Source organism: Cervus canadensis, chromosome 4 (genome assembly GCF_019320065.1).
Source record: "Cervus canadensis isolate Bull #8, Minnesota chromosome 4, ASM1932006v1, whole genome shotgun sequence".
In the NCBI taxonomy this organism is placed as follows: Eukaryota; Metazoa; Chordata; class Mammalia; order Artiodactyla; family Cervidae; genus Cervus; species Cervus canadensis.
Window position 1 is genome coordinate 102,635,171 of NC_057389.1, and position 102,431 is coordinate 102,737,601.

At 45.2% G+C, this 102,431-nt stretch overlaps 1 protein-coding gene across 1 annotated transcript; it reads left to right on the forward strand.

The window, feature by feature from the left end:
* Positions 1 to 31,251: 31,251 nt before the first annotated feature.
* NWD1 (NACHT and WD repeat domain containing 1) lies at positions 31,252 to 96,348 on the forward strand. The gene is made up of 17 exons (XM_043464442.1): positions 31,252 to 31,354; positions 37,797 to 38,094; positions 42,378 to 43,650; positions 48,094 to 48,297; positions 49,827 to 49,986; positions 52,116 to 52,233; positions 53,393 to 53,551; positions 59,782 to 59,979; positions 62,963 to 63,085; positions 70,681 to 70,889; positions 77,392 to 77,664; positions 83,451 to 83,541; positions 86,713 to 86,867; positions 88,762 to 89,038; positions 90,671 to 91,221; positions 92,461 to 92,566; positions 94,149 to 96,348. The coding sequence occupies exons 1-17, from the start codon at positions 31,286 to 31,288 to the stop codon at positions 94,448 to 94,450; spliced, it is 4,566 nt and encodes a 1,521-aa protein (XP_043320377.1). The 5' UTR covers positions 31,252 to 31,285; the 3' UTR covers positions 94,451 to 96,348.
* Positions 96,349 to 102,431: the final 6,083 nt, after the last annotated feature.

Sequence of the window (102,431 nt, forward strand, 5' to 3'; positions counted from 1 at the left end):
ACTGTTTCCATGGTTTCCCCATCTCTTTGCCATGAAGTGATGGGACCAGATGCCATGATCTTTGTTTTTTGAATGTTGAGTTTTAAGCCAGCTTTTTAACTCTCCTCTCTAACTCTCATCAAGAGGCTCTTTAGTTCTTCAATTTCTACCAAGGAGTTTGAGGGAATGATAAAGCTAGGTGGGTCAGTATCCAGATTGTGGCCACAGTAGTATTAATGTGCACATGTGCCAAAAAGTCTGCTAACCTGCACATTGAAGAGTCAATCCAACCATACATGAATTATAAAATAGTATGAGAAAGTGAATGAAGGGGAAAAATATACTCAAGGGTTGAAATTTTCTTTAATTAATAATTTTTACTATTTCATCAAGCTTCAGCGATAAAATCAAGTGACAATGGCTCCCCCCAACCCCTTTTTCTGCACAGGTGCTGTGATGAACAGTATCACGACTTCCAGTGCATTTGTTGCTGTTGCTGATGTCTGCTAAGGCACCAGCATGATGCCTGAGTACCTTCAGGGTAAATGCCAGCCCACAGAAGAAGGCAAATGATGCAGCGTTAACGTCATGGTTGGGGGTCTGACATTGTGGGTCCCGGAAAGGATCTGGGGGACCTCAGGGGCGTGCTGAGCACATTTGGAGAAGTGATTTCTAGCACCTGGGAGGCATGGATAACCTTCCTGTTTTGCAGATGAGGAAACTAACATTTGGAGAGGTGAAGTCATTTGCCCAGAGGAACAGGAAAAGGCTTAAACGCTGGACTGCTGGACACAGAGCAGGTGTAACTGTCCAGGGAGTTGGACAGTCTGGTGCTTGTAAAACTTAGGGGCATGAGGCCTTGAGTAGCTGGGGACAGCTGAATTATATTTAGTATCATTAGTATAACAGTATACTATGATATAGTATAGGTCTATATGGAATTTGATTTACTATGTACTATAAACAGCACAAGTACATTAGTGTACTGTGAAAAAATGAAAGTGCTAGTCGCTCTAATCTTCCTGACCTGGGGATCGAACCTGGGTTTCCTGCATTACAGGCAGGTTCTTTACCATCTGAGCCACAGGGGAGCCCACTAATGTATTGTATGCCATTTAATTTCCTATGTACTACAACAGCATATAATAAACTAATATGCTATATATAGTTTGATTATATACCATAATAGCATATGGTGAACATAGTATATGTCATTTAATTTAATGTGATACCATGTGCTATCACACAGCATACAAAAATATATGTGATTTAATTTACTACACACTATAGCATAACATACAGTAAATTAATATGCTGTATATAATTTACTAAACTGCATACATTCATCATATACAACATGTTAAACATGAGTGAGTGCTAAATCACTTCAGTCATGTCCGACTCTGTGCGACCCTATGGACTGTAGCCTGTCAGGCTCCTCTGTCCACGGGATTCTTCAGGAAAGAATACTGGAGTGGGTTGCTATGCCCTCCTGCAGGGGATCTTCGCAACCCAGGGATCAAACCCGTGTCTCTTACGTCTGTTGCATTGGCAGGTGGGTTCTTTACCAGTTGCATCACCAGGGAAGCCCATAACATACTATATAGAGAGAAATAAATACATATATTTCTTTAAAAAAATGTAGCCTTGTCACAGAACATTTGGAGAAAGAAAAATAACCCTTAATTCCAGATGCAGGTTGTATTTTATTCTATTTCTTGTCATTCCACCTCCCCTTTGTACATCTAGCTGTTTCTTTTAAAAAAAAAAAAAGCATAATATCTACCAAATTGTACCTCCACTTCTGGCCCTGGGTCTTTTCACCCAATATTTAATCCTAAGATGTTGTGCATCATGCTACACAGCTGCACTGTCCAATTTGGTAGCTGACAGCCATTTAAATTTAAATGGATGACACTTGCATAAAACTGACAATTTCCTTTCTCTGTGGAACTAACTCCGTTTCAAGCACTCAATCGCCATGTGTGGTAGGTGTCTGGGGAGCACAGACAGAGAACATTTCCATCATCTCAGGAAATTCTATGGAGGCAGCACTGCTCCAAAAGCTTTCTAACCATCCATGCCATGGGTGATGCTCTTGCCATAGGTTCTGCTCTTGGCGTGGGTGCCACTTTTGCTGTGGGTGTCATGAGTCTCACTGGTGTCTCGGGTGTCGCTCTTGTCTCAGGTGCTGCTAAAAATTTAAAATTAAAAAAAATTGTTTTGGCTGCCCAGGATGGAGGATCTTAGTTCCCTCACCAGGGATGGAACCCGTGCTCCTTGGAGTGGAAGTACAGAATCTTGAATACTGGACCTCCAGGAAAGTCCCCTAACCAGCATTTTAAAATAAAGACTGTCTCTGGGATAAAAGATGCAAAGATTTCAAAGGGTAAGCAGTGTTCCTGTCTCCTACCCATCCCCAACTTCTGTCTCTCTCCCCAGACACCACCATGGCCTCTTGCTATCCTCCCTTTAAAAAATATTCTTTCCCTATGTGAGCATGTAAGGGCTTCCCTAGTGGCTCAGTTGGTAAAGAATCTGCCTGCAATGCATGAGACCTGGGTTTGATCTCTGGGTCGGGAAGATCCCCTGGAGGAGGGCATGGCCACCCACTCCAGTATTCTTGCCTGGGAAATCCCATGGATAGAGGAGCCTGGCAGGCTACAGTCCTTGGGGCTGCAAAGAGTCAGACAAGATTGAGCAACTAAGCACAGCATATATTGTGAGGCGAGAGTAGGCCTTCCTACTTGGTAAGATTATCAGGCCACCTGGACACAACCAATTAGCTTTTGCTTAACACTGACCACTGTTTGCCAATTAGGACCAATTAGCTTTCACTTAATACTGACCGCTGTTTGCCAATTAGGAAATTAGGAACGGGGTGGAAACCCCCAGGAAAGTCGGGTGCGCGAAAGTTTTGACCAATGAAATTGCTTTGCAAACATGTAACCAATCTGCTTCTCACCCTATAAATTTGTGTAACAGCTTGGGCTCGGGGCTCTCTGACCCGCACCACTGCGTTGGTTGCAGCAGAGAGTCCTGGCTGCAGCAGAGAGTCCTGGCTCGAGTCAGTAATAAACTTCCCTTCCTGCGAGTTGCATTGTCTTGGAGGCCTTCTCTATTCCTGCTCGGGGATTCGGACATCGGGCATAACAATATGAGCATAACAGTATGTATCCCCATCTTCTCTCTATATATTTTTTAAAATTTTGTTTTGGCTGTGTTGGGCACACAGGCTTCATTGTGGCATACGGCTTCTCTAATTGCAACACGTGGGCTTACTAGTCCCGTGACACGTGGGATCTTAATTCCCTGGCTAGGGATTGAACCCACGTGACCTGCATTGAAAAGCAGGTTCTTAAGCACTGGATCACCACAAGTCCCCGCATCTTCTTTTTTAAAAATACCTGCTGTTTTGTACCTTGTTTTCCCCACTATGTCTATTGAGAATTGTTCCTTGTTAGTACTACAGAGCTCCCTCTGAAAGCTCTAGGGGAGGATGTTTCCTTGGCTCCTCCAGCCTCTGGGGGCGTCAGTGTTCCTTGGGTTGTGACTGCATCACTCCAGTCTTTTTGTCTCTGTCTTCACTGGGCCTTGTCCTCTTTATCCCTCCCAAATCCCATTCTGCCTTTCTCTCTTTAAAAAAAAAAACATTTTTTTTTAATATAGTAGCAGAGAACAGAGGCTCCTCTCTGGCTGTGGTGCATGGGCTTCTCCTTGAGGTGGCTTCTCTAGCTGTGGATCGCAAGCTAGGGCACATGGGCTCAGTACTTGCAGCTCGCAGGCACTAGAGCACGGATGGGCTCAGTAGTTGGAGCACCGGGACTCAGTGGCTCACATCATGTGGAATCTTCCTGGACCAGGGATCAGACCCGTATCCCCTGCATTGGCAGGCAGATTCTTATCCTCTGCACCAACAGGGAAGTCCTTTGCCTTTCTCTTACAAGGACACTTATTGGATTTAGAGCCCATCCTAACATCGGAGATGATCTCATTCAAGATTCTTAATTACATCTGCAAAGGCCCTTTGGGGGGTCACAGTCCCATGTTCAAGGGGTGAGGACTTGGACACACCTTTTTGGGGGGGATTCTATTCAGTCTTCTCCCGTGAGTCTGCGATACATAGAGTGACTGATGAGGTCAAAGAGGCAAGTAGGGTCTTTTTTTAAGAAGACTAGCTTTTACTCTAAATGTCGGGGGAAGAGACTGAATAGTTTTCAACCAGAGATTAGCCACCAGCTGGCTGAGACATGGAAACAGACTTCAGTGGATCAAGGTGGAGACAGGAATGAATGCAGAGGTGATGGTAGAGCCTGGACTGGGTGGGTGGCTCCTGAAGGGTCGAACTGGGGACAATGGGGAGGAATTGAGAATGACTCTGGGTTTGGGGCCTGAACAGCTGAGTGAGTGAATGGCCATTAATGAGATGGAGAAGGCTGGGGGCCAGTCAGATGGGCCAGGAGGGAGGTATTGGTCATCACCCCCATACTGCAGCGGAGTCTCAGAGAAGGAAGGGCTTGGCCAAAGTCATGCATGTGTGCTTAGTCACTCAGTCTTGTCCCATTCTTTGCGACCCTTTGGATTGTAGCCCACCAGGCTCCATGGGATTTCCTAGGCAAGAAAACTGTAATGGGTTGCCATTTCCTCCTCCAAGGTATCTTCCTGACCCAGGGATTGAACCCGTGTCTCTGGTGTCTCCTGCATTGCAAGCAGGTTCTTTACTCACTAAGTCATATATATATATATATATATATATATGTATATATATGTATATATATTTTAATAGCACTAACTGAATTAACCAGAGAAGGCAATGGCACCCCACTCCAGTACTCTTGCCTGGAAAATCCCATGGACGGAGGAGCCTGGTGGGCTGCAGTCCATGGGGTTGAGAAGAGTCGGACATGACTGAGTGACTTCAGTTTCACTTCTCACTTTCACGCATTGGAGAAGGAAACGGCAACCCACTCCAGTTTTCTTGCCTGGAGAATCCCAGGGACGGGGGAGCCTGGTGGGCTGCCCTCTATGGGGTCGCACAGAGTTGGACACGACTGAGGCGACTTAGCAGCAGCAGCAACTGAATTAACCACCTTGTGTGTGTTCTCCAAACCCATGTATGGTGGGTTGAATTGTGTCTCTTCATAAACTTGTTTGATTCAAGTCCTAATCTTTGTCACCTGTGACTATGATCTTACTTGGAAATGGGGTCTTTGCAGATGTTAATCAAGTTAAGAAGAGGTCATAAATGGATTAGGGTAGACCATGTCCTTGTAAGGAAAGGGAAAGTTGGACACAGGCGCATAGGAAGAACATCATGTGATGATGGAGGCAGAGGTTGGGTGATGCAGCCCCAAGCCAAGGAATGCCATGGAAGCTGGAAGAGGCAAGGAAGGACTTCCAGCATCTAGAAATGGAAAAGAATAGATTTCTGAGAACTTTCATGGTGGCCCAGTGACTAAGACTGTGCACTCCCAAGGCAAGGGGTCTGGGTTTGATCCCTGGTCAGGGAACTAGCTCCCATGTGCAACTAAAGGTCTAGCATGACCCTGCATGCTGTGACTGAGACCCGGTGCAACCAAGTTAATTAAATAAATAATAAATATATATATATTTTAAAAAAGAGCCGATTTCTATTGTTTTAAGCCACCTTGTCTGTGGGACTTTGTTATAACATCCCCAGGAATCCAGCTCACCAAGCTTTGTCCAGGGGGCTCCATCATGATGTGACCTGGAGCAGCAAGCTCCATGGCTCAGTCTGACGGCACTGCTACAACATGACAGACTGAATGGTTTAAACAACAGACATTTATTTCTCAGAGTGTGGAGGCAGAAAGCCCAAGAACAAGGTGCTGATCAGATTTGGTGTCTGGTGATACCCCAATTCCTGACTTGCAGACAGTTGCCTTTTTGCTGTGTTCTCACATGACCTTGCTTCTCTGTCTTTCTCTTAGAAGGACACTAATCTTATCATGAGGGGCCTACACTTTTGACCCAATCATGTAAACCTAATCACCTCCCAAAGGTTCCTAATCACCTCCAAACACTATCACAAGACAGTTAATTTTATGTGTCAACTTAACTGGAGGGTGGGCCCAGATAGCTGGAGAAAGGGATGTGTCCATGAAGGTGTTGTCAGAAGAGATGAGCGTCTGAACTGGTGAACTGAGTAAAGCAGATGGCCCCCGCCAACATACTCGGTCAATCAGCCGAGGCCTTGTTCAGGTCAGTTCAGTCGTTCAGTCGTGTCTGACTCTGTGACCCCATGGACTGCAGCATGCTAGGCCTCCCTGTCCATCACCAACTCCCAGAGCTTGCTCAAACTCATGTCCATCGAGTTGGTGATGCCATCCAACCATCTCATCCTCTATCATCCCCTTCTCCTCCTGCCTTTCAATATTTCCCAGCATCAGGGTCTTTTCCAATGAGTCAGTTTTTCACATCAGGTGGCCAAAGTATTGGAGCTTCAGCTTCAGGATCAGTCCTCCCAGTGAATATTCAGGACTGATTTCCTTTAGAATGGACTGGCTGGATCTCCTTGCAGTCCAAGGGACTCTCAAGAGTCTTCTCCAACACCACAGTTCAAAAGCATCAATTCTTCAGCACTTAGCTTTCTTTATAGTCCAACTCTCACATCCATACATGACTACTGGAAAAACCATAGCCTTGACTAGATGGACCTTTGTTGGCAGAGTAACGTCTCTGCTTTTTAATATGCTATCTAAGTTGGTCATAGCTTTTCTTCCAAGGAGTATACGTCTTTTAATTTCATGGCTGCAATCACCATCTGCAGTGATTTTGGAACCTCCCAAAAATAAAGGCTCTCACTATTTCCACTGTTTCCCCATCTATTTGCCATGAAGTGATGGGACCAGATGCCATGATCTTAGTTTTCTGAATGTTGAGTTTTAAACCAACTTTTTCACTCTCCTCTTTCACTTTAAGCAGAGCAAAAGATAGAGGAAGGGCAAATTCACTCTCCCTGCTTAAACTGAAATATCTGTCTTTTCCTGCCCTTAGACATTAATACATCTGACTTTGTTTTTTTTTTTTTGGCCACATCATGCAGCATGCGGGATCTTACTTCCCTGACTAGGGATTCAACCTGTGCCCCCCTGCATTGGGAGTATGGAGTCAACCACTGGACCACTAGGGAAGTTCCTGATTCTTGAATAATTTGTTATGATAGCCTCAGCAAACTAATATGCCCACTGAACAAAATCCTATAAAGACCTTCTCTCCACACCATGACCCTGGAACAAAATTACAACTAGATAAGTGAATGACAGGCCTGTTCTGTCTGAATGCATACATGGGCACTTGTCCGTGGGCAGTCACACATTTTTTTTTAAAAACAAACATTCCAGACTGTTTCCTGAAGGGATGAACATTTTTCAAAACCCTATAAAGCAAAGGCTTTTGTTTGTCTATCTTTTGGATTTTTTTTTTTAATTACAAAAGTAGTACAATATGGATAGGTGAATCACTTTGCTGGAAGCCCAAAATAAGAAATCTAGAACAATTAAAAAGGAAAAATGCAAACTATAGGGAATCCCTTGGGGTCCAGTAGTTAGGACTCTGCACTTTCACTGCCAAGAGTGTGGATTCAATCCCTCACTGGAGAATTAAGATCCCACAAGCTGCATGGAGTGGCCAAAAAAATAAAATGAAATGACATAATATAACATCACACAAAATAAAAAGAACCTGTTATTTAAAAAGGAATTCCCTGGTGGCTCAGATAGTAAAGAATCTGCCTGCAATGCAGGAAATGAAGGTTCAATCTACAGATTGGGAAAAGTTTTTTTAAAAAATGCAAAGTATAGAGAAGAGTATGAAGTAAAAGGAGAGCGAGACTTACTTCCTCTCATCCGTAACATGCCTTCCCAGAGGTAACCACTATGAACAGCCCTTTTATTATGCACATATGAACATATGTGAGGCTTCCCAGGTGGTGCCAGGATAAAGAATCCGCCTGCCAATGCAGAAGACCTAAGAGACTTGGACTCAATTCCTGGGTTGGGAAGGTCCCCTGGAGGAGGGGGTGGCAACCCACTCCAGTATTCTTGTCTGGAGAATCCCATGGACAGAGGAGCCTGGTGGGCTACAGTCCATAGCGTCACAAAGAGTCAGACACGACTGAAGTGACTTAGTATGCATACATGAACATAAATGGGGAAAAAGCTTCTATTTTGACCAAAATGGACTCATACAACATGTACCCTTTGGCACCTTGCTTTTGTCACATTATAATATAACATGGACACCTTCTCAGGGCAAAGCCTTGAAGACCTAGTTCATTCATTTTCATGGCTGCATAGAATTCTATCAAGTGAATGACTTATACTTTATTTATGCAGTTTCCTAAGATGGATGGCTACATTGTTTTTAACTTTCCATATTACAACTTAAGTTGAGCAGTGGAACCAGACTACCAGACTTCCGGGGTTCAAATCCCATCTGTCCATTTCAAGTTGGTTGTATTAGTTATTCACTGCTGTGTAACTACCATCCCCCCAAACACAACAGCTTAAAACAACAAATACTAGTTATCCAGAGTTTTAGGAGCAGAAATGTGGGAGTTGAGCTCAGTAGTTTAGGCTTGGGGTCTCTTATGAGGCTGCAATCAGATGTCAGCCAGGGCTATAGTCATGGAAGGCTTAAGTGGTACCGGAGCGTGTGTGTGTGTGATAGTCATTCAGTTGTGTCCAGCTCTTTGTGACTCCATGGACTGCAGCATGCCAGGCCTCCCTGTCCTTCACCATCTCCCAGAGCTTGCTCAAACTCATGTCCATTGAGTTGGTGATGCCACTCAGCGATCTCGTCCTCTCTCACTCCCTTCTCCTCCCGCCTTCAATCTTTCCTAGCATCAGGGTCTTTTCAAATGAATCAGTTCTTCGCATCAGGTGGCCAAAGCATTGGAGCTTCAACTTCAGCTTCAGTCCTTCCAATGAATATTCAGAATTGATATCCTTTAGGATTGACTGGTTTGATCTCCTTGCAGTCCGAGGGACTCTCAAGAGTCTTCTCCAGCACCACAGTTCAAAAGCATCAATTTTTCAGTGCTCAGCTTTCTTAATGGTCCAACTCTTTCATCCATACACGACTGCTGGAAAAACTATAGCTTTGACTATACTTACCTTTGTTGGCAAAGTAATATCTCTTATCTTTGTTGGCAAAGTAATGCTTTTTAATACACTGTCTAGATTTGTCACAACTTTTCTTCCAAGGAGCAAATGTCTTTTAATTTCATGGCTGAGGTTACTTTCTGCAGGGATTTTGAAAGTCAAAGGGAAGCTGCTCAGTCATGTCCAACTCTTTATGACCCCATGGACTGTAACCCACCAGGCTCCTCCATCCTTGGGATTTCCCAGGCAAGAGTACTGGAGTGGGTTGCCATTTCCTTCTCCAGGGGATCTTCCCCACCCAGGGATCGAACCTCGGTCTCCCTCATTGCAGGCAGACTCTTTACTGTCTGAGCCACAAGAAAAGCTAAAGCTAGCACAAGGAGCTGGGGTCGTTTGGGGGGACGTGCAGTGGCAGTGGAAACCCACGAGGTGAAGAAAGGGGCAGGAAGGCGATCACCTGGAGCCAGATCGACCCGCCCCACCCGCGGCGAGGAAGGCCGACAGCCCACGCTGGGTCCAAGAGGGGTGCAGCGCGCTGCCACCGGCAGCGTGGAAGAATGAGGGGGAGACCCCAAAATAAAGTCTGTCACTGATTCCACTGTTTCCCCATCTCTGCCATGAAGTGATGGGACCGGATGCCATGATCTTTGTTTTCTGAATGTTGAGCTTTAAGCCATCTTTTTCACTTTCCTCTTTCACTTTCATCAAGAGGCTCTATAGTTCTTGTTCACTTTCTGCCATAAGGGTGGTGTCATCTGCATATCTGAGGTTATTGATATTTCTCCTGGCAATCTTGATTCCAGCTTGTGCTTCATACAACCCAGCATTTCACATGATGTACTCGGCATATAAGTTAAAAAAGCAGGGTGACAGTATACAGCCTTGATGCACTCCTTTCCCAATTTGGAGCAAATATGCTGTTCCATGTCCAGTTCTAACTGTTGCTTCTTGACCTACACGCACATTTCTCAGGAGGCAGGTCAGGTGGTCTGGTATTCCCATCTCTTTAAGAATTTCCCAGAGCTTGTTGTGACCCATACAGTCAAAGGATTTAGCATTGTCAATGAAGCAGAAGTAGATGTTTTTCTGGAATTCTCTTATTTTTCTATGATCCAGTGGATGTTGGTAATCAGACCCCTGGTTCCTCTGCCATTTCTAAATCCAGCTTGTACACATGCACATACTATTACCTCTGCTTTATTCTGTTTAGTAGAAGCTAGTCATTAAGTGCAACCCACACTCAAGGGGAGGAGAGTTAGTTTCTACTTTTTGAGGGGATGACCATCAAGGAATTTACAGTCAGATTTAAAAACCATCACACTCAAGTGCACATGGAACCTCCTCCAGAATAGATCACATCCTGGGCCATAACTCTAGTCTTGGAAAATTCAAAAAAATTGAAATCATTCCAGTCATCTTTTCTGACCACAGTGCAGTAAGATTAGATCTCAATTACAGGAAAAAAATTGTTAAAACTTCAAACATATGGAGGCTAAATAACACGCTTCTGAATAACCAACAAATCATAGAAGAAATCAAAAAAGAAATCAAAATATGTATAGAAATGAATGAAAATGAAAACACAACAACCCAAAACCTATGGGGCACTGTAAAAGCAGTGCTAAGGGGAAGGTTCATAGCATTACAGGCTTACCTCAAGAAACAAGAAAAAAGTCAAATAAATAACCTAACTCTACACCTAAAGCAACTAGAGTAGGAAGAAATGAAGAACCCCAGGGTTAGTAGAAGGAAAGAAATCTTAAAAATTAGGGTAGAAATAAATGCAATAGATACTAAAGAGACCATAGCAAAACAAAAACAAAGCTAAAAGCTGTTTTTTTGAAAAAATAAACAAAATTGACAAACCATTAGCAAGACTCATTAAGAAACAAAGAAAGAAGAACCAAATTAACAAAATTAGAAATGAAAATGGAGAGATCACAACAGACAACACTGAAATACAAAGGATCATAAGAGACTACTACCAGCAGCTCTATGCCAATAAAATGGACAACTTGGATGAAATGGGCAAATTCTTAGAAAAGTATAACTTTCCAAAACTGAACCAGGAAGAAATAGAAGATCTTAACAGACTCATCACAAGCAAGGAAATTGAAACTGTAATCAGAAATCTTCCAGCAAACAAAAGCCCAGGACCAGATGGCTTCACAGCTGAATTCTACCAAAAATTTAGAGAAGAACTACCACCTATCTTACTCAAACTCTTCCAGAAAACTGCAGAAGAAGGTAAACTTCCAAACTCATTCTATGAGGCCACCATCACCCTAATTCCAAAACCAGACAAAGATGCCACAAAAAAAGAAAACTACAGGCCAATATCACTGATGAACATAGATGCAAAAATCCTTAACAAAATTCTAGCAAACAGAATCCAACAACATATTAAAAAAATCATACACCATGACCAAGTGGGCTTTATCCCAGGAATGCAAGGATTCTTTAATATCTGCAAATCAATCAATGTAATACACCACATTAACAAATTGAAAGATAAAAACCATATGATTATCTCAATAGATGCAGAGAAAGCCTTTGACAAAATTCAACACCCATTTATGATTAAAACTCTCCAGAAAGCAGGAATAGAAGGAACATACCTCAACATAATAAAAGCTATATATGACAAACCCACAGCAAGCATTACCCTCAATGGTGAAAAATTGAAAGCATTTCCCCTGAAATCAGGAACAAGACAAGGGTGCCCACTCTCACCACTACTATTCAACATAGTTTTGGAAGTTTTGGCCACAGCAATCAGAGCAGAAAAAGAAGTAAAAGGAATCCAGATAGGAAAAGAAGTGAAACTCTCGCTGTTTGCAGATGACATGATCCTCTACATAGAAAACCCTAAAGACTCTACCAGAAAATTACTAGAGCTAATCAATGAATATAGTAAAGTTGCAGGATATAAAATTAACACACAGAAATCCCTTGCATTCCTATACACTAACAATGAGAAAACAGAAAGAGAAATTAAGGAAACAATACCATTCACCATTGCAACAAAAAGAATAAAATACTTAGGAGTATATCTACCTAAAGAAACAAAAGACCTATACATAGAAAACTATAAAACACTGATGAAAGAAATCAAAGAGGACACAAACAGATGGAGAAACATACTGTGTTCATGGATTGGAAGAATCAATATTGTCAAAATGGCTATTCTACCCAAAGCAATCTATATATTCAATGCACTCCCTATCAAGCTACCAACAGTATTTTCCACAGAACTAGAACAAATAATTTCACAATTTGTATGGAAATACAAAAAACCTCGAATAGCCAAAGTAATCTTGAGAAAGAAGAATGGAACTGGAGGAATCCACCTGCCTGACTCCAGACTCTATTACAAAGCCACAGTCATCAAGACAGTATGGTACTGGCACAAAGACAGAAATATAGATCAATGGAACAGAATAGAAAGCCCAGAGATAAATCCACGAACCTATGGACACCTTATCTTTGACAAAGGAGGCAAGGATATACAATGGAAAAAAGACAACCTCTTTAACAAGTGGTGCTGGGAAAACTGGTCAACCACTTGTAAAAGAATGAAACTAGAACACTTTCTAACACCATACACAAAAATAAACTCAAAATGGATTAAAGATCTAAATGTAAGACCAGAACTATAAAACTCCTAGAGGAGAACATAGGCAAAACACTCTCCGACATAAATCACAGCAAGATCCTCTATGACCCACCTCCCAGAATATTGGAAATAAAAGCAAAAATAAACAAATGGGACCTAATTAAACTTAAAAGCTTTTGCACAACAAAGGAAACTATAAGCAAGGTGAAAAGACACCCCTCAGATTGGGAGAAAATAATAGCAAATGAAGCAACAGACAAAGGATTAATCTCAAAAATATACAAGCAACTCCTGCAGCTCAATTCCAGAAAAATAAATGACCCAATCAAAAAAATGGGCCAAAGAACTAAACAGACATTTCTCCAAAGAAGACATACAGATGGCTAACAAACACATGAAAAGATGCTCAACATCACTCATCATCAGAGAAATGCAAATCAAAACCACAATGAGGTACCATTACACGCCAGTCAGGATGGCTGCTATCCAAAAGTCTACAAGCAATAAATGCTGGAGAGGGTGTGGAGAAAAGGGAACCCTCTTACACTGTTGGTGGGAATGCAAACTAGTACAGCCACTATGGAAAACAGTGTGGAGATTTCTTAAAAACTGGAAATAGAACTGCCATATGACCCAGCAATCCCACTTCTGGGCATACACACCGAGGAAACCAGATCTGAAAGAGACACATGCACCCCAATGTTCATCGCAGCACTGTTTATAATAGCCAGGACATGGAAGCAACCTAGATGCCCATCAGCAGACAAATGGATAAGGAAAGCTGTGGTACATATACACCATGGAATATTACTCAGCCATTAAAAAGAATTCATTTGAATCAGTTCTAATGAGATGGATGAACTGGAGCCCATTATACAGAGTGAAGTAAGCCAGAAAGATAAAGACCATTACAGCATACTAACAATATATATGGAATTTAGAAAGATGGTAATGATAACCTATATGCAAAACAGAAAAAGAGACACAGATGTACAGAACAGACTTTTGGACTCTGTGGGAGAAGGCGAGGGTGGGATGTTTTGAGGAACAGCATCGAAACATGTATATTATCTATAGTGAAACAGATCACCAGCCCAGGTTGGATGATGAGACAAGTGCTCGGGCCGGGTGCACTGGGAAGACCCAGAGGAATCGGGTGGAAAGGGAGGTGGGAGGGGGGATCGGGATGGGGAATACATGTAACTCCATGGCTGATTCATGTCAATGTATGACAAAAACCACTACAATATTGTAAAGTAATTAGCCTCCAACTAATAAAAATAAATGAAAAATAAATAAATAAATAAATAAATAAATAAATAAAAGAGATTAAAAAAAAAAAAAAAAAACCATCGCCTTCCTTTTCTCTACTTCTCCTGCTGAAAATGGAGATAAAATCTAGCACCTGATTGTTGAATAGGCTAGTAAGAGTGACAGGTTAGTATCTGTCACTGGGCAAACACTCAGGGAGTGACAACTGTTTTACGTGCCTGGGATATGTCCCTTCTGCATGTGAGTGTCACGTTCATAGCAAATTATGCTGTTGGTTTAAGAATGGTTGAATCTCACTAGGGAATGGGAGAAGAAATTTGCAGGTGAAATGACTGACAAGAGATTAATGCCAACTAGCTCACAGAGTTCAATCTAAAAAAAAAAAGCAAATAATTCAAACCCTTCCCCCCCCCCCCAAAAAAAAAGAAAAAATGGGCAGACGATCTAAATAGACATTTCTCTGGGACTTCTTTGGTGGCTCCATGCAAGAGATCACAATTTAAGAAACCACCTGCAATTCTGGAGACGAATGTTCAGTCCCTGCATCAGGAAGATCCCCTCATAGGAGGGGATGGTAACCCACTACAGTATTCTTGCCAAGGGAAATCCGCTATAGCCCATAGGGTCACAAAAGAGCTGGACAGGACTTAGGCACTAAATAACACCAACATGGCAATTTTGTGTTTAACTCTTTAATGAACTGTCACAGCAGCTGAAGCATTTTACATTCCCATCTAGCAGAGCTCCAAGTTTTCCATATGCTCATCCATACTTGTGTTTTTCTACTCTTTTGATTACAACTGTCCCAGGGGTTGGGAGGTGGTATCTCACTGTGATTTTGATTTGCAAATAAATGCTCTTTTAAAGTAATTAGAACAATCAAAATCAATGCAAACAAAAATCCACGATGAACAAAATATCAGACTCTTAATGAAAACAGGATTCTGCATTTGTACACTCATTTCACTCACCTCACTGTTTTCTGTTTGTTGGTTTGTTTTGTTTTGGCTTTTTCTTTAGCGGGGGGTCACACTGCCCCGTTTGTGGGATCTTAGTTCCCCCACCAGGATCTAACCTGGGCTCACAGCAGTGAAAGTGCAGAGTCTTAACCACTGGTCCACGGGGAATTCCCACCTCTCCGTATTTTAAATTGTGATATTTAATTTATGTGAGTTTTTCTGCACTGATTTTGATTTCCTAAAAAAACATTCCACGGAAATATTTTTATCCTTTTACGACTATTTTAAAAATATTATTTATCTCTACCGCTTTGTTCTTTTGACGTCCCTGTCCCCAGGGCCCAGCCAGCATCTCATGCGTTCCCAGCACACTCCGCACCCAGTTCAAGTTCACGAGGCAGGCCCAGCTGTGACCTCCAGGGAGCGCTGCTGCTCTGCTCAAGCTCAGCCCAGCACCTTCTACGCTAAATGCTTGATTCAGTTTCTTGACGTCTCCCAGACCAGATTCCTCCTCTGTAAGATAGAAATGATAACGTTAGGCTTGCGGGATGGCTGAGCAGCCTTGGACATGCCCTGCCCAGGATTCAGTTCCTACTCAGTACACAGTGATAATCATGACTATTTCCTCAAAGTGCAGATAGAAGCATATTTTACAATAGAGAATTTGAAAACTTCATAAAAGTAGGCAGAGTGGTATAATGAGTTCCCAGCCCCAGCCCTGACCACCATCACCCCCTGGCCAACTCTACTCCATGCACCTCACCTAGGATTATTATTTCAAGGCAAATCCCAGTCCTTTTGTAAAGCTTATCATTCTGTAAATATTTTATTTTGAGTCTCTAAAAGATAACGACTTGAGGTGAAGAGGGGTGGGGGGACGAACCACATTACTATTCTCATGCTTTAAAACCTTTGCCAAGAATTTTTTATTTTTTTATTTTTATTTTTTTATTTTTTTTGCCAAGAATTTTTTAATACACGAATTCCAATATAGCGGAAAAGGAGGGGGGTGCCTCTCAGTTGCATCAGTCTCTTGTCAAGAGAACTTGGGCAAATTGTTGAATTTCTCTGGTTTACTTTCCTCATCAGGCAATCAGGGTAGCATGTGCCTTAGGGCACGTGTGCCCCAGCTACCGAGCCCAAGCGCTGCAACTACTGAAGCCCACAGTCTAGAGCCTGTGCTCCACAAAGAGAGAAGTTATGACAACGAGAAGCCACACACCACAACTAGAGAGTGGCCCTCACTTATTGAAACTGGAGAAAGCCCTCATGCAACAACAAAAACCAAGCAGAGCCCAAAGTAAATTTTTTAAGAAAAAAAAAGCAGGGTAGCAAACTGAAGTCCTCAGGTCACTGGGAATATTGGTGACAGTATGTGTATTAAACCTGCAACTTCGGAGTCCTTCGAAATACATTAATATGACTATGTACATATGTAGAAAACAAACTTGTGGTTCAGTTAAGTTCAGTTGCTCAGTCATGTCCAACTCTTTGCAACCCCATGGACTGCAGCACGCTAGGCTTCCCCATCCATCACCAACTCCCAATGCTCACTTAAACTCATGTCCATAGAGTCAGTGATGCCATCCAACCATCTCATCCTCTATCATCCCCTTCTCCTCCTGCCTTTCAATCTTTCCCAGCATCAGGGTTTTTTCAAATGAGTCAGCTCTTCACATTGGGTGGCCAAAGTATTGGAGTTTCAACTTCAGCATCCATCCTTCCAATGAACATTCAGGACTGATTTCTTTTAGGATGGACTGGTTGGATCTCCTTGCAGTCCAAGGGACTCTCAAGAGTCTTCTCCAACACCACAGTTCAAAAGCATCAATTCTTCCACACTCAGCTTTCTCTATAGCCAACTCTCACATCCATACATGACCACTGGAAAAACCATAGCTTTGACTAGATGGACCTTTGTTGGCAAAGTAATGTCTCTGCTTTTTAATATGCTGTCTAGGCTGGTCATAACTTTCCTGCCAAGGAGTAAGCATCTTTTAATTTCATGGCTTCAGTCACCATCTGCAGTGATTTTGGAGCCCCCCAAAATAAAGGTTCTCACTATTTCCATTGTTTCCCCGTCTATTTGCCATGAAGTGATGGGACTGGATGCCATGATCTTAGTTTTTGAATGTTGAGTTTTAAGCCAACTTTTCACTCTCCTCTTTCACTTTCATCAAGAGGCTTTTTAGTTCTTCACTTTCTGCCATAAGGGTGGTGTCATCTGCATATCTGAGGTTATTGACATTTCTCCTGGTAATCTTCATTCCAGCTTGTGCTTCATCCAGCCCAGCGTTTCTCATGATGTACTCTGCATATAAGTTAAATAAGCAAGGTGACAATATACAGCCTTGATGTACTCCTTTCCCTATTTGGAACCAGTCTGTTGTTCCATGTCCAGTTCTAACTGTTGCTTCCTGACCTGCATACAGATTTCTCAGGAGGCAGGTCAGGTGGTCTGGTATTCTCATCTCTTTAAGAATTTTCCAGTTTGTTGTGATCCACACAGTCAAAGGCTTTAGTGTAGTCAATAAAGCAGAAGTAGATGTTTTTCTGGAACTCTCTTGCTTTTTTGATGATCCAACTGATGTTGGCAATTTGATTTCTGGTTCCTCTGCCTTTGCTAAATCCAGCTTGAACATCTGGAAGTTCACGGTTCACATACTGTTGAAGCCTGGCTTGGAGAATTTTGAACATTACTTTACTAGCGTGCGAGAGGAGTGCAATTGTGTGGTAGCTTGAGCATTCTTTGGAATTGCCTTTCTTTGGGATTGGAATGAAAAGACCTTTTCCAGTCCTGTGGCCACTGCTGAGTTTTCCAAATTTGCTGGCATATTGAGTGCAGCACTTTCACAGCATCATCTTTTAGGATTTGAAATAGCTCACCTGGAATTCTATTGCTGCCACTAGTTTTGTTCGTAGTGATGCTTCCTAAGGCCCACTTGACTTCGCATTCCAGGATGTCAGGCTCTAGGAGAGTGATCACACCATCGTGATTATCTGGGTCATGAAGATCTTATTTGTATAGTTCTGTGTATTCTTGCCACCTCTTCTTAATATCTTCTGCTTCTGTTAGGTCCATACCATTTCTGTCCTTTATTGTGCCCATCTTTGCATGAAATGTTCCCTCAGTGTCTCTAATTTTCTTGAAGATATCTCTAGTCTTTCCCATTCTATTGTTTTCCTCTATTTCTTTGCATTGATCACTGAGGAAGACTTTCTTATCTCTCCTTGGTTATTCTTTGGAACTCTGCATTCAAATGGGTATATCTTTCTTTTTCTCCTTTGCCTTTCACTTCTCTTCTTTTCACAGCTATTTGTAAGGCCTCCTCAGACAGCCATTTTGCTTTTTTGCATTTCTTTTTCTTGGGAATGGTCTTGATCCCTGTCTCCTGTACAATGTTACAAACCTCTGTCCAAAGTTCATCAGGCACTCTATCAGATCTAGTCACTTAAATGTATTTCTCACTTCCACTTTATAATCATAAGGGATTTGATTTGTGTCATACCTGAATGGTCTAGTGATTTTCCTTGCTTTCTTCAATTTAAGTCTGAATTTGGCAATAAGGAGTTCATGATCCGAGCCACAGTCAGCTCCCAGTCTTGTTTTTGCTGACTGTGTAGAGCTTCTCCATCTTTGGCTGCAAAGAATATAATCAGTCTGATATTGGTATTGACCATCTGGTGATGTTCATGTGTAGAGTCTTCTTTGTGTTCTTGGAAGGTGTTTGCTGTGACCAGTGCGTTCTCTTGGCAGAACTGTTAGCCTTTGACCTGCTTTGTTTTGTATTCCAAGGCCAAATTTTCCTGTTACTCCAGGTATCTCTTGACTTCCTCCTTTTGCATTCTTGTCCCTTATAATGAAAAGGATATCTGTCTTGGGTGTTAGTTCTAGAAGGTCTTGTAAGTCTTCATAGAACCATTCAATTTCAACCTCTTCAACATTACTGGTTGGGGCGTTGGATTGGATTACCATGATATTAAATGGTTTGCCTAGGAAACAAACAGGATCATTCTGTCCTTTCTGAGATTGCATCTAAGTACTGCATTTCAGACACTTTAGTTGACTATGATGGCTACTCCATTTCTTCTAAGGGATTCTTGCCCACAGTAGTAGATATAATGATCATCTGAGTTAAATTCACCCATTCCAGTCCATTTTAGTCTGCTGATTCCTAAAATGTTGATGTTCACTCTTGCTATCTCCTGTTTGACCACTTCCAATTTGCCTTGATTCATGGACCTAACATTTCAGGTTCCTATGCAATATTGCTCTTTACAGCATTGGACTTCACTTCCATCACCAGTCATATCCACAACTGGGCATTGTTTCTGCTTTTTCTCAGCCTCTTCATTCTTTCTGGAGTTATTTCTCCACTGATCTCCAGTAGCATATTGGGCACCTACTGACCTGGGAAGTTCATCTTTCAGTGTCCTATCTTTTTGCCTTTTCATACTGTTCATGGGTTACCAGGTAACTTGTGGTTGCCAGAGTAGAAAATGGGGTGAGGGTGTGTGAAACGGGAGATTGATATATACACACTGTGATAGTGTTTAGTTGCTAAGTTGTGTCTGACTCTTGTGACCCCATGGGCTGGAGCCCACTAGGCTCCTCTGTTCGTGGAATTTCCCAGGCAAGAATATTGGAGTGGGTTGCCATTTCCTCCTCCAGGGGGTCTCCCTAAGCCAGGGCTCGAACCCATGTCTTCTGCATTGTAGGCTGATTCTTTTCTACTGACCCACTAGGGAAGCCCAACACACTACTGTATATAAAATAGATAGTTAAATAAGAATCTACTGTATAGCACAAGGAACTCTACCTGTACTCTGTAATGACCTATACGGAAAAAGAATCTTAAAAAGAGTGGCTTTACGTATATATGTATATATAAAACTGATTCACTTTGCTCTACAGAAGTAACTAACACAACATTGTAAATCAACTATACCCCAATAAATATTTAAAAAATAAAAGACAAAAAATAATTAAAAAAAAATAATATAACTATGGTAACGTGAGCTTCCCAGGTGGCACAGTGGTAAAGAATCTTCCTGCCAGAGCAGAAGATGCAGGAGATGTGTGTTTGATCCCTGGATTGGGAAGATCCCCTGGAGAAAAGAATGGCTACCCATTCCAGTATTCTTGCCTGGAGAATCCCATGGACAGAGGAGCCTGGCGGGCTACAGTCCCTGGGGTCGCAAGGGTCAGACACAACAGTGATTGAGCAAGCACGCCTGCAACATGAGTATAGGAACAGAATGGAGGGTTGGGTCTCAACCCGGAGCAGGAGGTGAGGACTCTACCACACGGGGTGTACTTGGCCAGGTCAGAAACATTTTTGAGAGGGGTGGTGATACTGGCATCCAGTATGTGGAGGCCAGGGATGATGTTCAATACACCACAGTGCACAGAATGGCTCCCCAACGAAGAATGATCCGGCTCCAAAGTCAGCAGAGCCAAGGCTGAGAAACCGTGTTCTAGAGACTTGGAGTTCATTAACTCTTGCTGAAACGTTGACAATTAGAGCCTTTGAGTCCTGACTCTGCCACTAGTTGGGTGGACGTGGTAGTAGTAAAAATATTGCAGAAAGGGGAACCCCTTCTAGGGCCTGAGAGTGGGCTCTTGTCTAACACTTGGGAATGAATTGTCAAGGAGATACACATGCTGACAAAGCAAGAGAATTTATTGGGAAGGGGCACCCTGGAGGAGAGCAGGAGGGTAAGGAAAAGTTGAAGGACTTCTCTGCCATGTGGCTCCCACTTGCAAGTTTTATGGTGATGGAGTTAGTTTTGCGGTTGTCTCTGGCCAACATTCTGACCCAATGTCCTTCCTGGTGGTGCATGCATTACTCAGCCAAGATGGCTTCCAGTGAAATGGATTCTGGGAGGTTGGTAGGACATGTGGTGTCTCCTTTTGACCTTTCCCAAATTCTTCCAGTTGGTGGTGGTTGTTAGTTCCATGTTCCTTCCCAGGACCTCCTGTCACAAAATAACTCACACAAATGGTTACTATCGTGCCTGGCCAGGGTGGGCGGTTTCAGTCAGTGTTTCCCTTAGCAAAAACAGTCATTAACAGGACTTCCCCGGTGGCCCAGTGGCTAAGATTCCTTGCTCCTAATGGGGGAGGGGAGGGAAGGGGCTGGAGTTCGATCCCTGGTCAGGGAACTAGATCCCACATGCCGCAACCAAGAGTTCAGGTGCTACAACTAAAAATCCTGCATGCCACAATGACGATCAAAGAGTTCGTGTGCCACAACCAAATAAAAAATAAGTAAAAATAGCAATTGATCACAACCAACATTTCATGGGGTCTTTGTATGAACCAGGCACGGTGTTAGCATCACAGTCTCGGTAAGTACGTTCCATTCTCTCACCCACCAGGAAGGTGGTTGAGAAAATTTAAGCCCAAGGAGGCCAAGTGGCCTGAACAAGGGGCTACATCTCTTTGGACCTCATTTCCTTCATTGGCGGCCTTCCCTGGTGGCTCAGACAATAAAGAATCTGCTGGCAATGCAGGATATCCAGGTTTAATTCCTGGGTTGGGAAGGTCACCTGGAGAAAGGGCATGGCAACCCACTCCAGTATTCTTGCCTGGAGAATCCCATGGACAGAGGAGCCTGGCAGGCTACAGTCCATGGAGTCACAAAGAGTTGGACATGACTGAGCAATGAATACACACACTCCTCTTCGGTGGGACGGGATTATGATGTGTGCCTCCTGAGGTTGTTGGGAGGATTGCCCTACTCAAAGCGCATCTGCTAGGATGAGCCCATTAGCCGGCACACAATAGTTAACCGCCAAGTCTGGCTAAGTGCCCAGCCTAGCCAGGGCTGGAGAGCCAAACAATTTCTTTCATTATCCCAGTTGCTGGGAGAATTGGCAGAGAGAGACCTGTGAAATGCCTAAGACAAAAGTTACTAGGATTGCTGGGGGCATGACTTTCAGGCAATGCTGAGCCCAGGAAACTTTCTTACTTCCCCAGAAGATTCTAAATTGGTCCTGTCACCTCCAGTAGGACCTGGAGGAAGGCTGGAGCCCCCAAGGAAAACCTCCGTCCTTCCTGGGGAATCCAGGCTTGCTTAGTTGCCTCCTTAGGTGACAACAGAAGTTGAGAAAGATGGATAATTGTGGATGAACTGACTGACTGGACAGTTATGGACTCAGCACCTACTATGTGCCAGGCACGCTGACCTTGGAAGACACAGATGTCACATTCTTGCAAGAGGGACATACAATAAACAAAGAAGAAACATCAGCTGGTGGTGAGTACTGTGCAGAGAATTAAAATAGGGTGATGGTGCGGGGAATAATTGGAGAGATCAAGGAGTAATGGAATGGTTAGAGAGAGCCTCTCAGGAAATGGCATTAAGCTGGAATGTGAATAACTTGAAAAGGTGCAGCATGGGAGTTCAAGAATGGCGTATGCAAAGGCCCTAAGACTGAGATAAATTGGCCAGCATTAGACTGGAGGAGAAGGGAACAACAGAGGATGAGACGGTTGGATGGCATCACCGAACCAAGGGACTTAGGTTTGAGCAAGCTCTGGGAGTTGGTGATAGGGAAGACTGGTGTGCTGCAGTCCATGGGGTTGCAGAGAGTTGGACGTGACTGAGTGACTGAACTGAACTGAAACTGGCTTCGCAGGTGGCTCAGTGGTAAAGAATCTCCTTGTCAATGCAGGAGATGCAGTAGACGTGGGTTCAATCCCTGGGTCAGAAAGATGCCCTGGAGAAGGAAATGGCTACCCATTCCAGTATTCTTGCCTGGAGAATTCCACGGACAGAGGAGCCTGGCAGGGTTACAGTCCATGGGGTCACAAAAAGTTGGACATGACTGAGCGACCAACACTGTAACTTTTTGCTGTGATAAACTGTCACGCTGAGTGAAACAGCACTTGTGAATTCTGTGAGTCCTCCTAGGGAATCCTCCAAACCTAGGGTGGTCCTGGGGGCCCCTGAACAGCAAAGCCTTTCCAGATGGACAAAGCAGGGAAGGGAAGTTGGGGCAGAGAAGAAAAAGATGAGCAAAAGTTCAGGCTGTTAGGTAAAACTATTTCTTGAGTGCCTGTATGTAAAGTGGGGCCTTTTAAAACATATGTATATGAACAAGTGGAAAAGCATATCATATTTTTATTTTTTCTTTTATTTTTTTGATCGCACGTGTGGGTTGTGGGATCTTCGTTCCCCAACCAGGGATTGACCCTGAGCCCCCTGCATTAGGAGCATGGAGCCTTAACCACTGGACCACCAAAGAAGTCCCCTTCTCTTTATTTTTTTGATTGGAGTTTCATTGCTTTACAATGCTGTGTTAGTTTCTGCTGTAGATGAAGTGAATCAGTCATACGTATGCATACAAACCTTCCCTCATGAGCCTTCCTCCTGCTTCTCCTTTCCACCCCTCTAGGTCATCACAGAGCAGTGAGCTGAGCTGAGGTGGGTACTTACATGCCTCTCTCCCAAATGCCTTGCTCACATTTTGTTCCTCATGGAACTTTGGGTACTTATTTTGATTGTCAGGCACATTGTGCTTTCTTCCTGCCTTCCTTGCTTCCTTCCTTCCTGAGATGAGAGCTTCCTCTTCTCATCCTAGCCCACCCATGAGTGGTTCTCACTCCCATTTCACAGAGGATGGCAGCTGATGTCCCAGGAGAGAGGCTGCTGCTGGCTTAAGTCCTTCAGGAAGTCAGTAGAGGAGTCAGCATTCCAAGCAAACCCATGGACAGAAAGGTATCCATTCCTCCAATCTGTGGTCCGTCAACCCTGAGAGGTGGGTGAGGCAGGACTGAGGTCACCAAAGCATCTCCAGTAAGGTCAAATCCTGAGAAAGTCTTTTCCATGCTCTTGGTTGTTTTTTTTTTAATTTTCCCCCCAGGCTTTATTGAAATACAATCGACATATAACATTGTATAAGTTTAGGGTGTATCACATCTATATGATGCACTTATTCACTACAGGATGGCTACCCACGGTAGCATTAGCTAATGTGTATCACATAATTAGCATTTCATTTTTGTGGTGAGGACTTTTAACTCTCTTAGGAACCTTCAGGTGTATAACACAACATTGCACAGTATTGTTAACTGTAATCGTCATGCTACACATTAGATCCTTGGACTGACTCATAACTGGAAGCTTGTACCCCTTGGCCAACATCTCCCCATTTCCCCACCTTACAGTCCCCGGCAACCACCATTCTACTCTCTGTTCTGAGTTGGGCTTTTTTTGTTTGGTTGTTTGCGCTGGCTCTTTTTTGCAGCACGTGGGCTCCTCTTGTTGGGCAGCACAGGCTCCAGGGCACACAGGTTCAGTAGTTGTGACACATGGGCTTAGTTTCCCAGCAGCATGTGGGGTCTTAGTTCCCTAACCAGGGATCGAACCTGGGTTATCAACTACTGGACCACCAGGGAAGTCCCTGAGTTGGGCTCCTTTCTTGTCTCACGTATAAGTGAGGTCTTGCAGCAGTTATCTTCCCCTGACTTGTTTCACTCTGTGTAATGCCCTCAAGCTCCATCCATGCTGTTTCAAACGGTGTATTTGGTTATTTCAAACAGCACATCTCAGTTTCTTTTTCTTTTTTTTTTGACCTTGACTGGCACATGGGATGTTACTCAATCAGGGATGGAACTTTCACCCATTGCATTGGAAGCGTGGAGTCTTAACCACCAGACCATGAGCGAAATCTCTGTCAGTTTCAGGTGGGTAGGTCCTTAACTGCCCCTGCGGAGACTTGCTAATCTCCCTTCTTCTCGAGGAGAGCAGGCCTCAGTTTCCACACCTCCTGCAGGCAAGGAGATTCAACTAGAGCTGATTTAAAGTTGGTGTCCCAGTTTCTCAGCACTGCTGACATTTGGGGACAGATAGTTCTCTGTGGAGACCCTGTCCCGTGCCTTGTGGGGTGATGGGCAGCATCCTTGGGCCCTACCTTCTTGATGCCAAGAGCTTCTCCTTCCCCAGTCGTGACAACCAAAAATGTCTCCAAACTTTGCAAGTGTCCCCTGGGGGCGGGGGGGTGCCAAATGGCCCCCTGTTGAGAACTGCTGGCTTAAATACTACACCTTGTGCCCTTACTACATTGGAGGGCGCAGTGAGCACAGGATGGGATGGGGCGTTCCCCTGACTTTGTCCTTCTTGCCTGCTTGGCCAGGGCTTGGCACTGCTCCCATTATCTCACAGCCTCCCACTGCACACCTGGGCGGGGCTCAATTTTCATGGAGCCCCAGGGGACCCAGGTGTTCGGGAGGCTGGTTGGTCCCTGGGCTCCAAAGCTGAGCACCGGGAAACCACAGTTACTGTGGCTACCAGTGAGCTCCCGGGGCGAGGAGCTATTGGTTGAGGGGGAAGAGGCTCGGGTGCCTGGCGGAGTCAACATCCAGGGGATGTCGGCTGGGAGGCCACTGTCCAACATCTCCCCCCATTAGCTTTCGCAGACCAAGTGAAGCGGTGAAGAGCCACTGGTTCATCTCCCCAGGGGCCCTGGAGGTGACAGAGGCTGCAGATAGTCAAGAAACCTAAGAGGGTGAGACAGGTACCCCACTGCAGATGGCCCTGCCCGGCTGGCCTTCCAGGAAGGCCATCTGGCCTCTGGTCTGAGGCATCTGAGACCCCAGCCCTTTCCTGGGGAAAGATTGTCCAGGTGGGTGGACAGCATGAACAACAGCCCCCTCAGCCCAGGCACCCGCCGGCGGCTTCTCCAGGGTCAGGCAGGCCCCCTCCCAGCACCTACATCCAGAAGCGTGGCCATCTTCATCAGCTCTACGGTATCAGGTAAGGGACAGGGCCGGACTGGGAGCTTGGGGTGTGCCAGGGCCAACGGGCATGGCTCACAGCGTCCTCTCGGAGACCTGGACGTGAACACAGCCTGGCCAGTGACCCACACACATAGGGACTGGTGAGGGAGAGCCTCCCTGACCCTTTGCTTCCTCCTCCATGAGCCAGCCTCAGGGCCTAACTTGAGAGAGTTGTGAGTGGCAAATGATACTGCAACCAATATTAATGATGAATGTCCTGCTGCTAAGTCGCTTCAGTCGTGTCCGACTCTGTGCAACCCCATAGACGACAGCCCAGCAGGCTCCAGCGTCCCTGGGATTCTCCAGGCAAGAACACTGGAGTGGATTGCCATTTCCTTCTCCAATGCATGAAAGTGAGAAGTGAAAGTGAAGTCACTCAGTCGTGTCCGACTCTTCTCAACCCCATGGACTGCAGCCCATCAGGCTCCTCCGTCCATGGGATTTTCCAGGCAAGAGTACTGGAGTGGGTTGCCATTTCCTTCTCCAGGGTGTTTTCCTGACCCAGGGATTGAACCCGAGTCTCCTGCATTAGCACATGGGTTCTTTACCACTGAGCCAACTGAGAAGCTAATTTTTCACAGTGGCTGTTTTAACAAAATTCCTGACGATTTAGCAATCAGCTCTCCCAGGACAGTAGGGGCCGGCTTCAGCACACTGCATTGTCTACATATGTATTGTTTGCCATTGTGTCCTTGATGCTTTTTTTTTTTTTTTTTTTTGGTGATTTTTGTCTTGTGGAATCTTGGGACTTCCCAGGCGGTGCTGGTGATAAAGAATCTGCCTGCCGCTGCAGGAGACATAAGAGATTAAGATTTGATCCCTGGGTTGGGAAGATCCCTTGGAGGAGGAAATGGCAACCCACATCAGTATTCTTGCCTGGAGAATCCCATAGACAGAGGAGCCTGGCTAGCTACAGTCCATGGGGTCACAAAGAGTCAGACTTGACAGAAGCAACTTAGCATGCATGCAAACTGCATCTTAGTTCCCTGACCAGGGATCGAACCTGTGACCCCCTGCAGTGGAAGTTGGGAGTCTTAACCACTGGACCACCAGGGATCCTTTTTAGTGTTTGGACATAAAGTAACTTCACAGTGGATATTTTATGGACAAATATAAATAACCTGTGGAATTCATAGGACACGTACAGGAAGGGAGTAGGAGACAGATCCAAGACTGGCATTCAGGTCAGTGCCTGTGCTAGGACCCAGGCAGCTTCTTTGTACTAGTGGCTTTGGGAGTCCTTTCATGGACACTAAAGTGACCTTCCCCTGGCTACGTGGAGAAAACAAATAATTCTTGAATGCTTACATTATAGTAAGGTGCAGCCTCATTGGTTCCATGAACATTTATTGAGTACCTTTGTTGAGTGCTGAGAAATTAGCAATGACCTAGACAGCGCAGAGGTTTTTGACTTTGGGGAGCGTAGCCCTGCAGAGTAGACGGCATCACCCCCTTTTTATGGAGGGGGACAACAAGGATGCTTGGCACAAGGCCATACGATGAAGCCAAGTGGTAGAAAATAATCTTAGAATCCAGATTTGCCCTAGGCAGGGCTGCCAGATTTATCAAAAATAAGAAACCAAACTACCACCTTAACCAACAACACCAGGACACCCAGCTCAATTTGCATTTGAAATAAATAACCAGTGATCATTTAGTATAAGATAGTGTGCAGACGGGCTTCTCTGATGGCTCAGCAGTAAAGACTCTGGATGCAATGAAGACTGCCTGCAATGTAGGAGACATGGATTCGATCCCTGGGTCAGGAAAATCCCTTGGAGAAGGAAATAGTGACCCACTCCAGTATTCTTGCCTGGGAAATCCCATGGGCAGAAGAGCCTGGCAGTCTATGGGGTCGCAAAGAGTCAGACAGGACTGAGTGAGGAAACCCCCACCACCAGTGCGCAGAGAGGGACATACTTATGCTAACAAGTGATTTGTGTTACAAATTGAACAGGGCTTATCAGAAATGCAAATTCTGGAGTTCAGGGAGTGGGCTGTGCTTATGCGATCAGGTTTCTCTTTGCTTATCTGAAATGCAGATCAATTGGGTGTCCTGTATTTTATCTGGCAACCCCAACCAAAGGTGAACAACCATACTGCTTAGCTGGGTCTGAGGGGTTTCCTGGGATGTGGGATTTTTAGCACTAACACTAGGAAAGTCCCAGGCGTAGTTGGTCTTTCTGGAATGCCTCCTATTTTTTGTAGCTTTTGATTCATCATGAAGGGTCCTAGCCTATGTAAGAGTTGTTGTTGTTCAGTCACCAAGTCGTGTCCGACTCTTTGCAACCCCATGGACTGCAGCATGCCAGGCCTCCCTGTCCCTCTCCATCTCCTAGAGTTTGCCCAAGTTCATGTTCATTGAGTCAGGGATGGATCCATCCAACCATCTCATCCTCTGTCGCCCTTTTGTCCTTCTTGATCTTTCCCAGCATCAGGATCTTTTCCAGTGAGTCAGCTCTTCACCTCAGGATGCCGAAGTATTGGAGCTTCAGCTTCAGCATCAGTCCTTCCAATGAGTATTCAGTGTTGATTCCCTTTAGGATTGACTGGTTTGATTTCCTTGCAGTCCAAGGGACTCTCAAAAGTCTTCTCCAGCACAATTCAAAAGCATTAATTATTTGGCACTCAGCCTTCTTTATGGTCCAACTCTCACATCTGTACATGATTACTGGAAAGAACATAGCCTTGACTATATGGACCTTTGTTGGCAAAGTGGTAAAGAACCCACCTGCCAATGCAGGATATGTAAGAGACACAGGTTTCATCCCTGGGTCAGGAAGATCCCCTGAAGAAGGGAATGACAACCCACTCCAGTGTTCTTGCTTGGAGAATCATCATGGACAGAGGAGCCTGGCAGGCTAGGCTATACAGTCCACAGGGTCACATAGACTCAGACACAACTAAAGTGACTGAGCTCACACTCTAGGTTTGTCATAGCTTTCCTTTGGAAAAGTACATGAGGCAGAGCTGTGAGACAGGGACGAGTTCTGAGTTTTTCCAGTTCCTAGCCTCCGTGCCGTTCCTTGCAGATATGGACGCAGAGAGGGAAGCCCTACAGAGCACCGCCTACCCTGAAGTGCAGACCTTCTGCCAAAAGCACGGCCTGATGTTCGAGGTAACTGCCCACCCGCCCCTCACTGTCTCAGCAACCTGGGCGGTCACACGGGCTCCTTGCTCAGAGGGGCCCCACACCTGAATGACAGATGAAAGTCCTCTGAAAAAGGCAGGTGGCGAGGTCGTGGCCATGGGCATGGCAGTCAACCCAGGTGGTGTGGCAAAGGATTAGGAGTGGATGCCTTGCAACTCTGCTCCTTGGGAGTGTCACTTTTTTTTTTTTTTAATAAGATTTACTTTCTTTTTCTTTTTGGCTGTGCTGGGTCTTCATTGCTGTCTGTGGGCTTTCTCTAGCTGCAGAGAGCAGGGGCTACTCTTCATTGCTCCCAATGCAGGGGACCCAGGTTCGATCCCTGGTCAGGGAATTAGACCCCACATGCTGCAACTAAGAGCTCACATGCCACACCTAGACCTAGCACAGCCAAATAAGTAAATAAATAAGAATAAATACCTAAAAAAATGATGGTGGGGGCTGTGGGTGTGATGGATACGCAGGCTTCTCATTGCAGTGGCTTCTCCTGCTGTGGAGCAGGAGCTCTAGGACATGTGGGCTCAGTAGTTGTGGTTCCCAGGCTCTAGAGCACTGGCTCAGTAGTTCTGGAGCAAGGGATGAGTTGCTCTGTGGCATGTGGGATCTTCCTGGATCAGGGGTCAAACTTGTATCTCCTGCATTGGCAGACTGATTCTTTACCACTGAGCCACCAGGGAAGCCTTGCGTGTCACTTTCATTGTTGTTTTGTCCTGTCCTCCAGCCCTCCCTACACCGGAACAGCTTTAGGGGGTGTCTAAGAGGGCTGTGGGCTAGTTGGGTGGGTATGCATGTAAGACGTGCACCAGCTGGGCAGTCACCATGGGCCCCAGATAGAGTGCACCTATCCCAGGGTGGGGCTGTAGATGCCGGCATGTTCCTAAGCGGAAACTGATAAACCGTCTTTGGAGTATCAGCCTTAGTTGATGCTATCTCCTTGCCATTTATAACAGTCATCCGGGGAGTCTAGCCACTGGACCACCAGGAAATTCCCTCTACATTACTAAGAAAGAGGCAACGCAGGGTGGGAATTCGCCTCTGCCCTCCACTGATCATGAGACATGATTCAATGGCAGAAACACTATAAAGGAAGACATAGGTGCTAAGCACTGATGAAACGCCCCGTGTGCATCCCTTTAATGTGTGACTAAGGCAATAAACACCCTCAAGATGCAGGCTGGGAGACAGTGGCCTGGAAAGATGAAGTTTCTGGTGCAGGCCCAGTTGCTGATCCTTTTTCCTTTTCCCTTTCCTCCTCCAGCCACATCCGGTACTGTAGTCCTTTTACCCCATGCTGTAGTTTATTAGGAATTTTATGTCCTTCTCTCTGGACAAAAGAATTGAGGGAGACATGGCCTGTTCTGAGTCCCACCCACTCTCTCCTCATCCCAGCTTTCTGCCGGGTCAGCTTCACTGCTTGAATTAAACCATTCTACTCTGCCCCACCTCCGGCCAGTAGGCCAAAAAGGACCACAAGCATGCAGTTGCCCAGGAGACTTTGCCACGTCTGATTCTGGCCAAGCAAAAACCCTACTTTGCAAAGAAAGCTCTGTGAACAAGTGTGGAAGTGTCCTCGTTTAAAAAGGAACAGTTTGAAAATGCCCAAGTTCTTTTAAAATGTTTTAAAATATTTCTAAGTAAACGTTTGAGTCTGGAATTTAAATTTTCAGGAAAATTGCCTATAGGATAGAGTCTCCATATGCCTCCCACCCACCCACTTTTTCCCCTGTTGTGACCATCTTCTATTACCGGAGCATGTTTGTTATGACTAAGAAATGGACATTGGTACATTGCCTTTAAGCAACTGCCAGACTTTTTGACTGTCGCTGTTTGTGTCTCTTTTCTGGCTGGAGAACTGTTACATTTAGAAGGCCAAGGGGCTCTGTTACATTCAGTTGTTCCAGCTCCCCAGTCTCCTGTGGCTGGGACAGCTTCTTCTGTCCTTCTGTACGAAGGTCTTCTCCTTGGTACTCATGAGCAGCACAGTTGTGGGGGAAATTGCCTGGGAGTCCCATGGCATACCTCCAGTTTGGGTCTGTCTGATATTTTTATCATGATTACACTGGGATTACAGGTGTCATTCAAGCTCTTTTAATCCAGACATCCCTCTTTGAGGAAAGGTTGTCAAATTACTGAAAGAGGGCCTTCTCTGGTGGTAAAGTGGCTAAGACTCCAAGCTCCCAAGGCAGCGGGCCAGGGTTGGATATCTGGTCCAGGAACTAAGATCTGGCTTGCTGCATAGCACAGCCAAAAGTAAAAAATGACTGAAAGAAACTTTATGCCTTTATCAAAAGGAATGGAAAAACATCACCCATACTGCCACCTTCCTGACAAACCCATGCTTGTAATTTCCAGGTGGTTGACCTGCGGTGGGGTATTCGGGACACTGAGGCCACTGACCTCATGACCACGGAACTGTGCTTGGAGGAGCTCGACCGGTGTCGGAAAACATCCATAGGGCCAGCTTTTGTTGTGAGTCTCTTGGGAAGGACAGATTAACTCTTAGTCCTCATTCTAGCACCAGGATATGGCTCCGTTTCTAGACCAAACCCATCAGTGGAGGGAAGTGGGTGGCATTTCTGCTATCACCCTCAATCTTCAGAGCCTGCCCATGGCAGACATTGCTAATTGATCACAGCACCCATTTTTCTGTAGAGCTAACTGGAATCCAGACAGTAGCAGTCAAGTGGAAGCAGCAGGTGAGTGGGAGAGCAGAGTGCTGAAGCCCAAAGGAATCTTAGAATTTGCTCTGAGCATTCCCACATCATCAGCTTTGTTTGGGGAACTTTGAGACCCTAGAAAACCATAAAGAACGTGAAAATCTACAGGGTATGCAAATATTTTTTCTCCCGTGTGCCCTGTGTTATTGGGAGCAATCTCTATGGCCCTTCTTTGAGCCTGCCTCAGGAGCTAGCTTCTTCTGACCCTAGGCAAGACTAATCAGGGTCTTCTCTCCTCCCCAACTAAACTCTCTCTGATACCAGAACAATCTCCAGCTCACAATTAATGGTTTAAGTTATAATCACCAAGTGATATTCCAAAATTTTGATTTATTACATCACCAAGTTTCAAATATACCAAGAACTAGAGAATTTTGGCTCATAAATCCTAGAGCGGGGGTCAGCAAACCACAGCCCATGGGGCAAATCCAGCCTTCTACTTGTTTTTGTAAACGAACCTTTATTGGCACACAGCCACACTCATTCATTTACATACCACCCTAGGCTGCTTCCAGTTTCAATGGCAGAGCTGAGTGGTTGCCACAGAGACCATCTGTCCATCAGCCCTGAAAATATTGGTTATTAGGCCCTTGATGGAAAGTTTGCCTAAACCTGTCCTGGAAAGTAAAGAGAGAAAATGTCAAGAAAGTATCTTTGCCCAATATATCTTAATCAAAAACAAGCTTTGAGCAGCTCCCCCAAAAAAATTTGTCCTGGAGATAAGAATATAGCAAGTAAAAGAAGGTGGTCTCCATTATAAAAGCTGTTTTCTAGGGAAATAAAGACAAATACATGAAGCCCATTTGGCCTTAAAATTGCCCTGCCCAGTGGGCGTGCATGTGTGCGAAGTCTCTTCAGTTGTGTCCGACTCTTTGCAAACCTATGGATTGTAGCCCAGCAGGTTCCTCATCCATGGGATTCTCCGGGTAAGAATACTGGAGTGGGTTGCTGTGCCCCCCCCGCCCCCCCGCAGGGGATCTTCCTGACCTAGGGATCGAACCCGTGTCTTTTACGTCTCCTGCCTCGGCAGGCAGATTCGTTACCACTAATGCCACCTGGGAAGCCCTCTGCCCAGTGGAGTAGCCACGAACCACATGTGGTGATTCAAGTGAATTAAAATCAGGCAGAATTAAAATTTCAGTTCCTCGGTTGCACCAGCCGCATGCCAGTGGCTCAGTGGCCACATGTCTCAAGTGGCCACCGTGTTGGACAGCATGGGTATGAACACTTCCAGCGTTGCTGAAAGTTTTAGTGTTGCTTTAGAGATTACATCTCCTTAAAGAAAAACTAAGATCTGGGTGGCAGATGTGAAAAGCTTTACTATGTATTAAGTGTTATCTGTACAGTAACCACTCTGCTTTCCTTCTTTCCTCCTATAGTTTTCTTTGTAGGTTGACATCAATTTTTCTTTCTTTCCTATTTTGTTGAGCTGTAACTGACATCCAGCACTGTGTGGGTTTAAAGTATACAGCATAATGACTTGATTTACACATATTGTGAAATGATTATTAAATAATATTAGTTGACACCCAGCTGCTCATATAGATATGAAAAAGGTAAATAGTGATGAGAATGTCTAGGGTTTACTTTCTTAGCAGCTTTCAAATATACCCTACAGTACTGTTAACTGCTGTTGCCATGTAGTACATAACATCCCCAGGACTTACTTATCTTATAACTGGAAGTTTGAATCACTTGATTTCATTTCTTTATACTTTATTGAATTCTTTATTATTTTTACTTTATGGGTGATTTACAAGTTGTGTTGGTTTCAAGTGTATGGCTAAGTGATTCAGTTACATACATCCATAATGACTCAGCAGGTCAAGAATTCATCTGCAATGCAGGAGTCACAGGTGACTCAGGTTTGATCCCTGGGTAGGGAAGACTCCCTGGAGCCTCGAGGAAGTGGCAACTCATTCCAGTATTCTTGCCTGAAAAATCCCACGGACAGAGGAGCTTGGCATCAACACAACTGAAGCAACTGAGTATGAATGCATAGATATGTGTATACTTTTTCAGATTCTTTTCCCTTAAAAAGTTGTTGCAAAATAATGAGTTTATAGCTCCCTATCTTAATTATTATTGCTTTAAAATACAGTCTAATATTTGAAAGGCTCTACCCTCTGAGTTGCTTCCCTGGTGACTCAGTGGTAAAGAATCTGCCTGCCAATGCAAGAGATGTGGGTTTGATCCATAAGTTTGGAAGATCCCTTGGAGAAGGAAATGGCAACCTACTCCAGTGTACTTGCCTGGGAAATCCCATGGACAGAGAAGCCTGAAGGGCTACAAAGAACCGGACACAACTGAGTGATTAAGCAACAACCAAATCCTCTGACTTACGTATCTCCTTTGTGAATTTTCCCCCCAGTCTTCTGCTTTTGCTGATGGTTGAGACTGATGATTGATCATTTTGTTGAGTTTCAAAGGAAAAAAGAAAAGAAAAAAGTTTTGTAAAGAAAAAAGGGAGATGGGGAGAAAAGGAACTCCAGGAGGACTTCCATTTTGCAACCAAAATTGCAGGCAGCCAAAAGCGCAACGCAGCTTCCATGTGGCATGGGGGAGGGTGGACGGGAGGGAGGGTGATTTCAGAGCTTCCCCTAGGCCTGAAAGGCCCAGGGACTTTGCAGATCCTTCCAGGAGGGTTCCTTGGGCCGCAAGCTGACCTTTAGCTACTTCCTGTGTTCCTCCTGAAACAGGTATCTCCCCTCTAACTGTTGAGAGTCACAGCTTCATTCTCCTTCAGTGGCTCTGGTTTAGGGGGCTTTCCACAAAACTCAGAGATGCAGTGGAGGCCCTTGGAGAGGCACCTCTCTGGTAAATAAGTCATTAGGCAGTGCTCCCCATGGAACTTCCTTCTAGAAGCTCTGGGTCTCTCGAGTCACCTGCAGCTCCAGCATCTCCAGAGAGTTGCTCCTGGTGGTGGCAACTTGAGCTTCTTTCAAGCTCCTCCCATTCCTGTTGCTCTGGTCTTACAGACAGAGTGCCTTGTATCTTCTGCCTCCTTCCGGAGAGCATGTGGTTGGCTGGCTACGTCTTTTCCAACTCCTCTTGCTTGTCCAAGGCTCTTCCTTCAGGAAAGGCAGTTGGAGAGTGGAATCCTCTTCAACACCTTGCTGTTACCAAACCAAACTTGGATCCACATGCCCACGCAGAGTAAAACCAATCTCCCAACATTGAGTTGTCATGAAGGAAAGCACAGCATCGACTGCAGGTGCCAAGCAAGGAGCCCAGGGCAGCTGGTGCTCCAAACCCCTGAACTCCCAGCTGACTTTCAGGAAAGCATTTTTACAGGCCAGGTGAGGGAATAGAGTTGCGGGGTATGGGACCAACTCACACGATCCTCTGATTGGTTGATGGTGAGGTAACAGGGTGGTATCACAGGGGTTAACGTTACCAGTCCTAAGGTGCCATAGGTCTGGGGGCTATGTGTTCATGATCATCACGAAGTGAATTTCTTCCATTTGGTGAGGGTTTTCTCACTGGGCTTCCCTGGTAGCTTAGACAGTAAAGAATCCACCTGCAATGCAGTAGACTTGGGTTCAGTCCCCGAGATGGGAAGATCCCTTGGAAAAGGAAATGGTAACCCACTCCAGTATTCTTGCCTGGAGAATCCCATGGACAGAGGAGCCTGGTGGGCTACAGTCCATAGGGTTGCAAAGAGTTGGACACAACTGAGCGACTCACACTTTCCTTTTTTTTTTCAAGACAAGTCAGGAAATGTGCATCAGATACTATTTTCTATGTATTTCAGGGAGGAGCTAAAGGTGAGGATATGGGGGTGGGGTCTGTCCCCTAGGGTCCGGCTCCATTACACCATCATCACAGATTCCAGTGATCCAGGTTTCCCAGGTGCACACCCCCTGGAATATTCTGGTATGTCCCAGTGAAGAAGGGAGGGTTGACTGCTTCCATTTTACATAATGAAGAAACTCAAGACTTTGGGTCCACTGTCCTAGGCCTTCTCCAGCCCAGTTCTGTTGAATTCCAGTTTGCACCTTCTTCAAGCATGCTTAGGGTGGAAAGAAGGCCTCCTATATTCTTGCAGTAAGATCAAAACCTTAGGGTCTCTGAAAGCCCTGCAAAAGCATCCCAGGGGATGGCCTTATCTCCCTGTACTGCCCCTTCTTTGTTGGTCCTGTAGACCCTGTCTTTCCCGCACAGTATATCCCAGGGCCTCTGGATGTACTGTTCCCCGGCAGGCCCCCTGCCAGGGGCATTCCTTCCCGTGTCTTATTCTATAGCTTGATCCTCACTCCCTCAGGGGAGTTTCTCTGACTCCACAGCCCTCGTGTGACCTAATTTGCCTTTTCCTCTTAGGAGGATGACAGCTGAAATACTGACACTGGTGCAATTCTCAGACTGAAGCCTGTTTCTCCTGTTAAGACTCTGAGGTCCAGGAAGGCAGGGGCCCAACACTGTTCGGTCACTGCTTTCTGCTAGCAGCCATCATGAGTTTGCCTCAATATACATGTTCGGGGAAGATGTTCTGCAGGGAAGATAGTCTGCATTGGAATCTCACCATCTCCCTTTCCAGATTGGCTCTTTTTAAAAAAATTGTTAATTAGTTTAGTTTTGGCTGCTCTGGGTCTTTGTTGCTGCACGTGGGCTTTCTCTAGATGCAGCGAGCAGGGGCTACTCTCTGATTCTAGTGCACTGTCTTCTCATCGCAGTGGCTTCTCTTATCACAGAGCACGGTCTCTAGGGCATGAGGGTTTCAGTAGTTGTGACCCGTGGGCTCGGTAGTTGTGGTACGCAGTCTTAGTTGCCCGGAGGCATGTGGAATCTTCCCAAACCAGGGATCAAACCCATATCTCCTGCATTGCCAGGCGAATTCTTTACCACTGAGCCACCAGGGAAGCCTGGAAGGGCTTGTTACTTGCAACAGGTCAGGAAAACACCAGAGACTTTTTCCAAAGCAGTGTCTCCCTGAGCAGCAAAATTGAGAAAATTTTAAGCCAAGGGGGCATGCATATTCATGAAGTGATTTGAGCAGAGGTGAATTCAGCCTAGAATTGGGACCAAGGTCCACAGTGTCCAAGCTTTGGTCGATTGAAGTCAGGAGGGTCTACACCATCACCCTATATTCCACCTGGGTAGGAGTCTTAGTTCCTGCACAACTCAAAGATATTTTATATGTATATCCTTTGAAGAGGAACTAGGTGTCTGTTTTATCACTGTGTTGCAAGAAGGGGAACACTTTCCAGGGCCCAAGAGCAGGCTCCTGTCCAATACTCAGAAATGAATTGTCCGAGGAGACATACATGTTGACAAAGCAAGAGACTTTATTGGGAAAGTATGCCCGAACAGAGAACAGTAAAATACGGGAAGCCAGGAGAACTGCTCTGCCATGTGGCTTCCAGTTCCTGGTATTATGGCAATTGGCTTGGTTGCTGGGTTGTCTCTGGCCAAGTACTCTGACTCTGGGTCCTTCCTGATGGTGCACGCATCACATCAGCCAAGGTGGATCCCAGCGAGAAGGATCCTGGGAGGTTGGTAGGATATATGAACTAGAGTCTCTTTGGTGTTGTTTAGTTGCTAAGACATGTCTGATGTTTTTGCAACCCCATGGACTGTAGTCCTCCAGGCTCCTGTGTCCATGGGATTCTCCAGGCAAGAATACTGGAGTGGGTAGCCTTTCCCTTCTCCAGGGGATCTTCCGCAACCAGGGATGGAACCGCATCTCTTGTATTGCAGGCAGGTTCTTTACCGCTGAACCACCTTTTGACATTTCCCGTCTCAAGGGGTTCTGCATCCCTTACCAGGACCCCCTATTAACTCATGCAGGTGGTCACTATTGGGCCTGGCTAGTGTGGGTGGCTTTAGTCAGTGGTTCCCCCTAACATATGGACTATTGGACTGTTTCTTGACTGCTTTTCCTTTATTCCTGCATCGTCTCACTTCCCTTAAGATAATGAATTACTTAGATGTGTTCAAGGGCAAGCATTGAGGCCAGGCTTCAATCACAAAATGGCTTAGGCCAAAATGGTTTCTCTTATGTCAAGAAAGCCGTTACTGGTTCTCTTTCTCTGGGGACCCCTAATCGATCTGCTTACATTAATCTAATTATCTGTGTGGAACAACCACCAGGCTCATTTTAAGGGCTCGGCATGACTCACCCAGGGTCACTGAGCTAAATGCCTAAGCCAAGACTTGAACCCAATGCCACCCCTCTCCACCCCTCTCTCCTCTAGGCCCTCGTGGGTGACCAGTACGGCCCCTGCCCCATCCCCACGCGGATCAAGGAAAAGGAGTGGGAGGCGCTGAAGGCTCACCTGACCGCCAGACCCCGGGACCTGGAGTTGGTGGCACAGCGCTTCTGGCGGGACGAGAACGCGGTGCCTCCCGCCTACCTGCTGCAGGCCCTGGGCCCTGGGGAGGCCTCTGGGCCCGAGGAGGCTGCCCTGATCTCTGCACTGCGCTCCGGAGCCCAGGAGGCCCTCAGGCTGGGGCTCATCAGCGAGGAGCAGTGGCACCACTACTACCGGTCAGGTGAGGCTGCCCAGACTCCCCTCGGGGTCCCCGGGAAACGCCCAGGTGTTCAAAATACACATCACGCTTGAGCCAGACACCACTGCCTGCAATTCTATAAGTGCCAAACCAGCCTAGCTCCCGGAGGCCCAGTTCTGAGAAAGACTGTTTTTCTGATCCAAGAGAGTGTAGTCACCTCCTGGTTAATTTCAGCCTCTTAGGGTTCTTCTCTCCTGGCTCCTTTCCTTCTTTCAGGCAGGCTCCTGGCTTTGGGGGACTTGTCCTAGGATGACCACCATCCCCATAAACCTGAGACCAAGACCTCCCAGGATTCAGGGTTTTTAGGGCCAAACCCAGGACAGTTCTGGGAAAACTGGAAGAGTGGGTCACCCTAGGCTAGCCGAGAGCCGGCTGCTACTGAGGAAACTGTCCTTCATCAATGTACCTGTCTCTGAAAACTGAAGCACAGGCAGAAGGAGTCTCTTTTGTCCAAGGAGGGGAGTAGAGTTTCCCCACTGTGCTGAGTCCATCACCTAGCTCCCTGCTGGTCCCTTACCTCTCACCTCTCACCTCATCCTCTGCCCCTTCCATCCTCCACACCGGGCTAGCAGAAAGGCGTTCCTAAAAAGGCAGTGAGATCAAGCCATTGCCCCATTGCTTGCTGATTCAGGAAAGAAATAGGTTCTTTCAGTAAGAAACAGGTTTTCATTATTTACGGATTAGTAACGTCAGTTTGCGCTTTATTAGTATGACAATTTACATCACCCACATTATTTTTATATAATTTCATTTATTATTTTGGTTGTGCTGAGTCTTCTCCCTTGCTGCGCAGGCTTTCTCTGGTTGCAGAGAGTGGGGGTCACTCTTCAGTCGCAGTGCACCAGCTTCTCGTTGCGGTGGCTTCTCTTGTTGCAAAGCAGAGGCTCTAGGGCGTGACAGCTTCAGTAACTGCAGTGCGGGCTCAGTAGTTGCGTTTCCCGGGCTCTAGAGCACAGATTCAATAGGTGTGGTGTACCAGCTTAGTTGCCCTGTGGCATCTGGGATCTGCCCGGATCAGGGATGGAACCCGCGTCGCCTACAGTGACAGACAGATTCTTTACCACTAAGTCACCAGGGAAGCCCTCACATTATTAAATATATGAATTTATATTATCCAAACTAATAACTATATGAATTCATGTTATCCATGCTACTAAATATATGAATTTGTGTTATAAAATATTAAATATATGGATTTATATTAACCACACTATAAAATATATAAATTCACTTGATCAACATATTAAATATATTGATTTATTTAAAGGTATTGAATGTAGTCATTTATACTAATACTATTTTATTAAAATATATTGACTGCTATTTATCATATATATAGTCATTCTAGTAATGACATATCCAATTTTTAAAAATTTTATTTGAGGATAATTTTAGATTAACAAAAAAGTTACAACGTTATAAAGCTACAAAGATCGTGTAGATTTCTTGTACTTATGTAAGAGTAACATTTTATATGATCGAGGTACATTTACCAGAACTCAGAAATGAACATCAACATTTACTACCTGTACATGACTAGTAACTAGACTCCAGACTTTATTTGGATTTCTACAGTTCTCCCATCAATGTCTTTCTGTCCCCGGATTCCACACTGCATTCCATCCTTTGTCTCCTTAGGCTACTCTGGGCTGTGACAGTTTTTCATGACTGTTTTGAGGCGTACTGGCCAGGCCTTTCATAGAATGTCCCTCAGTCTGGGCTTGGCTGGTGTTTTCTCATGATTTGACTGGGATTATAGGTGTGGGGGAGGAAGACCACAGAGCTGAAATTCCCTCCCCATCCCATCATGTCAGGAGTACCTGAGGCCCACCTGACATCACAGGTGATGCTAACCTTGACTCTTTGGTTAAGACTAGTAATGACAGACCAATTTTGAATACACCTTTTGTGTGTATAATAATAAGTCCACTGTTTATTGAGCACTTACTATGTCACTATAGCTTGCTCTATGACACAAAGCCAAGTGCGCCAATTGTTCTCAGAGAGATATCTGACATTGAGGTCATACTCAGCATCTGGGCTCTGTACTTCAGGATGGGCCCAGATTAATATCTCAGCCCTGCCCTTTTCCAGCCGCTTTGACTTCTGGGAGGCTTGGCGCCTCTGTTTCTTCATCTGTAAAATAGAACTAGTCAGAAGTAGTACCTAGGGGAGTCGTTATGGAGATCTGAAAGGTCCTGTCTCAGCCGTGATCTGATTCAACAATAAGATCACTAAGCAATCATGTCAAACCTCACCCATTAGTAAGTCCCATCTGAAAGAACAAATAGAAATTCCTAGACATCAGCAGAAAGACGAATGGGTGTGGAGGTCAGGGCACATCATAGACAGTACCTTTAGACCATATTATTTTTCAAGCCCATGCTAAACTTTCTTAAAAAAATTTTTTTTATCTTGAAATAGAGTTTCACAGGAAATTGAAAAAAAAAAAAAGAGGAAGAGGTTTCATGTATCCTTTACCAGATTTCCCCAAAAGTAACATCTTGCATAACTAGGGTGCAGTGTTATAACCAGGAAGTGGACATTGTTAGAATACAGAGAGACTAACAGAAACCGTTTGTGCATGTGTGTATATGAGCCTTTTCTTTCTCTGCAATTTTATCACCTGTATAGCTTCAAGTAACCACCATGGTTGATACACAAGCGTCCCTCCCACTGCCATATAGAGCTGCACTCACCCCTCCCCACAAACCCCAGCCTTGGCAGGCCCTAACCCAACTCCATCTCATTTATTTTGTTTCTACCATGTCACAGAAGATAAAATTGCAGACTGTAACCTTTTGTTCCTTCAGCATAATATGCTCAGCTTTCACAAGCATTATTTCATAGAAAATCCTCATAGTAGTCCTTTCAATTTTGGGATTAGTACTCATGTTAAAGGGAGGAAACAGAGACTCAGAGAGGTACAGTGATTTTTCCCAAGGTCACACAGCCTGTTGCTAGCAGACAGATGGTCTTGGATTGGTTCATGCCAAAATGTGTCCAAGAAGGATCCCATTTAAGGACTGTGAGTTGCCTTCGTCTCTGATCTCCATTCATGAGGCTAAGGGGGTTGTGGGGTCAGACCAAGGAAGACTTTTGAGTGGCTCTTGTCTTTGGCTCTGAGACTGAGTCCTGTCTCCAAGGGCCTGACTCACTCAGCTGCAGAGATCTGGGAGCCTCTGATGAGCCCAAGGCAGCTTCAAAAATAACTCAAACCTGATTGCTATTTCAAAACAAAGGCCTCCAAGGAGAAGTCAGTGTGGGCTCTTGGCTCTAGAAGATACAGGTCCTCAGGGCAGCTGCTGCATGCTCTGGGACAGGGGTCAGCAAACCATGGCCCAAGGGCCAAACCCAGCCTACTGCTTGTTTTTATAAATAAAGTTTTATTGGAACACACTCAAACACATTAGTTTGTAAGTTATCTACGGCAGCTTTCACATAGCATGAAATTAACCTTTTTGAAATGAACAATTCCTGCACACCAGTGTTTGAGCTTTTGTTCTCAGTTCTTTTGGGGCCATACTTAAGGGCTATATAAACTCCATATTTAACTATTTTGAGTTTGATGGCATTGTTTTATGATGAGACTGCTTCACAACCATCTGTGTGTTGCCTACACCAAGGTATCTTTGATTTTTCTGTTGTTGTTGTTCAGTTGCTAAGTCATGTCTGACTATTTGCAGTCCCATGGGCTGCAGCATGTCAGGCTCCTCTGTCCTTCACTATCTCACAGAGTTTGCTTAGATTCATGTCCCTTGAGTTGGTGATGCTATCTAACCGTCTCATCCTGTGCTGCCCCATTTTTGCCTTCAGTTTTTCCCAGCATCAGAGTCTTTGCCAACGAGTCAGCTCTTTGTGAATAGTTGCTAAATCAATGCCACTCTTGGTGTGGCCTCTGAACCCCAGTCTCAGCATCACCTGGGAGCTTGTTGGAAATTCACACCATGGGCCCTACCCCGACATGCAGAATCAGAACTTCTGGAGGCAGGGTCCAGCCATGTCGGTTTTTGTGAGCCCCCAAGTGACTCTGGCAAACTGTGGCCTCAAGCCAAACCTGGCCCACTGCTTGTTTTTATGAATAAAGTTTTGTTGGAACACACTGGAGCCCATTCTTTGCATGCTGTCTATAGTTATGCCAAGTGACTCTGGCCCACATTAAGCCTGAATTCCAGTGTTCCCATTCCTGGAATGTGTCTCCCAATTGTCCCCATTTGAGCCAGCTGATGCCATAACACTGACCACACTCTCTTCTACTTTTGCAGTCATTGAGTGGGAAATAGAACGGGCCTTGCTGAACTCAACAGTTGGGGATCATGGGGCAACCATCTTCCTGAGACAGATCCAAGACCTCAATAAGCACATCCTGGAAGACTGTGCCCTCAAAATGGTGGACCGTCTTGCAGATGGTTGCCTGGACACAGATGCCCAGAACCTTCTCAGCAACCTCAAGGAGCGCATTGCTGACCGGCAGCCTGGAGTTCTCAAGGCCCACCACCTAACGTGGAGCCGGGACCTGGTGAACCCCAAAAACAAGGCTCACGCCCGATACCTGAAGGAGCTGGGGGAACAGTTTGTGGCCAGGGCTAACCATCAGGTTCTTGAGTGCCTCCGGGAGCTGGAGGCGGGCAGGCAGGAGTCGGCGTGGCTCTACCAGGAGATCCGCCACCACCTGGGACTCAGTGCCGAGGTCAACCGGACCTTCTGTGGGCGCCAGGAGCTCCTGACCCAGCTGGGGCAGCGACTGCGACAGAGTGATGGCCACCCCCACCCACCCCTGGTGCTTTTTGGACCCCCCGGCATCGGAAAAACTGCTCTGATGTGCAAGCTGGCTGAGCAAATGCCGGGGCTGCTCGGCCGCAAGACAGTGACCATTCTGCGGCTTCTGGGGACGTCACAGATGAGCTCTGAGCCCCGAGGCCTGCTCCAGAGCATCTGCTTCCAGGTGTGCCTGGCCTATGGGCTACCCCTGCCCCCTGCCCAGGTCCTAGAGGCCCACACCAGGGTGGTCCAGTTTTTCCACATCCTCCTCCACACTGTCTCCTGCCGAAACTTTGAGTCCCTTGTGATCCTGCTGGATTCGGTGGATGAGGTGGACTCTGTCCGCTGTGCTAGGAGGATCCCCTGGCTGCCTCCCAAATGTCCTCCGAGGGTCCACTTCATCATCTCGGCCTGCTCTGGACAGCGGGGGGCTTTAGACACCATGCAGCAGGTGCTCACAGACCGAGGGGCTTACTGGGAGGTGAAACCCCTCTCCGGAAACCAAGGGCAGGAGATGATCCAGCTCCTGCTGGCTGCCTCGAGGAGGACACTGAGTCCGGTGCAGAGGGACATGCTCTGGGCCAGCCTCCCAGAGTGTGGACACCCAGGGCGGCTAAGGCTGGCTTTCGAGGAGGCCCGGAAGTGGGCCTCCTTCACTGTGCCAGCCCCGCTGGCCTCCACTGCTAAGGAGGGGATGCAACAGCTGTGTGCCCGCCTGGAGCAGACACACGGGCGGCTCCTGGTGGCCCGCGTGCTGGGCTACATTGAGTCTTCCCGGTGAGTCTCTGCTGTGCTCACTGTTTTGAACTGAGAGAGTACGCATGCATTCTTCTCCAAGGGCTGCCGTAACAAATCACAACCTGGGTGCCTTAGAACAATGGAAGTATATTCTCTCATGATTCTGAGGGCCAGAGTCTGAAATCGAGGTGTCAGCAGAACCACACTCCTTCTGGAGGCTCTGAAGGAGAATCTGTTCTAGGCATTTTCCTTTGTTTCTGGTGTTGCTGGCCATGCTCAATGTTCCTCTGCTTGTAGAAGCATCACTCCAATCTCCACTTCTGTCATCTTGTGGTCCCATCCCTGTGTGTCTCTCTGTCTGAATTTCCCTCTTTTCTTGGAAGGATATCACTCATTGGATTAGGGTTCACTTCTGTCCAGTACTGTTACTGACTGGGGTTCTTGTCGTTCTCAATCAATAGAAATGGATCAGAGACCAGATAAGAAATTCAGGCAAGGCTTTCCTGGTACTTCTGCTGTGAGCACAGGCTTCCCAGGTGGCATCTGTGGTAAAGAACTTGCCTGCCAATGGAAGATGCAAGAGACATAGGTTCCATCCCTGGGTCAGGAAGATCCCCTGGAGGAGGGCATGACAATCCACTCCAGTATTTTTGGACAGAGGAGCCTGGTGGGTTATAGTCCATGGGGTTGCAAAGATTCAGACACGACTGAAGCAATTTAGCATGCATGCATCGCTGCAGCAGAGGGGGAGGGAGAACAAATGACAAATTCCTTTGCTTGCTTGCTCCCAGTGAGCTGGTTCCTTATTCGGGTGAAGGTAGGGGTCGAGCTGGAGGGGTAGCTTAGGTGGTTTGTCCACCCCTTTGGTGGGGTGGTAGGCAGGGGGCATGTGAAACACCCTACTTTTGCTCCCAGCTCTTCAGAAGTGGCAGTTGGGTTTTTGGTCTCTTTCTGTCCTATCCATAATTTCCCCAATGGTGCACGTGTGAAGCTATTTTCAGTTCTTTACAGTTTGTTTGTATTCTGTTGTTCGAGGAGAGCTTTGTCCAGGCGCAAGCACTGCAGCAAAGGGCCCCAGGTCCCAGGTCCCAGCCTGCCTCAGTGGGACCTCATCTTGACCACTTCCCCAAAGACTGGTTTCAAATAAGGTCTTATTCACAGGTCCCCATGGGCATGAATTTTGAGGAACGCTTTTCAGCCCAGTATCAGTCATATCATAAAGTTCCCTCTTTTGACGTGTACAGTTTGGCAGCATTGAGTACATTCACAGTGCTGTGCTACCACTAACCATGAGGAATGGTTCCTCACCCTACAAGGGAGACCCTGTCCCCGTCGGCATTCACCCCTCATCCTCCTCTCCCAGTCCCTGCCAGCCATTAATCTGCTTTCTGTCTCCATGCATTGGTCTAGGTTATCTCTCTTTCCTTCTGTCTGTCTATGTATCTGTCTATGTAGCATCACCAGTTCAATGGACATGGACTTGGGTGAACTTCAGGAGATGGTTAGGGACAGGGAGGCCTGGCATGCTGCAGTCCACAGGCCTGCAAAGAGTTGCAAAGTGTTAGACAACTTAATGACTGAACAACAATACATGTCTATCTATCTGTCAGGGCTTCCCAGGCGGCACTAGTGGTAAAGAACCCTTCTGGCGATGCAGCAGATGTAAGAGGCAGGGGTTCAATCCCTGGGTTGGGAAGATCCCCTGGAGAAGGGAATGGCAACCCACTCCAGTATTTTTGGCTGGAGAATCCCGTGGACAGAGGAACCTGGTGGGCTACAGTCCCTGGGGTCACAGAGTCAGACATGCCTGAAGTGACAACAGAGCACATCACATCATCTCTCACCTATCATGCTGCTGACCCCTAGTGGTTGGAGGCTAGGAACTCTGCTAGCATCCTAGATGATCTGACCCTCAGCATCACAGTGGGAGGCTGAGAAGCTCTGTGTTAGGCATGCATTGTGGCCTTTTCACACACCCTCTGTACAGAGTGGGTAGCTGAGTGTCCGTTGTATATGGCTGCTGAAAGAATGGGATTATACTTGCAAATAGACATCACTGGCCAAGGTCCCTCGGCCAGCATCAAATGCAGGGTGGTGTGACCTCACACACAGAGCCTGTCTGCAGCGCAGGAAAGGAAGGTCCCATGTTGGGGGGCAGGTGAGGTGCCTGCTTTGGGTCCACATTGTCAAGGGATGTCTTGGGGAGGAGAAGGGCTCTTAACCTAGTGGTTCATCTGTGACCTTAGGCACATCCCCCAGTGCACATCTCTAGCACCGTCCGATAGAGTATTGGCAATGAGGGCAATGCTTTATATCTCGTTGTCCAAAGTGGTAACCACGAGCCACGTGTGGCAAATAAACACTTGAAAGGCAGCTTATCCATCCCAGAAACCGGATTTTAAATTTCACTAATTTTTAACTTTCAATGACTGTGTGTGGCTGGGGACAACTATACTGGACATCGTAGCTCTAGACTTGAGGAGACACAACATCTTCAAGAGCAGGGATGGAATTGAATTCCTATTCCCCTGGCCATCCAGGACCATGAATACACAAACCTCAGTTTCCCCATCTGACAAACGGAAGAAGGCCCCCTCCTGCACAATTCCAGCTCTTGAGGGCACCTTATCAGAGGGGCTCACATGCTCCAAGAACCATCTCTCCCCTGCCACTTACCTTGTCTTTCTCCTTCCTGTGACTTGGCTTATCTTCTTCCTAGCAACTGGTGTTACTGTTTGTGTGTGTGTGTGTTTTTTTTCCCGGTTGTTTTCTATGTGGCTCTCTGCACTAGAAGATAAGCTTCGTGGGCCCCTAGCTCTCTGTCCTCCAGGGGGCAGCACAGAGATGACACTCCATGAACAGGGGTTAAGCAAAAGTGCCCATGCTTTACTGATGTCATGGCCTTCCAGGATGCAGCCCTCTGCTTCTCTGAGAATGAATGGACTGGCCAGGTCCCTACCCAGAGGGATGTGATGCCAGAGAAGTGTGGGGCTGTGCTTCCCTTGGATATCCAGGTTGAAAGCCTCTTGGGATGTCGCATTTTTTTGATTTGGTGGACAAGCCATTCATTGTGCCTGAAACCACAAAGAGAGAATCCAAGCCTGGTTTGTATCGAGAGTATCCTGAAGACTGAGAAAGAAGATTTTATTGTTTGTTTGTTTGTTTTTCCTTATGGCTGCACCTCGAGGTACATGGCTTCCCTCATAGCTCAGTTGGTAAAGAATCTGCCTGCAATACAGGACACCCCAGGTTCAATTCCTGGGTCAGGGAGATCCGCTGGAGAAGGGATAGGCTACCCACTCCAGTATTCTTGGGCTTCCCTTGTGGCTCAGCTGGTAAAGAATCTGCCTGCAATGTGGGAGACCTGGGTTTGATCCCTGGGTCGGGAAGATCCCCTGGAGAAGGGAAAGGCTACCCACTCCAGTATTCTGGCCTGGAGAATTCCATGGACTGTATGTATAGTCCATGAGGTCGCAAAGAGTTGGACGTGACTGAGCGACCCTCACTTTCACTTTCGAGGTATGTAGCATCTTAATTCCCAAACCAGGGATCAGAGCTGTGCCCCTGCATTGGAAGTACAGAGTCTTAACCACTGGACTGCCAGGGAAATCCCAGAAGATTCTATTCTGAAAGAGGAAATGTTTGAGGAAACACTGGACCACCCCATGTAAACCCCCATGTTGTGGCTCCCAGGAATATTGGTTTGGAAAGACCTGTCAAGAGGAGGAAAGCAGATTAGGGAGACGGCCTGGCTACCCCAACGGGGAAACTGTGGAGAACACCACCAGTGACATAGCTGTGATGAGATGATCTCAGTGGAAGAGATCTCAGAGAACACTGATGTTAATACCTACCTCGATGGAAAACAGAAAATTACAAGTGAGCAGGTATTCTGTATGTGTAAAGAATGTGGGAAGTGTTTCCAGCAAAATGAAGACTAATCGATATCAGGGAGTTAAAAACACACACACACAAGGTGTTTGTATTCCTTGTAAGCAGAAGCCAGCCTCCCTCTCTCATCTGCTTTGAAATGAACTCTGCTTGTTCTCCAACCCAGAGGAAATTTGTGGCAAGTCTCAGTTTTTCCAGGCAAACGCTTGCAGCTATTATGAAGGCCACTCCAGTCCGATGCTTATCGTGTTTAAAGCCACTTCCTTTTTCAGGCAGGAACACACGGAGGTGGTTTATGCATTATTTTCCTAAGTTACTTATCTTCCTGTGCCACTCGACTCATCTGAGGTTGGCGGAGGGATGGTTAAGGGTTCTGTAGGTATGAGAAAGAAGGAAAGACCAGGAAATGCCTTACTTGATGGGTACAGCTGGACCCAGGTGTGAGTATCAGCTAGTGGTAGGCACTGTCCAAACCTTCAGTGATGGGCAGGATGCCATAGAGCTGGTCACATCTGTCCCTCCCTCGGCTTCTGCGTCCTCCAAATGCAGGAGACACAGGCGTGCTCCCATGTCCGTCCCTCCTTTCCACAGGCATGGGCTCTCAGAGGCGGAGCTAAAGGATGTCCTGTCCTTGGATGACGAGGTCCTGCAGAGCGTGTACCAAGACTGGACCCCACCCAGCAAAGAGCTTCTGCGTTTCCCGCCCCTGCTGTGGGTGAGGCTTCGTCGAGATCTGGGTAACTGCTTGGCCAGGCGCCCCGTGGATGGCTTCACCCTTCTGGCCATTGCCCACAGGTGAGTCGAGCGGTTTGGTGACACTGTCTGGGTGGGACTCCAAGAGCAAGGACTCACTGATTGGGTTCCTCTTTGTTCCAGATCCTTCTTCATTCCCCATTCCCAGGGAATCAAGTCCACTTAGCGCAGCATTCAAGGGTCTCCCCACCATGAGCTCCAACACAGCTAACTTGTTTGTTATCATGATTAGTCACCCCACGCGTCTTGTGGGCTCCTAGCTCCCTGGCCAGGAATAGAATTCGACCCCTCCGCAGTGAAATTGCAGAGTCCTAACCACTGGACTACCAGGGAGCTCCCACAATGAACGACTTCTTTAAATTGAGGAGAAATTCACATGAAAATCATCATTTGAAAGCGAACAGTTGAGTGGCATTTAGCATATTCACCTGTTGTACAACTTTCACCTCTGGTCTACTTCCAGAACATCCCCACGGCCCTAAAAGGTACCCCATCCCCTCCTCCCCCAGCCCCTGGCAACCACGAGTCTGCTTTCTGTCTCTCTGGATTTGCCTGTTCTGGACTTTTCACGTGGATGTGATCACACACAGTGTGGTCCATTGTGTCTGGCTTATCTCACTCAGCGTAGTATTTCCGTGGTTTATCCATGTTACAGCATGTGCTAGTGCTTCATTCCTTGTTATGGCTGAATAGTACTCCCTTGCAGGCACGGATCACACTTCATTTACTCCCTCACTCGTTGAGGGACACGTGGTTGTTTCTACCTTTTGGTGATTGTAACTAGTGCTGCTATGCATGTACAAGTTTTTATTTGAACACCTGCTTTTCCATTCTTTGGGGGGTATATACTCTGGAGTGAAATTTCTGGATCATATAGTGACTTGTCTTATGTTTAATTATTGAGGAACCCAAATTTTCCGATTTTAAATTGGAAATCCCATGGACAGAGTCTGGAGGGTATTAGTCCATGGGTTCCTGAGAGTCAGACACGACTTAGCAACTAAACCACCACCATAGTTAATTCACAGTTTTGTGTTAGTTTCAAGAATACAGCAAAGTGATTCAAATATATACATATTATTATCATATATTATATATGTTATATATATAAATTAGTACTTAGATCTAAATTATCTTATATATTATTATAAGTTATTTGTATATAAATGATCTTATATATTATTATATATTATTTATATTTATATATTTTATCTTATATATTAATATATTTTTATACATATTAGTATATTCTTGTATACATTCTTTTTCAGATTCCTTTCCGTTATAGATTATTATAAGATACAATTCCCAGTGCTATACAGTAGGTCTTGTTGTTTACCAAATATTTCTTTTTTAAAGTAAAATTATATAAGGAAAAAGGTAAGATGGGCTGATTTAGAGACAAATGGTAGGTAACAAATAGTGCAGGCGGTCAGCTGAGCCAGCAAGCATCTAGAAGGAGTTTAGGATGGACTGGCATGGGGGCACCACTTCCTGGGAGAGGTGGCCAGTCGCCACCTCTGAGCTCACCCTGCGCCCCAGGCCCATCAGCCCGTGTCTCCTCTCTGCAGACAGCTGGCCGAGGTGGTCCGAGAGCGCTACCTGTCTGGGCCTGAGAAGGCCAAGAGTCACGGCGTCTTGGCTGACTTCTTCTCAGGGGCCTGGAGCCAGGGCATCAAGAAACTCATCACCCTGCCACTTGTGGGAAAACCCCTGAACCTGGACCGCAAGGTGAGGTGTCCGGGGACCCCTGCTCCCCACTCCCAGCCTCCACACTTCTGTGCCCACAAGGCACGTGCCTCCTTCCATTCCTTATTTCCACCCCAGATGCCCTCTGCCTCCTTTCCTTATTTTCTCACAAAGGATGAAAAGTCCCCAAACATTATCTGAAGGATGGGGAGCAGCAGAGGAGGAATTTACGCTCCACTAACTTTCCAGATGAAAAAACAAAATCACAACGTTTAAAAGCTTATCTCCAAAGTCGTGGCATTCCAGAATTTTAATTCCTTGTGCTCTGATTCATCCTGAAACACAGCAGTTTCCTCCTTGTGTGTGTGTGTGTGTGTGTGTGTGTGTGAGTGTGAGTGTGTGGGGTGGGTGTGTGTGTGTGTGTGTGTGTGTGGGTGGGTGTGTGGGTGTGGGTGTGTAAGGGAGTGTGTAGGGGGAGGCAGGTTGATGTTTTCCTTGTGAATTTCCTGATACAGTTCAATTTTCTGTCATTGGTTCTCCCAAAGTGTTACTCATTTTAAAAATAGCACTTATTTAGTTTCCCACCTAGGAGAGTCGTGTGTAATTGTTGGAGATCACAGAGAGGATCAAACAGTATAATAAAAGCTAAACCCACAAGTCCCCGCTCTGAGAAGAGCTGCTCCCACACTTCCAGTCACTAGTCACGTATTTCCTTCCAGTCTTTCTTTTGTACTCAAGAGCTGTAAGACTTGGGTCCTTAGCTTACAAGTTGCCATTTCTCTCTCTTTTTTTTTTGCCTTTCAAATACCTCGAGACCCAGCTCAAATGCCTCTTCCTTCAGTAAGTCTTCCATAATTTCCTTCCTTTTGCTTACTTGTTCTTTTTCTTCTTTTTTTTTTGCCATGCCACGCAGCTTATGGGATCTAGTTTCCAAACCAACGATCAAACCCGTGTCCCCTGCAGTGGAAGCGCAGAGTCCTCACCACTGGACTGCCAGGGAATTCCCTTGACTACTTGCTCTTCACTCCACGTTCCCTTCACTCCGAGGCAGAACTCAGACTGTTTATTTATTTACTTTATTTTTGTCTGTGTTGAGTCTTTGTTGCTGCAAGCAGTCTTTCTCCAGTTGCGGAGCGTGGGCTCTAGGCATATGGGCTTCAGAAGTTGCAGCACTTGAGCTTAGTTGCTCCTCTGCACGTGGGATCTTCCCGGACCAGGGATTGAACCCGTGTTCCCTGAATGGGCAGGCAGATTCTTAACCACTGGATCACCAGGGAAGTCCAGAACTCAGACTTTTTAAAAGACGCTTTTAGTTTCAAAATCATTTTAGAGTCACAGACTAGTTGCCATGAGTGTAAGAGTTCCCATGGACACTTCTTTTAGATTCCCCTATTGTTAACATTTTCCCTAAACATAGCACAGTGACTACAACTAGGGAATACACTTTTAAGTCTTTTATTATAGTTCGATTTTTCTTTTTCATTTTCCCTCCTGGACAGGGAAGCAGGCAGAGGCAGGGCCAGGCCTGATTCTTTCTCCTCTGGTTTCTCATAGATCCCCTCCTGTGTGCCCAGAGCTCCTGCAGGCTCAGTCTCTTTAGGATGCGGTTTGCCCCCTTCCTGGTCTCATAGCCTCAGGACCTCCCGCTCCAGTCCATCTTCCCCAGCAACGCTTCTGACCATCCAGTCTGATCATGTCTCTCCTCTAGCACCTCCCACGGCTCCCCAGTCTCCAGTCCAATCTCCGCAGCCTGATGTTCAGTGCTTTTGTGATCTATTATCGTCAACCTCCCTAGTCTCATCCCAACCACGATCCTTCACTCTGCCTTATAATTCAGCCTTCCCAAACTCTGATCCTGCTCTCTCCCACCACTGGGCCTTTGCACATGATGCTCCCTTGCTCTGAAATGCCATCATTTCCAATGTTTTTTTTGCCAGACAGGCTCCTATTTGCCCTGTGAGACCCAGTTTTGATGCCCCTTGGATTCCCGGAGCCCCAGACCCCTCCTGTCCCAGCCCAGCCTGTGTGTGGGTATGTGAGGGTGTCTCCATCTGAAATCATGTCACTGTCCCTCCAGCATCACCTGGCACCTGGCCTGGCCCATGTTTGTGGAGTGAATGAATGAGATTGTGTCTTAGTGGCCTGGCTGCCAGCTCTCTCCTCCTCTGCAGGTGGCCCCTCAGCCCCTGTGGTTCTCCGACACGGTTGCAAACGTGAGGAAGCTGAAGGAGTTACCCTACCACCTGCTCCATGCGGGCCGTATCGAGGAGCTGAAGCAGGAGGTTCTGGGTAAGGTCTCGGAGGGGGTTGCGTGGGTCCCCGACCCTCTGGTGCTCCCACTTTCCGGAGCCTGATAAGGTGGAAGGGTGAAGGTTAAAATCTCTGGCTCCTTTTAAGGCAATAATTCTCACCAGGGGCGGTTCTGCACCATCACCACACCCACCTACACACACACCAAGGGACCCTAGGTGATGTCTTGAGATATTTTGGTTGCAGCTGGCATCTAGGGCTAGTTGATAGTATAGAGGATGAGAAACTATCTTACAATGAGAGAGACCCTGTCTACCTATCTGTCAATCTATCATCTACCATCTCTATTTATCTACCATCTAGTATCTAGTATCTATCTATCTATCGCCTATCTATCTGCATCTATCTGTAATCTGCCATATCTATCATGTCTTTCTCTCTCTATATATATAAATATAAAATCTCATCTAACATATATATCTCTCTCTACCATCTGTATCTATCATCTTTTTATTTATCTAACCAATATCTATCATAACTATCAACCTACAAACTACCTATATTTCTATCTCTCTACCATTTATATCTAGCATCTTTATATCTGTCTATCCATCCATCTATCTATTTGCCTATCAATCTATTATCTCTGTTTGTGTGTGTGCGCGCTCCATTGCTCAGCTGTGTCCAACTCTTTGCAGCCCCATGGACTATAGCCCAACAGGCTCCTCTGTTCATGGAATTTTCCAGGCAGGAATACTGGAGCAGGTTGCCATTTCCTACCCCAGGGGATCTACCCGACCATCTACCATCTATGTCTGTCTATCTGTCTGTCCATCATCTATCTGTCCATCCATCTTTCTATTTATCTATCCATTTCTCTCTTTCCCCATCCATCCATCCATGTCTTCATTCCTATCATTCTCAACCAGGGATGACTCTGCTTCCTATGGGATACTTGACAATGTTCATGCTTCCAACTGTCATCACTTGGGAGGCGTCACTGGCCTCTAGTGGGTGGAGACCAGGGACACTGCTCTTCACACCCTACCCGATGGCCCCACCACAGAATACGACCCAGCCCCAAATGTCAGTGAGGCTGAGAGTGAGAACCTCAGAGAAATGAGGAGGTGAGCACCCACCTCCCAGGATGCGCTGAAAGAAGCTGCAGGCTCCTCAGAGCCCCCTCTTCTCCCCACAGGCAGCATGAGCTGGATTTCCTGCCGAGGCCTCTCTGGGGGCATTGAGGGTCTGTTAGAGGACTTCGCCCTGTGCGCCCCACACATGGACTGTCCTGAGGTCAGCCTGCTCCGGGAAGCTCTCCAGCTGTGCCGCCCGGCCGTGGAGCTCCGAGGCATGGGTGAGTGGTGCTGAGACGGGGATGGGGGAGGCGTGGTCCACTCTGCACCGACTTCTGGAAGCCCAGTCTCCTCACTCAGCCACTCACACACATTTCCTGTTACAGCTGAGGAGCTTCTAACTCCAGCTTCTAGAACTTTGAATTGAATCTGGGAGCGTTTAGGAGTAAAAACTACCAAGGCAGTGCCCTTCCTCTCACCTCAGTCCAGCAATTAATTCTACTTTTTAAATTTTTTAAAGTTTATTTTTATTGTGTTGGCCTTGCCACACAGCCTGTGGGATCTTAGTTCCCAGACCAGGGATCAAACCCAGGCCCTCAGCAGTGAGATCACAGAGTCCTAACCACTGGACTGCCAGGGAATTCCTCCAGCATCTTATTCTAGAAAAGGCCACATGGGAAATATTTTAGGCAAAATCGAGGAAATTATGTTGACTGTTAGTATAGATAGATCATGCTCAGTCGTGTCTGACTCTTTGCAACCCCATGGTCTATAACCCACCAGGCTCCTCTGTCCATGGGATTTCCCAGGCAAGAATACTGGAGTGGGTTGCCATTTCCTACTCCAGGGGATCTTCCCGAACCAGGGATCAAACGCGATCTCCTACATTGGCAGGCAGTTCTTTACCATTAGCGCCACCTGGGAAGCCCATGACACTTAATATAACAAGGGAGAAAACATGTTCCCACAGATTTTTTTTTTCTAATTGATGAAACTCATAGAATGATAATAACCGAGCCCAACTTTCTGTAAGTTAGGTCTACTCATGAGAAAGAAGGGGAATTCTTGATCAGGCAGATAACATTTAAGGCTCAGTTGGGGTTCAAAGTTGGTATTTCCTGTCATCCCACTAATTACAAATGTCAATTTAAAAACATCAATGGTTTTACAAAAACCATTCTTAGCGCTCAGGGAAAGTCGTTGAGCAGCGTTTGGCCCACGCTCTGGCCTAGAGTTTGAAGGATCTCTTGTGTCCTCAGCTGATACTCTGTCCAGGATGGAATTTCGTTTGTTTGTACTTTTTTTAAAGTGTGGCAAAATGCCCGTAACATAAAATGAACCATTTTAATTGTCCAGGTCAGCAGCATTAAGTCCATTCACGCCGTTGCACAACCACCAACCCCATTCATCTCTGTAACTTGTTCGTCCTCTCAAACTGAACCTCCGTCCTCATTAAACACTCACTCCTTTTTCCCCCTCCCTAAGCCCCTGGCACTCATCCTTCTACTTTCTATCTCTAGGAATTTGACCATTCTAGGGACCCCATGTAAGTGGACTCATGCAATAGTTGTCCTTTTTGTGACTTATGTCACTTAACATAAAGTCCTCAATTCATGCATGTCAGAATATCCTTCCTTTTTAAGGCTGAATAGTGTTCCATTGTGTGTGCGTGTGTGCTAAGTCACTTCAGTTGTGTCTGACTCTTTGTGACCCTATAGACTGTAGCCCGCCAGGCTTCTCTGTCCATGGGATTCTCCAGACAAGAACACTGGAGTGGGTTGCCATGCCCTCCTCCAGGGGGATCTTCCTGACCTAGGGATCCAACCTGTGTCTCTTGTGTTCCATTGTGTAGGTGGATCGTACTTTGATCATCCATTAACTCTTCAATGGACTCGAGTTGTTTCTGCCTTTTGTCGATTGAAAGTAATGCTGCTGTGAATATCAGTTCTGTTCAGTTCAGTCACTCAGTCCTGTCCGACTTTGCGATCCCATGGACTGCAGCACGCCAGGTTCCCCTGTCCACCACCATCTCCCGGGGTTTGCTCAAACTCATGTCCATCGAGTCAGTGACACCATCCAACCATCTCATTCTCTGTCATTGCTGTGACTATGGAGGTACAAATATCTCCTTGAAACCCTGCTTTCAGTTCTTTTGGATATATACCTGGATGTGGAATTGCTCAATCATTTGGTAATTTTGTGTTTAATTTCTGAGGAACTGCCAGATCTTTTCCCATAATGGCTGTGCCATTTTACATTCCTTCCAACAGCACATAAAGGTGCTGGATTCTCTATATCCTCTACAACACTTGTTATTTTCTGATAAAAAAAAAAAATAGACATCCTGTTGAGTTTGAAGTGGCCAGGATGCTTTTTTTTTTCTTTCCCCTGCTGCGTTCGGTCTTCGTTGTGACACTCAGGATCTTTGCTGAGGCTCAAGGGCTTCTCTCTAGTTGCATTGCAGAGGTTCAGTAGTTGTGGCCCGTGGGCTTAGCTGCCTGACAGTGTGTGGGATCTTCTGTCCCCAACCAGGGATCTAACCTGAGTCCTATCCTGTGCATTGCAAGCAGGATTCTGAACCCCCAGACCACCAGGGAAGCCCCCATGATGGTTTTATCATACATTTCCCAACTGGATTTTTTGTTTGTTTTTGTCTGGCCACACTGCATAGTTTGTGGGATCTTGGTTCCCCAACCACGGATACCTGGGCCCCGGCACTGAAAGCGCCAAGTCCTAACCACTGGACCACCAGGGAATTCCCATCCCAGTTGGTTTTGATTTGAGGGTTTTTACAAGTGATTTTATAAGGATGCTTAATTCCCATATTCCTTCCATGGTTCATTCATACCTGACAACTGCTGCTTGTCTGAGAAGGCTACCTGGCTACCACTGAGGCTGGACACCCCTGGCCCCCCACACCCCTGCATATTCCATTGCTACATGCTGCTTCCACATATCTTAACTCTTTAGTTATTATTTTCTCTGCCTCTCTTTTGCATCATCTCTCTGCCCCTATCCTATGCTACGTTGCTTCAGTCAAGTTTGACTCTTGCACCCCTATGGGCTGTAGCCTGCCAGGCTCCTCTGTCCGTGGGATTCTCCAGGTTAGAGTCTGTCTGCCCTTGCTGCCTGCCAAATGCCTACCCCTATTACATAGATCAGTCCGTGTGTGGATATTGGTCCCACCGCGCTGATTTAAAGCTGGGCTCTGGCGTTTACTGGCCGTGTGACCTTCAAGTCCCTGACTGCCTCGTCACCTCCCTCACTCTCACCCCTCCCCCTGCCTTGCAGCCTTCAGTTTTCCCATCTGCAAAATGGGGGTGTTGGTGAACCCTCCCACCTAGGGCTGCTGGGAGAAGTTTGCAAGTCAATTCATGCAGAGCCTGTCCCCATGGTGCCTACCGAGGAGCCTTTTACAGTCATGTGACAGCACTGAGATTGTTGACCTGAATGGCCTTGGAGGAGCCGTTTCTGCCGCGAGCCTCTGCTTTCCTCATCTGCAAAATGTTGGCTAGCGCTAAAGTGGTGTCTAGGGTCCTACCCAAGTGGATGATGCTTTTGCCTTCCTCTTGCATTCATGTTCACCGGTGGATTTAAACCTCGAAGGGAGTGATTTCCCAGGAACATAGCCTTGGGCCAGTTTAAGAAAAGATTTCAAAGCCCAAAGCACAGCATGTTCTTTGCAGCGCTCCTTGACTGACAGCCTGTGGCGGCCCAGCGCAAGGAGAAGGTGCAGAGAGAAATGTCGCCACCAGATGGTGCAGCTGAGCAACCAGGCCCTCTCACGACATTCCAGTCCTTTCCAGCAAGCTCCTAGAAACCAGTCCGTATTATGGATTTCTCCCGTTGCCTCAGGCTCCAGGATGACTTGGCATGGTGCTATTCCTGTTTGTTTTTATTTAAAAGACTGATATTTTGTTCATAATGGACCTGGGAGCATGCTTTTGATTTTCTTAAAAAAAAAAACACTGCATTAAAATAGTGTTTATCTTGACAGTTAAGTTTGTTAGCACCACTTTAACGTCTACACCCCGAGGTGAGTGGGACACTTGCTCCTGTTCCTGGCCTTACCCGATTTCACCCACCAGCACACCCAGGCACAGGGCAGGGCCACGCTTGCCCCAGGCCCCACAGTTCGTGTGACCTTGTGTAAGCTGCGTGTGTGCTAAGTTGCTTCAGCCCAGCTCTTTTGCGACTCCATCGGCTGTAGCCCGCCAGGCTCCTCTGGCCATGGGGATTCTCCAGGCAAGAATACTGAAGTGGGTTGCTGCTTCTGAACCTCACCATGTCTCAGTTTTCCGTGTTATACACTTGGGGTGATAGTGATGATACATCTAAACTGCCCCCTCCCCAAGATATAGTTACTTTAAAAAATATATTTATTTGGTTGCATCAGGTCTTGGTTGCTGCACATGGGCTTTTCTGTTCGCCGTACATGGGCTCTCTAACTGGCGTGCAGTCAGGAGCTGCCACACACAGGCTCTCTGGTTCTGGTGTATGGGCTCTAGCCGGGAGAGCTCAGTAGTTGCAGTACACGGGCTTAGTTGCTTTGAGGCATGTGGGATCTGAGTCCCCCAACCAGAGATGGAACCCCTGTTCTGTCCTGTTCATTGCAGACTCTTAACCACTAGACCTCTAGGGACGTCCCAAGATAGTTACTTCTTAATCCCTGGTGGTTGTCGCTAAGTCATATTTGACTCTTAGCGACCCCAGGGACTATAGCCCGCCAGGCTCCTCTGTCCATGAGATTCTCCAGGCAAGAGTACTGGAGTGGGGTGCCATTGCCTTCTCCAATGCATGAAAGTGAAAAGTGAAAGTGAAGTCGCTCAGTCGTGTCTGACTCGTAGTGACCCCATAGACTGCAGCTCACCAGGCTCCTCCGTTCATGGGATTTTCCAGGCAAGAATACTGGAGTGGGGTCCCATTGCCTTCCCCAATGGACTACTACTCAGTCATAAAAAAGAATGAAAATTTGCCATTTGCAGCAACATGGATGACATATAGTGGATTACGCTAAATGAAATAAACCAGACAGAGAAAGACAAACACTGTATGATATCACATATGTGGAATCTAACAAATAGAACAAACTAGTGAGTATAATAAAAAAAGGAACATACTCACAAGAATAAGCTAGTGGTTACCAGTGGGCGAGGGAATGGTGAAGTGAAAGTCACTCAGCCACGTCCGACTCTTTGCGACCCCAAGGACTATACAGTCCGTGGAATTCTCCAGGCCAGAACACTGGAGTGGTGTTCTCCAGTAGCTGTTCCCTTCTCCAGGGGATCCTCCCAACCCAGGGATCAAACACAGATCTCCTGCATTGCATGCGGATTCTTTACCAGCTGAGCCACTAGGGAAGCCCTAGAGGGAATGGAGGGGGCAAAATAGGAGTGGGGGAGTCAGATAGACTACAGGGATGTATTGTACAACATGGGTAATGTAGCCAATATCTTGTAATCACTGTAGATAAAGTGTAACCTTTTAAAATTGCATAAAAAATTTAAAAAAAAAAAAAGAGAAATTGAGGACTTCCCTGGTAGTACAGTGGATAAGAATCCTCCTTCCAATGCAGGGCACATGGGTTCAGTCCTTGGTTGGGGAAGATCCCACATGCCACAGAGCAACTAACCCCACGAACCACAACTTCCGTAGCCCTGGCACCTGGAGACTGCTCTGCAGCAAGAGAACCACCCCCAGGAGAAGCCCGTGCATCGCAACAAAGGGTCGCCCCTGTTTGCTGCAACTAGAGAACGCCCACAGCAACCAAGGCCCAATGCAGCCAAAGTAAAGAAATAAATATGTTAAATAATAATTTTTAAAAAAGGAAATTGAAGTGATGTGGCCACAAGCCAAAGATGCCTGGAGCCCCCAGAAGTGGAAAGAGGCAGGGAAGGATGCTCCCCCAAAACCTCTGGAGGGAGCGCAGCCTTGCCCACACCTTGATTTCAGACTTCTGGCCCCCGAGAACTGTGAGAGAAGAAGGTTCTGTTGCTTGAAGCCCCCAAAGTCGTCTTGTTTACAGCAGCCACAGGACATAACCCACTCAGTAACCATGAACTGCTGGTGAAATGATCCTAGGCATTGGTTGGGTGCCTGGGTTTCCCTGTTGGCTCAGACGGTAAAGAATCTGCCTGCAATGTAGGAGACAGGGGTTCAATCCCTGGGTCAGGAAGATCCCCTGGGGAAGGGAATGACTACCCACTCCAATGTTTTGCCTGGAGAATTCCAAGGACAGAGGAGCCTGGTGGGCTACAGCCCATGGGGTCACAAAGAGGAGGACACGACTGAATGACTAACACACTTGACATTCAGAACATAGCCATGAACAAGACAGGCATTGTCTTTGTTTTCAGGAAACCCAAGGTCTAGCGCAGGAGGTGGGGATCCACTTGGTGCACTTGAAGTAGGGACGAGTGGGTGGAAGGAACAGAAAAGGAGGCAGAAGCGGGGAGGGCTCCACCTGGGGAAGCAGGGTCCCTCCCCTTAACCAGCGCCCCCTCCGTTGCAGAGAGAAGCGTCCTGTACACCGAACTCCTGGCCAGACTCCACTTCTTCACTGCTTCGCATCCCGGGCTGGTGGGACAGTTGTGCCAACAGGCGCAGAGCTGGTTCCGGATGTGCCCTCACGCTGTGCTGGTGCCCCTCGGAGGATTCCTCCAGCCCCCTGGGGGGCCCCTCCGGGCAACCCTCACCGGCTGTCACAAAGGTGGGTCTCCCCAGCACAGTCCCTGTCTGCCTGGGGCAGTGGCTGCTCTCTGAGGCTCCCCTCTGCCAGTTGGGAAGCCCCAAGGGTGCCAGCTGGGCCTGGCCCTGCTGTCTCATGCTGACTTGACTCCATCTGTCCCCCAGGGACTGTAGATGACTACTGTAAATACTGCTAATGAGCCCAGAGCAAGCGGATGCTGACTGCCTCTGGGGTCTCGTCACTAAGAGTTCGGTGCCCATCTTACCATAGCATCTGTGATTTTACAGCCTCATGCTAGTAAATCTGGAAACTAGAGGCTGGCTCCTGACTGGCCCCTGAAAGGCTGGTGGGACTTATAGGTTCTCCATGGGACACCAGAAGGTCAGAGGATGAGAAGATTTCGTTCTCTCCATCCATTTGTCACCCATCTTTCCAACCATCCACCCATCCTCCCTTCTCTTCCTTCCATCTGTCTGCCTTTTCATCCATCCAAACTCCCTCCCTCCCTTTCTTCCTTCCTTCTAACCACTCAGCTATCCATCTGTCTTTCCATTCATCCATCCATCCTTCCATCCACCCTTCCTTCCTTTCATCTATCCATCTGTATGTCCTTCCATCCTTCCTTCCCTGCTTCCTTCCTTCTTTCCTTCCCACCCATCCACCCATCCATCCACCATCAGTTGTTGATATTTCCAGTGGTCATCCTTCTTTTCACCATTCTGTCCACACCACTTACCTTCCATTTTCCCCAAATTGCCACCTTCTATCCGCTCACATACCTCTCCTCCCATCCAGACACTCAGCCATCTATCAGCTCACCCACCCAACTATCAAATTCATCTGCCCTTCTAATACCCATCCATTCACTAACCCACTCATCCAACCAGTCATCTATCTGTCCAGTTACCCACCAGTCCACCACCACTCATCCAGCCTTTTACCTGCCCACCCACAGTCCACATTAATCATGAGGCTACTGAATACAAATAGCTTGTTGTTCAAATGCCAGCCATTACAACTTGTGCCTTTTCTGTGCCACAGGCTCTTGTAGGGAAAGCTACATTCTCAAGGCACAGAGCTTCAAAAATAGAAATTCTAAGAGACACTTGATACAATGCACGGGAAAAATTGATTAGGGACAGCTACTATAATACTGTGTTGAGAAGGATTCTGAGACTGAATCTAGTTTAACAGGAAAGAATGTACATTTATTATGATACTGATTCTGATGCTGTAACAAAAGCCAACATAGCAATGGCTGAAATAAAAAAGAACTTCCTTTCTCTCACACACAATGGTCCAGGCATAAATAATGGTAATATGGTGTCTCCAGGTTGTCAGGGACCCAGGCATTTTCAAACTTCTTGCTCTGCCATCTTCAATGTGAGGTTTCCATTTAATGGCCCAAAATGACTGCTCCAGCCCTTACCATCACAGTGGAATTCCAGCCAGGGGGAAGAGGGAAGAAGTAGATGGCCATCCCCTTCCCTTCAAGGACACAGCCTTGAAGCAGAACTTACCACTTTTGCTCCTGTTTCACTGGTGAGAACATGGCCATCTTTGACTATAAGGGAGCCTGGGAAATATGGTGTTAGTCTGGGTAATTACATACTCAACGAAACCTGTGGGCTGTGGATTTTATTACTAAAAGAAGCATGATATCAATAGAAGGGCTACTGTTGGGGGTGGGGCAGATCACAGAATGTGGTGATTGACTGGTGACGCCTGTCAAAGCATAGGGAAAGGCAGTCACAACTCAGAAGTTTTTTTGGTTTTTCTCATCTCAGTAAATGTTTTGTGTTTTAGACCCCGTGTGCCAGTTGCATGAGCTCTAGTCATGTTGCCAGATGGTGCTAGTGGTAAAGAATCTGCCTGCCAATGCAGGAGACATAAGAAACGTGGGTTCGATCCCTGGGTCGGGAAGATCCCCTGGAGGAGAACATGGCAATCCACTCCAGTATTCTTGCCTGAAGAATCCCAGGGACAGAGAAGCCTGATGGGCTATAGCCCACAGAGTCACAGAGAGTCGGACACAACTGAAGCAATTTAACACATACACACACACGACATGTTGAGGTTGAGAAACTTCCTAACCACTCTGGGCTTCAGTTTCTTCATTTTAATTTATTTATGGACGTACCATGTGGCTTGCAGGATCTTAGTTTCCTAACCAGGGATCGAACCTGCATCCTTGGCAGTGAAAGTGTAGAGTCCTAACCACTGGGTCCCCAGGGAATTCCCAGTTTCTTCCTTTTTTTAAGATGAAGTTTGAGTTCACATTTCCAAGGTCACACAGTGAGTGAGTGATCACAAATTTTTTTTTTAAAAAAAGGAAGGAAAGAAAAGAAAACCCCCACCTCCTCATATCCTGTCCCAGTGAAGTGGAAACACAATCCGGGATTCTCACACCTGAACTGGCTCTGACTTTAACACCTCCCCACCATCTTGTCTTTCCTGGTGGCTCAGCAGTAGAGAACCCGCCTGCCAATACAGGAGACACAAGAGATGCGGGTTTGACCCCTGGGTTGGGAAGATCCCCTGGGAAAGGGAGTGGTAACCCACTCCACTATTCCTGCCTGGAAAATCCCATGGACAGAGGAGCCTGGTGGGCTACAGTCCATGGGGACAGAGTTGGACACAACTGAGGGGCTGAGCACATGAACATCCCAGTTGCAACAACCAGAAATGTCTCTAGACATAGCCCAGTGTGCCCTGGGCGTGTGGGGCAGAATCACCCCTGGGTAGAAATCACTGAACTAGAGACACTTACGACTGGACAGTGGTTTAGTCTATCTTCCTGCCTCAGAGCAGCATAAATAGCACAGCTCAGAGTCTGCATCTGGCATCTGACAGTGCTGGCTTTGGAATCCCAGCTCTGCCACTTCTAGATATGTGACTGGACAAGGAACTGACTCTGTGCCTCAATTTCCTTATCTGCGAAGTGGGGGAGCATTTCGTGGCTGAGTTCTCAGACCCATGAGCTCTCGTTTCTGTGTGGCTGCAGGCATCACTGCCATGGCGTGGAGCCTGGAAGAGAAGCTGCTTCTGGTTGGCACCCAGGAGGGCATGGTGGCTGTGTGGGACATGGAGGAACAGCAGGTGATCCACATCCTACCTGGACACACAGGTGAGGCTTGGAAAATGGGGTTGATGATCAGGCTCCTCCGAAAGTCCTACAGTGATCAGTCAGTCGCCAGGGTCCATTTACCACCAATTCACTTCTCTATCAAAACTGTGGTCTTTGTTCCTGCATCAGCAAGCTATAGCCGTGTAACAAAACACCCCAAACAAGAATGCAGGTCAGAACAGCCACTATGGAGAATAGTATGGAGGTTCCTCAAAATACTGAAGATTGTTGCCATATGATCGAGCAATCCTATACCTGGGCATATATTTGTACTATAATTTGAAAAGATACCTGCCTCCCTATGTTCATAGCAGCAGTATTTAAAATAGCCAAGACTTGGAAGCAACCATCAATGGATTAATAGATAAAGATGTGAGATATATGTATATAATACATATGAATATTAGCCATAAAAAGAATGAAATAATGCCATTTGCAGCTACACAGATAGACCTAGAGATTTTCACACTGAGTCAGAAAAAGAAAAATTCCATATGATATCACTCATATGTAGAATCTAAAATATGATATAAATGAACTTATCTACAAAACAGAAACAGACTCACAAACAAAGAGAACAGACTTGTGATTGCCAAGGGTGGGGGGTTGGGAAAGGGATGGATGGGAGTTTGAGGTGAGGAGATGCAAACTTGTATGTATAGAAAAACAACAAGCTTCTATTGTATAGCATAGGAACTATATTTAATGTCCTACGATAAACCATAATGGGAAAGAGTATGAAAAAGAAAAATGTGAAGTCAAAATCACCCCAAACACAGTAGCTTCAAACAATAGCTGCTTATTTAGCTCACCTCTGTGAGTGGGCAATTCCCTGGTGGCTCAAAGGGTAGAGAATCTGCCTGCAATGCAGGAGACCTGGGCTTGATCCCTGGGTCAGGAAGATCCCCTGGAAAAGGGAATGGCACCCCACTCCAATAGAATCCCATGGACAGAGAGGCCCGGTGGGGCTACAGTCCATGGGGTCACAAAGAGTCGGACACAACTGATCAACTGACATACACATACAGTGTGAGTGGGCACTCCAGCCCCATGGCAAACACTGATGTGCTTTCTGAGTCTATAGATTTGTGCTTTTTGGACATTTCATATAAAGGAAATTGTATACTCTGTGATCTTTTGTATCAGTTTTCTTTCACTCCACATAATACCTTTGCAGTTCCTTTATATTGTTACAAGTATAGATAGTTGGTTCGTTTGCATTGCCGAATGGTATTCCCTTGTATGCAAGCAACAGGTTTTCAACCATTCATCACTTGAAGGACATTTGCATTGTTCCCAATTTGGGGCTGTTGTGAATAATGCTACTCTGATTCATTGTATCTTCATCTTTATAATGTTTAAATGCACTAAAAATATTTCATTTGTCTTAATAGATCATGTTCTATAATTTATTAAATTTTTAAAATTATTTAAACATTTTGTGGTTATTTAGGCTATTTCTAGTTATCTGCTATTTGGATAATACTGGGATGAATCTGTTTTATTTCCAGTGAGTGGCACTCTTGACTTGGAAGGTATGAACATTCCTATAGGTTTTGAGAAGTGTCATCATATTGCTTTCCAAACAGGCTGCAATAGATTAAAACACTCCCTAACCCCAAAGTTCCCAGCATTAGATACTTTAATTTTATTCTTTTTGTCTAAGGGTTTGCAGTGGAGTAGGTACTGACAGAGTATTGACAAATGAGTCTCTTTATTTTATTATTTTCATCAGGATGGCTATTTTCCCAGAGGGTGATTCAATCTCTGTACAGTATCTGACTCATGGTGACCTTGATTCATTTTTTAAAGTCTTCAAACTCTTATTATCTGTAATCAGAAAAAGTCAGTAATCAATTTACTTAAAAAACTGAAAACACTGTGTGTGTGTGTTAGTTGTTCAGTCATGTCCAACTCTTTGCGACCCCATGGACTGTAGCCCCACGAGGCTCTTCTGTCCATGGATTTCTCCAGGCAAGAATACTGGAGTGGGTTGCCATTCTGTTTTCCAGGGTATCCTCCCGACCCAGGTATCGAACCTGGGTCTCCCGCATTGCAGGCAGATTCTTTACCGTCTGAGCCACCAGGAAAGCCCTGAAAACACTGTGGACCTACGTAATAGGAAAAGTAAAAGTTTCCCATCACATGGTAGGGTGCTAGAGGTCTTTTGTACTGGCTTCTGAGAGTCAACTGTGAAATTTTCAAGAATTTGGTGAGGTGGTTGTCAAACAGTCATTGTTTTTCTTTAAAAACATTTTTTATTGAAGTCTAGTTGATTTACAAAGTTGTGTTAACTTCTGCTGTATGGGAGAGTGACTCAGTCATACACATATATGCCTTCTTTTTTATATTCTTTTCCATTATGGTTTATCCCAGGAAGTTGAAAATCATTTCATGTGCTCTACAGTAGGACCTTGTTGTTTATCCATTCTGAATGTAATAGTTTGCATCTACTAATCCCAAACTCCAAGTCCATTCCTTCCCTACTCCTTCTCTTCCTTGGCAGTCTGTTCTCTATGTTCAAACAGCCATTCTTAAACATTACATTATAGAAACATACAATTAATCAATTCTATTGAAACAAGGTAATAAATACTCAAACGCATCATTTTCTAAATATTTCACAACACTCTACTCTTATCTCTCTTGGTTATTATATCTGTGTGATATATATGGTTATATATAGACATACAAATGTGTGCAACCTGTGTTTTTTTTTTTTTTTGTTTTTTTTTTCTCTTTCCATATCATGTATGTTTCTCTGTTCATTTTTATTTATTTTATTTTTGGCTTGCTGGGTCTTGTTGCTGCTCGTTGGCTTTCTCCAGCTGTGGCAGCAGGGACTAATCTGCATTGCGATATGCAAGCTCTCACCCGCGGTGGCATCTGTTGTTGCAGAGCACAGGTTTCTAGGATGTGAGCGGCTTTAATAGCTGTGACGTATGGGCTCAGCTGCACGGGCATGTGGAAACTCCTGGACGCAGGGACTGAACTCATGTTTCTGCATTGGCAGGTGGATTCTTAACCACTAGACAACAAAGGAGGTCTCTAATTCATTTAATCAGGCGATATAATGGCCTGTGTATGGAAGTATTATAATGTTTTATTATTTAATAAAAATTTTGGTTGAATACACCAATCTCAGAAATTAAAATCACTCTCCATACTGGTGACATGTGAATTCTAAGAAACAATCCCTTCCTTTATTCTCCCCTTGATATTTCAAATGTTCCCCCCAGAAGCGACAACCAGGGCACACAGTCTGTTATACGCCATTAGCAATTTTTTCTCTAGGCTTAAGGCAGACAATAGCTCTGTCTTTTGAGCTCTTGTCAACAATCCATCATGCTATTTTAATCACTGGGCTGCAGCTTGCTTTTGTCACCAAATGTAATGTGTGTTTAGTTCAGAAAACTAAGATCATGGGGCATCTGGTCCATCACCTCATGGGAAAATACATGGGGAGACAGTGGAAACAGCAGCTGACTTTATTTTTTTGGGGCTCCAAAATCACTGGGATGCTGACTCAGCCATGAAATTAAAAGACCTTAACTCCTTGGAAGGAAAGTATGAACCAACCTTAGATAGCAATATTAAAAAGCAGAGACATTACTTTGCCAACAAAGGTCTGTCTAGTGAAGGCTATGGTTTTTAGTGGTCATGTATGGATGTGAGGGTATGACTGTGAAGAAAGCTGAGTGCCGAAAAATTGATGCTTTTGAACTATGGTGTTGGAGAAGACTCTTGAGAGTCCCTTGGACTGCAAGGAGATCCAACCAGTCCATCCTAAAGGAGGTAAGTCCTGGGTGTTCATTGGAAGGACTGATGCTGAAGCTGAAATTCCAATACTTTGGCCACCTCATGCGAAGAGTTGACTCATTGGAAAAGATCCTGATGCTGGGAGGGATTGGGGGCAGGAGGAGAAGGGGACGACAGAGGACGAGATGGCTGGATGGCATCATCGACTCGATGGACATGAGTTTGAGTAAACTCCGGGAGTTGGTGATGGACAGGGAGGCCTGGTGTGCTGTGATTCTTGGGGCCGCAAAGAGTCGGACACGACTGAGTGACTGAACTGAACTGAACTGATGTGTGTTAGCTGCTCAGTCATGTCTGACTCTTTGCAACCCTATGGACTGCAGCCCACCAGGCTTCTCTGTTCATGGAATTCTCCAGGCAAGAATACTGGAGTGGGTTGCCATTCCCTTTTTCAGGGGAATCTTCCTGGCCCAGGGATTGAACCCAAGTCTCCTGCATTGCAGGCAGATTCTTTACCATCTGAGCCACCAAGGAAGCCCAACAGATTGTATCAGTGTTTTGTAGAGATTGAGAGTCTGGGCTCCTGGCTGAGATCCTGGCTCAGTTACTTATTAGCCATGTGGCTTTGCATAAGTTACCATCCTGGGCTATGACTCAGTTTTCCCATCTATACAAAGTGAAAATGAAAGTCACTCAGTCATGCCCGACTCTTTTTGACCCCATGGACTATACAGTCCATGGAATTCTCCAGGCCAGAATACTGGAGTGGGTAGCCATTCCTTTCTCCAGTGGATCTTCCTGACCCAGGAATCGAACCAGGGTCTCTCGCATTGCAGGTGGATTCTTTACCACCTGAGTCACAAGGGAAGCCCAATAAGATAATAATAATATCTCAAAGAGTTGTTATGAGATTAAAGGAGTTTAATGCATGTACTCCAGTTCAGTTCAGTTCAGTCGCTCAGTCGTGTCCGACTCTTTGCGACCCCATGAATTGCAGGCCTCCCTGTCCATCACCAGCTCCTGGAGTTTACTCAAACTCATGCCCATCGAGTTGGTGATGCCATCCAGCCATCTCATCCTCTGTCGTCCCCTTCTCCTCCTGCCCCCAATCCCTCCCAGCATCAGGATCTTTTCCAATGAGTCAACTCTTCGCATGAGGAGGCCCAAGTATTGGAGTTTCAGCTTCAGCATCAGTCCTTCCAAAGCACTCAGTAAATATTGGCTATTGTAGTAGGAATGACTATTATGGTCAGTGCATATGTCTGTGTGTGTGTGTGTGTGTGTGTGTGTGTGTGTGCTCAGTCGCTTCAGTCATGTCCAACTCTTTGCAACCCCATAGACTGTAGACCACCAGGGCCCTCTGTCCATGGGATTTTCCCAGCAAGAATACTGTTGTGGGTTGCCTTTTCCTTCTCCAGGGCATATATATGTAGCTCCTTCCTTCTTATTATTTTTAATTCCTGCATAATATTCTTTACATGAATGTACCATATTACTTGGGCTTCCATGGTGGCTCAGATGGCAAAGAATCTGCCTGCAATGCAGGAGACCTGGCTTTGATCCCTGGGTGGGGAAGATCTCCTGAAGAAGGGAATGACTATCCACTCCAGTACTCTTACCTGGAGAATTCCGTGGACTGAGGAGCCTGGTGGGCTACAGTCCATGGGGTCCCAAAAAGTTGGACGTGACTGAGCAATTAACACATACCATATTATTTAACCAACTCCCTTTTCATAGGTAGTTTTGAGTTTTTTTTTTTTTTTTTTTGCTGCATCGGGTCTCAGTTGTGGCACACAAGATCTTTGATCTTCATTGCAGCATGTGGGATCTGGTTCCTGGACAAGGGATCGAATCCTGGCCCCCTGCACTGGGAGCATGGAGTCTTAGCCACGGACCACCAGGGGAGGTCCAGAATGGGCTTTTCAGTTTTATATTTCCAGTGGAAAAAAGAGAATTGTCTTCTTTCAGGCTGCTGTTAAAGAGGAAAAATTAAACAAGAAAAACGTTGACAACGAGGTTCTCTTTTGGAGACAGTTTAACCAGGACCCTGAAGTTTTGGAACTGGATCAGCCCTTTAAATCCCCCCACACCTGAGAAACCCCAGAACCCGATCGAATTCAGTGTGTGTGACTGCACATGTTTCTCCCTTTGGGTGTTTTCTTTAATAAAGATTAGAATGGCTTCTGTGCCCTCAGGGTACCCCCTCCATCCATTTTGAACATTAAAAATATACATTTATTTATTTGACTGCACTGGGTGGGATTTTTAGCATGTGGGGTCTAATTCTCTGACCAGGGATTGATTGAACCCGAGCCCGCAGTTTTGGGAGATTGGAGTCTTAGCCACTGGGCCACCAGGAAAGTCCCCAGTTTTTTTGTTTGTTTGTTTTACTTGGACAGTCTTGCAATTAAAGTCCTTATCCATCTTCACACACTTATGCTATTACTTCTTTAAGACACCATTTCTAGAAGTGGGATTTCTTAGTCAAATCGTATGCACATTTTTCATGTTTTCTCTTAGCTTCTTATACTAAAAAAATCTATAGACTCAGAAAAAGTTGTTGAAATAGTACAGAGTTCTCATGTACCTTTTATATACCTTCCCAGACTAGCAATGCCTTATGTAACTATAGTATATTATCAAAACCAAGAGGTTGCACATTTTAACTTTAAAAAAATGTCACCAAGTTACATCTTTGCAAGTTTTTATAAACTTATACTCTCATTAGTGGGGTATAAAAATAACTGATTTCTTGTATCTCTGCCAGCACTCCAGCAAGCAATCAATCAAATTTTTGCCAGTACAATGGATAATAATAGTATTGGTATTTCATGGTGGATTTTTGTGATTACTAGTAAGGTTGAGTATCACTTTCAAATGCTCATTGTCCACTTGTACTGTTTCTATAAATTTCTTGTTTATATTCTTTGTCCAGTTTGTGAGCAAGTTATTTGCATTTTTCTTGCTTATTTGTAAGAACTATTTGTTTATCAGGGAGGGTCTTCATCTGTTATAGACTGCAAATATTTTCTCCCAGTGTGTGATATCTTTCAAGTTTATCCTTCTGAAATTTTACACTTTTATGCAATCCAATCGGTCAATTTTTCCCCTTTATGTCTTCCAAATTTCATGTTTTTCCTAGAAAAATATCTCTCCACGGATATGAAATTTTCTATAATCTCACTTTGGTTTTTTTGTTAGTTTATTAACTTTAGTTTTTTTTTTAGTTTATTAACTTTAAATACTCCCTAGATGATGAACTTTTATACATTTCAATGATCTGTTTATTAGAGATTCAACACTTGGGCAAATGATTTAATCCCAACCAGTTGTTTCATTCAGTTTAGCTTTGCCACATTCCATTATGGTTTTGATGTTTTCATTTATGTATTTATTTATTTTTGGCTGTATTGGGTCTTCATCACTGCACGGGCTTTTTCTCTCGTTGCGGTAAGTGGGGGCTACTCTTACGGCAGAGCTCGGGCCTGAAAGCCCACAGGCTTCAGTGTTTGTGGTGCCAGGACTCCGTAGTTGCAGCTCACGGGCTCTAGAGTGAGGCCTCAGTAGTTGTGATTCACAGGCTTAGTTGCTCCGCGACATGTGGAATCCTCCTGGACCAGGGATCAAACCTGTGTCCCCTGCATTGGCAGGCAGACCCTTAACCTCTGGACCACCAGAAAAGCCCCCACATTCCATTATTTGTAATTCAGACATGTTCTAATCTATACATCTCTTCTTTGGTAAACCAGGGATTTCCAAGCTCGTAGATGTTTTGGTAGTTGGAAGGTCGAAATGTTCCCAGCTAATATACTCTCCTCCACCCTGGTCTGTTGCAGGAGAGGTGAGGTGTGTGGAAGTGTTTGCCCAAGGGACACTTGCCATCTCTTCTTCGAAAGACCACACCTTGCGCTTGTGGGACTTACTCTCTGGCCAGGAGAAATTCACCATTTGGGATGGAGGTTCAAAAGATCCCACTGAATCTCAGACCTGGAGCCTTCATGTGGATGAAGCAAAGAAGGTTGTGTATTCAGCTTCAGGCTCAAAGGTAACAAATACCTGCCCTGTTTGCAAAGGAAGGCTGAGACCAGAGCATTCAAAGATAGCATATTGTGTTTATAAGGAGGTATTCCCCGAAATGAGACAGAAGTATACAACCACTTGAGAGGGTGCCATAAGGGACTTCAAAACTTAGAGTTTTGAAGATTAGATAACTTGATAGTTCTTTCTGACCTTAAGATTTAGGACCTTTAATAGTATTTAATACCTTCATTTTTAGTGCTATAAATTTCCCTCTGAGTACTGCTTTACCTACATCCTGCAAACTTTGATATGTTATGTTATTTATGTTCAGTTCTAACCTGACCTGCATACAGATTTCTCAGGAGGCAGGTCAGGTGGTCTGGTATTCCCATTTCTTTAAGAATTTTCCACAGTTTGTTGGTACATAGTAAGCATCAAATAATTAACAGCTATTAATTGTTCTACAATAAAGTAATAAAACTAATTGGTACTTGTTAACATTAAGTAATATTGGTAGCTTATAAGCTATGCTATCCAATACGGTGACCACCAGCCTTATGTTCCTATCGAGTGCTTGAAATATGGCTATTCCAAATTGAGATGTGCTGTACACAAAGGCCTCCTCAGACAACCATTTTGCCTTTCTGAATTTCTTTTCCTTGGGGATGGTCTTGATCCCTGTCTCCTGTACAGTGTCATGAAACTCCATCCATAGTTCTTCAGGCACTCTGTCTATCAGATCTAATCCCTTGAATCTATTTGTCACTTCCACTTATAATCATAAGGGATTTGATTTAGGTTATACCTGAATGGTCTAGTGGTTTTCCCTACTTTCTTCCATTTAAGTTTGAATTTGGCAATAAGGAGTTTGTGGTCTGAGCCACAGTCAGCTCCCAGTCTTGTTTTTGATGACTGTATAGTGTTTCTCCATCTTTGGCTGCAAAGACTATAATCAATCTGATTTCAGTATTAACCATCTGATGATGTCCATATGCAGAGTCTTCTCTTGTGTTATTGAAAGAGGGTGTTTGCTATGACCAGTGTGTTCTCTTGGCAAAACTCTATTAGCCTTTGCCCTGCTTCATTCTGTACTCCAAGGCCAAATTTGCCTGTTACTCCAGCTATTTCTTGACTTCCCACTTTTGCATTCCAGTACCCTATAAAGAAAAGTACCTCTGTTTTGGGTGTTAGTTCTAGAAGGTCTTATAGGTCTTCAAAGAGCCAATCAACTTCAGCTTCTTCATCATTACTGGTTGGGGCATAGACTTGGATTACTGTGATGTTGAATGGTTTGCCTTGGAAACGAACAGAGATCATTCTGTTGTTTTTGAGATTGAATTCAAGTGCTGCATTTCAGACTCTTTTGTTGACTATGATGGCTACTCCATTTCTTCTAAGGGATTCCTGCCCATAGTAGTAGATATAATGGTCATCTGAGTTAAATTCACCCATTCCAGTCCATTTTAGTTCACTGATTCCTAAAATGTAGATGTTCACTCTTGCCCTCTCCTGTTTGACCACTTCCAATTTGCCTTGATTCATGGCCCTAACATTCCAGGTTCCTATGCAATATTGCTCTTTACAGCATCGGACTTTACTTCCATCACCAGTCACATCCACAGTGGTGTGTTGTTTTTGCTTTGGCTCCATCTTTGCATTCTTTCTAGAGTTATTTCTCCACTGATTTCCAGTAGTATATTGGGCACCTAACGACCTGGGGAGTTCACCTTTCAGTGTCCTATCTTTTTGCCTTTTCATACTGTTCATGGGGTTCTCAAGGCAAGAATACTCCAGTGGACCACATTTTGTCAGAACTCTCCACCATGACCCGTCTGTCTTGGGTGGCCCTACACAGCATCGCTCATAGTTTCATTGAGTTAGACAAGGCTGTGGTCCATGTGATCAGATTGGTTAGTTTCCTGTGATTGTGGTTTTCAGTCTATCTGCCCTCTGATGGAGAAGGGCAAGAGGCTTATGGAAGCTTCTTGATGGGAGAGACTGATTGAGGGGGAAATTGGGTCTTGTTCAGATGGGCAGGGCCATGTTCAGCAAATCTTTAATCCCATTTTCTGTTGATGGGTGGGGCTGTGTTCCCTCCCTGTTATCTACCTGGGGCCAAACTATGGTGGAGGTAGTGAAGATCATGGTGACCTCCTTCAAAAGATCCCATGTATACACTGCTATACTCAGTGCCCCCAGCCCTGCAGCAGGCCATGCTGACCCACGCCTCTGCTGGAGACTCCTGGACACTCACAGCCAAGTCTGGGTCAGTCTCTTGTGGGGTCCCTGCTCCTTTCTCCTCGGTCCTGGTGCACAAGGCTCTCTTTGTGACCGCCAAGAGTTCACTTCCCAGTCCTGTGTGAGTTCTGGAGGCTCTATGGTGGGTTAACGGCAACCTCCTCCAGGAGAGCTTATGCCTTCCCCAGGTTTGCTGCACCCAGAACCTCTGCCCCTGTGGCAGTCCACTTAGAGTCCAAATTAGAGATACGAAATTAGAGATACCAAGGGAACATTTCCTGCAGAGATGGGCACAATAGAGGACAGAAATGGTATGGACCTAACAGAAGCAGAAGATATTAAGAAGAGGTGGCAAAAATACACAGAAGAACTATACAAAAAAGATCTTCACGACCCAGATAATCACGATGGTGTAATCACCAACCTCGAGCCGGACATCCTGGAATGCGCAGTCAAGTGGCCCTTAGGAAGCATCACTACGAACAAAGCTAGTGGAGGTGATGAATTCCCGTTGAGCTATTTCAAATCCTAAAAGATGATGCTGTGAAAGTGCTGCACTCAATATGCCAGCAAATTTGGAAAATCAGCAGTGGCCACAGGACTGGAAAAGGTCAATTTTCGTTCCAATCCCAAAGAAAGGCAATGCCAAAGAATGCTCAAACTACTGCACAATTGCACTCATCTCACAGGCTTGTAAAATAACGCTCAAAATTCTCCAAGCCAGGCTTTAACAGTACGTGAACCGTGAACTTCCAGATGTTCAAGGTGGATTTAGAAAAGGCAGAGGAATCAGAGATCAAATTGCCAACATTCGTTGGATCATCGAAAAAGCAAGACAATTCCAGAAAAACGTCTATTTCTGCTTTATTGACTATGCCAAAGTCTTTGACTGTGTGGACCACAACAAACAGTGGAAAATTCTTAAAGAAATGGGAATACCAGACCACATGACCTGCCTCTTGAGAAATCTGTATGCAGGTCAGGAAGCAACAGTTATAAGTGGACATGAAACAACAGACTGGTTCCAAATTGGCAAAGGAGTACGTCAAGGCTGTATATTGTCACCCTGCTTATATTAACTTATATGCAGAGTACATCAGGAGAAATGCTGGGCTGGAAGAAGCACAAGCTGGAATCAAGATTGCTGGTAGAAATATCAATAACCTCAGATATGCAGATGACGCCACCCTTATGGCAGAAAGCTAAGAAGAACTGAAGAGCCTCTTGATGAAAGTGAAAGAGGAGAGTGAAAAAGTTGGCTTAAAATTCAACATTCAGAAAACTAAGATCATGGCATCTGGTCCCATCACTTCATGGCAAATAGATGGGGAGACAGTGTAAACAGCAGCTGACTTTATTTTTTTGGGCTCCAAAATCACTGCAGATGGTGATTGCAGCCATGAAATTAAAAGACACTTACTCCTTGGAAGGAAAGTTATGACCAACCTAGATAGCATATTAAAAAGCAAAGACATTACTTTGTCAACACAAGTCCATCTAGTCAAGGCTATGGTTTTTCCAGTAGTCATGTATGGATGTGAGAGTTGAACTATAAAGAAAGCTGAGCACCGAAGAATTGATGCTTTTGAACTGTGGTGTTGGAGAAGACTCTTAGAATCCCTTGGACTGCAAGGATATCCAACCAGTCCATCCTAAAGGAAATCAGTCCTGAATATTCATTGGAAGGACTGATGTTGAAGCTGAAACTCCAATATCTGGCCACCTGACACGAAGAGCTGACTCATTTGAAAAGACCCTGATGCTGAGAAAAATTGAAGGCAGGAGGAAGAGGGGACAACAGAGGATGAGATGGTTGGACGGCATCACCGACTCAATGGATATGAGTTTGAGTAAACTCCGGGAGTTGGCGATGGACAGGGAGGCCTGGCGTGCTGCAGTCCATGGGGTCGCAGAGAGTCGGACACGACTGAGCGACTGAACTGAACTATACACAAAGGGCTCCCCAGGTGGCGCTGATGGTAAAGAATCCCTGGCCAACGCGGGAGGTTTAATCCCTACATCAGGAAGATAGCCTGGAGGAGGAAATGACACCCCACTCCAGTATTCTTGCTGAGAGAATCCCATGGACAGAGAAGCCTGGAGGGCTACAGTCCATGGGGTCGCAGAGTCAGACGTGACTGAGCGTCTGAGCATACAGGCACAATAAGTATAAAACACACATTGGATTTCAAAGACTCAGGATCATAAAATATAATGTAAAATATTTCAACAATAATTTTGAATTGATTATATGTTGAAATGACAACATTTGAATATATTGGGTTAAAAAAGTATTTCATTGAAATTGATATCTCTTGTTTCCTTTTTTTACCTTTTTAAATGTGGCTTATAAAAAATTTAAAATCGTGTGTGGCTTACATTGTATTTTTATTGGACAGTGTAGGCTTAACTATTACAGAGGTGTGGGTTGTTTTCAAAACTGATTATAGAAATCAGCTATGTTATCAGCAAAAGTTGGGAAAATACAGCAAAGAAATAATATATAATAAATAACTTCAAACCTAACCATTATCATAATTTTGCTTTTTGCAGTGCGCATGTGTGTATATATGTGCATGTGTGTATGAAAGAAAATGGGGATAAAACCACATATACAGTTTTATAAAATGATCTTTGCCCACAACCTTAAAAATTCTTCAAAATCAGCATGCTTAGTGATTTCATAGGATTGCATTGCATGGCTCTGCTGTAGTTTATTTAACTGATCTCTTAATACTGGACATATAGGTTGCTTCCAGTTCTTCACATGTTCAAATAGCTGAGGTAACTTTCCTTATACGTATATACATATGTATGTATCTTTCTGTGTGTCTTTTCCTAGTCCTTTAGTGTAAATCCCACAGGTAGAATTAATAGAATTATTTAAATGATTACTTTCGATGAAAAGGTACTTTAGGGGGTAAGGTTAAGGATGAAACTTCTCTAATTATTCATCGGTAATTACTTGGAATGAATATATATGCAAATGGCATGGCTGTTTTTCTATTTTTTAAAACTGTATTTTAGAGCAATTTTATTTATTTACTTTTAAAAACATGTGTTTGAGAAGTAATACCCTTTTTTTCCCTAAAAAATATATATTTATTTGTTTTTGGTTGTGTTGGGTCTTAGTTACAGCTTGCAGGATCTTGTGTTGTGGCTTGCGGGCCTCTCTTTAGCTGTGGTGCCCGGGTTCCAGAGTGTGTGGGCTCTCTAGTTGAGACACATGGGCTTTGTTGCCCCATGGCAGGTGGGATCTTAGTTCCCTGACCAGGGAGCAAACCTGTGTCCCCAGCATTGAAAGGTGGATTCTTAACTGCTGGGCCACCAGGGAACTCCCAGTAGTTTTAGATTTGTGGAAAAACTACAGAGATAGTAGAGAGGGTTCCTGTATGGCCTTGTTCCAGCTTTCTCCAATGCCAACATCTTATATAACAAGTGTACATTTATCAAAGCTAAACATTAATATGGACAATTACCATCAATTCAACTCCACACTTCATTTGGATTTTATCAGTTTTTCCACAAATGTTCTTTTGCCATTCCAGAATCCATTCCAGGATCCCTTCCACTTCCCCACTCCTTTTTTCTTTTCAATTAAATTAAAAAAAAATTTGCTGGTTACTTCTTTTTAAATTTATTTACTTATTTTTGGTTACAGTAGGTCTTCATTGCTGTGCCCAGGCTTTACAGAACCTACTCTTTGTTGCGGTACATGGGCTTCTTTCTCATTGCAGTGGCTTCTCTTTTGCAGAGCACAGGCTCTAGGCACACGGGCTTTAGTTATTTCAACATATGGGTTCAGTAGTTGTGGTACACAGGCTTAGTGGGATAGGACCCATGTTCCCTGCATTGGCAGGTGGATTCTTATCCACTGTACCTCCAGGGAAGTCCTTCCCTCCTTTTTCGTTAAACTGATGGGAGTGTTGACAATAAAATGTATAAACTCTAAAAAAGAGCAGGTTTTAATATAGTCAATATTTTGTAATAACTATAAATGGATGGCATCACCAATTCAATGGACATGAGTTTGAGCAAACTCCGGGAGATTGTGAAGGACAGGGAAGCCTGGCGTGCTGCAGTCCATGGGGTTGCAGAGAGTCGGACACATCTGAGCGACTGAACAAAAACAAATAAATGGAAAGGAACCGTTAAAATTTGTATAAAGGTAAAAAGATTTTAATTACAATGACCAAAAAGAAAAAAGAACAGGTCTTGCATTTGACTCTGGCAAACTTGCAGTCTAGGTCCCCCTCTGACATGGCTCTGTCTTTTCATCATTCTGTTAGATCAGTGCTTGGAACCTGGAAACTGCAGAGCTGATTTTTCGTATCCTGGGGGATGCCTCTGACCCCTGGGTATGCATGGCAGTGCTGGCTTTCCAGGCCACACTGCTGACTGTGTCCCAGGGTGGCATGATCGGTCTGTGGAGCTCAGCCACGGGAACTCTGCACAGGAAGCAACATTTGTCCAGCGTCAAAGAAGATACACTTGCCTGTGGGGTCTCAGTCCAGAAACAAGGAAGGATGGTTACCGGGTCCAGCACAGGCTCCATCTCTTTGGTAAGCAACTAATGTTGACTGAGTCAACATTAATTCAGCTCCAAAGTGTTAAGATGACCTAGAAGTTGGGAGAAACCATCTCACTTTTGGTCTTTTTTTTTTAACCTTTTATTTCATATTAAGAGTATACCTGATTAACAATTCTGTGACAGTTTCAGGCGGACAGCAAAGGGATTCAGTCATACATATATGTGTATCCATTCTCCTCCAAATCCCCTCCCATCCAGGCTGCCACATAACATTGAGCAGAGCTCCCTGGGCTATACCATAGGTCCTTGTTGGTTATCCATTTAAATATAGCAGTAGGTACATGTCAGTCTCAAATTCCCTAACTATCACTTCCCTACATCCTCCCCGCAATCATAAATTCCTTTTCTAAATCTGTGAGTCCGTTTCTGTTTTGTAAATAAGTTCATTTGTATCATTTCTTTTTAGATTCCACATATAAGGGATGTCATATAGGTCCATCCATGTGCTGCAGATGGCATTATTTCATCACCTTTGATCTTTTAATGAATGACACTTGGCTTCTTCATTCTAGGGGTTTGCAATTCAGCAGAGTCCAGGAAACATCTCTTGGTGTCTCCTGGGGGCTGGCCAATGTGCAACTGTTGATGCTCAGTCTTTCTGCAGATGCTCTGGGAGAAAATATAGAACATTTATCAGAAGTGTCCCTGATGAGGGGATAGGACTTGGGTTTCTATCTACCAGCTCCATCAATGATTAGGTGAGGGCTGCTCCCAGGAGCATTAACACAGGGGCCAAGTGTATGAGGGAGTGAGGTCAGAAAGAACAACCTCCCAGCGCAGAGTTTCAGGAGTGCAGTGAGCACCCTTCAGGAACAGAGGAGTACATTGAGGGGATATGGATGGGGCACCAAGATTGAGTTATATCAGAGTTGCGGGTGGATGGACAAGGGCACCACGTCATGCACTAGGGGGCTATAGAGCTAAGAGTCTAACCACACCCTCAGTCTGGGGAGGAACTCAGTCTAGGGAGGGAGCCAGGCTCTCCAACGACTTACAGTCATACTAAGAGGAACAGAGTCTGTTTTCACTAGAGGTAGAAATAGCATGTTCTTGCTTGGGTGAAGGGACAAATGCTTCTGATAGAGGCAGTCTTGGAAGGTTCCTCTCCAGGGAGGCAGCCTCAGAAGTAGAAAGGATTACTAAGATGAATAAGCAAGGATGGAGGGAATAGGGGGTTGCGTGGTGAGGTGGTAGGAACACGCTTGGTGTTACAGAGAAAAGAGAAGTGGAGTGGAAATAGATCACAGAGGGTTTTGCGTGTCCTATTGAGGAGGTGAGAGTTTCAGGAAGGGAGAAATATGGCCACTAAAGAATCATCCCTTAACCAACAAGGACCTACTTTACAGCACCGGGAACTCTGCTCAATGTACAGCAGCTGGTTGGGAGGGAAGTTTCGGGGAGAACGGGTACATGTATACGGGTGGCTGAGTCCCTTTGCTGTCCGCCTGAAACTATCACAGCATTGTTAATTGGCTGTGTTGTTGTTGTTCAGTTGACCAGTTGTATCTGACTCTTTGCTACCCCACTGACTGCAGCACACCAGGCTTCCCTGTGCCTTACCATCTCCCGAAGTTTGCCAAGTTCATGTCCATTGCATTGGTGATGCTGTACCGCCATCTCATCCCCTGATGCCTTCTTCTTCTTCTCTGCTCAATCTTTTCCAGCACCAGGGACTTTTCCAATGGGTCAGCTGTTCGTATCAGGTGACCAAAATACTGAAGCTTCAACTTCAGCATCAGTATAGTATATTAGCTATACTCCAATGCAAAATAAAAGGTTTTAAGGTCCAGATTTCTGGACCTCATGCCTCATAGCCTCCCTGAGCAATCAAGGCACCAAATGTGATCCTGAAGATAATCTCAGTCCTTTTATCAGGTCTCTTGATTGCTTCCCATCACTCTTTCAGTCACTGATTGTTTTCATTAATATCCTGCAGCCTAGCAAGGAGCATGAACTCTAGGGTCAGACCCACTGGGTTTAAAAATCCCAGTCCTGAATGTAAATTGGTGCAGCCACTATGGAAAACAGTACGGAGGTTCCTCAAAAAACTAAAACTAGAGTTGCCATATGATCCAGCAATCCCATTCCTGGGCGTAAATCCAGAGAAAACTCCAATTCAAAAAGATACATGAACCCCAATATTCATTGCAGCACTATTTACAATAGTCAAGACATGGAAGCAACCTAAATGTCCTTCAGACAGATGAATGGATAAAGAAGATGTGGTACATATATACAATGAAATACTATTCAGCCATACAAAAAGAATGGAATAATGCCATTTGCAGCCACATGGATGGACCTAGAGAGTATCTCACTAAGTGAAGTAAGCCAAAAAGAGAAAGACAAATACCATACGATATCACTTATATGTGGAATCTAAAATATGATACAAATGAATTTATTTAAAAAACAGAAAGAAACTCACAGATAGATAATGAACTTTTGGTCACCAAAAGGGGAAAGAGGATGGGGGGTAGGGATAAATTAAGAGTTTGAAATTAACAGATACAAGCTACTATATATAAAATAGATAAACAACAAGGCCTTCCTCTATAGCATAGGGAACTATATTCAATAACCTGTAATAAACTATAACGGAAAAGAATATATATATTCAATCACTTTGTCATATACCAGAAATTGACACAATGTTGTAAATCCACTATTCTTCAATAAGCAAACAAACAAAGACAAACCGGAAAAAAAAGGAAAATCCCAGTTATACCTTTACCGAGTTGTACGCTTGGGCTACTCAGCCCTTCTTTGAGCTTCAGTTTCCTCATCTGTAAAATGGGGGCAAACATGGAAACTACATCCAGGGCACTAAAAGGGATGAACAGGTGGGCACCTCTTCAGGCTTCCAATTGGCCGGGGTAGGGTGGGGGCAGTAGGATAACACTGGAGTAAACTGAAAATACGATGTTAGTTAAGTTCAGATTTCTCCCTGTGTAACTCATCTGTGATGCCCCATTCCAGTCCCCTCAATTCAGAAGGCTATTCTGTCGGTCCCCAAGCTACTGATGGTAATGCCCTCGGTTAGGAATGCCTGTGGTGCTCGCCTGGGCACACATCACTCATTGGGGACTCTAATGTGTTTCTCCCATGGAGCCCCTATTTATGACTGGGTCGGCTCTTGTGGTTCTTTTTTTTAATCATCATGGGATGCACTTCAGCTAAAAACCATCAGAGAACTTCGAGGAAGGTAGATAGCATGCCTGAGGGCCACACAATTTTGAGGGTGGGGTGCCAAGCCTTTTGCGGATCAAATCTTTGTTGAAAAATTTAAAACATACGGGTTAGGATGTAGGAAGGGGAAGGCAGTGTCATCCAAGTGGTCACTTATCTTGGTTCCCAGAGTTTTCTGAAAGAGGCACCTTCATGGGTGGGCAGCCTGGTTCCTTATCTAGTGGTTTTGCTAGCAGCTGCCAATTTGTTTATTCAAGATGGATGTCTTTGGAAATGGATGCCTCAGCAGTCAAAAAGCTTGATGTCAGGCACTTATATTACAGTTGCACATCAGGGACCCTGCAGCTAGTTGAGTCTATTTTTTTTCCCAGTCCCTCTCTCCCCACACCCGCACACTTGGTCTCTGCGTTGACGCTCTACCCAATCTGAAAGAGAGGTGGGGGGTAGAAACCCACCCAGCTCTTGATCCCTAAGTGGGGGCAACTCTGATGCAAACTCTGCTCTCTCTCTCAGAGCATCCCCAGCACGACTCACGTACATTTGCCCGCATTGGTACCTGCTTGTTGAGCCACACTGATTGGCTGTGACTCCTTGTCTCAATTCTCCACGCTATACCAGTGTTTGCTAGGATCAACCCCCAAATAAACTAGTCACACTCAAATACTACTCTCAGTGTCTTTTTCTGGCAGAACTCAAACTGGATCCCTAGAAACATGTATATCGGGGCAGAAAACTGTTGGCATGACTGGACAATAATCCCCAGCACCCCCAAAAAGCTGGTGGTCAGGCTGAAGAGAGATCAATTCTGCTCTTTAGAAGGATGGTGACTGGGTTGTAAGAACTAGGGGTCTCTAGAATCTCACTAATGTTCAGATCCTAGCCCTGCTGGGGAGAAAGTCTTGATCCTACTTTCAAAACATTTGAAGACAGTGGTAAAATCAACTTAAACTAAAGAAGCAGTCAAGTCCACTCGAAGTACAGATTAAATTGATCCAGACCCCTGCACTAGAGGCTCAAAGGAAGCATCTTCTTTCTAAGGTTAAATATTATTTAGGTTCTACTCTCCTTTTAGAGGGGCTTCCCAGGTGATGCTAGCAGTAAAGAACCCGTCTGCCAATGTAGGAGACGCAGGAGATGTGGGTTTGATCCCTGGGTTGGGAAGATCCCCTAGAGAAGGAAATGGCACCCCACTCCAGTATTCTTGCCTGGGAAATCCCACGGACAGAGGAGCCTGGAGGGCCACAGTCCATGGGGTTACAAAAAGTTGGACATGACTAAGCAACTGAACACTCATACATGTATAAAATAAATAACTGGCAGGGGCCCACTGTATAACACAGGGAGCTCTGCTCAATGTTCTGTGGTGACCGAAATGGGAAGGACATCTAAAAAAGAGTGGATACATGTGTGCGTGTGTGCTAAGTTGCTTTAGTCGTGTCTGACTCTGTGCGACTCTTTGGACTGTAGCCCTCCAGGCTCCTCTGTCCATGGGATTCTCCTTTCATGAGTACTGGAGTGGGTTGCCATGCCCTCCTGCAAGGGATCTTCCCAGCCCAGGGATCGAACCTGTGTCTCCTGCGGCTCCTTCATTGCAGGTAGATTCTTTACCGCTGAGCCACGGGGAAGCCCTCTATGTACACGTATGGCTGATTCACTTTGCTGCACTGTGTGTTCGTAGAAACTAATATAACGCTGATTGAGAGGTTGGGATTGACATATATACACCATTATATATGATAGATAACCAACGAGAACCTTCAAAAGACTCTCTTTCACAGTGAAACATCTATGGAAAAGAATTACTCATCCTACTGTCTCCATTTCCCTCAAAATTAAAGCACAAATTGTAAAAAGAAAAAGAAGAAAGAAAAATGGATCTTTGTGGCTGAGTAGGCACTCCCATCTTGGAGGAGAGCTGGCTACTCTGTCAGGCAGACACACACTGCCCCTTAAGGAGGGAGAAGGCCCAAACTAACACACAGAGAGAGAATTTTATGTTTAATTTTTTCTTGTCCTGCCTTAAAATAAAAATTGTATTTCATCAACAACCATTGCAGAAATTAACTTCCTCCTGCCCCTGCTTCAGGCAAAAACAACCAAAAATAAACCCAAACCTTCCTTTAAGAGCTGAACAAAATTTCATCTCTGCAACTCAGGAATGGGGAGCACGGTACTGCCCTCTTTCAGCTACAATCTGTCTTTCGATCTTATTTATGATTTCTGAGCTCCTTTGGGGGCAGAAAACTAGAGTGCTGTGATAGTCGCCGGGTCCCGGAGTTGGTTACAACAATAACATCAACAGTAGTAATAACACTCCCACTTTGGGAGGGTTGAATAGAGACAGAAGGCTCCATCCCATGCACGTCTTACCCCACGATAGCCCCGTGAGGCAGTCCTGGGGTCATCGCCCACTTACCAGATGAGGAAACTGAGGCAGCCTGGGGCCAAAGGAATTTCCTTAGGATCACAGAGCTGGTGAGTGGCGGAGCCTTGCATCACACACAAGCCCTTGACCCTAAACCCTTAACCTGGTGGAAATGCCTGATGGGCATCCTTGATTCTGCACAGGTTTCCTCCGAAGGAGACAGCCTGCTGGAAAAGCTTCCGGAAGCTGTGGCGTTCTTGGTGGTCTCTGAAGATGAGTCTCTTCTTGCTGCAGGTAGCGTCTAGCTCTCATTTGGAGTCATGAGGCGGCAACTCCAGATTTGGTTGGAAGTGGAGAGGGGACTGGGGAAACGGGGAAGCGGGTTGGCAAATTCTTTCTGCACAGGGCCTCATAGCTGTCATAATTATCCAACCCTGTCCTGGTAATGCAAAAGCCACCATGGATGATGTTTCAAGTGAGTATGGCTGTGTGCCAATAAAATTTGCATGGATGCTGAGAGACTTCCCTGGAGGCCCAGTGGTTAAGACTCCACACTTCTAATATAGAGGGCAGGGGTTCAATCCCTCATCAGGGAATTAAGATCCCATATGCTATGCAGTGTGGCCAAAGAGTTAAGAAAAAATACTTTCAAAAATGCTGGAATTTGAATTTTATACCATTGTCATGTGTTATGAAATAGTAATCTTATTTTAGTTTTTTCAAGGATGGAAAAAACTTAAAAGCTACTAGCTCACATATAAAAATAGATGACCAGCCAATCTTTGCCCATGGGCTGTAGTTTGTCAACCCCTGTTCTGGACAAATCTCTGAAACTTTCTGGAATTCTGTTCCCTTATCTCTGAAGTGAGAGTGGTTATTCCTGCCTGAGAGCTACAGGGATAGAGAGGCATGGGGTGAGAGGATAGAGTACACTCAGCCCACACAACCCCTGATTTTAGGAGCTTCCAGGCTAGCAGGAAATATAAGTGATTAGGTAGCCACAAGAAAGATTGGTTGGTGCCATGTTCAGATAAGAATCAGGGGTTATAGGAACATATGACTTAGTCTGAAGCAAGCTTGGATTCCCAAGCTTTCTGGTAGAGGTGAGAAACAGGTGCTCCATATCCTGATTTTATTTTTAAAGAAAAAAATTTTAGAGTAGTTTTAGGTTCACAGCCAAACTAAGCAAAAGGCACAGAGAGGTCCAGGTACCTGCTTGCTCCCACTCACACATAGCCTCCCCCATTTTCAACATCACCCACCGGAGCGGCGCGTTTGTTGCAACTGATGAAACGACACTGACATCCTCATGCAAAGTCCACGGCTCACATTATGCTTCACTCTTGGTGTTGTATATTCTGTGGGTTTGGACAAATGGGTAATGATGTGTATCCATCATTGTTGCGTCATACAGATCACTTTCACTGTCTTTGAAAGTGAAAGTGTATTCGCTCAGTCTGTCTGACTCTTTGCAACCCAGGAACTGTAGCCCGCCAGGCTCCTCTGTCCATGGAATGCCCCAGCAAGAATACTGGAGTGGGTAGCCCTTCCCTTCTCCAGGGGATCTTACCAACCCGGATCGAACCCGGGTCTCCCACATTGCAGGCAGATTCTTTACCGTCTGAGCCACCTTAGATCAGTCTAATTTTTTTTTAATGTTCATTTCTATTTTTTTATTTGGCTGTATCAGGTCTTAGTTGCGGCATGTGGGATCTTCCTTCCATCATGTGAGGTCTTTTATTACTGTCACGGACCCTCTAGCTGTGGCACATGGGCTTAGTTGCTCTGCGTCATGTGGGATCTTAGTTTTCCAACGAGGTATTGAACCCTCATCCCCTGCATTGCAACGTGGATTCCCAACCACTGGACAATCAGGGAAGTCCCAGTCCAATTTTTAAAGATTAATCAATTTATTTATTTGGCTGCACTGGGTCTTAGTTGTGACAGGCGGCACCTTTGATCATTGTCGCATGTGGGATCGTTAGTTGCAGCCTGTGAACTGTTAGTTGCATCGTGTGGGATCTAGTCCCCTGACCAGGGATAGAACCCAGGCCCCTGCTTAGGGAGCATGGAGTCTTAGCCACTGGACCACCAGGGAAATCCTTCAGTCTGATTTTTACAAAGCCATTTCCAGGGGCCAAGACACTTTAGACCAGCGCTGTCCAGTAATGAAAACTACAAATGTGAACCATATTTGTATTGTGAATGTTCTTGTGACCCCATTTTAAAAGGTAAAGAGAAATAGTGGCATTTGTGTTATTAATATGTCTTATTTAATGCAATAGACCCCTAAACCCAACATGAAATCAGCATGACTTTAACGGGGGTCTACCCCTCCAGACTGTCACAGAGCCTCGGTTTGAGTTCCCAAGCCACCCAGCTATCCCACTGGCTATTTATTTTACATACGATAGTGTATATGTGTCCCTGCTCTCCTCTCCTCTCTCCCATCGCCCCCATCCCGCAACCTCGTGTCTGTAAATCTGTTCTCTATGTCTGCATCTCCACTGCTGCCCTGCAAATAGGTTCATCAGTACTGAAATGCAGATTCTTAACCACTGGACCACCAAGGAGGTTCCTGTTGCTGTTTTGCTAAACCTGCCCCCTCCTTCCTCTCCTTCACCTCCTCTTCCTTCTGCTCCAGCCACACTGGCTTCCATGCTTCTCTCAAACACAGCAGGCCTCTCCTTCCTTCTGGGTGTCTCATACTATTCCCCCCTCTTCCAGTGCCCGCCACCTCTTCATCTCTCTAAAAGCAATGCAAATGTCCTACAACAAATTACCGCACAAGCATTGGTGGTTAAAACAACAGAATATCTTCATTCATGGTTCTAGTGTCAGGAAGTCCAAAATCAAGGCATTGGTAGGACTGGCAACCTCCAAAGTCTTCTGAGAAGTATCCTTTTTTTTTAAAGCTGTTGTTTTTTCTTCACTTGTTTGTTTTTTGCCTCTTCCAGCTTCTGCCAGGATTCCTTGGCTTATGGCCACATCTCTCCAGTCTCTGCCTCCATCTTCATGTTGCCTTCTGTGCTATGTGTGTCTCTGAGTCCTGTTTTTCTCATGGCATCCAGCCCCTGACTTCATTGCCCTTAACACATTTTCTTTTCCTTCCTTCCTCCTGCCCTTCCACCCCTCCTTCCATCTTCAAAATGTATTTACCATGTGCCCAGCTTTTTTCTGGGAGACCACGAGCAACCCAAACAGGCAGAACCAGCTCTCTGAAAACTCATAGCCTTGTGATAATAAATAACTTCACGGTTTTCAATGAGGTTGTTGATCACTGTTGTGCTCACCCTTCCCCAACTGTAGGCTCTATGAGGATGAGGCCTAGTCTATCTTTTTCACTACTGTATTCTTTCCACCTGCATATAGTAGGTGCTCAAAAAAAATCTTAATTGATTGAATTCAATTACTTTCAAACTCCTCAAGGATTGAAAGGTATAATCTTGGTCTCTGCTGTTTTAGGTTTTGGAAGTTCCGTGAGGATATTTTTGGAAGATGCACAAGGGTTTCATCGATTCATGGCCACTGACCTTGAACATGAAGATGTGGTAGAGACAGCCATTTTTGGTCCTGAAAACAATCTGATTGTCACCGGGTCCCGGGATGCACTCATTCAGGTGAGGGGGAGATGCATGGCCCATCATCCTCACCTTCACCTCTGGAAAAGAAAGTATGATTCTTTTTCTAAACAAAAATATTTATTTATTTGGCTGTTCCAGGACTTAGTTGCAGTATGTGGAATCTTGTAGTTTTGACATGCAAATTCTTAGTTGTGGCACATGGGATCTCCAGGTCCCTGAACTGAGAGCAAGGAGTCTTAGCCACCAGACTACGAGGGAAGTCCCAAAGTATGGTTCTTTAGGGATCATTTGGCTTCAAAATACAGAAACCCACAAAAACTAGTGCAGGAAAAACAGGGCAGGTCATTGGACAGACTTGGGGAGGTGGTCTTCTGGGACTCAGAGACAGACCTAGGGGGAGTTATTAAAACATTTCAACAAAAGAGAGAACATTCCCGCTAAACCTAAAATACTGGGAAGGTTTTGACTTTCAGAGGAGCAGGGCTGGGGAGATGGGGAAAAGATTCCTATTAAGCTCAAAGTTCTCCAAGCTGGGGAGAGGAGCATGTAATACAATAACAGTAACATTCTGGTCTTAGGACCTCTTTAGATTTTTAAAGTTATTGAGAACCTTCAAGGGGCTTTCATGTATGTGGACTATATCAACATGATTCATATATTTTTAACAAATGATCTATTTTGAAATAGTTTTAGGTTTTACAGAAGAGTTGTGAAGAAAGCCCAGATAGTACTCATATGTATGTGTGTGTGTGTGTGTTAGGAACTCAGTCATCCAACTCTGTGTGACCCCATGGACTGTGGCCCACCAGGCTCCTCTGTCCATGGGATTCTCCAGGCAAGAATACTGCAGTGGATTGCCATTCCCTTCTCCAGGAGATCTTCCTGACCCAAGGATTGAACCCGGATCTCCCACATTTCAGGCAGATTTTTTACCACCTGAGCCACCAGGGAAGCCCCATATATATATGTATGACTTTCAGAGGAGCAGGATTGGACATATTTATATATACGCACATATATATGTACATATATGTATATGTATGTACATATACAAATGATTACACACACACACATATATATATATGAGTACTCTCTGGGTCTCTTTGCAACTCTTCCTTAAAACATAAAACCATACGTATCAACTCTTCATCAGCTATCCTCAGGGTTAACATCTTATATCACATTGATCTCATTATCAAAACCAAGATATTAACATTGGGACAATATCATTTGGGACAAAACTCATCTACAGACCTTGATCCTATTTCACCAGTTTTTCCACAAATGTCACTTTTCAGATCCTGTATTGCATTTAGTATCTATTGATACTTGCCATGTTAAAATTTTAAATGCCAAAATCTAAAAATACTTCTCCATTAAGTCCTCAACATGACATATGAATATAATAACAGGCTTTTGTGAAAACAGTTGTTATTTTCTGAAACACACACCAAAAAATCATGAAAAGTGTTATCATTTCATATTTTGGCAAATCTGTTTCTTGTCTGGCTTCATAGAAGACAATCAGATTCTCATATTTGATTCTACATTCTCCCATCTGTTGTGATAACATATTCCATGGTCTCTCGAAGACTCTACTGCTCATTTATGAGAGGACGAATGTGTAAAAAGACAAATGACCTCTTAAATTACTGCAAAAATAATTGTGTTTCTGTAGATCTCCCTGAAACTCCCCTTTTGCAGAACCACCTGGAGGGTAACTTCCAGGGGTTCCCCAGGACACATTTTGAGAACCGCCATGGTAGCTGATTGATGAGATGGAGGGAAGTTTGAGGGGGTGAGGAAATGTGAGGGCCCTTGAACTCCAGCCTGAAAGTTTATCTAAGGCAGAGAAGCGAGCTTCAGAATATTCCTAAACTACAGCAGCATAAGGAAGAAGTCAGCCCTGCCCCTCCACTTCCATCCGCAGGTGTGGAGTCTGTCAGCGCAGGGGACTCTGCTGGACGTCTTGGACGGTGTCGGGGCCCCCGTGAGCCTGCTGGCCCGGGCTGGGGCCCTGGTGGCATCTGCTTCCCGTCAGTCGTCATCTTTTAAAGTCTGGGACCTCACCTGCGCTCAGAAGCCGAGGGCCTGTAACCCGTTCCTGGACCGCACCGGCCTCACGGCGGTGTCACACAATGGCAGCTACGTATACTTCCCTAAAACCGGGGACAAAAACAAAGTCAGCATTTGGGCCTTGGCAGAAGGTTTGTAAGATTTAAGCACAGCCATTTGCGCGGGTAAGAACTGAAGCCCCTGTCTTGGTCTCTTTGGGTTGTCGTAACAAAGCACCATAGACAGGAAAAGGAGAAGCTTAAAGAACAGACACTCATTTCTCATGGATCTGGAGGCTAGAAAGCCTGAGATCAAGACACTGACAGATCAATGTCTTTCGAGAGCCCACTGATCGGTTTGCAGATGGCCACCTTCTCACTGTGCCCTCCGATGGCAGAGAGCAGAGAAAGAAGCAAGCTCTAGAGTCTCTTCTTACAAGGGCACTAATTCCATTAATGGGGACCCCACCCTCTTGATCTAATCACCTTCCAAAGGTCCCACCTCCTAACACCATCACATTAGGGGATTAGGACTTAACACATATTTGGGGGTAGGACCCAAACATTCAGTGTGTGACACCCCACTCCAGTTGGGTTAAAAGTGGCTGATAGAAGACAGGACTTGATTTTACAAATTTCTAGCTTGTGGTCATTGATTATTTGATTGTCAATTCCTGTTTTAGTTGAGGCTTCCCTGGAGGCAGGGTTCCTGATGGGGACATTTGCACAAGTGGCATATAGAGGAGAACTCCCAGGAGGAGAGAGTAAGGAAGCAGGCTGGGTGGAGCAGCACTGAACATGGGGCTGGTCTCAGCCTGACTCCACAAGGAGCCCGGGGACATGAATTGCACTTCACACCTGTCCCATCTTGAAGCAAAGGGACCAGCCTTTTTACTCCCATAGCAGGCAGTCACTGGCCATCCTAGGTGGTGGGCTCAGCACCCAGGCATTTCTAAACGAGGTGCTTCCTTCACTCAACAGCCATGAGGTCTTGGATCTGGGCATGGCAGCAGTAATACCTGCTCAATCCCCACTGGGTGGGTGGAGGCATAGAAATTCCTGTTGTTCAGTCACCAAGTCACGTCCACTGAATCGGTGATGCCATCCAACCTTCTCATCCTCTGTCGTCCTTTTCTCCTCCTGCCTTCAATCTTCCGCCTGGCTAATCATAAAATGAGAAAAGAGATTCACTCTCAAGTTCGTGTCTGGATTGGTTTAGTACTAGTCTTGGGGCCAAACTCTGGGAGTTAACAGGGAGCAAGACAGATGAAGTTGCAGATTTTGAGGTGCTTGCCTGCTCGTCGTGGGGGAGAGCAGGATGTGAAGAAACAGAGTAAGGTGGTGGGCAAGGAGATAGGAGTCAGTAAACCACAGCCCAGGGGCCAAATCCAGACACACATTTGTTTCCGCATTGTTTGTGGCCGCCTCAGGGCTGTGCCAGCAGAGTTAAGTGTTGACAGCAGAGAGCATATGGGGCAAAAATATTTACTCTCCTACCCTTTTACAGAGGGTGGCAAAAGGAAACATTTGGGATGAGAGGTTCTGAAGACCAGAGAAAGGCATGTATATTGGTTCTGAGAAATCTTCAGAGGGTCTGAGGCAGGGCAGTGAGATGTTGTGATTTTCATATTTTAAAGCTTGGATGATTGGTGAGCGGGATTGTGAAAGCAGGGAGACTGGCAATAGCCAAGTTGAAGGGTAACAAAAGCATTTTTTAAAATCCTTTAAAGAGGGGAACCAGTGTCCCTCTGATCCATTCTTGATGCGGTCTTCTCTCTATAACAGGTGAGGAGCAAGATGCTCTGGACACCTCCAACGAGGTCAGATGTCTGGAGGTCGCCGAGCAGGCCAACCTCCTTTTCACTGGCCTCGTTTCAGGGGTTGTCCTGGTGTTCCCCCTGAATTCCAGACAAGACGTGATGTGTATCCCTCCTCCAGAGGCCCGGAAAGCCGTCAACTGCATGGCTCTTAGTAAGGACGAGGGCCACCTGGCCATTGCCTATGACAGCACCGTCCTGGTGCTGGACATCAGCCCGGGGGACCCCTGTCCAGTCATCGATGGGCCAGTATACACCTTCTATACCCAACTGCCTGCCACCATAGCCAGTGTGGCCGTTCTGGCTGACTATCGCGTCATCTACGGCATGATCAACGGTGACCTCTTCCTTTATGAGTGTGTGAGTTCCAAGGTGTTTCCTCTGGAGGCCCATGGGAGCCGAGTCACCTGCGTGGAGGTCAGCCACAAAGAGCAGCTGGCAGTCAGCGGGTCCGAGGAGGCCCTGTTGTGTCTTTGGGACCTGCAGGTGTGCAAGTGGAAATTCCAGATGAGCTACACGGTGGGTAGCCTGCCACAGCACGTGCACGTCCTGGCATTAGGAAACAGATGCTGGGCATTATGTATTAAGGGTACACCATATGCGGCCAACGGGGGTCGTGACTAGTATGAGTCAAGTGAGAGAGGTCCTCACCTCCAGGGGAGAGTCTTAGGGGATGCCAAAAAACTTGGCCATCCAGAGAAATAATGGTTTAGTTCAGTGTTTAAAAAAATCAAAGTAAATGCGAAAAATACACACAAAATAAAATATCAACATTTACTTATTTTCAAATATTTTATGTATGTATTTATGTTTGGCTGTGCTGGGTCTTCACTGCTGCTCGGGCTTTTCTCTGGTTGCAGCGAGTATGGGCTACTCTCTAGCTGAGGTGTCCAGGCTTCTCATTGTGGTGGCTTCTCTAGTTGCAATGAATGGCGCAACTCTCCTTTTAGATGCCCAGGCTTCTCATTTCTGTGGTTTCTCTTGTTGCAGAGCACAGGCTCTAAGCACACGGGCTTCAGCAGTTGCAGCATGCAGGATCAGTAGTTGTGGCGCTCAGGTTTAGGGGCTCCATGGCATGTGGAATCTTCCCGGACCGGGGGTTGAACCTGGGTCCTCTGCATTGGCAGGTGGATTCCCACCCACTGTGTCACCAAGGAAGTCCAGGATCATGTGTTTTTCAGTGAGTTCCCTTCTTCTGTTCTAGGATTCCTAATTTCATTTAGCATATAGCTTTTAATTAAATACAATCGGAGCTAACACTTGTGTAACCAAGATCATTTAAGAAATTAAATCCTATAATTCCTGTTCTCCAATGCAAAATGTCACTAATCCCCTCAAACCAATCTCTTTGAAGATGTATTTTGGGCCAAGGAATATCGATGCTGTGCATCTCTCCAGGTTTTAACTTGTTCCGTCTCCCAAGAAGGAGCTTCCCAGGTGGTGCTAGTGTTAAAGTACCTGCCTGCCAATTCAGGAGACATAAGAGATGCAGGTTCAGTCACTGGTTCAGGAAGATCCCCTGGAGGAGGGCATGGCAACCCACTCTGATACTCTTGCCTAGAGAATCTCATGGACAGAGGAGCCTGGTGGGCTCCAGTCCATAGGGTCCCAAAGAGTCAGAGATGACTAAAGCGACTTAGCACACATGCATCACCCAAGAGGTGTTTACAAGTCTGGCTTCTTATACAAGTGCCTTGGGGCTGGACTCCTAGGTGTCTTTCAGTTCTGAAATCAAGATCCCATCATCTTTTTCTACAGAATTCTTACTGTATAGGAGTCCAATGTGCTTGCTTCTCCAAGGATGACAAGTATGTCTATGCAGGCTTGAAAGATCGCTCCATAATTGTCTGGAGTGTGCTGGATGGTGAGTCATTTTGCTTTGAGGGTAGGACTGAGCTTAGATCTGGAGACAAAAGACCCTGTTCTGGATCCTTGCCTTTAGAGGGCTCTGCTCTGACCTCCTCTCATTGGGTCCATCTGCTTGGGGGGTAGGTATCTGCAGCCTCAGGGAACAGGCCCAACTGGAGCTATACCTCTTCTTTTAGAACCCATGTTCTGGGAACCTGGAACTCCATAACACCCTCCCCACCTGCCCCAGGAGCCCTCTTTAGGGCCTCTGTGGGCCTCTTTCCCAGGTCTATCCTTCTGAAAGTGGGCTGTGCCTTGAGTGTGCACACCCCCAGGCTGGGAGGGTGATTGTGGAATGGTATGCATGGAGTCTGGATTTTGAGCTGGGTGGGGATTCACATGTATGTATCTGAGGCCCCCTAGGGATGTAGGATGGAGCTGGATGTGGGAAGAGAAGGGGACAGTCACAGACAGCTGGGGTCTCCCACACCGTTATATTCGGACATGGAACTGAAGAGCCTGAGAGTCCTCAACCCAAACCTGACCTTCCAGGTGTTCTGAAGGTATATCAAACAATGTAGAAGGATGGAATATATTTCATTTAATATAATAGTTTATTAGCTGGATTTACAGTGTTTACATATTGTATCTTATGGATGCTAACCTTCATTCATTCTCTTTTCTCAGGCCCTGTAAATGTTTGGGGAACCTTGTTTAAGATCAACCACTTTGAAAACTCCACATTCTGTTTAACATCACACTAAGGACATATTAACAGAAGTTAACATTTCTTGTGTACTGGATACTGTCACCAAGTCATTTCATTATCTCAGTTCACACCTGCCTTTTATAAAATTTGAGGCTCTGAGAGATGGAGTGGGCTGTGGTTTAAGCTGGTCTACCTGCTCCCCATGGGTACCTTTGTCACATTCTCCCATGGAGAAAGGAACCCTTATGACACTGTCAGGGAGGGGTAGGATTTATTGCTATCCCCATTTGACAAATGAAGAAGCTTAAGTTCAGAGTGATTAGGAATTTTCTCAAGGTCGTAAAGCAAGTAAATGGCTGAATGAATAGCAGATAGAGTTGAATATATTGTAATCCAATACATTATACCTGAAAACACTGTGGTTGAATCAGTATAATTGAATAGTTATACTCTAATACACTGCAATTGAATACCTTGAATTCTAATACAGTGTAATAAAGATGCCTGGCACAGTGTCACAGATGGCTCAGAAGCTAAGGTCTGTGGACTGTGGCCTTAAAAGCCCATCCTGCACAGGTTCACAACCTCTCTTCCCACTCCTTCTTCAATAATAATATTGACTGAATTCACTCTGGGATGAAAGTGATACTTAGCACTTGACATGCATAACATCTTCAAATCTTCAGAATTCCCCTAAGCAGGTAGGCTCAGTTATCATTCCCATATTGTGGATGAAGCAAGAGGGGCTGAGAATTTTGCTGTCATGCCTAAGCCAGTAAGGGGGATAGAAGAAATTTGACCCCATGCAGCTAACTCTCAAATGTGTGAGATTGGATCTCTGTGGCTGCATTTCTACCATGTGTACCCATCTCTCCACTTCCCCCTACAGGCACACTGTTGGCTGTCCAGTTTGTCCACGCCATGGTGAACAGGATCATCCCAACCTCCAATGGCTTCATTGCCCCCTCCAGACATGGCTATCTCATCCGCGAGCGTTTCCAGTGCCCTTCATCAAGAATCTCACAACAGGACCCTCTCAAGAACTTCAAGAAAGCAGTGTGGATGGTCAAATCCAGGCAGAGAGAAGAGCTGGCAGCTGCTGCGGGAGCCCTCCAGGACTTGAGATCAGAGAGTGCCCAGGGAAATGAATCTAAATCAAACAAACGCTCACAAGTCTGCCTGCTGGTGTAAAACCCCCCTGTGGCGCCAACTTAGCTAGTCCCATTCAGTCTAACTGAAGCAAAAAGAAAGTATGTGTTGATATATGTCTGGACTCGAAGCCTCCAGTTACGTGACTCAGATCTTGTTTCCTACCATCTTTCCATTGTTTTCTCTCCTCAGCTCTATTCTCAGGTCCGCCCCCAGATTAGCATCATGACAGCCAAGTTCAGCAGAAAAGTAGGTCTCTTTCCAGCAGTTTGAACCAAAGCGCCCTGGTTCTAAATCTGTTAGCCCCAATTAGTCCACACACCAATCCCAGAACACAAAGCTATCTTTGAGGAAAATGCAGTACTCTGCTTGGCGATCCTGACCCCACGTCTATCCAGACTGAGGCTGGAGTCAACACCGCCCAACTCTGTAGACTGAGAAGGGGAGAGGCTACTCCCCAGGGTAACTGGGGTGCTAGTCAAGATGGGGACGGATGGATATGAGACCAACCAAACCACAAACGTGGACCATAGACCCTTATAGTTTATAAAGCACCAGGTGCTATGGTCTGATCCTTATCACAGCCCATACTGCAGAGAGGGCAGGAGTTTCTGCTTCCATTTTACAGATAAGGAAACAGCCTTGCAGAGTTAGCTGTGATTTGCTCAAGATCATGAGCCTGAGGCGCGAGAGAACTCTGAGAAATTAGAATCCAGAGCTTTCCTGTCCCAACTGTTGTTGGGACCACCTCACTCTAATTTTAGACCCAGAAGCACAACCATCAATTCCATGGGTGGCACATCCAAATGCCCACAGGGACCAACAAGTAATCAAGATGGTTGCTGTGCGCTGGGTGACCAGCAGATTATGATGGTGACAATGCAAACATGGAGGGCATTGCTCTGTCTTGGCATGAGACGCGGGAACCTTGAGTCTACCCCAGAATGACCCTGGGGAGAGCAGCCCACTGGTGCCAGAGCTTCCTGTTGTCAGAAGGAAAGCCAGAAACCTGTATTTTTATGAGAAATGTCCTCATTTTAACGAAGTTGGCAATTGGCTCAAATTTGCACTTATAGGCACACCTGGCTCAGATCTCTAGTTCATCATGACCCAACTTGGCGTCAAAACAGTAAACTTGTTATCATTCTTCCATCTATACTCCTTGACTCTCAAACTCTGAGGCTAGAGATGCTTTTTATCTTAAAAACTGGAGGCTCTTGGAAGCAGATGGATAAAGCTGCCAACATCTTCCTACCATGCTTTTGGACGATCTCGGCCTTGTGCAAGTTCAAAAGTCTGACTGTTTTCTGCTCCACTTAAATGGCTTTTTCTTTTTTTGCCTGCAGCCTTCTAAAAGCCCCTACTTGCTTCTGGGGCTTTTGCTGTAAGGATAGCAGAGTCCAAACCTTCAAGGTGCTATTCCATCCTCTCCTCCTCCCCCACCTCCAACTGAATTCCAAACAGAAAAAAAAAACAGCCTTAGAAATAGAGACTTTTGAGCTGGATGTGACCTGACCAATGGTCTCATTCAGCCATTTTTAAAACTAGTGCTCCAAGGAGGGCTTTGACAGTTCTGCAGATGTTACTTAGCATCAAATTCCATTTAAAAATGTTTAATAACTGCAATTTAAAAATACACATTGGGTAGCAGTTTTTAAGGTGTTGGAAATAACTAACATAGGATTTTCCTGCCATCTCCATTTAACTTAGAGGGGAGGGGAGCCCTTGAAAAAAAAAAAAGCTACTCTTTGCACCATGTCTCTGTGAATCAGGGGTTTATCCAATGCATAAATAAGATTTAGCTACAACTTCTGGTTTAAAATATGAGTGTCCATCTCAACAGCCTCAGTGAGAATCAATTGCTTCATGTGTAAACACTACTTTGACCATAGGAAATAATTTTTTTTACTAATAAAATGCTACTTTGAATTGTTGCTTACCGTGGTATTTCTGTAGAGAGTTTTCATTTATGAAAGTGTTCGGTTGCTATGAATGTTTGACAAGTACAGTGCTTTGTAGCGGAGTGACTTGCTTGAAGTTCCCCAGCTGTGGTGGAGCCAGGGTGATAGCATGGTTATTGTGCCAAGAGGACTGTATTAACATACTATCCAAACCGAGACACTTTTTGAGAGTGAAAGGGAGTGATCCAAACAATTACTCCAGGACAACTACAATAAGCTGGCTGTCCCAGGACAATTGGAATATATCCTCTAGTTACAGCAGGGATTAATTTATATTAAATTCCAGAGAGTCCTTTTAAAAATGAAACGTGACATATAACATTGTATTAGTTTCAGGTGTACAACATAATGATTCGATATGTGTATATATTATGAAATGATCACAAGAAGTGTAGTTAATAGGCAACACTGGGCTTCCCAGGTGGATCAGTAGTAAAGAATCCACCCGTCAATGCAGGAGATGCAGGAGGTGTGATCTCTGGGTCGGGAAGATCCCCGGAGGAGGAAATGGCAACCCATTCCAGTATTCTTGCCTGGGAAAATGCCAAGGACAGAGGAACCTTGTGGGCTACAGTCCATGGAATTGCAGAGAGTCAGACACGACTGAGTGACTACCTAGACACACACATAGTTGACTTACAATAGTGTTTTTATTTCAGGCGTACAGCAAAGTGATTCAGTCATATATAGTGGGGCGGCCAAAAGGTTTGTTTGGGATGTTATGGGAAAATCTGAATGAACCTTTTGGCCAACCCATTATATATGTGTGTGTGTGTATTCTTTTTCAGATTTGTTTCCCTTATAGAATATTATAAAATAATGAGTTTAGTTCCCTGTGCTATACAGTAGGTCCTTGTTGGTTACCTATTTTATATATATTAATAGTAGTACGTATATGTTAATCGCAAACTGTGGGCGAATTTCTGTTTTGTATATAAGTTCATTGGTATTTTTTTTTTAGGTTTCCCATATAAGCAGTATCATATATTTGTCTTTTTATTCTGTCTGGCTTACTTCACTTAGTATGATAATCTCTAGGTCCATCTATGTTGCTGCAAATGACATTTTTTCATTCTTTTCTTGGTAAGAACTTTTAAGACCTATTGTCCTAGCAACTTTCAAATATACAACTCAGTTCAGTTCAGTTCAGTCACTCAGTTGTGTCTGATTCTCTGCAACCCCATGGACTGCAGCATGCCAGGATTCCCTGTCCATCAACAACTCCCAGAGTTTACTCATGTCCATTGAGTCAGTGATGCCATCCAACCATCTCATCCTCTGTCACCCCCTTCTCCTCCTGCCTTCAATCTTTCCCAGCATCAGGGTCTTTTCAAATGAGTCAGTTCTTCACGTCAGATGACCAAAGTACTGGAGTTTCAGTTTCAGCATCAGTCCTTCCAATGAATATTCAGGACTGATTTCCTTGAGGATGGACTGGTTGGATCTCCTTGCAGTCCAAGGGACTCTCAAGAGTCTTCTCCAACACTACAGTTCAAAAGCATCAATTCTTCGGCACTTAGCTTTCTTTACAGTCCAACTCTCACTTCCATACATGACTACTGGAAAAACCATAGCTTTGACTAGACAGACCTTTGTTGGCAAAGTAATGTCTCTGCTTTTTACTATGCTGTCTAGGTTGCTCATAACTTTTTTTCCAAGGAGCAAGTGTCTTTTAATTTCATGGCTGCAGTCACCATCTGCAGTGATTTTGGAGCCCAAAAAAATAAAGTCTCTCACTGTTTCCACTGTTTCCCCATCTATTTGCCATGAAGTGATGGAACCAGATGCCATGATCTTAGTTTTCTGAATGTTGAATTTTAAGCCAACTTTTTCACTCTCTTCTTTCACTTTCATCAAGAGGCTCTTTAGTTCTTCTTCGCTTTCTGCCATAAGTGTGGTATCATCTGCATATCTGAGGTTATTGATATTCCTCCTGGCAATTCTGAATCCAGCAAATATACAACACTGTATTATTAACTATAGTCACCAGATTGTACATGACACCTTCAGGACTTATTTATCATAAGTTATTTTTGGTGAGAAGTCAGCTTCCTTATTACATGGTTACACAAATAATAATACATTATCATGGCAAGGAAATCAAATAGAACAGAGGCTATAAGGTAAAAATCAGAAAGTATGGTGATCATGGTGACTCTGTATACAAGACTTTCCAGTAGTCATGTTTGGATGTGAGAGTTGAGCTACAAAGAAAGCTGAGTGCCAAAGAATTGATGCTTTTGAACTGTGGTGATGGAGAACACTCTTGAGGGTCCCTTGGACTGCAAGGAAATCCAACCAGTCCATCCTAAAGGAAATCAGTCTTGAATATTCATTGGAAGGACTGATGCTGAAGCTGAAACTCCAATACTTTGGCCACCTGATGCAAAGAACTGACTCCTTGGAAAAGACCCTGATGCTGGGAAAGATTGAAGGCAGGAGGAGAAGCGGATGACAGAGGATGAGGTGGCTGGATGGCATCACCGCCTCAATGGACATGAGTTTGAGTAAACTCCAGGAGTTGGCAATGGACAGGAAGGCTGGGCGTGCTGCAGTCCATGGGGTTGGAGAGTCGGACATGACTGAGTGACTGATCTGAACTGATGCCATTTACAAGCAAGGCCCCATGTTATGATAACCCTTCAGTCACTGGCAAATCAGAACATCTGGTCACATAAACAGCTCTTAATTCCCCATTTCCTGCCCCCTAGAGTTGTACCTTTTGACCAACTTCACCCATTTCACCCAACCCTACCCCCTGTCTCCGGCAGCCACCAATCTGCTTTCTGTATCTATGAGTTTGAGGGGGGGTTATTTTTTAAATTTATTTTTAAAATATTTATTTATTGGGTTGTGTCAGGTCTTACTTGTGACATGCAGGATCTTTAGTTATGGCATGAGAACTCTTAGTTGTGGCATGTGGGATCTAATTTCCTGACCATGGATTGAGCCTGGGTCCCCTTCATTAGGAGTGCCAAATCTTAGCCACTGGACTTCCAGGGAAGTCCCTGGGTGGGGTTTAGTTAATTTAAAGTTTTTAACTTTAGAAGTCTAGAGTTTTTTTTTTAAATTTGCTTAACTCTGTGTGAAAACATTCAAACCCACAGCAAAGTTGCAATATTGAAGACAATGAACATGTATTTATTGAGATTCCCCAATTGCCCTATTGCTGCCAATCTCCTGCTAAACCAATTCAAAGTGATGCTGGGACTAGGGTGAGAAGAGTGGAGGGAGCACTCAGACACGAAGTTAAAGGGCACCAAAAATATTCGACCATCAAAACAGACATTGGGTCACCATAACTTTTAAATCAAAATGAATAAAAATGCATGTTGAACAAAATACCAACATTTTCAAAAAAACTGGATTCTGATCCTGTACTTGCACAGACTCCTCACCCTAATTCTGGCCCTGGTGATATCAAGACACTTCAGTGCTTATGTAAGGAGGCACCTTTAAGGAATAAGGTCATTCTTCTACATAACTGCACACACCTGCCAAAACTAACAATAGGCATTCCTAATTTTTCTAATTAGTCCTAAAACATTCCTAATTAGCTGTTTCTTCAAACTAGGATGCAATCAAGATTTGTTCACCCACTGCACTGCATTCGTTTGCTTTGTCTCTAGTCTCATAGATATTGTAGAGCAGGACTTAGCAAGCCACAGTCTGCATGTTTGTTTTTGTAAATAAAGTTTTATTGAAACACAGCCATGCCTGTTCATTCGCATATTACCTATGGCTGTTTTCATGCTATAGCGACAGAGAGTGTATGAACCCAGAGTGAAAAATACTTACAATCTGGCTCTTTGTGCTTATTTATACTGTATACTTTAATACTGTGTGTATTATACGGGCATACAATAAACATATATATTTATATTGTATATAACATTTATAATACTTTTATTATATAGTTATTTTATTTGTTTAAAATATAAAATATTGAGACTTCCATGGTGATCCAGTGGCTAAGGCTCCATGTTCCCAATGCAGAAGGTCTGGGTTTGATCCCTGGTCAAGGAACTAGAGCCCACATGCAGTAACTAAACAGTTTGCATGCTGCAACAAAGGTCAAAGATCCCACACGCCACAACTAAGACCTGGCACAGCCAAACAAATAACTTTTAAATGTATATATATATATATATAAAATATTTACAATCTGCAACCCTGGTCTTAAACGATTAGATTTAGAGCAAACATTTTCTTAAACAGACTGTTTTTAGAGCAGTTTAGGTTCACAGCAAAATTGAGTGGGAGGCACAGAGATTTCTCACATACCCCTTCCACCCACACATGTGGCATTTCCTCCATTATCAACATCCCCCACCAAAGCAGTCTATTTGTCACACTTGAAGAACCTACATTGACACCTCATCATCACACGGTAAACGGTTTTGACAAGACTACTTCATAGGGATTAGTGAGCTATCACTAATTAGTGATTTAGTGAGCTATCACTGAGTAACAAATCACCACAAACTTCGCTGCTGAAAAGAACAGCCTTTTATTCTCTCACAGTGCCTGTGGATCAGGAATCTAGGCATAATGTGGCTGGGTTCTCTGTTCAGGGCCCTACAAGTTGCCGCTGGGGCTGGGATCTCATGGACAGGCTCAGAGCCCTGATCCATGCTCCTTTCGAGCTGAGCTCCTTGAAGCTGTAGGCCTGTGGCTCTTGGCTCCCAGAGGCCGCCTCTTTCCATAGGCAGATCATGACGTGGACTGGTTCCTCCTTCAAGGCCAACAGAATCACACATCTCTGCTGCTTCAAGACTGACTTCCAGACTCTTTTAAAGAGTGCCCCTGGGACTTCCCTGGTGGTTCAGCGGTTAAGACTTCTCCTTCCAAGACACAGATGTAAAGAACAGACTTTTGGACTCAGTGGGAGAAGAGGGTGAGATGATTTGAGAGGATAGCACTGAAACATATACATTACCACATGTAAAATAGATAACCAGTGCGGGTTTCATGTGTCACACAGGGCACCCAAAGGCGGGCTCTGTGATAACCTGCAGAGATAGGGTGGGGAGGGAGGTGGGAGGAGGTTCAAGGTGGAGGGGACACATGTGTGCCTATGGTTGATTCATACTGATGTATGGCAAAAGTCATCACAATATTGTAAAGTAATTATCCTCCAATTAAAATAAATAAATTAATTAAAAAAACAACAACAAAAAAGACTTCTCTTTCCATTGCAGGGAGGTGATCCCTGGATTCAGGAAACTAAGATCCTACGTGCCTTGTGGCCAAAAAAATCACATCATAAAACAATAGAAGCAATATTGTAAAAAATTCAATCAAGACTTTAAAAATGGCCCAAATAATTTTTTTTCCCAAATAATTTTAAAAAATAAGATTTAAAAAATCCTTAAAATTTTTTGGTTTTGGTTAAGTAATATGAATTTATTGAAAAAAAATCATGTATAATTAGACCCTTGGAGTTCAAACCTTTATTGTTCACAGGACAGTTTAGCACAGATCAGTCTCTTAGTTGTGTCCCACTATTTGCAACCCCATGGACTGCAGCACGCCAAGCTTCCCTGTTCATCACCAAGTCCTGGAGCTTGTTCAAACTCATGTCCATTGAGTTGGTGATGCCATTCTACCATCTCAACCTCTGTATCCTCTTTGCCTCCTGCTTTCAATCTTTCCCAGCATCAGGGTCTTTTCAAATGAGTCAGTTCTTTGCATCAGGTGGCCAAAGTATTGGAACTTCAGCTTCAGCATCAGTCCTTCCAATGAATATTCAGGACTGATTTCTTTTAGGACGGACTGGTTTGTTCTCCTTGCAGTCCAGGGGACTCTCAAGAGTCTTCTTCAGCACCACAGTTCAAAAGCATCAATTCTTTGGTGCTCAGCTTTGTTTATGGTCCAACTCTCACATCCATACATGGCTACTGGAGAAATCATAGCTTTGACTAAACGGATCTTGGTCAGCAAAGTAATGTCTCTGCTTTTTAATATGTTGTCTAGGTCGGTTATAGCTTTTTTTTAAATTTTCATAGAAAACAAATTTATGGTTACCAAAGGGGAAGGAGGAGAGGGATAAATGAAGACAA

Excerpts from the sequence above, each read along its gene's own strand:
- NWD1 (XM_043464442.1), top strand. The coding sequence starts at position 31,286 with ATGACCACGGAACTGTGCTTGGAGGAGCTCGACCGGTGTCGGAAAACA. Across the intron at positions 43,651-48,093 it reads GGCTACATTGAGTCTTCCCG|GCATGGGCTCTCAGAGGCGG; the intron begins GTGAGTCTCTGC and ends TCCTTTCCACAG. Across the intron at positions 89,039-90,670 it reads CATTTGGGCCTTGGCAGAAG|GTGAGGAGCAAGATGCTCTG; the intron begins GTTTGTAAGATT and ends TCTCTATAACAG.